Genomic DNA, 144179 nt, shown 5'->3' on the forward strand with positions numbered 1-144179 from the left:
TTGGCCCCTTCCACACTCTGGTCAGGGGGTGGCTGGAGGCTCCACTCAGCCATTGTCCTGGAGCAGGAGCACAGCGGTGTCTGCAAGGATTGCCACCTGGCTGGCCCGTGAATGAGGTGGAGCAAACTGCTGCTGCTGCAGTCTCCCCCGCTCCCACCCCCGTGCAAACCCAGCCTCAAGCGAACGCCCTCAGGGCAGGATCTGCTCTGGGCTCCCCCTCCCCAGGGCGCATGGGCAGACGCGCCGGGCTGAAGCGGAGCCATGTGCCACTGGCCGCCCGGCTCCCAGAAGGAGAGTGGGGAGCCTGATCTGGGACCCCCCCGAGCCCGCACCGGAGACGAGCTATAAAGTTCCGCGCGGACTTTGCAGCGAAGTGGGAGCAGCTGCCAGGGAAGAGGCAGCCACCCGCCCCGGCTCCGCGGCGTTGCTGCGCCCTGCTTGGACCCCGCGCTCTGGCCGGAGCCGGGCCGGGCCGGGCCGGGCCGGGCATGGCTGCGCAGGGCGTGCGCCTCGCGTTCGGCTGGCTGGCCCTGAGCGCCTGGCTCCTGGCCATGGCACAGGTAAGAACTTCGCCCAGCTGGCCGCCTTGCCCGTTCGCTTGCCCGGTTACCGAGCTGCCTGAAAGCGCCCGCCCTGGCGCTGTGAACATCAGTGCTAAGCGCTGGATGGAAAGCACAAGCGGGGGGATATTGGGTTTCCTGCCGAGAGGTGTTTCTTGAGCAACTGAGGCTGAGATTTCAGAGCCCCCTAATTTCCTGTAAACGTAACGACTCGCGGGGATCCCATAGGCAGCTCGGAAGATCTCCACCAAAAACCTTGATATTTTTTCTCCGCTTCCACTCAAGACTGCATTAGCCACTTGGCCAGGGCACACATCGGGGATGCGTCTAAGCAGAATAAGTTGCTGTCTGGGGTGGCTGTACATTTATACAATACATCTCCGTGGGTTGGTTGGTTTGCTTGTCTTGCTGTTCAAACCAGACATTGAAGAAACTAGCCAATCGGGAGGAGAGAGCTCTTCGTACTTTAAAATCCAGAAAGTTTTTAGCCTCTCAATCCACTTTCACCCGCAGTGTCTCGATCTATCAACGGCAGACAGCTCTGCGGTTGGACTTGTCCATGAGACAGTGGCCGGTTTGAAATCTTTGACATATCTTCCCCTTTTGAGTGAAAAGTAGAATCCGCTAAATAGCCTGGATTCGTTTAGCTAAAAGTTTGTGAATTAATTGCTTTATTGCTGGTATCTTCAGTAACACATAGGGGGCGCTTATTTATAAGCGAAAGGGCAGGCGATTAATCTCACAGGCGGCGGTTTCTGTGCTTTCAGCCGAAATCTGTGCTTCCTAGGTATTCGACGGTGTATAGTATTGTATTGGCAAATGCAAAGAATAATTCCATGCCCTTGAACTGATATAAATTCAGGAGCAAAAGTAGGACTTAAGGAAATAGGAGCATGAGAAATAGGATACTTAAACACTGAATTTAACCAGCAATCCTTCAATGTTACTTGAAAGGACTGTCAACGTGTACAGTACTTTTTCAGGTTCTAATTTGGAATGGGCAGATCTCAATAATACCAAAAAGATTAACAATGGGAAATTTTGCAGTGTGGTCTACTGGACTGAACACAGATTTGAGAGCCAGGAACCCCTGAGTTCTCAAACCTGAGCTCCTATTCTTGCTCTGCAATGTTTGTCTCTGTGGCCTTGGGCAAATCACAAACCTTTCTGCCTCAGTTTTCCCATTGAGAATACTACTGATGCAATGATATAAGAGAATTGAAGATTAGTTAATGGTTCTTACAGTTTTGGGAAAATGTAATATACCATGTAGGTGTTAAATATTGTCACCTGGCACTCAGGTACTGTGGTTCTCGGTACTTGAGAATAGTAAGAAATTAGAAGGATACATACACTAAGACCAAGATATATCTAAAATCTACTTAGAACTGATAAGAAACTCTGTTCTGGGATTTACTTGTGACTATGACAGTGAGTGCTAGCAAGACCCTGATCTACGGTCAGGGGGAGAGAGCACTTGATCAGGTCATTCTGTGGCTATAATTCATTAGTCGATATGTTTCATTTGTGACAGTCATGAGTAAGCCACTAACTGGAATTTCATAGAAATGTAGGGCTGGAAGGAACGCCAGCCCCCTGTGCTGAGGCAGGACTAAGTAAACCTAGACCATCCTTGACAGGTGTTTGTCCAACCTGTTCAAAAAAAACCCTGTGATGGAGATTCCACAACCTCCCTTGTAAGCCTATTCTAGAGCTTAACTACCCGGATAGTTAGAAACTTTTTCTTAATCTCTAACCTAAATCTCCCATGCTGCAGTGCAAGCCTGTGACTTCTTGTCCTACTTCAGAGAGAACACTTGATCAAATGTGTTAAGGGCTGTTATAAAGAGGACAGTGAAGACTATCAGGTCCCCCCACCATCGGTCGTCTTTTTTTCTCAAGATGGTTTCCTGTGTTGTTTTATTATATTTTTATTATCTATATTTACTGTAGTGTCTAAATGTTTTTTAGTTTTTAACCCTGTGTTGGTAAATGTTTTTTTTTCTTTAAGAAACTCTTAATAACACAAGACAGGATATTTACAAGTATAAGTAACAAATGCAACACTCTTTTTTGTTTGTTTGTTTTAAAGTAGCTTTTAATAATAAAGGGGCCTTACAATGGCTTCTTGGTTTTAAAATGTACCTCAGCTGTATCTTTCATAACCTGTTTGTTTGAATTGATTGTATACTTTTAGCTGGCTTTTAAGAAATCTTTAAAGGTCAGTTCAGGAGATATAACTCAAATGGAAGTGCTAGTTCCAGTCACCTCCATCCGGAAAAAAAAAAACGAAGTGAGCGATCAGCTTGTTATCTTATAGCCTGGGTACACTGGTAAATGAAAGAGACAGGGAATTCAGAGACCAGGCATGTATGGCTTGCAGGCAATCCAAACAGTAAGCACAGGCTGGGGATGATTCACTTGTCTTGTGGTGAAGGAAACTCACAACTAACTTTGTCATGAAGCGCAGTAGCCCCTTGGGCAATTGTTAATTTTCTTCCTCCCTTGGGGCCCTATCCTGCAAAGATGCACGTGCTTAATTTTACTACTGTGAGTAATCCCACTGAAATCAATGAGATGCATTACAGTAGTCAAGTTAAGCACGTGCATCAGTGTTTGCCGGATCAGGTCCTTAGTCTTCAGCATCCAGGAGAAGATTGCTGTTTATTTTTCTCTAAAACTAAAAGGAAAAAACTGCCACTAATGTTTTTGTCTCCATTTGTTTCGTTCTATTATTATCAGTAACATTACAGTAGAGACTCGTGGCCCCGGCTAACATGGGGACTCTGTCATACTAGGGGCAGTACCTATCTCTGATAAGAGAAAGTCCTGCTTTGAGATACATACTATTTAAATGGGCGAATCAAACAAAGGACCTCATCTAATCATCACCACCATGTATGCCAGCGGAATACCCACTCCCAAAACATGGAGTGACTTGCTGGATGTCACTGTGGTAGTGCTGAGCATTGAACCTAGGTGCTCTGAGTTACAACCTAGCACCTTAATCACAGGACTATCCTTTCTCCAGGCAGAGGCTGCCTTTGTCTCTCTCAGTATGTCACATTACTATGGTATGTTGCTGTCAAAAGCCTGTGAGAGAGCACAGGCCATTTTAGTATACGCAAACTGCTTTGCAGGTGTATGGCTCTGTAATGGGGGGGTGTAAACCTGAGCCCAGTTAGGCCACTGGGTAGCACCTGGAAGGGTGTCAGGCATAATTAGTGATCAAACCCAGCAGGGGAGGAGCTGGGACTTCATGAAGGACAGAGCAGAAGGAAGGTCAGGGAGGGGACCCAAGTGGGATGTAGCTGGGAGTTTTCTCTCCTGAGCGGGCTGGAGCTGGAGGGCCCTGAAGGTAGGGGTTGTGAAGCCTGGGGCTAGAAGCAGACTGTCCTGAAGCCGGAGGCAGTGAAGCCAAGCAACAGTGACAATAAAGCCTAAGGGAGATGTGGAGTGAGTTTGGGGGACTATGGAGAGGAGCTGCAGGCAGGGATAGTCTGTGGCCACAGCCCCTGAGGAGGGGCAATTCCAGGGAGGAAGCCCCAGGCAATTCCAGGGAGGGGCAATTCCAGGGAGGAAGCCCCAGGAGGCCTCTCTCTGAAATAAGAGCAAGAAAGAATTCTGCAGGCATTAGGCTCAGTCCCAGCAGGAAGCTCTGAGGAAGGTGGGTGTGCAGTGCCGGTGCAACCTATTAGGCGACCAGCACTAAGATTTGGGGGGGTGGCGTTTTCTTCGGTGGTGACCACAGCGGAGGGAGCTGGGGCAGGGGGGCGAGGGGAGGGCCACCTGCAGCAAGTAAGGGGGGGGGCAGCACGCAGGTGCCTAAGCTGATTGGTGCTGCAAGCCTGGGAGGAGGAGAAGTGGAGCAGGGATGGCATGCTCAGGGAGGAGGCAGAACAGGGATGAGCTGGGGTAGGGAGCTGCCGCACGGCTCCCCGGGCCAGGGGGGGAGCTGCCGCAGGCCTTGGGGAGGGGGTGGAGCAGAGGTAAGCTGGGGTGGGGAGCTGCTGCACGGCTCCCTGGGGAGGAGGAGCTGCCGCAGGGGGAGGTGCCTCAGGGTATTCGGGGGGTGAGGAGCTGCGGTGGGGTGGGGCGCCTCAGGGTGGGGGAGGAGCAGGGAGCTGCAGCAGGGCTTGGGAATGGGGGGGGCGCCTCAGGGCGGGGGGGAGCAGGGAGCTGCCGCAGGGCTCGGGGACAGGGGAGGGCGCAAGGTGGAAGTTTCGCCTAGGGGGGAAAACATCCTTGCACCGTCCCAGTGGGTGTGGGACCTGGGGAGAAAGCCAGGAAGCTGAGGAGCTCGGAGAAGTTTGGTAGAGATAGGGAAAAACCTGGGAATGGGCAGTTAAACGGCACAGGCTACAGGAAACGGTGAGTCTTGCCTCCTTGGGCCTGCAAGAAGGCTCAATCTGGGACTAAGACCAAGGGTGTACTGAGATGGCAGGAAATGAGGGGTTCTTGCTGTGGTGAATCTGAGGCAGGGGTTGGTGAAGTACTGGGAGCTGAGTGGGACTAGAAGCATTTAACTGAGATTTCTCTGAACGGTCTGCTATGAAGATCCTGGGTGAGGACCCAGAGCTCTTAGTAAACCCCAGGAAGGGGCTGAGGCAACAGGAACTTTGAGTGGTGTTTTATATGGCCGTGAGACTGGAGTACTCTGAAATGGGGGTGGAAGTAAAACGTGACCTATCTGGAGGCAACCCACCGTAGGACCTGAGCGACTGCTGACAGACAGGAAAGAGCTGCTCCCCGCCCAGCCACAAGGGAGCGTGCCCTGGGTGAGTCCACCCTTCTACAGGCTCCTAAGGCCTGTCTAAAGAAGACGCAGAAGCTAGACTCTTCACTCATTATGAAATTACTGTGTGAGATTTGCAAGTCCTCTCTCTTCCGATAACTGAAATAGGTACAAAATCCCTAGTCGCACCACCACTGGCAAGCCACAATGTTTCCCTGTTCTTTGAAAAGATGCTACGCTACGCGGTGGATGTATTGAGTTACATAGAAGAGGTCAATTGCATCTCGTAGACGCTTCCTATCGACTTTACTGAGGGTTGAGGCCACCTCTGCAGCAGCCAAGAAACTGAGATGAGTTCTGTTGAATTATTTTCCTTTCATCCAATAACTTTGGGCCAGATTGTGAGTTCTTTACTCGCAGTGTTGAGCAGCTACTCCTGCTGATCTCAATGTAACTGCTTTGTGAGTGACTGCTTGCCAATAGAGGAAGTTCACTGATAGGTAGAATGTATATGTGCTACATAAGATACACTTAAACCCTCTTGTGAGAGCTTAAGTGTAATGTAAGTGTGGCATAGGTTTTATGCCTGCCTTCTTCACAGAATGGAGAACTCTCAAACTGACCTTTTGTAGTTCTGTGACAAGATGATCAAGTGTGCTTGGCTCATAAGCCCTGACTCGGTGGGTGCTCTGGGGCTCAAGCACCCACTGAGAAAAATAGGGGGTGCTCAGCACCTCCATGAGCCACTGTGTTGCTGACAATTTCATCCAGAAAGCTACAGTGAAATGCAATGCCTTTACAAGTGAAGACAGCTTGTAGGTGAGTGCAGTGATTTTAATGTACTGTAATTCATGAGAATGTAGTTTATTACTATTTTAATAATAGTTAAATTAGTTATTGAATGTGTGTCCATCATTGGTATCTTAACCAGAGTATGAAAAATGTATAAATATGCTAAAAATAGCCTCCCCCTAAAACTGGTAGTCGCCCACCTCCCTACCTCTCAAACACACACACGTTTTCAAAAGCACCTATGGGCAAAAACAAAAGTCAGCGCCTGTGGTTTGGCCTGATATATTTCATAGAAGTCCACGTTTCTAACTGTTGATGGTTTGTTATCATAAACATTATTTTTGCTGAAAGGCAGTTGCCAGCAGGTTTTCTGAGTGTCATTTTTTTAATTCTTAATATTGTAGACCTATGTGATTTCCTCCACCATCCTCTGTCTCCATAACTCTTCAGAAACAGTTATCGGTGATTTAGCATGTTAGCTCATTTTCTTTGCACTCCAGACTGCAGTGTGATATAAAGGCTCAGACTTTCCAAATACTCCTTTCTCCTCTCTCTTCCTCTCTATGAATAGCTGTTTGCACGAGGTCATCTTACTTTCTGAGTGCTAGACTGTGGTTTGACCTTTACAGAGTCTCTAGGACCCCGATCCTGTGGCTGTTCTCCCATTCTGTGATGCCACCCAGGGTGTGGTTAACTGGTGCAGAGGCATTGGGGTATTTCATGTCCTTTTAGTTCCCTGCAGTGAATGCAGGACAGGCCACAATCTAGCAGTCATGTTCAAAAGCCCCTTATTTATTTTCCCCATTGATCTTGATTGTTTAACAAAGAAAGTGGCATCTTGGCAGTGATTGAGTCATAACAGGTTTCACCTCCTTGCTTGTTAACAGGATGACTTTCCCTTTAATAGTTCTTTTGCCTCAGGTGTTCTGAAGAACCCCCTTATCTCTGGAGCCCCTTTGCTTAGCATTAAATCAGCCTGCTCTTTCATCTTTCCCTTTCTAGTTTATCCATATCCATGATAAGGAAATATCCACTCCACTTTCTTTGTGACTGTCACAGATAGCAAGATAACTTGCATCTTTTTCCTCTGATGTCTCCGGCTCCAGTCATTGGTCAGTTTGTTTCCATCTATCTTTACTGGGCAAAGACTATTTTGAGACTTCTCTACCAGCACTCTGATGTACAAAACATGTTCCTAATGTTATTCTTCCACGTAAGCAAGTTCTTCAGTTGACACAGGGGTGAGTTGCAATCATGAGTGGGCCATGGAGACTGTCCACCCCATTTGTCCATCCTTCTATGAAGATGTGGTCACCACTATGAAAGTTTGGGAGCCCCCACTTTAGGATACTGCTTCGGAACGGTGGCCTATAAATTCTCATTGAGCTATAGAGCCCTTGCTGGTGAATAAAATATTTTGAGAACAAAAGATTAGAGAACTGGGATGTCTGGAAGAAAGGTGTTCCATAAAAGGCGCTTCCTCTTATGACGCGGTCCTTGGAATGAAATAGCTGGAGAGCCGAGAATCTACTTAGCAAGAAAAGCAGTCAGTTTGAGAGGAGCAAAGAAGGATATCCACTGGGACTGCATGTGTTGCTTGGAGATAAGACCAGATCTGTTTCCTCTCTTTATAATTACTTAGCACAGGAGCTCTCTTAATCAGGCAGGTAAGAGTTGGCTATTGAAAGCTGGACATACTATTGGTTGTGGCAGTGGTTTCTTTTAGACCCCCCTTCTACTAGGACATACAAGTTACACTCAAAAGCCAGCACAATTGTGCCAACAATCAATGTGATTTGTTTTGCCAGTGAGCAAAACCAGCAGTAAGTTTCCTTGTCTATATTGGTACCATTGATAAATGAGAGAGGACCACTGCTTCAGCTGGGGAATGTCGGCACAGCTGATTTGAGCGTAGGGAAATTCATTTGTTCTTCTTCGAGTGCTTGCTCATATCCATTCCAGTTAGGTGTGTGCGCGCCACGTGCACATTCGTCGGAAGATTTTTACGCTAGCAACACTCGGTGGGTCGGCTGAGCACCCCCTGGAGTGGTGCCGCTATGGCACCGGATATATACCCCTGCCGACCCAGCCACCCTTCAGTTACTTCTTACCGCCTGTGTCGGTCATTGGAACAGTGGAGCGTGGCTTAGCTGACCTTCACTTCCCTAGCTACTCGTAGTTCTCGTGTATATAGTTACGTAGTTATAATCCTTATATATATATATATTTGTATAGTTATACGTTTTTTCTTTACTAACATAGTTAGTTTACTAACATAATAGTTAGCGGGATTCAGGAAGTAGCCCTTTCCCCGCACCCGGTGCCGGAGCCCATGCCTGGCTCACCGGGTTTTAAAACGGGCTCGGCCTGCCAGAAGCCAGTGCTGACGGGAGATCCGCACGACTCCTGTTTGAAGTGCCTCGAGGAATCACACTTGACAGCTAAGTGCCCCATTTGCAAGTCTTTTAAGCTGAGAACAAAAAGGAGCGGGACTTTCACTTACCCCTCCGCCTTTGGCATCGAGCGATGATCAAGCGGCGGGCAGAAGCGCCTCCTCGGCACCGGACCCCGCCGGTACTGCCAAGGCCTTTCGGCACCGGCCATCGCCGGCACCGAAGTCGACTTGGCACCGCTGCCTCTCTCTCTGAGGTCGAGAAAGCCTACGACTCCTGCTGGTGCCTGACGGCTCCCCGGCACGCGCCGTGGTTGAGCTCCCTGCTCCTGCTGCTTCCGTGCCAACTGCACCGCAGCCAGAGAGCTCGTCTAAGTCAGATCGCCTGTCACCGACACCTGCCGAGGCACCGATGACGTCGGCACCATCGATCCCGGTCCCACGAGGGCCGTCGAATCCGGTGCCTGACCGCTCCCCAGTATGCACGGTGGTTGAGCCTACTGTTCCCTCCACGCTGGAGACATTCCCAACGGCGAGGGATCTCATTTCCGTGACAGAGTCGATGCTGCCTGAACCCCCGGCACCGCCGGTGCGGGTAATACAGTCTGTTGGCAAGCCTCCCTTGATATGACCATCCTCTGTCGTCACAGCAGAGTGGCACTGTTCATGATCACGGTCCCGCAGATGTTCCAGGTCCCGTCGGCACACCCAACACCACTTGCAGTCCCGGTGCTGTTCTCCTCGGTACCAGTCGCACTCTCCGCACCGGTCGGTATCCCATTCGCCGACCCACTACTATCGGCACCGTTCCAACTCCCGGCACCGCTACAGGTACCGTGACTCCCGTAGCCTCTCCCGACCTCGGGCCTCGAGATCTCGGTCGACCTCCCGGCACCACTCTGATTGCAGGTCTGGATCTCGTTCCAGGTACTGGTACGCTTCCCGGTACCGTTCCTTGGTGATGAGTTGGGCAAGGTCTGATAGAGTCAGAGACTGCCCATGCTTTTTTAGCACCTCCGTGGCCATCCAGACACTCATCTGTGTCATCCCACGCGGGCAGATCTTACCGGGTCCTCTACCTTATGGTGCCCTCTAAGGGGTATTACTACTTGTCTGTCCCTCCTCCTCTCTGCTCACTAGTCATTCAGTCCGTTAAGGAGAGGGAATGGCATGGCCAGCAGGCACCAGCCCCGAAATCGAAGGAGGCTAGGCGAATGAACTTACTCGGCCGCCAGGTGTACTCTGCAGAGGCCTTACAGCTCTGGGTGGCAAAGCAACAAGCCTTGCTTAGTCGCTATAATTATAACACTTGGGTGGCGGTAGTTTAATTTATGGAGTTTCTCCCTCGAAACTCCCGCCAAGAGTTCGCTGCCCTCTTGGAGGAAGGGAAAAAGGTGCCCAGAGCGTTGCTCCAGGCCTTGTTGGACGCAGCAGACTCAACAGCCAGGACTCTGGCCTTGGGTGTTGCCATGAGGCACATCTCATGGCTTCAAGTTTCAACCCTCCAGCCGGAGCTGCAGTATGCCATTCAGGACTTACCATTTGATGGTAAAGGCCTCTTCGCGGCAAAGACAGCCCCAGGCTGCAAAGCCTGAAGGACAACAGGGTCCTAGTGCCTCTCCCAGCGTGCATACGCCAGCGACCAAACGCAAGTTTTTCTGTCCCCGGCCATACCGCCATACTCTGTGCCTAGCCAGAGACAGGACTTTGGCAGATGGTGCGGCCGAGATGGTCGCAGACAAACATCAGGACCCTAGAGGGCCAAGGTCAAGGTCCCTCGCAATCACCATTGGGACCAAAGACGAACCTTCCAAGGTGCACCTGAGGCCGGTGTACCAGTCACAGGCCGGGATCACACTCCTACTTTCTCCTGGCGTGGCCCCAGTTAACTTCAGATCGCTGGGTCCTGCGCAGGTGGAGCATGGGTACCACCTCCAATTTGTTCCAACCCTGTCCCCCTTCAGGTACCCCTCTCACGAGCAATTCCTCTTACAAGAGGTGCAGACGCCGATGGACGAAAGGGACAAGGGGTTTTCCTCCCGTTATGCCCTACTCCCCCACTCAAACAGAGGTCTCAAACCTTCATAGACCTGCGAGGACTCAACCAGTTTATGATAAGGTTGAAGTTCCACATGCTATCCCTGGGAACCGTTATCCCGTCCTAGGATCCTAGAGACTGGTATGCCACCCTCGATATGAAGGATGCATACTTTCACATCGCCATCTTCCCTCCGCACAGGAGATACCTCCACTTTCTAGCCAACCGTCAGTACTTCTGGTTTACGGTCCTGCTGTTTGGCCTTTCTACAGCCCCACGGATATTGTCCAAGTGTATGGCCGTAGTCGCTGCCTACCTTCGCCGATGTCGGATATGCGTTTTTCCATATCTGGTCGATTGGCTTATCCGAGGAGACTCTGAGACACAAATCACTCAGCACGTGGGCATCGTCATGGACCTATTCACACGTCTAGGCCTGATGATTACTATAGAGCAATCCACTCTGGTTCCCACGCAGAGGTTGGACTTCCTAGGGGCTATCCTGGTCTCCTACCTAGCCGGAGCCTGCTTACCACAGCCGCGGTTTCAGGCGATGGCAACAATCATCCGAGGTCTGCAGACTTTCCCAACGACCTCGGCTCGCACTTGTCTCGGTCTCCTGGGTCCATGGCTGCCTGCAAGTTTGTAACCAAACACGCCAAGCTCCACCTCCGTCCTCTCCAAGTCTGGCTCACCTCAGCGTACCACCCGGACAGGGACCCAATGGTCATGATAGTCACCGTTCCCTCGAGCACCCTAGGCTCCCTAAAATGGTGGCTAACTCCCTTCCCTAGTGTGGTCAGGGATGCTGTTCCATCCGCCCCAGCCCTCACTGTCCCTGACGACGGACGCATCATGTCTCGGCTGGGGTGCTCACCTCTGTCACCTTCGAGCTTAAGGCCTTTGGTCTTCTCGGGAGCTGGCATTCCACATCAATGCCCAAAAATGAGAGCAGTCCGCCTGGCGTGCCAGGATTCCAGCAGCAGCTGCGAGGCCATGGTGTCTCAGTGTTTACAGCCAACACAACGGCCATGCGCTACATAAACAACCAGGGAGGGACATGGTCCTCCCCCTTTTGTCAGGAGGCCATCCATCTCTGGGACTGTTGCATGGCCCACTCGATGAATCTGGTAGCGTCCTTTCTCCCAGGCGTTCGGAACGCCTTGGCGCTTTGACTCAGCAGGTCTTTCCTGTCTCATGAGTGGTTGCTCTGCCCCGATGTGATGCATTCTGTTTTCCAGAAGTGGAGACTTTTCCTCACATAGACCTGTTCACTTACCGCGAGAGCAGGAAATGCCAGATGTTCTGCTCCTTCCAGGGTCTCTCCTCGGGATCGATCTCGTACGCATTCCTGATGCCGTGGAAGGGCCAACTCCTTTATGCCTTCCCACTGTTCCCACTGGTTCATTAGGTCCTGCTCAAACTCCGCAGGGGCAGAGCGCGCATCATCATGATCGCTCCAGCGTGGTCCAGGCAGCACTGATATACCACATTGCTCGACCTGTCAATAACCAACCCAATTACCCTGCCACTCCACCCAGACCTCATCACTCAGGGCCACGACAGGCTTCATCACCCGGACCTGCAGCCTCTTCGCCTTACGGTGTGGCTGCTGCGTGACTAAACCGGGATGGCAGGAAGCCTTCCACCTGGTCAATGTACCTGGCCGAGTGGAAGCGTTTCTCCTACAAGTGCGAAACGCTCGATCTTATTCCTGCTGAGGTCTCGATCCCCTCTATTTGGCCTACCTCTGGCCTTCAACAGCAGGACCTAGCGGTGTCATCACTGAGGGTACACTTGGCAGCCATCTCTACCTTCCACCCAGGCTAAGGTGGTCGTTCCGTGTTCTCACACTCTGTGTTCGAGGTCCCTCAAGGGCTTGGAGCGCTTACACCCTCAAGTACGCCGCCCAGTCCCAACCTGGGACCTCAACCTAGTTTTAACCAGACTTATGTCTCCCCCATTTGAGCCGTTAGCGACCTGCTCGCTGCTATACCTGTCTTGGAAGACAGCTTTCCTCGTAGCCATTACATCGGCCAGACGAGTCTCCGAGCTCAGGGCTCTTACGGTGGTTCCGCCGTACACTATGTTTCACAAAGACAAGGTGCAGTTACGACCACACTCGGCTTTCCTCCCTAAGGTGGTTTCGGCCTTTCATGTTACCCACACTCAACGCAGTGGGCTCAACAATTGCACTCCCTGGACATCTGTAGAGCGCTCGCATTTATATTGCGCGGACAGAACCATTTTGTAAAATGCCCCAACTCTCTGTCGCAGTAGCAGACAGAAGGAAAGGCCTACCTGTTTCCTCTCAGAGGATCTCATCTTGGGCGATGGCGTGCATCCGCACTTGTTATGATTTGGCTCATATTTCCCTAAGCCACATCACCGTGCATTCTACCAGGGCTCAGGCTTCATCTCCCGCCTTGCTGGCTCGTGTACCTACCCACGAGATCTGTCGTGCAGCTCCATGGTCCTCGGTCCATACATTTGCTTCGCATTATGCTCTGGTTCAACAGTCAAGAGATGCTGTAGCCTCTGGCTCAGCAGTTTTCATTCTGCCACATTTCACTCTGACCCCACCGCCTACATAAGGCTTGGAATCACCTAACTGGAATGGATATGAGCAAGCACTCGAAGAAGAAAAGACGGTTACTCACCTTTGTAACTGTTGTTCTTCGAGATGTGTTGCTCATATCCATTCCAAACCCACCCTCCTTCCCCTCTGTCGGAGTAGCCGGCAAGAAGGAACTGAAGGGTGGCTGGGTCGGCAGGGGTATATATCCAGTGCCATAGCGGCGCCACTCCAGGGGGCACCCAGCCGACCCACCGAGTGTTGCTAGGGTAAAAATCTTCCGACGAACGTGTATGTGGCGCGCGCACACCTAACTGGAATGGATATGAGCAACACATCTCGAAGAACAACAGATACAAAGGTGAGTAACCGTCTTTTTTTTTTTATCAAGTCTTGTGGTGGTATGTGTGGTGTGTGTTATTTTTTTCTTTTTTTTCCTTAAAGCTCCACCTACTGGAATCCTGTGTTTAAGTAAGAATTTCAGCTTCCATTTTTAAAAGTAAACTTCTAGCCCTCATAGGTGTGGAGATATGACCCCTAAAGGTTTAGAATAGAAGGCAAATAAAAATCTCATTATTTTTAAGCCAGTCTCAGGATTTTGTAGGGCCTGGCCCACGATTTTGGGGCACCTGAGGTTGGGAATACTGAGATTTGCATCTGACCCACAGAAATAAATTTAATCTCAGGTTTGAAACTTGTCATAACTCTAGCCAGCATAACTTGTGGCTACATATGTCATGCACAGCACTCTGCAATTGCTAAAAAGGCAGGGAAGCATCTAATGAGGAGACTTCTAACATAGGCCGTCTCTTATCTTGTGGTCTGTCAACTTTTATTTTTTTAACAAGGGCAATGTCTGCATGGAACAAAAATCTTAGAGGCTGCTGCAATAGAATAAGCAAAAGAGCTCCATTCTGTCTGTCTGTGCATTAGCTCTAAGCCGTTATTGGGAACTATTTCACAACTGATGAGGAAAATAGAGGCGCTACTATAGGTGGATGTTGGAAAACTCTATGGAACTTTGCTATATTAAGGCCACTCCCCTCCATTTGACCCTTTTGCTCTGTGTTTTTTTTTCCTTTTATTTCCTAACACTAACTCCCTCATCCTTTCTCTAGATAAATATATTTATAACCGAGTCTTGTTCCTTCATACACAGAGTTCCCACTCACTTCAACAGGAGTGCCACAAGCATAGGAGTATGCCTGGCTGTTGTAGATTGTCAGACTCTTTTAAAGGAGGACTGGGGAGGCTGAAGTGGAAATAATGCCATTTCACATTGGGAGTAGTGTGATTAATGCAGTTGTGAGGATGGCCCCCAGGTTAGAGGTGTGAGTGACAGGCAGGATGTGACAACACCGCCAGCAGTGATCAAGAAAGGAGGCAGGGGGCAGTGCTAGGGGGGAGGGAGTATTCAGAACTCTGTTTTAGCCAGGTTGAACTAGAGCTGATGGCTAGACCAGGTTCAGGCTGACGTTTTACTCTGGCCAGAAAGAGATGGGTCTGAGCAGAGAGGCAGTTATGAGTAGTCAGCATAGGGTGTGTCTATATTGCACTCAGAATTGTGAATGCAGCTCATGTAGGCATAGCCATGCTAAGGTTAACCTAGCTAGGGCAGCTACAAACAGTAATGAAGATGCAGTGGCCTGGGCCCCAGCGCAGGCTAGGAATGCAACTTATATACTCAGAATTCCAAGAGGTCTTAAAAGCCTGCACCACTCAATCTTCACCGCTAATTTTAGCCACACTGACTGGCTTAAAGCTAGCATGAGTATGCATGTGTGAGCTTCAGTCACACCTTTGATTGCAGTGTAGATGTTCCAGTAAAGATGCTAGCTGGATTTGTGGATGAGATTGCTCAGAGATAAGGGAGAAGAGAAAGGGACCAAGGATAGAACCCTGTGGAACCAATACTGAAAGTTTGGGGGTGAGGGGAATAAGGAAGATATTCCAAAGAACATGCTGAAGGAGCAATTAGAGAGATAGGGAACAGAACCAGGAGAAAAGAGAGTCATGGATAGTGAGAGGACAATATTTCAAGAAGATCATGGTCAACATTGGAGAAGGCAGGTGACGGGTCAAGGGGGATGCAGATGGAGAACTGGCTTAGAGTGGAGCTGGCCAAAATGTTTTTGACATCACGCTTTTCTGTCAGAAAATGCTGATTTATTGCCGTTGAAATGTTTCATGGGCACAGGTCTCTTTCAATCAAACTTTTAACAGAAAGGCTTCCGGAGGAGATGAGGCTAGAGTGGCAAGAGGCTGAATCCAAATAGTCCTCTTCACAGGAAATTCAAAGAGCAATATTGTTGAAATTTTGTTTCTTTCCAAATTGTAAAACCTCAACATTTCTCACAGGACAGATATTCCGCTTTGTGGCCAGCTCCAGCTGTAGCCAAGTTGGGCCCCATTGTGCTGGGACGTGAATTGGGTTTCTTACTCTGGAATTATAGCCAGTAAATTCCCACCCCCTTTCAAGCTCCCACTCTGAACCTTAGCATCCAAAGGATGGGGTACCAGCATGAATTCCTCTAAGCTTAATTACCAGCCTAGAACCTGTAGTGCTGCCACCAACCAGGAATTCCAGTGCCTGGTACACTCTGGTCCCCCCAAGACCCAGACCCTCTGGATCTTACCGCAAGGAAAGTAAACCTTTTCCCCCACCGTTGCCTCTCCCAGGCTTCCCCTCCCTGGATTACCCTGGAAGATCACTGTGATTCAAACTCCTTGAATCTTAAACAGAGAGGAAAATGCACCTTCCCCCCTCCTTCTCTCTTCCCCTCCCAGACTCTCCCTGAGAGAGACAGTAATCCTAACACAGAGAGAAATTAGCCTCTCTCTTCCCCTTCCCTCCTTTCTCCCCACCAATTCCCTGGTGAATCCAGACCCCGTCCCCTGGGGTCTCACACCAGAATAAAAAACAATCAGATTCTTAAACAAGAAACTTTTAATTAAAGAGAGAAAAACAGTAAAAATTATCTTTGTAAATTTAAAATGGAATAGGTACAGGGTCTTTCAGCTATAGACACTGGGAATACCCTCCCAACCTAAGTATACAAGTACAAATCAAAATCCTTTCAGCAAAATACAAACCCGAACTCCTTCCAGCCAAATATACATCTGCAAATAAAGAAAACAACCATAAGCCTAACTCGCCTTATCTACTTAGAACTCACTATTCTGAACTTATAAGAGCCTGTATCAGAGAGATTGGAGAGAAACCTGGTTGCACGTCTGGTCCCTCTGAACCCCCAGAGTGAACAACAACCAAACACTAACAGCACACACAAAAACTTCCCTCCCTCAAGATTTGAAAGTATCCTGTCCCCTGATTGGTCCTCTGGTCAGGTGACAATCAGGCTCACTGATCTTGTTAAATCTTGACAGGCAAAAGAGATATGAAGTACTTCTGTTCTATTAACTCTTACTTATCTGTTTATGACACAAGGCATCTCCAACTCCCATAGACACTTTGTGCCTGTCTTCCTGGCTCAGGAGAGAAAGGAGCCACGCCTCCTCCCACAATGGGATTGGCGACAGTTTTCCAAAATTTCCCAATAACTGGGCCTGTCCCTCTGCCCTCAGGGCACTGAAAAGGCAGTTTCACATCAAGGCTGTATCTGATTTCCCCCTCATAGCCCTTCCCACCATCCCACACCCCCCAAATTTCCTGCTCTTTGCACTGCTGCTCTCACCTGATTTCCTCTCCCTGGGATTGGAACCAGTGCTGCTCTGACTGCTCCTGCTCCAGTTGGGGCTGCTTCTCTCTCTCCTCTTCCCCTAGTGCCTCTGTCCATCTTTCTCCTCCTGTCCAAGATGCTCCAGCTGTCAAGTCTAGCACAGCTCTGTTCCTAGATCTGCCATTGCCTTGCTGGGTGACCTACGGTAAATCATATGCCCTGTTTGTGCCCCACTTAGAAATAACTGCAGGGGCAAGACACAGCTCATTTCTGAATCTTTCCAAGTGGATTTTATTGGTCCAAATCAGAGCCAAATGTCTTGTTTACTTTCCAGTCCTCAGACTAAAGTATCCTGTGCCACAGAGAGAGGACGGGAGAGACTGAGGTGGCACCAATGACTGTGCCCCTGCTATGGCAGGGAATAGAATAGGTTGGCTGGGCCCAGAGGTTCTTAGTAGCTGATCCCTGCTCCATGCTGCAGAGGGAAGTGGGGAAAAAAAACCCTCTGACCTGGAGGGAAATTCCTTCCTAACCCCAAATCTAGTGATCAGTTTGACCCAGGGTGTGGAAACCAGATTCCCCAGCTAAGCATGGAGGAGCAAGGAATCTCTGTAGTGCTTTAGAACATTGGGCCATCTCATCAGGTGTCCTGCCTCTAACTGTGCCTAATATCTGGTGCTTCAGCAGAGATGCCTTCTGCCCTCGCTTGTGTGTTCTTTCTCTGCGGTAGAGCCATGTGCTCCAATTTGAGCCCTTCAAGGACCTGCTGTCATTTTAAGCACAACACACACACACTCCTCACCCCTGACTAACTTGTTCTGATCTGTTCATTATCCAAATGGCTCAAATCCTTTAAAGTAACCCCAGGGAATCCCTCAGTTCTTTCAGTTGCTAGCAGCGCCTGCATAGCGGATGGTAAATATTTAACGCATCTGCCAGCTCAGAGCGTGGTATTCTCCCCCCGCTCTTGTCCTTTTATCACGAGAGGTGCTGATTGCCTTTCAGGTTCCTCTCTTCCCTTCCTGACGCCGTGGAACACCTGACTGCAGCACGCTGAGTTTCTTCAGAAGCCCTCGCTAAGTCTTCCACTGGGGTCTTTCCAGAGAAGCTGCTCCACCTGGGTACGCTCACACTGAGTGTCATTTGGCTGCAGTACTACGAGAAGGCTGGATTAATGCAATCTGGGGCCATGCGCACCCCTTCGTTGGGCCACAGAGCTCCACTTCTATACCAGGGCTTTGCCCTTCACTTGTAGTGATGGTGGCAGAAAGAGGGAGGCAGTGTGACCTCTTCCTGTCTTCCGGGAGCACCGCAGGGGCCCTTTCTCTCCCCCAGGAGTCAGGAGTGGCAGCACTGATCTCAACATCAGGATATATCTCTTTACCTAGGTGGACAGGGCCTATTGCACTCTTGTATATCTGCTACAAGCAGTCCTCTAGGGTAGTGTCAAAATGAAGAGTCCCCCTACAGCAGTGGGTTTGGGAGTTAACCTCCCAGGGAGATGCATAGGGCAGTTCTCAGAGCTATTGTTTCAGGCTGTCTGCAGACTCAGGCAAGCATTGCTGCATTGGTTACACTTGGGCCAGGCTCTACTATGCCATGAAGATGTATAACCCAGAAGGCAAAATAGGAAACCCCCAAACTGTATTATTTTTCACTCTTGTGATTGGCTTAAAAATCATGACTTTTTTTTTTTTGCGGGGGAGGGAGGCGACTCATGACTTTGGAACACTTAGGGTTGGTGCTGCAGGTGAAATACTGCCTCCCCCAGTGGTGTACTGAGCAGCTTATCAGCTCGTTAACAAATGCTGCCCTGTTCTATTAAAAGCAGAGCGGCTTTCAATTCAACACAACCACCATTTCAATCACAACAGTCTGAGAACTCGTGTCTGGCAGGGGAAGAACAGTGCACTGTGCACGTTTTTATATTATATTACCGATGAAAGGCAGGCACCCGCATAGCTCTTCTTCTGAACGCTCAACACTCGATCCTGAGCTGGTGCCCATCGCCGCAGCGCCACTGAACTCGGAAGGAAGTCAGTGTAGTTCCACTAAAACCGACTGAGTGCAGGGCATGGCTACGTTACAAAATTAAGTTAGTTCCACCTAAAGCCACCGCAGTAATTCAATCGGCTGTTTGTGTCAGTGCTGCCCTCCTGCTGGTGGTGAGAAGTGGGGCATTGTGCGGCTCTGACAGCTGGAGGGTGGCGTACTGACAGGCATGGAGGGCTGACTGCTGGAGAACGCCCCCTCTCCCAGGACTGAGCACTGGAGCCCTCTTCCAGCCCCACACGGGCTGAGTACCAGAGTTCCCATGCCCCAGACTGACAGCTGGAGCCCCTCCGCTCTGCACGAGGCTGACTGCCAGATCCCCTCTCCCCATCCCAGTGGTCAGCACCATGTGGGGCGTGGAGGGGAGACTCCCACACTTACATCACCTGCTGCTACCTTTAAAAGCTGGCACGGGGCTGACAACTCGGTCTGTCAAAGGCAGTAAAGGTCGATTGTAAGCAATGAGGTGTCCACAGGTTACTGAGTTGCCCTAACTACATCAACCTAAGTGCTAGGACTCTCGTGGAGGTGGCCTTATGAAGTTGATGTAGTGGGCAACTTACATCGATGGGAGCTCCAGATTAGTGCACACGTATGCTGCCTTGCGTCGACCTAACTCTGTCGACCAGGCTTTTGTTGTGAAATTTCTGAGGTTTCACTGAATGTGAAGCAGGTTTCATGTGCACAGCAGTATTATGTCACTCGTCCTGTAGGATGTCTAGAAAATTGATCTGCGTTTAATCTGGAGTAAGTTTAGCACTTCTGGGAGGCACCAGGCTGTCTTGCAGACAAAAGGCTAGATTGCGACTTGAACTAAGTGTCTGGGCAAAGAAATGAGTTTACCAAAAAAACCCAATACACCGCTTAGTCAGTGCATGGGGGGGATGAACAAGTGGGACTAATTCTCTGCTTACTGTGTCCTGAGAGCCAGAGGAGGAAGGCTGGAATCTAGGCTGTACCCGCCCTATGCTCAACCAGTGTGCAGTCGGCTATACTGGTATAATCCAGCAATAAATCGCTACTCCCCTGGGAGCACGGAGGAGTAGGGGAGGAATTGTGACTCTGAGTGCCTCAGAGGCACAGTATTTTCAAGAGAAGTGCAGCTTGCGCACCAGCCCTAGCTCAGGCTTGTGCCTGGTGGCCCAGCATAGCTCTAAGTTAATCATTTGTAAGGCCCTACAAATTCAGGATCCATTTTCATCAATTTCAAGGTCATGGGATTTTAAAAAATTGTAAACTTCATGATTTCAGCTATGTAAATTTGAAATTTTACAGTGTTGTAGTTGTAGGAGGTCCTGACTCAAAAAGGAGTGTGTGTGTGGGGGAGGGGTGTCATAAGTTATTATGGAGGCCTTGCAGTACTGCTATAGAGGATTTGCCTTCAAAGCTGGGCACCCAGCCAACAGCCGCTGCTCTCCAGCGCCGAGCTCTGAAGGCAGCGCAGAAGTAAGGGTAGCAATACTGCGACCCCCTAAAAAAAATCTTGTTACCCTCCCCCTGCAACTCTCTTTTGGGTCAGGACTCCCAACACTAGTCTCTTCCATGAAATCTGTATAATACAAGGTAAAAGCACCCAACACCAGATTTCACAGGGGGAGACCAGATTTCATGGTCTGTCATGCATTTTTCATGGCTGTGAATTTGGTAGGGCCCTAATCATTTGTGTATCCATCTAGCAGGTACAGAGTGCATAGTGGCATCTGAGTTCTGTAGACTGTCCTGCTGTTATCTTGGGCCTGTTCTAGAGGAACTACGTCCAACTGTGAGGCCTGTTCGGGCCCCAGGCACAGCCAGTCATTGACAATACCATTAAAGGTGGCATTTAGTGCTTAGGGGAACATCTCTCCAGTAGGATCTGGACTAAGCCCACCTATTCTGTTCAGATAAATTGCCAGCCAGCCAGCCAGGGATACCAGCTTTTGGTTACTAGATGCAGTGGGGTCTACTGGTTAAAGAAAAGGATGGGGAGACTTGTGTATGAGTTCTATATCTGACTCTTTCTTAAGCTATGTGTGTCCTTGGGCAAGTCACTCAACCGTTTGCTGCCTTAATTTCCCCATCTGTAAAATTGGTACAAAATATTTGCAAGCAGTACTGTACCGTAAAGGGATGTTGAGGCTTAACTCACTGTGAAAACCTCAGATACACAGGCTGGAGCTGAGCCAGTGAACCAGAGGTGAGCGGTTTTGTTTTGCTTTTACTGACACCCTCTGCTATCCGGGCTCGCTGGCCCGCTTTCCTAATTAGCTGATGTTGGCTTTTAATGTCCCTCGTGGAAATAGTGTGCATACGATAGGACAGCCAGATCAATATAGAGTTAATTACACCAGCATGGCTATTGGACATTAATTAGCGTGCTCAGGCTTTGGTATTAAAGTGTCACTCTACTTTTTCCTAAAAGGTCAAATTAAAAACAAAAAGGCCCAAAGGGAAAAAAATTAACCTGAGATATTGATGAACTAAATCATTGCTAAGGGATCTGTCTGCTGTACCTTTAATATGAGTGTGACTTTCCTTTATTATTCGATTTGTTGCTGCTAGTGGGAGTAAGCCCACATTTCAAGAAGAGGAGAATAGACTAGAGTTTGCAAGCCATGTGGCATATGTCATATATTTATTGCACTATCTTAGGTTCCAGGCATGGACAAGACTTGTTAGGTCACTCAGGGACTGTGCAGGATTGTTCTCTACAGCACACTTTATATTCAAGCTTTATGCCTCAAGATTTAAAAATCAAGTGTTTCTATATAGAAGCAGAAGCAGAAAGCTGATAGTTTGGTGGGAAATTAGGTTGTATTCAGTAGTCATCAGAATTACTATATTAAAGCAGGCTAATGGGAGGTCTCTGAAGCATTTGGCTTTACTCCCTGTAAGAGTAAGGAATACTTGCCCCCTTAATGCTATAGAAGAGGGCATCTTTCTTCTTGACACTAGCTGCTGATTAATGTATGCATGCACTGAAGCACAAGAACTGAGGCTTATAAATTGTGCCTTACCTGCGGTAGAACATCTGTGTGCTGCTCTGCCGACTATCCGACTATCCGTGTCTAATCCCTTCTTCCAAAGGTACCCTCCTGCTCACTTGAACACCATTTAAAGGAACACACACACACATGCTGCTGGGAACTCATGAGAGACAAAAGGTGACTTTTAGCAGCAAGTGTCACTGCTCAAAGATTGCTGGATGCTTCACCACTAGGAGGGAGGTTGCTCTGAGGACCCACCTACAAGCTCTCTTCAGAGTACCACCTGGGAACCAAAGCTCTGGAGTTCGTTGCTTTATGTAGATGGCAAAATGCCTTAGCATCTCTGTATTGCATGACTGACTCCAGGCTAACGCTTTTTCCTGCCCTAGCCTGTGTGTTCTTTCTCTGTGGTAGAGCCAGATCTGCCTGATGCAGATTGCTGAACTCCAGAGGTGAGAAATATTTTGAAAGCTCAAAGCATGTACTGCAATTAAGTGCTGCCTGAGGCTGCTTTTTATAAAGGAGTGAGCATAATGACTGTAAGCCACTCCAAATCATAAAGAAGCTTACAGATCCATGGCACGTAGTACCGCACATGCGAACGGCCTAAAAGGAAAAGAGCTAGACCTAGACGCGATTATAGTGGTAAGATGATGGGTAGAATACAAATAAGAAAAAATCAGTGCAGAGGTGGAAGCACTGGTGCCATGGAGAGGTCAAATGAAGAGAGTGGGCTTTAAGAAGGCACTTGACAGGAATGCACTCTAGCAAATACGGTGGAACCCTCTTAGCAAAGTCACTTCTCCCCCCCACACTGAACAGTTTCACGTCAAGCAGATGCCTTGTAGCCAGAGCTGCAGTTTGCACATTGCAACATGCTGGTATTTATTTCTCCTTTCCACTATAAGTGGAGAAACCCTGTGTGGAAGCTCACTGCAGGTGGGCGTTGCTTCTGCCATCATAGATTCAAGTGCCATACTGGGACTGATTCTATGCACCAGAGATCCCCCATGAGCTCAGCGGAGTTGTGGGTGTGCAAGGAATACAGGATTAGGATTGGAGTACTTGTGGCACTTCAGAGACTAATAAATTTATTTGAGCATAAGCTTTCATGAGCTACAGCTCACTTCATCGGATGCGTGAAGTGGGCTGTAGCCCACGAAAGCCTATGCTCAAATACATTTGTTAGTCTAAAGTGCCACAAGTACTCCTGTTCTTTTTGCGGATACAGACTAACACGGCTGCTACTCTGAAACCCAAGGATTAGGATTATGGCCCAGATTGACACCTCTGCCCACTGCTATGAATTCAGATGGTTGTAGCAGGTCCTGGCAGAATCTGGGCTTGTGTCAAATAAGTTGCGGCCAGGATGAACTTGAAATCACTGTAATTATTCAAGTGAATTTGGCCCTGTGAGTTTCCTACTGCAGTTAGGAAAGCAACACAAACAAACAGATCATTTGAAATCTGGGGTGAAAACCGAACCGACTTTGGGTAGCGTATGCGTCCCCCCAGCAAACCAATATAAAATATCTTGGACCATCCTAGCAGCCACAAGTAACAGCTTTTGACTACTGCACAGCTGTTCCCACTAAATTTCTGCTCTGCTGACTATCAACTGTCCCCTGCTAAGTGAACAAACAGGACTACCTCAAACATGTCTGCCCAGAATGAACTTTTGGGACAATGAATGTTAAGTGGGTTTCCTGGCGAATACTTAGGGAGAGGTCAATGTAAATCCCTCATCTCCAGTTACACAAAAATCCAGCCTTTTGAAGCTATGCCCTGAGGAGAGAGTCATTGTCTCCTAATATAGAAGGCCAGAAGCAGAGGATGATTGCTCATTACCTGTTCCTGGAGATCAAAGGTTGAAGTTATATAAAGAAACAGGCTGATCTGCCCAGTCTTGGGCTCAGACAGTTACATAGGTGCTGACTCTGTGGGTGCTCAGCACCCACAAGTCACAGCTGTTTGGCAGTGCCGCCACTCAGTTGTTTGGTGGAGCCCCTGATCGGCTAATCAGGGGCACTGCCAAACAGCTGTTTGGCAGCTTAGGGCGAGGCTTGCGGGGAAGGCAGCAGGCGGGGTGTGGCATCACGGAGTGTGGCGGGAAGAGGCAGAATGAGGATGAGGCCTCGGGGAAGAGGCGGAACGGGGCAGGAAGAGGCGAAGTGAAAGTGAGGCCTTGGGGGAAGGGGAAGGCTCATGGCAGAGTGGTGGCGGAGCAACCCCTGGGAAAAGTAAAAGTTGGTGCATGTGGACAGTTATGAACTTGTAACTACGGAGAGAACCTCGTTCTGGGATTGAAGGACTGACCCCTACCAAAGTCCAAGGCTAGAGATGGAGTGACCTCTGGTAAGCTTTTTTGATGTATGTGTCTGTGGCCTTCTATTTATTTAGTATGTCTTCTCTATAGTGATTTCACTTAAAAAGTGTGCTTGCTTAGAAATGACTGTGTGGTAGCGTATAACTGACAATTGCTGGCCTATGTAGGCAGTCTAATTTACTGGGAATATCACAGTGTAAGACAGGGAACTATGCAGCCTTTAAAAGAGCTGGTGTCAAGGGGGAGAAATTCAGGTCTCCACCCAAGAGAGATGGTGAATGGGAGCTATAAATTTCTAAGTGGGTGCCCTTGCTAGATCGTGGTGGCAAAATACAGGTGCAGTTACCCAGAAACTGACACCAACTTTACAGTTGACCAGTAGGTAGAAGGCCCATGTGATCTCTTCTATCCTGAAATGTATCATTAATTATCTGGGCTATTCTGGCTATTTGCAGCTTAGTCGTCCCACTGCTTCATGTTTTTTTTTATTTTGAATGGTGTCAGGTATCAGGGGGTAGCTGTGTTAGTCTGTATTCACAAAAGCTTATCCCCAAATAAATGTGTTAGTCTTTAAGATGCCATCGGACTCCCTGTTTTTATTTTGAATGTTCACCAGTTGTAATGGTTATAGTGCAGTACAATCACTGAACTATGTCCTTCTAGAGCAGTGTAGGATGTTTCAGTGTTCTCTCACTTCCATGAAATAGAGTAGAAAATGCAACAAATTGAGGGATCCTGCACAGTATTTGGTAGCTAGAAAAACTTGTATAGACTCTGAATTAGCAAACACATTGAAGACTAACTGACTTCCAGTTTGCTGGATGAACTGAATTTTTTCTTAATTGTTTTGGGTTCGCCTAAAATGAACCAGAAAAGTGAAAAAATTCATTTCAGGCTGAACATAATGTTTTGTTCAACCTGAAATGTCTCATTTCACATTTGAATTTTTATGCATTTTTTTTAAAAAAGAAAAATTGAAGCAAAATTCAAAGCAATTTTATTTTTTGAATTTTTAAAAAAACTGAAACATTTCATTTAGAAATTGTAAAAAATGAAACACTTTTTTTACCTTCTCAGAATTTTGGTTTTTGACCAAAACAGTTTGGCAGATTTGACGCACATTTGCAAAATGTTGGTCAATCCAAATCTGCATTTTTAACATGCACAAAAAGTACAAAACACTTGTCACCCAACTCCAATTATAACTTACAAATTGCTTCCAGTTAATATTTCACAGTAACTTTCAACTTACTCTCTCCTGAGTAGTAACTAGTTTTAATTACTGTGACTGTAGTCTGCCCTGGATGGTGAAGCCAACTTTCCACTATAAATGCCAACTCCTTCACCAGAATGACGCTAATATCTCTGAAATAGCCCATGTGTGATCTGTCTTGTGACAAACGAGGCAAATCAGATGAGATGCTTTGGAGAGAAGAGGGCTGAAAGCAGGTTGCATAATGAGAACACACCCGGTTCCATTAGAAAGGATCATTTAAAAAATAAAAGTTGAAAGGGTTACAAACTCTTGTGCTTTGGACTATCAGCCAATCTCTAATTGCCGGAAGTTAAGAAGTAACGTCCCTTAGGGGCAGGTTATCCAATAATTACACAATTTGGGGGTTGTGTCTGCCTCTGAAGCCTTTAGTAATGTCTGCTGTCAGATGCAGGATACTGGCCTAGATACACCAGTGGTCTGATCAAGTGTGGCAATTCTTATGCTCTTATGAGTGATCAGTCTGGTTTCATTTGTATCTTTTCAGCACTTCTTCTAAAATCCTCTTGAATCTCACCAGCAGTTGAATGCTATTTTAATATTTCATAAATGGCCCCTTCTAATGGAGTCCATGGCTATGTACAAGAAGTCTTGTCCCCTTCTGGATCTCATGTGTCTGTTGGATCATGCAAAAGTTGTCACAGCACCTTCCTCTGTGGGAGCTGACTCCAATATTAATCAAGCTCTTTTGGTCTCTGTACTGTATACCTAATTACATAAAGGGCAGCTACGCTCAAATTCGCTTTGAGTTGTGAGAAGCATATTTCTTGTCAGCTACTCTAGAGAAATTACCATTAGGTTTTCCAAGGAATGAAAGTATATTGTCGTTTGCCCTTCAGAACTGAACCAATATTTTTATAATCTTAAAGCATATTTCCTAGGCAGATCTGGGACTCAGAGGAGAAACATGGCAAATAATCTTCTAAAGCTAAGGGTTGTGGTCCATTGGCTTCCCTCTCTGTCTGTCTCTCTGAAATGATTAAACATTTTACAGCACCGGTGGTTTCAAACTCAGATGTAAATTACCACATAAGATTCTCAGTGTGCCTACTTAATAAGTATTCATGAATGCTTTCTGGTCATGAATTACTCATGCTCTGATTTGCTGTCCACGGTTCACTTTCAAGCATTTTTAAGCGTTTACCAAAAAACACTTACAAATTATACATATATAAATTATAACATTAGCACTAGTGGACAAACAGTCCTTAACATAGAGGCTGGACAAATTCCAGGGAAAAAGCTGGGAGAATCGATCCGACTGCCGTCCAACAGGGGATGATTCTGTTCTGTCCTAATGCGTATAGTTAAATTGTAAGCTCTTTGTATGTTAGCCATCTGGTCAGCAAAGCATTTAAGCGCTTGCTCAAGTCCCACTGAAATTTAATGAAATGTAAGCATGTGCTTAGGAGACTTGTGAAACATGTCTTCTTTAAGACATGCTAAATACTGAATAATAAACAACTTCTTGTAAACTATTGCTCCCCAATCCTGCAAAGCACCTGACATTACTAGTTCCATTGAAGTCAAGCGGCTCCTTAAATGCTTTGCTGGATTATAGTCTCAGGTATTAAGGCAAGATTGTGCAAAATGCTCAGATTGGTTATCTTAAAACAGAGGCTTGCTGTAAGCTTGCTCTGTGAGAACATTGCAGAATATAGTTGGTGGGGGAAAGAAAGGGCCTGATTCATCATTCAATAGCCTCATCTAAAGTGGGAGTCTCCACTAAGGTCAATGGGACACATCATCAGCTGGTGTAAATCAGCCTACCTCCATTGCAGCTTTGTTGTCTGATTTACACCATCTGAGTATCTGCCCCAATTCAGTTCTTGCAGGAAACAGCACCCAACTCTCTTAAAATATGAACATAAGAACGGCCACACTGGGTCAGATTAAAGGTCCATCTAGCCCAGTAGCCTGTCCTCCAACAGTGGCCAATGCCAGGTGCTCCAGAGGGAATGAACTGAACAGGTAATCATCAAGTGATCCATCCCCTGTTATTCATTCCCTGCTAAATAGCTATTAGTGGACCTATCCTCTATGAACTTGTCTAGGGTTTGGGTTTTTTTTTTTTTTTCTGAGCCCTGTTAGTCTTGGTCTTCACAACATCCTTTGGCAAAGAGTTCCACAGACTGACTGTGCGTTGTGTGAAAAAACACTTCCTTTTGTTTGTTTTAAACCTACTGCCTACTAATTCCATTTGGTGACTCCTAGCTCTTGTGTTATGAGGAGTAAATAACACTTCCTTATTTACTTTCTCCACTATAATGATTTTTATAGACATCAATCATATCCCCCCCTTAGTCATCTCTTTTCAAAGCTGAAATGTCCCAGTCTTATTAATCTCTGCTCATACTGAAGCCGTTCCATCCCCCTAATCATTTTTGTTGCACTTTTCTGAACCTTTTCAATTCTAATATAAAACAATGGAGTGAAAACAATTGTAAAATCCCATTGACTTTCAATAGAGCTGTCAAAACAAGATGCTAGTGATCGTGTCCTGTTGAAAATTTGTTCTACCTGTCAGAAATAAAATGGAACATTGTTTGAACTGGCTGATTGGAAAACTTTAAAACTGTGTGGATTTAATGGACTGAATTATACTGATATGAAACTGACTTCTTGGGGTGAAATCCTGGTACCGTTGAAGTGAATGGTAAAACTCTTATTGGCTTCAATGAAGTCAGGATTTCACTCCAAACTTTTTTTTAATCTGCAGCTCTGTCTTTTTCTTTAAAAGTATATTTGAAGTTGAGATGGGGGGATGCAGAACTCCTTATTCAAACAATAAATTCCTTATACAGATTCAGTGATGACCAAATGAAGCAAATTTTTACTTTTCCTTAACTAAATGGAATGATTGAGAACCATGTCAGATGGACAGCCTGGAAGGAGAGCCATTGAACATCACAAGGGGCTATCATTACAGTGACATCATCAACTGCCGTAAACCTTGTCTCTGTCAGTAGTGCAAGCTTCCCAGGTTGCCTAGATGTACTTCACAGCTGAAATGGAGAGAGAGGGGAAGAAGAATCGGCTGGCCTCTCCGACCGCGCTACGAATATTTGCTGCTTAGTACAGATTAGGGTTGATGAAGTTTTGTTGTGTGGCTACCTGTTCACTAAAGATAGGGTTTAAATCACCACCAGTCCCCTTTGAATCAGTGACCTAGCACAGAAGTGCCCTTGTAAATGGCTTGATCCATCAGCGTGACAGATTTATTATTCAAACTTTGGTCTGAAAGTCTGTGGAGCTTTCAGACCCTCAACTTTGCTATTACTGATCTTTTTTTGTTGTTGTTGTTAACTATGGTTATTCCAATTAAGCACACAAGACCCAGACCTGTTCCCCTTCCTGCAAACTATCCTGATGTGAAGAAAAGGTAAGAAGACCAGTGACAGGCCAATATGACGCCATCAGGAAGTCTTTAATTATTGAAAGATTAAACAAGGAGCCCTACAAAAAGGGGAAACATGGATGAATTATTGAGGAGGAGTAGAGATGTATTGCACATGACTATAGGGACAAAATGAGAGACACCTAGCAAAGGAAAGAAAAAGCTATAAGATGAGATTCTTCAAATACAATAGAAGCAAGAGAAAGGTGAAAGAGATTGTAGAACCTCTACTTAAGGAGGAAGGAGAGCTGATGACTTCAACAAGACTGAGGTATTTAGTGCCTATTTTGCTTCAGTCTTCGCTAAAAAGGCTAATGGTGACCAGTATCAGAGGGATAGCCATGTTAGTCTGGATCTGTAAAAGCAGCAAAGAGTCCTGTGGCACCTTGTAGACTAACAAACGTATTGAAGCATGAGTTTTCATGGGTGAATACTCACTTCGTCGGATGCATGTAGTGGAAATTTCCAGGGGCAGATACCTGCCAACCTCAAGCATATTTTCACCAGTAACTGCACATTGCACTGTAGTAACTCTAACTCAGGAACCAATCCATGGAACAAACCTCGATGCCAACTCTGCCCACATATCTACACCAGCGACACCATCACAGGACCTAATCAGATAAGCCACACCATCACCGGTTCATTCACCTGCATGTCCACCAATGTAATATACGCCATCATATGCCAGCAATGCCCCTCTGCTATGTACATTGGCCAAACCGGACAGTCCCTATGGAAAAGGATAAATGGACACAAATCAGATATTAGGAATGGCAATATACAAAAACCCATAGGAGAACACTTCAACCTCCCTGGGCACACAATAGCAGATTTAAAGGTAGCCATCCTGCAGCAATAAAATTTCAGGACCAGACTCCAAAGAGAAACTGCTGAGCTCCAGTTCATCTGCAAATTTGACACCATCAGCTCAGCATTAAACAAAGACTATGAATGGCTAGCCAACTACAAAAGCAGTTTCTCCTCCCTGGGTTTTCACACCTCAACTGCTAGAAAAGGGCCTCATCCTGCCTGATTGAACTAACCTCGTTATCTCTAGCCTGCTTCTTGCTTGCATATATATATACCTGCCCCTGGAAATTTCCACTACATGCATGCGATGAAGTGGGTATTCCCCCACGAAAGCTCATGCTCCAATACGTCTGTTAGTCTATAAGGTGCCACAGGACTCTTTGCTGCTTTTAATGGTGACCAGATATTCAATTAAAAATCAGCAATGAGGGGGAAGGAACGCAAGCCAAAGTAGGGAAGAACAGGTTAGAGAATATTTAGATAAATTGATGTATTCAAGTCAGCAGGGCCTGGTGGAATTCACCCTAGGGTACGTAAGGAACATGCTGAAGCACTTTCGGAACCATTAGCAATTATTTTTGAGGACTCTCAGAGGATGGGGAAGGTCCCAGGAGAAGGGCAAACATAACACCTATCCTTAAAAAGGAGATCACAGAGGGCCAGACGAATTATAGACCAGTCAGCTTAATTTTGATACCTGGAAAGATACTGGAACAACTTATTAAACAATCAGTTTGTAAGTACCTAGAGGATAATAGGGCTAGATGTAATAGCCAGCATGGATTTGTTAAGAACAAATCCTGCCAAACCAACCTAATTTCCTCCTTTTGTAATGGTTACTGGTCTACTGCATTGTGGTGAAGCAGTCAACATGATATAACTTGGTTTTTGGTAAGGCTTTTCACACTCCCACATGACATTCTCATAAGCAAACTAAAGAAATATGTTCTAGATTAAATTACTATAAAGTGGATGCACAACTGGTTGAAAGATTGTACTCAGAATAGTTATCAGTGGCTTTCTGTCAGACTGGGAGGGGCGTATCTAGGGGGGCCACATGGATCAGTCCTGGGTCTGGAACTAGTCAATAGGTTCATTAATTACTTAGATTAGTGTTTCTCAAACTTTTTTTTTTTTTTGCGAACCACTTGAAAGTTGCTGAGGGTCTCGGCGGACCACTTAATCTTTCCAAATGTTGTTTGTACCATTAGCTAACTATTGTAAAGCGCTTTGGATAAAAGTGCTATATAAAATAAAAACTTAATAACATCTTTTGGTCCTACATGTAAAAGCACACAACTCGTATTTTAATATCAGTAGTCTTATCTTTCTAATGCAATGGATGTGCTCTCTCTCTCCCCTGCTGTGGCAACCCCCAAGCTGGGCCTGGCAAGGAGGGGGATGTCTCTCCCCCTTTCCCTTACCACAGCAGCCCCTGAGCTGGAGCTGGGAAGGAGGGCTGTCTTTCCCTGGTAGCTGCAGCCCTGGAGCTGGGGAAAGTCAGTGCCGCCGCAACCCTGCACATATCAAATTCCCCCCATCCCCTCTTCTCACCCCACTGCCCCCTACCTCCTATTTCCCCTCAAGGCCACCACCTCACCTTACATGTGCATCTTCTCCAGGGTCCAGGCACCTAATTAGTGGAGCCACACCTCTGCGGCTCCACTAATTAGGTGGGTGGTCCTTCATTCTCTTGTGTGTGGCTGCCCAGGTGTGCACCTTAGAGGGAACTATCCACAGACCCCCTGAATGGAGCTCGCAGACCACTGGTGGTCCATGGACCACAGAACCTCTGACTTAGATAAGAGAAAGGAGTATGTTTATAAAATGCTAATGGCATCACACTGAGAAGTCTTGCAAGCACAGTGGAGGCCTTGGTCCATGGCTAGGCTTTTAGGCAGTGATCCTGGAACAGGAAGGGCTAGAGGGCCAAGGCCTCATCACTTTTTACTGGCCATAAGGGCGAGCGACAGGGTAGAGGAGACAGAGAGGAGCAAGCAGGGAGCAGGGGGAGAGGTGGCAGGTGGGCAGGGCCTCAGGGAGAAGGGTGAGCCCATGGTTTGAGTGCCAATGGCCCCTCTACCTTTAGGCACTTCAGTAATACACATAATGTTTCACTCCTGGGTGGAGCTTGGGCATGTGATTAGCTTAGCCCTCAAACTGTTAAAATCTATATTTTCACCAATACTGCTTTCAAAGAGATTAGAAACTAATCTTGGGTGTAGAGCTGGGCGAATTAGTTTGTGGGCAGTTCTGGGGGGGGAAAAATGGGGGGTCAAATTGAAAATGGAATTTTCAACATTTGTGATGAATCAAAAAGTTTAAAAAACCCAAACAAACCCCCAAACCCCTCAACTCAGCTTGGGTAAAACGTTTCATTTGGATCTTGATCATTTTAAACATTTCCATTGCTTAAATAAAATTGAAGGAAATTCTGGAAAGAAAAGTAATTTCGGACAGAAAAAATACAAACGTTTTGCTCAGAAACTGTCAAAAGAAAAGGTGGTTTTTTGGGGGGGAGAGCAGGTGTTGGAGTTTTTCATTTTAACGTTTAATTTGACAGAACAATTGCACAAAATGTTTCTTGTTGCTGAATTTGCTTCCCCTTCTTCCACCTGCCTGGAAAAATGTTGCAGACACACACATACACACACACACACACAACTTTCTCCAGATCTACTCATGTAATCTTTAAAAACAGGATGCCCTGGTCCTTCATCTCCTACTGATAACCTTATTATTAGGGTCTCTTCCCCAAAGTGAGTAGTGTGTCTTTTTAGAAGATGGCTGAGTGCTTCACGTAGAATTGGAGAAGGATTAATATTTTTACAGTGCTTTGAAAATGCTATTGTAAATGCTAAGTGGTGTGTGTTGCCATAGGAGGGACCTGAATCTTGATTCCGGAGTGTATCTGAGTTCCTTTAAAGCCACCCTAATGTGAAGGTGAGGATTCCCCCAGGACAGTGGAATTCTCAGTAGCATTACATCACCCTCTCCTCCAAAGCTGTAACTAGACATTTTAGCATCTGGGACAAGCAAACGTATTAGTGCCCCCTGTTGTTGTGTGGTGTTGTTTTTTTTTTGGGGGGGGGGATTATTTCGCCATCTCATTTTTCTGCCCCCATGGCTTTGCACCCTGGCCAGTTGCCCTGCTTGTCCTGCCTTAATTAAGGCCCTATTCTCCACTATACTTCAGCAGAGGAAACAGTGTGGAGGTAGAGGGTGTGTGCCTGAGTGTCACGTGGTCTGGCCAGTCCTCATTGGTGGCTCATAGGGAGCTGTTCCTGTTGGTATAAATTAGAGCAGCACTGAGGCTGCTCCACTTTACACCAGGGGCTACATTTGCCTCAGGATTGTAAACGGAGGTAAAGTAGCATAAAGCCATCTCTGAGCCCGTACCACTCAAATATGTTGTGTTCAGGTGCTCCAGAGGGCCAACAGCACTATATATTAGAGATGCATTTTAACTTTTATTTAGGTCTGATTTATCATATTTGGATAAAGAATGGGTTAAAGCAGCAGTGGGATGGGGTGGGGGAGAACATGAAATATGGTCTTTCCATAGTTCTTACTTTTTTAATATTTTTTCCTTTGACAAGAGAGAAGAAAACTGGTGTGAATTTAAGATTTACCTACTGGGAAACTGGAACAAAAAAGGACACACTTGTACCTAGCTAAATTACATATGAACTTTGAGAGACACGTTTATTTTTGATGCAGATGAGGCTGAGAAATGTTTAGAAGCTCAGCTTATGAAATGTCTTCCCCTGAATAACAGATCTGTAGATAAGGGCGTTTTGAAAGAGACATCTTATTTGCTAGGGCTGAGCTGACAGGTTAGGTAAAAAGCTGAGCCTATCTGATTTCAGTCCAAAAAACTGCTTCTGAGGGTTTGGGTTCAGGAGACTTGGCTAATGTACCCCTGACATTTGCATATGCGGTTGCAGGGGCATGCATTCAGTGCATTGTGCTTTATAGGAGGGAAGGAGAGTGGTCTAGCAGCTCAAGCATGGAAGTCAGGAGATCTGGCTGCTCTGCCACAGACTTCCTGTTTGACTTTGGGTGTGTCACTTAACACTGCCTCATTGTTCCCTTCCATATAATGGGCTTAACACCTACCTCATCGGGATGTGTTAAGTCTTAATTCAGTAATGTTTATAAAGGGCCATGAAAATTTCAGATAGAAGGTGATACAGAAGGGCAGAGTATTATTCTGGCATGAATTATACATACTTTTAGCAGAATTCATGCATAACACCCCCTGCCCTCCCGCCAAGGGCCTGTGCTCTAGAAAAGGCTTTGAAGTGTGTGGAAACAGCCTTCTGAAAGTATCCCTTATGCAGAAGGGACTGCCTATCTGGGGTAGTGCTTGTGTCAAGGTTCCTGTTCTCAGCCCTGATGTAGAAGATGGAGTGGCAGTGTAAAGGGGGTGGATGGAGAGTGTGACCAGAATGCACTATGCTACAACGAATCTGCTTTCCAGGGTGCATAAGGGGAGATGGGAAGTAGAGTACAAATCAGAGCAACTCTTAAGATGCTCTGATACAAGAGGACCAGGGAGGAATATAGCAAGTGCAAAGGGCATAAGCTTTTGTGGGTAAAAACCTCACTTCTTCAGATACATCGGAAGAAGTGGGTTTTAGCCCATGAAAGCTTATGCCCAAATAAAACTGTTAATCTTTAAGATGCCACCAGACTCCTCGTTGCTTTAGTACGTAGATTGAAAGTCTGGTATTGACTATGTACTTAGGGTGCTGCTAGTGGTGTATCTAAATCTACCAGAAGTTTTTCTCAACGGCTACAGGGGAACACGCCTTTGAAAATGCTGACATGATGAGAATGTTAATCAGTAAACTGATGGAATTAGAGTTTTGGGAATAGCCAGTCTTTCAATTTAGTGGCTGAACTGCAAAATTGCAGAAAAACTAGTTTTGGGTCAACCTGAGATGAAACTATTTACAAAATATTTGGTGAAATTAATTTTTTTTTGGGGGGGGGAGGGAAGTTGTCTCAGATCAACCAGTATGTAAAGTTACCCCAACCCCAAATTTAAAAAAAAAGTAAAATTCAAAACAAAAATGTGTCAATTTGTAAAAATCGAAACATTTCATTCTGAAAATGTTAAAATACTTAGAAATGCAGGTCTAGAAAATTAACTCTTTTTTAGAGCACTCCCATTAAAATACAGCCAAGGGTCAAATGATCCAAGCAACATCCTTCCTCACTTCTTTTTTTCGCCCTCGCACACAGGTGGATTCTGATGACATGATTACCACGGAGGAGCAGATTTATCTTCTCCTGGAAGCCAAAATTCAGTGTGAACTGAACATCACTACCCAACTACAAGAAGGAGGTGAAGTACCCAAGTAACTGATTTCTTTCTCTTCCCTACACCAGCAGTACTAATAGGGTGTCAAGACCGTCAAATATATCGACCATCTCAAAGTGCAGATCAATGCAGAAAGATCCCAATTTCTTTCTTCAGCATTTCTCTGAATCAAATCCAGTGTGTGTGTGAAATGTGCCTTTAATAGACATTCCTTATTTCTCTTTCTCTCCCAATTTATCTCTACGACTCAAGCAGACAAGGTTGCACATAGGCTGATGCTTCAAACTGATCAAGGCTTTTGAGCATTCTTGGATATCTGTAGTTAGTGAGGTTCCAGTCACTGGAATTCATTGATGTCCCTTCTCACCTTAATTCTATGAATCTATGTGCATGAGATACCACGTTCTCTTCATAGTTTGTTTTATTGTTCCAGACTGCTGTGGAGTTAAGCGTAAGGTGAGCTGAAAAAGGGTTTTTAAAAAACCTGCCTTTTTTGGTCTTTTGGGAGAGACTTAATCACCGCTATCATGAACGTCCAGTTTGATCTTTCCTGGTTTGCTAGAAGATCTCAGACATCTTTGTTGTTGTTTTATAACACCTGAATTAAAAGGATGAGGCTACAAAATCTTTAACAAAGCTTTCTTTTGTCTCAAATGTTAGCCACTGAACTTAAATATTGATTTGTCTTAATTAACAATTAACAAGACTTAAAATCCCTTCTCTCAGGTGATCCACTTTTACTTTTTTGGCTCTTCTGACATCCCAATAGCTGAGCAAATGGATTTTTAATTTTGTTTGTTTGTTTGTTCAGAGCTGAACTGGAAAAAATGCAAAATAAATGTTGTGTAGAATCCAACTAAACACTTTGTTCAACCTGAAACAATTGCTAGTGGGATAGTTGTCTTTCGCCCTTTTTAATTAACTAAATTTCTATATGAAACACCATTTCGAAATGAGACTTTTAAATGTTTCACCGTTGAAATTGCTGAAATGAAATGCTTCATTTCAAAACGTCAAAACCTTTTTGTATCAGAAACAGTGAAACAAAATATTCCAAAACTTTTTTTTGGCTGAAGGTACTTGCCAAATTAGACATGTGTTTGCCCAAAGCAAAATTCACCCAGCTCTAGACATCACCATTTCACTAGTTCTGCATTTTTTCATGGAGTGTTCCAGACCAGTCCGGACTTGAATTTCTAGGTTTCCTGATTCTTTTCCTGCTTACACTAGTGTTACCCCATATAACTCTGTTGGCTTCACCAGTTGAAAATCTGGCCTCTAGAATTTAGACTAGCAGACCTTTTCTATCTCCCTGTCATTAAAGGACGAATTCCTCCAAAACACATATCAGTGCATCTGCACCCTAGTTTTAAAAAACACTCCCTGTTGTATAACCCCATTTACATGAAATGCTTCAAAGACATCACAAATAGCCCACAAAAGCTTATGCTCAAATAAATTTGTTAGTCTCTAAGGTGCCACAAGGACTCCTTATTCTTTTTGCATAAATACTGAGATACTCTTGGGAGCGATTAGAGAAGATGTTTATATTGGAGTAAAAGGAGTTTTGGATAAAAGGGAAACCATAAAATTAGGCTTTGCTTTGTTTTCCTTTGGTTTTGTCTAAATAAGAAAACATGTCTTCTGTACAGACATATTATTACTGTCAATAACAATGTCTTGTTATGGCTGCTATCACAATCTCACCAATAATACTAATGCCAGTCATAAGAATAATATCACTAATAATAGTAATCATGGTTTCTATGTTTTTTAAAAGAAGGGTGAGTAAGAAGAGAGACAGCTACACGACTATATTTTTTTAGAATATTGTCTCTAAATGCCACTGCTTTTTTTTTTTAAAGACATAATTAGTTTCATCATGGCATGTATGAAGATTTCGGGAGAGATAATTTATGGTGTTTGTTCAGAGGAAATTAGCAAGTTAATATTCAATTGAACAGAAAGTATTTTTTTTCTTCTACCCGATAATGAATGTGAACTATTTACCTGTACGAAACAACTCTCGGTGAACAAAATATTTACCGAAGCCTGTTTTCACAAGAGCGCCACAAAAATGAATGCAGGGTCCAATGGCTTAGGTCATGTGAGTTACAGTAACACACAAACATTTCTGTCGAGATGCTACAGGAAAATAAATATTAGGTCCTGAGATAAAATCCTGGTTCATATTTCATGACAGTACTTAAACGTGTGTAAATCTATCTGTATTCCAGACAGGATTTAGGTACATCCTTAACGTTAAGAATATGCTGTACAAACACGTGTGTAAGTGCTTCCTGAATAAGGATGCTTTCTTTACAATGCTGTGCGTTTGAAATAACCCTGTTCTTAGGAAGTGGTGTTTCTCCAGATTTACACTAGTGTAACTGAGATCAGTGTCTGGCCCTAAAGCTTTACAGAATGAGTTAAAAATAAAGATTTAAGAAGCCCTGAAGTTAAGATTTTTTTTTGATCTGCTTTTTTGGTGGTAGTGACTTCCTGTAGTGGACCTGAAATAATATATGAGCCTTTTATACTTATTCTGAATAGCGAAGTCCTTGACAAGTTTCATCCATTAAGAATTATACATGTAATGACCTGGAACAATCTTTAACCACGCACAAATTACTGGATCAAAAGTTAATCAGATTTTACGTTTATTAAAAAGCCAACACCTTTTAAGCAGCCAAATATAATTGAGTATACTTGCTCTGAGACTAGATGTGTTGAGCCAGTGAATGAAGGGTAACTGTACTGGTTGCTATTTCTTTAATAGAATAATTTCAATTATATTTCCAGAAAGGTTGTTGAGTGTCTGTTCTGCAGTGATGAATGACATGTATTTCTCACTGGGTGAATAAAAGAGGCAGGCTAAGTGATGTGGAGAGTTTAAGGCCCAGTCTGTACTGCAAAGTTAGGTTGATATAAGCTGCCTTTCATCAACCTAGTTGTGCATGTGACTACACTTGAATTTGTCTCCCACCAATGTAAGTACTCTGTTGTGGTGACACAGTCACACCTCCTGCCTCCAACCATGGCTCTATGTCATTCAGGATGTACTGAGATCAATGCGATGTGCATGTAGACACTGTATGTCAACCCTAACAGTCCTCCAACAGCTGTCCCACAATGCCTGACACTGACACAGTCACAAATGTGAACTCCACTACCAAGGGGTGTCACAGACACCGGAAGCCTCTTTTCCTCCCATCTTAAAACCTTATGAATTTTTGAAATGCCTCTTCCTAATTGCACAGCTTGATGAGCACACATTGCAGCTCTCTATTGTTATGTGCAATTGCCCAACTGACCATGCTGGATACACGTTCCAGCTGCACTCTGGCCTGGAGTAGACGGGAGATGTTGGCTCCCCTAGGCCTGTGGGGAGAAGAGACTGTGCAGGAACAGCTACAGACCAGCCTTAGAAATGTGAACATCTATGTGGAGATTGCACGGGGGATGGGGGAGAAGGGTAATGACAGGGGCCAGCAGCAATGCCACGTGAAAGCCAAGGAGCTGCAGCAGGCATATCAAGGTCAGGGAAGCGAACAGTCAATAGACCTGCCCCTTTTACAAAGAGCTGCATCCCATGCTTGGTGCACACCCCATTTACGCCCCACATGCCACTGTGGATATCTTCAAGGAGCTGAGTCACAGGCCCCTGACATGAAGGGTGAGGAGGATGAGGGTGGGGGGAAACATGCGATGGGGGGCCCAAATGTGATAGACCTGTTGGAGACTCCACCGCAGTTCAGTCAGCCCTGGGGGTCGAGCACAGGCAAGCCTGATGCAGGGGAAGGAACCTTGGGTAGGTGTGTAAACATATTTCCCATTCCAGTGATGCTCCCAGCTTAGCAGGATGTAGCTATCAACTTTTTTCATTAATTTATTCATCCTAGAAGAGGTGGTTTATTGGTACAAGCAGAGGCAGTTATCTGCTTTTCATTCCACTGTAGAATTAGGCAGTGGAGGCCATGCAGAGCAGTGTATGTACACAGAGGCATCCTTTGTGTTTCTATTTGCCAGAAGCTGGGAGTAAGCAACAGGGGATGGATCAACTGAGGATTCCCTGTTCTGTTCATTCCCTCTGGAGCACCTGGCATTGGCCACTGTCGGAAGACAGGTTGATGGGCTAGATGGACCTTAGGTCTGACCCACTAGGGCCGTTCTTATGTTCTTTGAATTCTCCTGAGAGATCTTGATGAAACTTGCATGGAGGTTCTCTGCAATCCTCTCCCAAAGCTTTCTAGGAATGGAAGCCGTATTTCTTCCTCTAGGACAGGACACTTTCCCATCCCAATCTGTGATTACTTGGTCAGGCACCATTGCAGTACACAGGCTAGCGACATATAGGCCCAAGCGGCTTCGGGATGCCAGCAGCAACTGTGATCTCTGTGCCTTTGTTACCCTCAGGAGTGAGAGATCCACTGAAATCACCATTGCCTGTACTCAGTGCTTTATCATCCTAGTTTCATGCAACTGAGCAATTCCTTCTTCATTTCCCACACCTGGTGAACCATGCTCCCCATGGCAGGTGCTGTGAGCAAGCAATCCCAGGCAGAAGTGTCAATAAGCATGTCTTGTGTAAAACTTGAGGGGAGCAAGCAAAGGGAGTCCTGAGCCCTTCACTTTCTGTTGTGGCTATAGTGCCGATGGTACCTGTGTTCTATCTGGAGCTGCTGGTGCTGCAGCTTTCAGGGCTTCCCCCTCCATGCCCGCAGAATGCCTGAGCCAGATGAGGAGAAAGAAGAGGACTTGGGACGACATGCTCAATGAGCTCCAGCAAGCCAGTGCTGCATCAGACCATGAGCAGAGGGCCTGGAATGTGAATATTGCAGGCTGTATGGAAAAGGAAAATCTGGACAGGAGAAGGAGATGCACCAGGACATACAGGGGCTTCTCTGGCAGCAAACACAGATGCTGCAAACTCAGGTGGACTGACAGGTTCGACAATCACAGACTAAGCTCCCTTTGCCCTCCAGGGAGAACTCCATTTTAGTGCCTCCCTACACCCACCCCTCTCAACATTCCACATGGCCCCAGCGGCTGTGTCCCTATCCCTACAACTTTACACTGCAGGACAGTAAGGACAACCACCGCTTCACATACGCTGACCTGGGAGAGCCATGGTTGCTGGGTGAAGGTAACAATGGACATGAATGTTCTTTCCCCTTGTTAAGTTCTGTTCCATTAATTTATTTAGCTCTTTTAAAACATATTTGTTTTTAAATTACACCTGGTTTTTTTTTTTTTGCACTGTTTTTGTTACTCAAACTTCTGTTTTTGGAAAATAATTCATCTTCTTTCATTGACAACCTATTCTGCAGAGTGCCTAGCGGAACTGAAAGCACTTACACGCTTCTTGTACAGTGAGACAGAACTCCTAGGATCAGTGACAAACAGTGCTATATTCATAAATGTACAAGCACCAGGCAATTCCCAACAGGCCCCAAAATGGCAGGACCACGTAGAGCTCAGTCCACCGCAGTGCATTACTCTGGCTCCTGGTTAAATGCTCTTTCAAGGCCTCCCTTAATGGCATAGCTCCATGTTGAGCTCTTCTAATAACTCTTGTGTCCGGCTGCTGAAATTCAGCACATGTTTCATCTCAGCCTTCCATGCTGGTGGTAATTTTTCCCCTTTGCCTCATGGATATTATGCAGGACACAGCTGGCAGCTATAACTGTTCAGATACTTCACTTAGAGATTCAATCTTGTGAGTAAACAATCCCCATTGTTTCTTCAGTCAACCAAAAGCATGTTCAGCTATCATTCTGCACCTGTTGAGCCAGTGGCTGAATCTTTCCTTGGTGCTGTCGAGGCGCTCCATGTATGGGTTCAAAAACAAGGGGATGGCTGGGGCCCCTCGGACCAATATTGGCATTTCAGCATTGCAAATGGTAACCTGCTGGATGGGAAAGAATGTCCCCCGGCTTTTAGCTTTCTGAATGTACTGTGTTCTTAAAGATACAAGTGTCATGCACCTTCCCTGACCAGCCCAACACTGTCGGTGAAGCATCCTTGGTGATCCACCAATTCCGAGGTCCATAGACATACCTTGATATCCCTATCATACCACAGCTCCCAGAATCAACAAAAATGTGTGCAATGGTCAAAATAAAAAATTCCTAGCATTATATGATCTCCTATTCATGGGGGACCATTGCCAATACATTTGACTTATTTTGCAAACATCGGACGGCAGAATTAAGGTTGATGGATAGTGTAAAGTAGGTGGGTTGAGAGTCGGAGATGAAGAGTTATATGGAAGTGGGGAACTGTCTGCATCTCTAAAGCATCTACAAATTGGGTTTTTAAAGAAACTGATACTGTTTTGGAGTATAAGCTAGATATCACTGATTCATTATCAATTAAGTTATTTGGGAAGAAATTTAACACTTTTTAATCCTTAGGTAACTAAATTGCAAGATACTTTTAAATATTTAGGAGATACGGTAAAAAAAATAAGTGGCATAGAGGCTTGTCTCATACTTTTTTCATTTCTCCTTTCTATGTCTTCCTTCTATTTGTCTGCAGAGGGTAACTGCTTTCCAGAATGGGATGGACTAATATGCTGGCCCAGGGGCTCACTGGGAAAAATGTTGGCTGTTCCATGTCCTCCTTATATATATGACTTCAATCACAAAGGTACCTCCAGTCTTGTAGTCCTCAGAGGGTTTATCTGAAACAAATGAAAAGCCAGGTGGTGCAAAGGACCCACGCAGACTAACCAAGACTCATTTCCTCCTTGCAGGGGTGGCTTTCAGACACTGTAGCCCTAATGGAACATGGGACCTTGTGCAGGGTTTGAACCGAACGTGGGCCAATTACTCGGACTGCCTTCGCTACTTACAGCCAGAAATCAGCTCAGGGAAGGTATGGGGGTGTTTTTCCAATGCAATCACAGAGCATGAGAGTTTGGATAGGGAGAACAAATCCTGAAATTGTATGCACTTTTCATTCCTTGATGGTTCTGTACAGAAACAATTGGAAATATGAATGACCTGCACACTGTTGTCCTGATTTAATAATGGTGCATCAGTCCCAATGAGTGTTTGTTTATTTACACGATGGTTTTTAAGTCATAAAATGAGGAGGAGTCTTATTTAAAACAATGTAGACATGAAGGAACTGCAGACACTGAATCTATGAACTGAAGGCACTTTCCCCAGTCAACGCGTTCCTCGCTGTGGTTAATATGGTTGTAAGGGCTAAATTCAGCCATAGCAGCAAAGCTGCAATTTCCATTGGCTTCAGTCAGCATGGTATCTGCTTTTGGCAGGGGTGGACTAACTCCAAATTCTTGGGTCCAAAATTCTTGTCCAATGGCTAGGGTTGAAGAAACTTGGGCTCAATTTGGTACTCTGCCACTGAATCAGCTTGTGATATAGGGGCACGTCAATGAACCTGCCTGTTCCTCAGTTTTCCCATCTGTATAAGGAGGATAATGTTATTTGTTTATCTTGAGATTAGGGATGCTTGAATGGAAAGTGCTGTATAACTGATCAGTAATTTTTTTTTAAAAAGCCCCAGACTCTCAAACATTTTTATGTATACTTTTTTCTCCTATATGTAGCTTTGGTGAAGTGTAAATCCTTATGTCTGTGGGATTTGGGCCATTTTTAAGGTACTTAGTCACCTGATGATGCAGATAAATGCTCAATAGATTTTTCAAAAGCTCCCAGGCCCATCATTCCCATTGAAATCAATGTCTGTCTTTGCAGCTGTGTGCTCGGATGGATCCCACTTCAGAATCTGGGTCTAAATATGCTAGCTCTCTCTTCCTTTTAATACTGAGCCATGTGAGGTACTCATGCTGAACTCTCAGCAACCTGTCGCACAGCAGCCCTCTTCAGGGCAATGATCTAGACAAACATATTCTAAAATGCCATCAGCAACTGAGCTGAGAGGGATCAGGGAGGAGGAGGAGGAATCAGAGCCTTGGCTCCACCCCCTCCAGTGTAGAAGTCAATGGAGCTGAGCAGATACCAAGGCAAAAAAAGTGTGTCCAATTATTCCCTCCCTCCCAGCAAAGTTAGTGGAGGGAACTGACAACAGACACGATGCCAATATTGCCTGATCTTGTGATTTTTGAATGGTGGTTAATGCAGTTCTTCAAATCTGCAGCGCCAGGGATCATGTTACATGATCTCCTCTTTCATTTAAAAAAAAATGTTAGTTTCCATGGTTGTGGAATAAAGTTTTAAAAGTGACCCTCTAAAGAGTACAATGCCAGAAGGCAAATATATGAACCCAAATTATTCCTTTTAATACTCTTGTGATTTTTTTCCCCTACTGTAGACTGATGAATCTTGAATATTTTGGGATGGCAGTACAGCAGGTTCATCCCTGGTGTAAGTCCACTGATGTCAGTGGGGTTACAGCAGGGATGAATATGGCCCAATAACACATATTAGGGCTTTTCACTTATTAAGAGAAACTGGATTATTGGAGACTGTACACATAGATGAAGAAAATAAAGTGGAAATGATCTTGTTTTCTTTTCCAGCGGGAATTCTTTGAGCGTCTCTACATTATGTACACTGTTGGCTATTCTATGTCCTTCAGTTCTCTGGCAGTGGCTGTTTTCATCATCGGCTACTTCAGGTGAGCGACTCGTCCCAGCTGGTCTCTGTCCCCTTTTTGCATCATCATCTCTACAGGAGATAATCTTATGTTCCTTATTCACCCAGGACTGTCCAATCTCTTGATGCTTTTGTATATTCCTGTCTGCCGTGCTGAGAGTAAATATTGTGCATTGCATGAAGTAATTTTCAATGGCTATCCATTGTGTAAAACTCTGGTCAGATGAAGAACACATTAAAACCTTTCAATGGAAAATAATTTCCAATGGCCATGCAAAAATTGCAAGCAGCAAGAGACATATTGTCTGTCTCCAGAACTGTTAAAGATGACATCACAGTGAGGCACAGAATGATCAGAGTGGTTTATCCTAGAGTCTGTTTCTGAGGCTTAATGGCTTATTTCACAACTGAAACAATAGACTTGCTGGCATGTGGAATTATCCGCTCGAGTTACTGATAACTATATTGCTATAGTCAGTTGCCAACACTTTAGGAGTTGAATGCTCAGTTGAATGCTCTCTTTTGAAATAACCAAAGAAGAAACAAACTCTAAAGACTGCATGCCAGGTTTTCCATGACTATTATTCATATTATGATAGCAGCATATTATGATATCCAGCAGCGTGTTAGGCATTTCATGGAAGACAAGCAGAAAAACAGTGAGATCCTCGCTTCTGCTCTGGCCCCTTTATGCTGTGTAAAAAGGCTGCAGAGGAGCTCTGAAAGCCTTGTTTTTGGCTCTGGAAGATTTCTTCTGGTGCAGGCACTGCAGAAGACAGCCATAGAGCGGAGAACCTCCTCATGAATCCTGGTGTAGGGAGCTTGCTAGGTGCAGGAGAGGAATGTCAAGGAATGCAAGTGGCACTGCAGCCATTAACAGCAGTGCTGCGACCCCTAGGTCAGCCTAGGGAAGCTGCTGTAACGTAGACAGCCCCTTGCCACGGCACCCTCCTGGGCTGTAGGTTCTGGGCGAGGCCTCTTAGGGATGTCACAGTCCCAGTGCAAACCTGCCCTGTGACAGGAAAAAAAAATGATGAGGGCAAACAGTAGGAAGGGAAAGGAGCAGGGAGGAGGAGGGTTACAGTAGTAAGACTTGACAAAGAGTCCTGTGGCACCTTATAGACTAACAGACGTATTGGAGCATGAGCTTTCGTGGGGGAATACCCACTTCGTCAGATGCATGTAGTGGAAATTTCCAGAGGCAGGTATAAATATTTACATATAAATTAAATATACTTACTTATAAATAAGTAGTAAGACTATGCAGTGTTTTCATTGTCAGCATATGCACTTGTTGGTGTTTCTGGCAATTTTGTCTGAGTTTCTATTATGGCTTTAAAAATAGATAATAATGATTGTCTTCCTTACTGAGTCATCAGCATGAAACCCAGTGCATACTGGCAAAGGACCTTAGGGAGTTAATATTATGCATTAGGGCAGGTGTCTCCAGGTGGCGCAGTTACACGCATTCTTCCAACTTCTTTTCCATAGCATATGAGCAAGGCTTAATCTCAGAAGAAATGTTTATATTGTTTTAGTTGCAAGGGTGTGGGTAGAGGAAGCTACTGCAAGAAGCAAGATGTTTGACCTCTGCTAGAATCAGAAAAATGCTTGCCTACGTGCTCCAGGGCCACTTCTGTTCAGGAGAGCTCTTCGACACATTCATGTGCTTAAGGCCTACTTAAGTCGATAAAAACGCAGTCACTCTGTAAAGGAAATGGTAGAGAACCAATTGATTGTGAGCTCCTAGTGTGAGTTGGTAGCTGCTGAATGAATGCGATCCATGTAAGCAGGGGAATATCAGGTCAGAATGGGGAGGTGGTATTATCGTTGTATATAGCATTAATGAGATTATTACTGTCTGGTTCAGGTGTCCATACTTCAAAAAGGGTGCTGGAAAACCAGAAAGGGTTCAGAAAAGAACTACAGGGGCTGCAGGACGTGTCTTATAGTGAGAGAGTAAAGAAACTCGATCTGTTTTGTTTATTAAAGAGCAGGTTAAAAGGTAACTTGATCATGGTTTACAAGGGGAAAAGAATTCTGATGGTAGACAGTTCTTTAATCTATCAGACAAAGGCTTAACAGGACCCAGGGATTGAAAAATGAAGCTAGACAACTTCAGACTAGAAACACGGTGCGTATTTTTACATTGAGGTCAATTAACCACTGAAACAATTTACCTAGGGACACTGGGGATTTTTCCATCACTGTTAGTCTTTGTGAATCTGTGAAGTCATGCTGTCTGGAGTGGCTCACAGCTCTGGGTGCCGACCTCAAGGCAGACTGTCAGAAAACAGGGCAGACACCCCACATGGGTAGTGGGTACTATAATTAGATTTCACCAAGCCAGTAACAAATGTGAACTCCTGGATCACTGTATCAGTCTTACCATGGGTTCACAGACAGTCCCCTTAGACTCTCCAGTTTATCTTGCCACCCAGACAAACTGGACTTTGTGATAATGGTCATTTAAACAGAAAATCACATCACATCTGTTTGCTCTCAATCTCAAGAGACCAATCAGTTACCCTAGATCAATTGGTGCTCTGGATCTTACACCAAAGACAACACTAGTAGCCAATTCTATAGTAAACTAGCTAAAGGCTTATTAGCTCAGAAAAGGAAATGAGAGTTATTGAGAGGTTAAAACAGATAAAATATATGCACAGATGAACCACAGTTTTTAATTCCAAGTGGTGGCAGTGATGTCATAAACTATCAGTTCCCCAAAAGTCTTCTCAGGATAACCAGATTGTCTTTGGGGACCTCGGCTTTTGTATCTGGTACACTTCCCTATCAGAGTCCAAACACTCCAGAGGTGAAGGATCTTTCCCTGAATCCACACTTATAGCTTCTTCTCACAGAAAACAAGCTGATCGTGTCACTACCCATGTGGGCTTTTCTTTTGATGATTGTGAGTGAGGAATGCATTTAGAGTCTCTGACCTCCGGGCATCACACCTAATGACCACTTGCTTTGAAATTAGCACTTTTCTGTTCAAGTTCCTCATCTGCATTCCACAATGCCTCCTTTGCGTTTTAGGGCTTGTTTGATGGGTTATTTAGTTACAGGGGTACACAGAGTGGAAATGTTTGCTCCTACATTATAGCAGGATACAGATAAGTGAAAACAATGCAAGTAACATCCCACTATTTTCATGACATTTAAACAGCAAATACACTCTTATACATTTAATAATCTCTGTGATCTATACGGATACACAATGAATCGGCCTGGGGCTCTGGCATGAGCTGGCACCTGATCTGCCAGCATCCCAAATGAGACTTAAGCACATGCTTGATGCTAAGCATTCGCTGGAGGACTGTCCTGAATAGAGATGCTTTCCTGAGTTTGGGGCCTATGTAATATAAGGATGCTGTGCTGCAGACTCTTACTACCAAGCATAGTGCATAATACCGTGAATTTCCCCCTTCAGTAGCATTATGCACTGTACAATGCACAATGTTTCAGAGTAAGTGGTTGTACGATTCAGCCCAATTAGTTTCTATTGCTGTCAAGGTGGCATCTGGCAGAAGCTTTCTATTCAGTTTACTAACAACAAGCTGCAGACTGTCAACAGCTGAGACTTGTAGACGTTTGCTCATGTGAGGTGTTGCATTTTAAGCCTTATTAAATGATACACCATGCAGGGGTTCTGAAGATTGTGCTGTGGGCTAGAGTTTCAGGCAGAACTCAAAGATAAAGAGAATTTGTATCCTTTATCCATTAAAATATATATATAACCTCTCACAACAGGAAAGTTTATCAAGAATATTGTAGGTAACTGTCATTGCTAAGTAATCATGCTCTGTTATATTTTTCTTAGGAAGGACAAAAATACTAAATAAAAGAGTCCTTAAAGTATGAAATAGTGACTAAGTCAAGGGATGAGGAAGTATTGAACTTGCTGAGCTTGGCCATAGATTCTCCCAGAGCCTACTGCAAAATTTTGCCCTTTTGCTGGCTGAATTCAATACCCTCTCTAAATTATCCTTTTCTTCTCATAGGAGGCTGCACTGCACCAGGAATTGCATCCACATGCATCTCTTTGTCTCTTTCATGCTAAGAGCTGCCAGCATTTTTATCAAGGACAAAGTTGTGCATACGCACATAGGCGTCAAAGAATTGGACTCTCTGCTGATGAGTGACCTCTGGAGCACTGTAGTGGCACCTGCAGTTGACAAGTCACAATACGTAAGCATTGACCCTCAGGGAAAACGGTCAGCCTGCTAGTCAACTGTTCTCTGAGTTGTTATGCCCCTTTAGGACAATCTGTGTTCCTTTCGGAGTGCCTAGAGATTGCTGTGGTGAATCAGTATAAAATAGCAGGCTGATCCTGAGGATCGGACTCTTGAAAATTCAGTATGCAATGGGCAAAAATCTCATTTTCTTACAGTGACTTAAGATCCTGAGGCCCAGCCCCTCAAAGGTATTGATGTCAATGGAAGTTGGGGGCCTTTGAGAATCTGGGCTTCACTGACTGTCAGTAAGACTCTGGCTCCTAGGGCCAGATTTTTGAAGGTATATAGGTGCTTAAAGGTGAAGATAGGCTCCTGGTGGGATTTTCAAAAGTACATAGGTGCCAATGGGAATTAGGTGCCGAGGCACGTCTGAAAATCCCACTAGGCCCCTATCTTCATCTTTAGGTGCCTAAATACCTTTAAAATCTTCACTGAAGTGCTTGACGTTTTTAAAAATGGGACTTGGATTCCTAAGTCACTTAAGCCAGTGGCTCTCCACCTTTCCAGACTTCTGTACCCCTTTCAGGAGTCTGATTTGTTTTGCATATCCCCAAGTTTCACCTCCCTTAGAAACTTACAAAATCAGATCTAAAAATACAGAAGTGTCACGGCACACTCTCATTTTTACTGTATAATTATAAAATAAATCAGTTGGAATATAAATATTGGACTTACATTTCAGTGTATAGAGTGGTATTAAACAAGTCACTGTCTGTATGAAATTTTACATTGTACTAACTTTGCTAATGCCTTTTATGTAGCCTGTTATAAAACTAGGCTAACTCATCTAGATATTTATATACCCCCTGGAAGACCTCTGCCCACCCCCAGGGATACACGTGTCTCTGGTTGGGAACCTCTGACTTAAGCACCTTTGAAATTTGTTCCCCAGATTTCAATACTTGTCTGCCTGTTTCTGTTGTAAATCCTTCTCTTTGTTAACGGGGATCAGATTGACTCACTTTTACTTGTTTGTTTGGGTCACCCTGGCTGGCGTCCTTGCAAAATCTGAGCCACTTGTCATTCTCTGCTCGAGTGAGACCCAGGAATGCATTAGCAGATCATAATGAAGCTGCCCTAACAGAGCGGCGTGGGTGTGGGAAGCTTGTACAGCTCTTGCCCCTACTCTAGCTGTCTCAAAGGGATGCTGTTCGTTCGTCACTTCCACAAGCACTAATGCATCCACAGATGGTCCTTACAAAGCAAGGAGAGCTGCTGACTTTACACAAAGACTTGACACTGTGCTAAGGATGGCCTTGCTGCCTTTAACATGTCTTATTTACAGAGAGATGAAGATAAGTTGTCAGAATAGGAGCCGTATGCAATGGGGTTCAGTAGCATAATGGTGATTCTTGAATGGCTGCTGTATCCAGGAATGGTAACCCATTAGCTTTCTGTTTGGGTTCCTCGACAGGCGGGGTGCAAGATTGCGGTTGTGATGTTTATTTACTTCTTGGCCACCAACTACTACTGGATCCTGGTTGAAGGCCTCTACCTGCACAGCCTAATCTTTGTGGCTTTCTTTTCGGATACCAAATACCTGTGGGGCTTCACCTTGATAGGCTGGGGTAAGGTATATGGGACTCTTCTGTTCCTTGCATCTTTTCATCAGGCTTCTCAGAGGAGAGGATTCTCCTACTTTACTATCCCCATTGCTCTGTTTCATCACGAGACAAACAAACAAAAAAGACAGGAAGGATCTATGTCCAGCAATAATCTATTGTCACCAGTAGTTACAGGAAGTTGATTTTGTTGGGCACCACTGGTGAACTCCATCAGGAGGCACAGCTCTGCCACTGACTTCCTTTACAACCTTAGGCAAGTCACTTAACTCCTCCATCGCCTGACTCTGAAATGTGGATAATAATACACCCCTACCTCCAGGGTTGTTGTGAGGGCAAAGCAAATATGTGAAGCGCTTAATTGCAAGCTAAACATAGTGTGATGGGGAGCACCACAGGAAAACATCTATATAAATTAAAATAAGAGATAATGGGTCCTCTCCATACTCCAGAGAGAGGTGAATCTTCTGTCCTCAGATTCTTCAGCCATTACATTTGTGTTTGTTCATGTTGTTAGCTCATTTCATATATCAGTCCATTGGCCATTATTATCCATTCAAGAAGGATCTATGAATTTGCAGAGCGATTAAACCAAATTCTACTGAGTCCCATCAGTGTAAATGTGCTCCTCTCAATGGTGTTACTCCAGATTTAAACCAGTGTAACTCAGCAGAATTCATCCCTGTGTCCAGAACTGGGGATTGATCACAAGCCTCAGAAGAGAAATGGCAGGAGGTTACTTACTGCACTGGGTCTCTTCAACAACCATCCTCAGGTTGAACTTACGCTGGGATTTGTGTTCTCATAGTCTTGCATTACTCCTAGACTTTAAAGACAGAAGGGACCATCATGATCATCTACTCTGACCTCCTGCACGTTGCAAGCCATGAAATCTCACCCACCTACTCTTGTAATAGGCCCATAACCTGTGTCTGTGTTACTGACATCCTCAATTTATTGTTTAAAGACTTCAAGATACAGAGAATTTGCCATTTATTCTAGTTCATTCCATCAAGTGACCCATTCTACATGCTGCAGAGGAAGGTGAAATCCCCACCCTGTCCCCAGAGTCTGTCAATCTGACCTGGAGTAAAATTCCTTCCCGACCCCAAATATGGCGATCAGTTAGACCCTGAGCATGTCAGCAAGACCCACCAGCCAGACAAGTGGGAAAGAATTCTCTGTAGTAACACAGAATTCTCCCCAGCTAGTGTCCCATCTCTGGCCACTGGAGATATTTGCTAATAGCAGTCACATGTGCCATTGTAGGCAACCTCATCATACCACCCCCTCTATAAACAGTCACTGCAGTTAAGGCCCCTTGTCGGATTCCTTTTGCTTTCACGCTGAAGTGTGTTCTCTGTTTGGTCTGTAAAGAGATCTGAGGTTAACTTCTTTTTGTATTTCAGTATTTTTAACTTTTCTGAAATGGGGGAAATGAAGTTAACGCTGGTGAATTTGACAGAGGGGTTGAGGGTGGGGCTCTGAAAAGGGAATTAATGAAGGAGGAAAAAGGATATTTAGGAGGCTGGAACTCATGTTCTCCACAGCTGATCCAAGCCTAAACAGCTCCCCCATTCCTTGTCTGTCTTGTTCTGGGTTCAACTCAGACCCGAACAGTGAAGGTCATTAATCTTTGGAACAGCTTATCTAGTGATGTTGTGGATTTTCCAGTACTTGCAGACTCTGTCTTTCTTTTAGCTGTACTGTAGGTCAACCAGATGTTATGGGCTGGATACAGAAATTACTGGGTGAGGTTCCCTGGCCTCTGTTATGCAGATGGACCACGGTGGTCCCTTCTGGCCTTAAAAATCTGTGAGTCTATTACTCGTGTTGCTTGATGGTTCACCACTGACATTTCATCCCTGATAATAAGTGGTGATTCTGGCATAAGACACTGTAAATGGAGGCTTCCCTGTAACAAGTACTGCTAGGGGAGTGGTATCTGCAGTGAATAGATAAATCAGCACTGCAATGTGAGACAGGTGCAATAAAGTGTCTTGGATTAAATGTTCGCAGTGCGGTAACATGGAGCTAAGGCTTCTCTTTTCATACCAAAGAGAACTGAATGAGAGAGAGAGAGAGAGAGAGAGAGAGACCTTGTTTGTACACAGGACCATTTTTTACTGTCCTCTCAAAATCTCCAGGAGAAGTAACTCACTCCACACCCGTCGGTGGGTCAGCAGTAGTGGGGATTGACCCAGGACCTCATGCAATACAAGCCTTTCCTACCTGAATTAAAAGATCCAGCTCTGTTAGCCAAGGCTGTCGCAGGCTCATCGACGGCTAGATATGGCCCAGCCACCACTACATGGGACAGGGTATTACGTTGAAGGGTGGGTGTTACATAATGTTCTCCTAGCATTACAGTGTTTCTTTCTGGTAGCTCTGCCTCGGATAAGGAAACATTTCACCCACTTCATTTCTGTGCTCAAGGGAGGCAACTTAGTCCCTGCACTTAGATTGGGGTGTGTCTCAGGACTTGCAGGACAGGGGAATAGAAACAAAATGTTTCTCTAGAGATGCAGGTAATACCTGCTTTGAAGAGGTTTTCAATCCATCTAGCTAGTTAGATATTTATATGGCCCGGTATCAGCCTGGTACCCTGAATTCCTTTGTGAGGACCTGATCCAAAGCCCGCTGAAGTCAATGTTAAAACTGGATCAAGCCCTTAAAAACATAGGGCAAAACTCAGGACCGTGTAATATCACAGGTCACAGCCTTCGTTCTTGCCCCATCAGAGAGCTGGAGGAACATGCTGCACAGAGTCTGGGGCTGGTGTAGGGGATGGCCCTGCCCCCAACAGGGGGAAACTGGGAGGCAGATGGACTCGAAGCCCATCTGTTTTCTGAGCTGCTCAGGGGCAGCGCTCGCGCCTCCATAAACAGGGCTCGTTGCAAAGCAGGGATTGAGCTGCTATTTGATTTTAAAACTCAGGCAATAATTTCCCTGATAAGGGAGAAATGGAAAGGAGGGTTACGTTACAGGGGGAGAGTTTGAGCTTTATTTATTTATTTAAAAATATCTAAACATTTCAGGAAACACAAAACATCATGAGTTTCTCCCATCTCTGGTTAGTCTCTTAAAATAGCACAACTCTTTTCAGGAGCAAACAGGCTGCTTTTTCTTATGAACGAAGAGCGTTCCAGAGGGGAAATATCCTGGGCCAAATTTAGTTCTGAGGCATGCCCACTGAAGTCATCGGATGAATTTGACACATCATGTTTAATGTGTCTATTCATTCAGCATTAGCACTTGGGAAACCAGCTTCGCTAAATACCCTCCACATCATCTGTTGCTGTAAACAAAAACGTTTCGCTTTCCAGATCTCCTTGGCAGCTTTCAGGGTGCAGCCCTGCTTGCCATCATCTGCCAAAGCTTTGAATTAATCTATTAAGATGCACTGATAGGAGATGCTTGATTGGATACGTCCAGGTTCTATCCCTCGCTCTACATAGGCATGTCTATCTTCGTGAGCTTGGCCAAACCATTTAACCTCCTGTGCTGGCTTCACTATATCAAAACACATTAGGTGTAATACTCATTAACTCACCAGGGCTCTGTGCTGTGTAATACGTTCTTGTGTGTAATAGCCTCTGAGATGTCTGAATGGAAGGTACTTTAGAAACATAGGCTAAGATTTTCAAAGGCTCCTAAGAGTGTTAGACACCCCAGTCCCCCTGGAATGTTCAGGGCTCCATTTTGATTGATTCAAAAGCAAGGGGCCAGATTTGTAAAGGTCTGGAAAGCTATCGTGTTTTATTTACAGCAGCGGATGATGCAGAGAGTAATTAGAGAGCAGAGCTGCTTTGAATGAACAGAGACATTAAGCATGATGTGTCACATTCATCTTATGACTTCAGTGGGCCTACCGAGAGCAGAATTTGGTGTCTAACTCCCTCGAAATACCTTCAGAAATCTCGCTCATAATCCCTAGGCCAGTGGCAATCCTACCATGGAGAATAAAGATGAGCTGAAATTGGAGATCTCTTAGCACATTTCTCCTTGTCAGAGCTTTTCATTGTGAAAATGTGGAGTCCCTCGTAACTTAAAAAAAAACAAACTTCTTCTATTTCAGGATTATTAGTTTCAAGCTACTTTTCACTCTTTCTGCTGAGTTCAGTAGCCCTTTCATATAGACTTGCAGCGGGCCTCTGCAAAGGAAGGGATGCGGTGACCAAATAGGCCTTTTCAATCACCAACTGCTATGATACCATTACTGACAGCCTTTCTGTAAATTACTTCCTCTTCAGTCACTGCTTGCTTTGCGTAGGCCTTTTATCTGTCTATTTGCTTTGGATGGCAGTGGGGCTTCAGTCACCACTGCCATGGTCTGGCTGATAATTCAACATCTGTACGTTCCGATCATGATGATATTCAAATCTCAGTTGGCAGCTCAAGGAAAAGAAAGTACTGAAGAGAGGAGCACACAGCACTCACTAGTTTCCATGCCAACGCTGTGTTCTGCATGCTCATTTACTGTTATATTTATTTATTTATGTTCTAAACTAACATAGTTTTGATAAAGTACATCGCAGCTGCTTCCCACACACCAATTCCAAGAATGGCTTCTAAAATAGTTTGCTTAGGATCGCTATAAACAGTCCATACAAAACATATTGAATCAAGCTGAACAAAAATTGGAATTTCTGTCCCATGGGAAATTCAGGTTTTTCAATTTGGAAATGGTGAAACATTTTTTTTTCAGCATTTTTGATCACAGCTAAGTTTTCTGTATTTCTGAATCAAAACATTAAAGCTCTGGTTTGTTGAACTGACTTGAAATGATTAATTCCGTGTCAGTTAAGTATTAAACTGCTTCTTCCTAGGGTGCTGTGTTGCCTGATAGGACATGTGGTTCAGCTACTTGTTGCCCCCATTTTCTAGAGTGGGCTGGGCTCTCTGGCCACACTACATCTCCCATCATGCACCTGAGGCATGTGACTCCCATAATACATCACACAGCTTGTTCAGAGGGGAGACCAAATTTAATCATGTAACTACTTTTTTAGGGCTTGAGATGTAGGGACTAAGCAGTCATGTGGGCATGGTCAGGAATGGGTGGGTAAAGGAGAGGATGAGGTTGTATCAACCTGGCAAGTTACTAACAATTTCAACAAGACTTTATTTTTACAGTGGAAACCCCTTTACCAAGCTGCTGCTGCACCCTCTGTAACTCTCACTCAGCCTCCTAGTTCTAATAATTACAAGCACATCTAAACACCACACGAGGGTATATGCCAAGTACTGCTCTGAGATAACGACTGTATTCAAGATAGGTTGATCCGAGGGCAGACTTTGGGCCTGATTCTCCTCCTGCTGTTCTAAGACGAGTAACTCCTCTGAGGTCAATTTGTGTAAAGCTGGTATAAATGAGATCCCTAGCCATTTTTTTATTCAACTTTTCGTTCCAGGTCACCATTTTTGGTTAATTGGTTAGAGCCCATATTCCTTGTCTTTCATGTGTGATCAACTGACATGTTGCAGCATAAATCAGCCCATAGGTGTTCACCATGCGACCACGAAAGTGGCATGTGTAGCCATATTCACTCCTGTGCTTCATCGAGTCCTTGCAAGTTTATGCACAACCCAGTGAATGTTAAGGTAAAATGTCATGCTCCCTGATGCACACCAGCTGGGGTACTCAAGGGGTTATATACAGTTATGTGAGCGGATGGTAGGAGTTCTTGAGATCAATGCAGTTTGTTCCTTCCACGCGCTTCCCCCTTCCCACTTTCCCTCATAAAACTGGACAGGTGATCCAACCTATTTATCATCCTGGCTGTCGTCCCCGTTCCTTCCTTGACAAGCTGGCCAAGGTGAGCTCCACTGCCAAGTGTTTCATTCTGTAAGGACCGCCCTGGTGATTTAAACGCTGTTCCTCTCTGGTCTCAGTGCGTCTGCTCTCCGGCAGATACCTCCAGCAGAAGGTAAACACCTGACAGAGTGCATCATTCATATAGGAGCCCACTTTATAATATGCATCAAAAAGCAAAGAGACATTAAAACTTTTTTCAAGCCTGTGTTACTCAGCTGATAGTGTACGTCAGGAGAGGGGAACAAAGAATAAGAGCTGACAACAAAATTTTAGGGTTTTAAAAAATTGGTTTTTTTCTAAACAATAACCTGAATTTGCAAAACATTTTGATGTTGCCGAATCTACGGTTTTTTTTTTTTTCTGCAAAAGCTTCAGCTGAAAAATTTCACCAAGCTCTAATAGTAATGCGAGCAATAATGCATCTCTGTGTGCTGAGTCATCTGAAGTGAAAGAGTTCATACATTTCTCCAGTTCTGTGATTTATTAGTTTAATTAGAGTGGAGTGTGAGCTTGGCTCCTGGCTATTTTCCTTGGTTTATTATTCACATCCACTCCACCCTTCTCAGTTGTCTTTTTAAGGCCGGTCCATCTAAAACAGGCTTGAGACACGCTTGTTCAAGGTATGATCTTAGGATATGTGTTTGTGGTGACAGGAAGAGAGTCACTTAATCTCTGTGTCTTGGTGAGTGTCACAGCTCAGGGGCACCGCACTGTGTATTTCCCCTTGCTGGTCTACCAAAGGCAGCCACTCTAGGCTCACTGCTCCTTAGCTATCGTCTTTCTTGTGTAGAGACCCACATCTCTCTCCTTCCTATGATTAGGGGTTTTCCAGCCTGCATAGTTCCCAGCCAACGCTCTGATATTCTCAGCAAGCCCGACTGTCTAAACAGGCCAGCGTCCGCACGCTGCTTTCATTGTAGGGGCTATGAAGAGCTGGAATTTCCAGCAGTTATGAATTATCACAGTTCTTTCTAAGCAAGCACATTTATTCTTATGGTGAAAGCACTACAGAGAAACCAAATTAAATAAAAGACCCTACAGGCATGCTAATAAGCATACCAGAGATCAGCTCAACTCCAGTCTTGAGGTCTGGTGGGAGTCAATCCTTCAAACCCCACCAAAGTTTTTTTTTTTCCCCTGTAGTGACAGTTTCATAACAGCCTTAGCTCAGAACTTGCACCCCCATGGAAAAGGTTAATCTTTCCTTTATACAGCTTGGACCTTTTGATCTTGAGAGTCCAGGAACAGATATTCAGTAGACAAAGGTCCTCCCCTCCAGGCGTAGCTTCAAAAGGCAGGGTGTTTGCATTACCAGAAGTGGGGAATTAGCATTAACCTCTCCATAGTGTTTTTCCCAGGAAATCCACTTCACATGTATTGTCCCCCAAATCCATTCTTGTCTGGCATCTTTCAGTGGTCCTTTGATCATCTGGGCCTTACATCACATCTCCCCTGTAGCTTGATTGATTATTGCAACACACACTTGTCACAAATAACAGATTCTTTATTCAGACAGCTGCTTAGAGTTAACTAAGAAGATGAAATTGGCGAAAAACACAAAGAAACTCTGAGGTTTAGTTAATACAAACAAATGTAATTGAACTCATAGAGAAATTAATATATACAAGTATAATTTAAGTACAGTAAAGTGGTTTCCTATATTGTCCATCCTTGCAATCTAAGCTTATGCATATGCACAACCTTTTGGAGATGAAGAAGTCAGTGAAGCACATCAGACAGTTGGTCCTGATTCAGTTTACAACATTGCGGGGATCTGATGAACCCACAGAGAACTAGAGAACTAGACCAGATATTTTATATGCTTCTTTTATGTAACAATCCAGCTATATGAACACATCAAGTCACCTTCCATGACCGTAATAGTTTATACTTGTCCATCATCCATATGTAGCATTCTGGGTATCCATAATTAATCTTCCAATAATTAATATTAATAATGTTCATCAATAATTTCTTAATTCCTATACGTCAGTGTGATCTAACTACCTGTCTGCCTGGTTACTATGTTGCCAAATGCCCCCAACCACCTAAATGCAGAATTACTTTTGCAGTACTGCAGAGTACCTGTACTACTGTTGTTTCTTGTTTACCTCTCAGAAAGAGAGCGCAGAATTCAGGAGCTGGGGTTCACTTCTCAGGCCTGCATTATTTGAGCTAAAACGCAGACTGAGCATCACTAAATCAAGCTAGGCTTCACAGTAATAAAAAAAGGTCCTAACCATAGTAACACCTAATAATCCTAATTATTCTCTCACGCTATTGAGATTGTTGATTAGGAGGAGCAGCCCCAACTATGATTTGGGATTCATCTCTGGCTCCTGCAGGACTGCTTGACGCCTGCAGGGACCAATCTTTTTCCTCGTACAACTTTAATTGATTAGCGTGATAAAACGTACTCCCGTTTTGGTCATTACCCATATCATGCAAGAATTGATTGTATGCGTCCATTGTAATTCCTTTTATTTGGAAGGTAATGGTTTGCCATATTTGATGTTTTGGCAATTTCATGTTGTGTCTAGTCATTGCTTTGAAAGGTATTAACTGGTTGAAAATGCAGGGGTTGCTCTAAGAGCCATTAAAATTATGGGAATTAAAATGTGGTAATTTTTCCATGGGTACTCACTGGCTTTCTTAACATCAGTTTGATTGTTTGATTTGTTTGTTCCACCAGATGACTGTGGTTGGGGTGGGATGTGGAATTAAAGCTGTGAATTTCTAACAGTGGTAAAGAATTTCAAAGACTATTTCCCCCAAAGTGACTTTCTTGGTCAAATTCTATCCTTGTTGGGAGTCCCCAGTGAGAGAGAACCTGTTCTTCCAAAGCCTTGACACCTTGACTATGTTGGAAGCAGTATTGCTCTTTAAGGAAAAGGCTTTTACTTGCTGAGAGAAAGGGATTCCATAAATGACCAGTTTCCTTTTATAAAATTCTTAGATTTGAAACTAGTTCTTTTTGAGAGATCAGTACAGAACTGACCAGAAACGTGAGAGAGCATGACCATATCATGCACCCTGGGGCCATCTCTTTGCCAATGCAGCAGATTGTGCGGTTGTTGCTCAGCTTTAATTAACCAACCTATAATTAACCAACCCAGACACCTTAGCATATCCATCACAGGCTAATCCAAGGTGGAGCACTCAAGATTAGGTCCAGGTCTATGGTCACCAACCCCATGTTCTTCTTCGAGTGCTTGCTCATGTCCATTCCATATTAGGTGTGTGCTCACCACATGCACTGGTGCCAGAAGTTTTTCCCTTAGCAGTATCCATAGGGAACTGGCTCAGGCACCCTCTGGAGTGGCGCCTGCATGGTGCGATATAAGGGGTTCCCCCCTACCCTCAGTTTCTTCTTGCTGCCAGTGATGGTGCTAGAACTGCCGCTGCTTTGGCTAGCTTTCACTTAGTTCAGTCTCTCTCTGGAAGGTTTCTTTGTAAAATAGTTATATGTAGTTTATTAAATAGTTGCTCCCGAATGGGACTCAGCCTGGGGACGGGACATGCCCCGATCCTCAGGCTTTAAACCATGCAATCATTGTAAGCAGCCTATGCTCATCAGCAACCAGCACATTAGCTATTTAAAGTGCCTGAGAGGAGGACACATAAGAGACAAGTGTTGCATCTGTAAGTCATTCAAACCCAGAACGAAAAAGGAGAGAGACATCTGTCTCGGGGCACTCCTGATGGAGTCGGCGCTGATCCTGGCACCGGAGCAGAGGTCTAACTTGACCCCAAGCACTGCAGCGTCGGTACGGAGCGCCCTGCTGGTGCCATCTACGGGCCAGCACCGATCCCACTCTGTGACCCCAGCCAAGCAGCCCAAGAGGTCTGTAAGGGGAAGATCTCCCACTTCCCATAAGGGAAAGAAGAGGGCTGGAGGAGAGCCAAGATCCATGCTGGGAGGTTTGACACCTCCGCCAGGGAGTCGGGCCCCAGCTCATGTCAAGTGGTCAAGCTCCTCCTGTACTATGCCTGCCACACTAGACAGTGACGAGGGCCTCCATCAACTCAAAGTCCCAAATCCCGAGGCCCTGCAGGTAGCGCAGGAGATCCTGACACTACTGGTGCCGCCCACACCAGCTCGGTAGTACCCAAGCCCAGGGATCATCCCCACCGAGCAGCGCTGCTGCCCATTGTGGGAGACATCACTCCAGTGCTCGCCTGCATGGAGCCGTCATGCCTTGGACTTTGAAAGGGAGGCTCAGAGAAATCCTCTTCAGTCTCCGGACCCTGGACATCGACAGTGGGATTTGAGGCGTGGCTCGCCGGTAACCTGCCACAGACTGGAGGCACGCAGCCCCCAGCATGAGTGTCGAGACCGACCCATCGGGTCTCCAACGTCTTGGCACCAGTCCTGCGACCCATTGGTGAAACAGGGTCGCTGGTCACCCACCCAATGGCACCCGTTGCTGAGAGGCAGATCCCTTGAGCGGGGAGATTCATTCGACGACTAGCCCACTCTGACTCCTGGTCCTGCTCTAGATCCCAGTACAGGTCAAGCAGCATGAGGTCTACCAATGCAGATCCGCTGAACAGCGAAGATCCACGGGGTCCCGTGGGGAGAACTCGTCCTGATCAGACAGATCAGCATTGAGGCACAGTGGCTGGCACCATGGTGAGGAGGGCCGCCGGGCCAGCCACATATGGTCACTCCACAGCATCCGTTCCACTTACAACTCTGGTGCTGAGCAGGAATCCCTAGTAGCAGGACAGGCACCAGTGGTACCGTCAACCTCATCAGCACCACAACCGACCACGTGGCCTCCGGGCTAGTGGCTGGCAGCGTGATACCCCCAGAATCCAGGGGTGTTCACCCAGCCTTCCCAGACCACCCGATTGGTGGCAGGGGGCTTCAGATAGGCCATCGGTCACAGCATCTCGCCCTCCCCAGGAGGTGGAGGCCCCACAGAGGAAGATCCTGCCCCCCCCCCAACCCACTGCTGGCTTCGACCTCATCGCCGGATGAAGTGATTATGGGTCCCTGTCACACAGTTCCGCAAGATGATGCCAAGGCTCATCAGGAGCTTTTGAAGAGGGTCGCCTCTAACCTGGTGCTCCAGGCAGAGGAACTTGAGGAACCGTCGGACTCACTGTTTGCCGATTGTCAGAGCCCACTCGACGAGAGCACAGGCATCTTCCGCGGCCTTCCTGGCGCACTTCCCTATCCAGGACATATGTAGAGCTGCAACGTGGTCCTCTGTTCACATGTTTACCGCACATTATGCCATCACTCAGCAGACCAGGGATGACGCAGGGTTCAACAGAACTGTGTTGCAATCTACGCGTCTGTGAATCCCTACCCACCTCCATGGGTACTACTTTGGAGTCACCTAATATGGAACAGACATGAGCAAGCACTCGAAGAAGAAAAGACAGTTACGTTTTCTGTAACTGATGTTCTTTGAGATGTGTTGCTCATGTCCATTCCACAACCCCCCTTGTCGGAGTTCCCGGCAAGAAGGAACTGAAGGTGGGGGAGCCAGCAGCGCCCCTTATACCGTGCCATGTGGGCGCCACTCCCGAGGGCACCAGAGCTGGTCCCCTATGGATAATGCTGAGGGAAAAACTTCAGTTACTGGTGCATGTGGCGAGCACACACACCTAATGTGGAATGACATGAGCAACACATCTTGAAGAGCCCCAGTTATGGAAAAGGTAAACTGTCTGTCTTAGCTGGGACCTGATCCTTTTGAATTTGCATTAAATTAATTACGTATAACAATAAATAATGTATATTTTTTTAGTTTTTAAAGCACTTTAGCTATTACACATTTATCACTATCAATACTGCATTAATATTTTTTGGTTTTGATGAACTTATGAATTTTCATTTGGGTTTTGCCGAACGACTGGCTATATTGTTTTACACACCCCAAATCAAAATTAACAGTAGTTTGAACAAAAGTTTAATAAATAAAATACATTTATAATTCATTGAGGCAAAACATAGCTATATTCATAACTGAGATTAACAAAAGAATGTAATTGCCATTACAAGAATTTTAATAATGGTGGTTATAATTTAATTATAATATAATTTTGATACCACATTAATTCAATCTTTTTTTGTACCATTGCACATAAAAATGTTTTTGTTGCAACAAAATCAACCCCCAAGTAAAAAAACACCAATGAGAGTCATGTGACATAAACCATATCTAGGGACACAAGCTGGGTGAGGTAAAAAATAATTTTATTGGACGAACTTCCGCTGCTGAGAAAGAAGTTCGTCCAATAACAGATATTACCTCACCCACCTTGTCTCTGTAATATCCTGGGACCAACACGGCTACAACAACACTGCATAAAACATAACTGACAACTAAGGACAAAGCAATTTAACATTGTTTAAATACCTAAAATAAAACATGAAAACTTAAGTTTACTTGGATACCATATATTAAAAAAAACAAAGAGTAAAATACATACAGCCACTTAGAGGTTGCTATTTAGTGCAGGTCACGGAGACCTAAGAGTTAAATTTATTAATGGTCCTTAACTTAGTTGATAGCATCATTGATCGATAAAGCAGATGAGTACTGGAAATCTCTCTCGTTTTAAACAGCATAATACCTTGCAAAACTACTTGTGTTAATGGAAATAGTTTAATTAGGAGTCAAAGGTGTTTTCCCTGAACAGAGAGACAAGGTGCATGCGGTAATATCCTGGGACCAACATGGCTACAGCAGAATTTTTCTCGAATAGTCATATTCCATGTTTTCTTAATTAAAAAAACAATATTAACATAAGCTTTGTTTGGTTAGGGAAATTAAAAGGGACTTATACAGGTTTTACAAGAAATATTTAGTCACTTTTTTTACTGAAGTGATGATTTAGGACTTATAATAATAACCATAGCTGTTATTTGTGGGTACCAGGGACTGTTTCATACTTTCTTAAAAGGATGATCCTTGCACAAAGCAAGAAGTTGTGTGTTCCTGTTTTTTACCATGGTTATGGTATACGAATCTGGGATTGTGTCTGGTTTATTACCTGGAACCTTTGCGATAATAACAGACAGGAAATAATTAGTCAAGTTAAAAATTTGAACCCAACGAGGTTTGTGGCTCAGTCAGTGTAAATATGCTGCCACGCACACACACACTCACTCACACTCTCTCTCTCTAACTCCGCATACTTTAATTTACCCAAGGGTTTTTATTCTTGTTCTTTCTTTTTTTTCTTTTTTTTTTTTTTTAAACGTTCTCCCCTGTCATACTTTCAGGTCAGAGAGGTAGTGAATGGGGTTTGTTTTCTCTCTACCTTTACTTACTACTTTTGTAAATGTAAAATATATTATTTTGTTTAAAGAGATACTGAACTTTATAAATTACTAATCCATCTAAAGCATTCTAAATTAGATGTTCTGCAACAACAAAGACTATTCATTGCTGTTGTTTAATACATTATGTAAATTTAAAATAATGATTTTGAGACTGGCTGATGGGGAACCAATTTTAATTCTGTTTAGTCAAATGTAAGTTAAAAGCAATTTGCTTCCCTTTTTAATGAACGCAGATAAAACTATCAAAACTACACATTTCCAATTGTGTACATCAACATATTGGCAGCTGGCCAAAGAGCTTTAAACCACATTGCACTGTTCCCTCCTTTCAGCTTTCTAGCTGAAGATTACACCTGAATTACAAGTGAAAGGCACAGAAACAATGAAGGCCTTTAACTTAATACTTGATAAACTAATCAAAGAATACCTTTATGACTGTTTGCCTTTAATAATTGAAAGAGAAATAGATTTGTAGTGTGTCTGGGAAAAAGCCCAGGTAATGTACACATTTACAGAAATCTTTTTACTTCCATTACAACTGGTGGCCCTCCTCCATGACTTACAAAATACATAGCTACACAGCCTCTCAAACCTGTGAATAACTAAGCTTCCATTATTGTCTGATAAGCAGAGGTTCCTACTTTTAAATAATTATATATACCTATGCAATTAATAATATACACCTCTACCTCGATAGAACACTGTCCTTGGGAGCCAAAAAATCTTACCACGTTATAGGTGAAACCAAGTTATATTAAACGTGCTTCTATCTGCCGGAGTGCGCCGCCCTGCCCCCTCAGAGCACTGCTTTACTGCGTTATATCCGAATTTGTGTTTTATCAGATTGTGTTATATCGGGGTACAGGTGTACTGTGATGATCATTCAAACAAAGTTGTCCACCCTGTTACTACCCAATTCAAGTGCTTATAACCTTTGAGTTGTATGCAGAGCCTTTGAGTGGCTAAAGCTTTGTCATTAACAAGAGCAGGAGGTGTCCCTCCTTAGATATTGATAGGCACGTGGGTCTTTGGCCATTCCTGACTAGTACTGCACATTAGAACTTCTGCAGTGAACCCTTTGCCTTCCTGTCTCAATTGCCCCCATCAAACAGTTACCCTTTCACCTTCTCACCTTAGCATGACAAATTCAAGCTTCTCACACTAATAAAGCAGACCTTAACCAGAGCAAAGCCAAATAACCCAATTATTTGGATTCTCCTTTTTGTCCCCCAGCATGTTCCAATCTAATAAAGCTGTCAATAGTGCCCCATAGTGTCACTAACTTCATAGCAAGCTAAATTATACACAAAATAGGGTCATAGGTCAACACGTCCTTAGAGAGGTTACATACAATCCTGGCCTACAATAATACATAGTCTTTTCATTTAATGAAATAGACCCAAAAGATATTTAAGCTTAATTTCATTAGGTGTTTCAAGGATATGGCAGGAAATTGCCATATCTGTCACAGTTACTATTAATTATAAAAGTGGATAAAACAGGAGCAGCACCTTGTGAGAGCCAAAAGCTGCAGCTGACTTTGAGGAAGACCTAAATAAAAAAGCACTTGGACACTGAAGTACTTTGAGCTTCCCTGGCACCTGGGGAATTTTAATACTGTTTTAGTGCCAAAAGGGACCGGGTAGCTCCTCTGCTGTAAAGTGTTGTAGCTTCATTGACTTCAATGGAGCTTTACTAGTTGACAGTAGTTGATGGTTGGGCCCTTTTGTCTTTTATCTTATAATTTCAGTTAGATTGTTAAGCTCTCTGGGGTAGGGAGGTGGCCTCTTTGTGTTGTGTTTGTACAGCACCTAGCACAATGGTCCATGACTCGGGCTCATGAGGGCTACAGTAATACAAAGAAACAATGGTTTTAAGTAAAGAATTAATCATTGTTTTACTTTCTTTCTCTAATACCCTTCTCCACTCTGACCTTAACCCCTTCATTTCTTCCCTATTGTTTTCTCTTCATCGTTGTTTCTCTATGGCCTTGTCTATACTGCACGGGGGGGGGGGGGGCGGAAATCAATCTAAGATGCACAACTTCAGCTACGAGAATAGCGTAGTTGAAGTCAACGTATGTTAGATCGACTAAGAGTCACTTACTTCGCATCCTCGCAGCACAGGATCGATGGCTGCCGCTCCCCCATCGACTTTGCTTCCACCTCTCACCGAGTTGGAGTTCAGCAGTCGATTGGAAAGCGATCGGGGATTGATTTATCACGTCTACATTACACACGATAAATCGATCCCTGATAGATTGATCGCTACCTGCCGATCCGGCAGGTAGTGTAGACATACATTATTTGTTTCATCTGTTGCAGTCTATCATTTCCCTGCCCCATAGTCCCTTCCTAGATGTTGTGGACATCAATAAGGGTGAATACATTTTAATTGTTGGAAAAACCTGCCTCAGGAACAAGCAGGGAGACTTCTATATACTTCTGAATAGCTCTGCTGTTTCCATGCCACCATCACTAGACCCTACAGGTGCTGATGTAACCAAATGCGATAAACTAGAATCCTCTCTTCCACAGAGGCTCTCCTGAACAAGGATGGATACAGTTTCAAAGTCTGAAGCTGGATCTCATAGTTCATGGATGTTGACATACAGGGTCTGTCTCACTCTCAAATTCTAGATACTCACATACACTTCCTCATGGCTGGCAGGGTTCATATCTGGAGTTTTTGCTCAGATCCCTCTCTTCCCAGCTCACTAATGGGATGTCTGCACAGTACTGTAACCCAGGGTTAGTAGAACACGAGTTAGCAGACCTGGTGTTTGTTTACCTAGGGGTTGAGAATTGCCACTCGTTTGTAACCCCAGATTAGGAATTGTTGAACCCTGTGTCCAAACCTGGGGCTCCAGTGTCTACACTGCATTGTCCGAACCTGAATCCAATCACCTATATCCCAGACTTCCTCTCACCCTCCCAAAATGTGGCTCTTCTAGCCCTTTGTTTATGGTACAGTGTGGGCAAACTTGATCACCACGTTTGACTGTCCAGCGGACAAAGTCAGCCCATAGGATTGTGGGACACTTTTGGCAAACTCACAGAGCACAAGTTCTGTGGGGCTATGTCTACAGTACAGAGCAATAGGGCTTGAATCCTGGCTCCTAGCTCGACTCAGGCTTGGACCCTTCACCCCTCTGGGCTCCTGGAATGCTGGGTTCAAATTTTGGGTTAACGCAATTTGTGTGTAGACAAAAGGGGGGCAGATTAGTCCTTGAGTTCAGGTGTTAGGGAGGAGTTCATTGCATACCAAATGGAACAGGAGGAGAGTGGCAAGGAATTGGCTCTGCCCCCATAAAACACAGTACATCTGAGCCAGCTCCCCAGAGGTGGTAATTTACTATTGGTAGAGGCCAAGGGTATATTACTGTCTCACTAGAGCCAGCTTGGAGCAGAGAAGGAATTGTGGCTTCCGGGTATATAACAACAGGTGACATAAGTGAAGAGCACACAATACAAATGGCAAATCTCCAAAGCAAGAGAGGCAGAGAACAGTTTGAGAGCACTCCATAGACTGAGATATGTCCTCATGAACCATATTTTGAATAAGGCACAAATTAGTAGGAATCTAAGTCTGTTCTATTCACAAACAGCAAAAGATCAATTGTTCACTCAGGTCTTATAAAGACCCAGCATTTGAGTGTTTTAAAATGAGACCAGTCATGACAGTACTAGACATACTATAGAGAGCAATGATGCTTGTGCAGAGAGATGGCTCTTCCAATTTCAAGTATAAACATAAGGCTTTGCCCGTACTTTTTTCTCCTCACTTAAATTTAGTACTTTATCACCAGCTTTCCCCATATGGTGAAATCAAATTCAGAGTTGCAAGGTCACAGGAACACACAATGCTATTTCCATGAACTAGAATGGAGGAAGCAGATGGTAGCTCACCTGAACCTTTGTCAGTATTGAGGGTCGCACTGCATGGCGCATCTCAGAAATCACAACTTCTTGAGCAAGTAGAGCCTGAAAATGCTGTCAACATTTTAAAACTCACTGTTCATCTCTTAAAGAGGAATGGCTATATCTGAGGCTCTAATCTGGTGGTGCTCAAATGGTAGTCCACAGGAAATCCTTGCTGTTACTGGTTGTTTAGGGCCTAACCCAAAGCCTACTGAAGCCAATGGAAAAACTCCCATTGGCTTTCGCTCGGGTCACTAATGCATTTGGCTATAGTAAGGTCAATAGTGTTTTCAATAACTGCCATCTGGAGGTTTCCTATGTTAAGAAAATTGTTACTAAAAACAAACATTCTGAAAGGGCAACAATCCTTCCTGAAGCTACCAGCACCATTTTTTTGAATACACTTTCAACAGCGTTTCCTTAGGAGTAGGCCAAATCTGTTGCTCTGCGGACAAGCTGCACCAAACCCATGAATTGTATACGTCCTACCTTAGCCATCAGAATGCGCCTAAAGTGGGCTGTGGGCCAGCCCCCTGCACTGTGGCAAATTTTCTTAACATAGGAAACCTCCAGATGGCAGTTATTGGAAACACTATTGACCTTACTATAGCCAAATGCATTAGTGGCCTGAGCGAAAGCCAATGAGAGTCTTTCCATTGGCTTCAATAGGCTTTGGGTTAGGCCCTAAACAACCAGTAACAGCAAGGACTTCCTGTGGACTACCATTTGAGCACCACCAAGGAGACAGCTAACTTTGCACATAAATGTCTATTTGCAAACGGGAAAAGTTGGTAGCTTTGATTCTACTACAAATATTCTTACTCTCACAGGGGAGGTTAGAGATTGGTGACTGGAAACCTTTGCATTTGCTTCACTGAAGCCAGCAGCCAAACTCCCACTGACCTCAATGAGAACAAACCCAGACCCTATATTTGAAACACAGAACCCATGAGTGGTGCTGCATTTTAAATACTCACTCTGAGACATGGGCTGGGCAAACATTGCAGGAGACTGAAGTCCTCTGTCCAGCCAACAGGTTCTCTTGTGAGCAGAAACAGTGCAAATGTCCCCATGCTGTCCTGCCACTTTGCCTCAATCCTTTCTTTGACTAGCTTTTCAAAGGAAAGAATAATCCATGCTTCCTACCCATACGTTCCTTAGGCTGCATGATGAGACAGCTGAAAGTTGCCAGCTGTGATTGTGGCTTTTGTTTTGTCGATGTTTATTCACTTGGAACTGGCTTGAGGCTACCCAATTCGTTTCACGTACACCAACCAATGACTGTCAAGCTTTACATTATTTCCAAGCTGGGCTGGGTTCCTGTATCATATAGAGACAAAAGCTCCCTGGCTCAGAATCACCTCATCCTCTGGTTTATGGTGTATAAGAAACAGTGGAGGCAAAGACACAGATCCTCAGCTGATGTAAATGAAGTCACTGAATTACACCAACTAGGGATCTGGCTCAAAAAGTTGTGTGTAGAATGCGTGTTTTTCAAACTTTCAGCTCCATCTAAAATTTAGGGGCAAATTCTGACCTCAGTTCTACCCCATCGATTTTTTTTTTTTTTTTTTTTTTTTTTTTTTTTTTTTTTTTTTTTTTAGAATTTGGTCTTTCATGCTCACGTTGAATATTGCTTCTTCACAGCTCATGGTTTATTAATAATAAGAACTTCATTTCCTTCTGGCTTCTTTTACAAGTAGTTATTTTACGTTCCCTTAAGGTGCAAATAAAAAAAAAATTCTCACCCACTCCGTCATTCTTCCAAATGAACCTATTCTGAACAGTGACCAATTAACTTTTTGTAATTGTAGGATTTCCGGCTGTCTTTGTAGGAGCCTGGGCAGTGGTCCGTGCAACGCTGGCAGATGCAAGGTAAGTGGCAAAGAAGCAGAAGGCGCTTTGATCTATTTGTTTATGGAAAGCAGTCAGATTTGTTTTAATCTCTCCATTCCTGCATGTACCGCTGATCACGTGCTCCCATTCTTACCTGCAAAGTGTCATTTTACACAGCAAAAGATAGAATGCGTGGGTCGATGGTGGAAACCTTAATGTAAAAGAGAGGAAAAAATGATGATAAAAATAAAGGGCAAGCTCATCTGCTGCTCTGATTTAGCGTGGCTCCACATGTACTGAAGAGAATGACAGCCTGCATAACCCTAATTTTCCTTGTTTTACATTCTGTGTTGCAAAACTGAGAGATGATAATGGGATCTCATTTCCTGAAGGGCTGATAGTAAGTTAAATGCCCAAAGCAAATAATTCCTATTGGTCTGATAACTCATTGCTGTGGAGATCCTCACTGTGATTATAAACGTATTTCTAAAGGATTTAAAATTAGACATGGCATTTAGATAGATAGTGGGCAATAAAATTGCTGTGTGTGCAGCTAGAGCACTGAAAATGGTGTGTCATTTCCACTATGGATCTTTTTCTGTTATATACAGTTCACACTCAATGAGACCAAATATTGGGTTAGCCAGTGTTCAAACAACTGTTTATCTGAGGCCTCATGGTTCATAAGATATTGGACCTTAAGCCTGCCATTAACCCAGGATTGAATAATGATTGGCAGACATATCAAGCCAGTGAAATTCTGGGGGTGGAAATTTTATATTAGCGGGGAAAGAGAGGAACTCTCCTGACAGGCTGTTTCTCTAAGCTAGTAGTAGCTGAAGCTGCTCAGATGTTTGAAATATTAAAAATAGGTGGTACTAAGGGACTAGTGGGGAGAGGGCAAGTGAGAAAGTCAAAGTTGTATGATTAGTGTGATTTATCACATGGTTCCATAGTTTAGCACAGGGGTGTACATACACACAGACGATCCATATACACTATTGCCCATTTTGTAAAAAAGGGGCCCCCAAGCTGGCTTCTAGGTCTGGAGAGATTAAAACGTCCAAAGGTTTGCACTTACAATTAGAGATAAATGCAAATAAGAGAATTTGCATTTCATACTCCCAAACTCTGTGGACAGCCGAGAGCCAGGCATGTAGGGTGGGCTTTTCAAACGCACTCAATGTGGGCCTCCCAGCTGCCACTGAGGTCAGTGGAACTTTTACTGTTGACTTCAACAGGAGCAGGGTATGCTGTTGCTGAGTGTTTTTGAAAGTCCCATCACAAAAAACGAGGAGATAAGAGAAGTCATTCAACACTCCACGTGCATGTCGTTCATCAATTTCAACTACCCTCAACTACCCTTTCATCACCCACAGCCCACATATATGCATATGCCTCCATCCTGAACAACCAGCGAGCAGCTGGGCACTCTGCCTATTGTTATTGGTTATGCACTGATTGTGTTTTGTTTTTTGTTTTGTTTATCACTCTGTTCATACTGGTATGAGTGAGAGAGATCTGGTGTCAGACTGCAAACAGGAGCAGGGAGCTTTGTTTCTCTGTAATTTTTAGGGTGACGGAGGAATCAGTGATCTATGTTGCCAGTGATTTTTTTAAATACAGAAATGTCAGAATTGAAGGCCTGCATAGGTGAGCTAGTTTATTGATTTAAAGATGCAGGTTGGGTTGTTCCAGCTGAAGGCTGGAGAGACATAGTTGTGGGTGGTGGAACGTGAGAATGAGAACTAATGAATGGAGTGGAGATGGGGTGTGGAACGACTTAGCTGCTCCTTTTCTTGCTTTCCGGCCATCTGGCATAGCAATCTTCTCTCAAAGGTTATGAAGATGCTGTTTTGGGTGGGAGTTTTCCATAGTTTTAATAAGGCTGCTACTCAAAGGGGCCTGCCCCAAAGCCCATTGAGGCTTTTCATACCTGTGAATCAGTCCCATGGATAGCTGTCAAGGTCGACATTTAAAATCTCTTGTGTACCCTGCTGCAGAGCTCCAGTGTCCTCCATAAGTTCACCTCTTCCCCGGCCTTGCTTCTCATGTAGGCCCCTGAGTGCATCATAGCAAAGAAAACTTGGAAAGGGACAGCTCCACGATCAGTGCACTTTCCTGACTCTAATTGTTTTTTGTCACTATTTCTGTGTCCCAAAGAGAAATCAAGAGATGATCTAACAGTAACAATTCCGACCTCAAACAAATGGCTATTAAGTGGACAACCTGGCGCCAACACTTGCCCTCGCATTCAGCTGAAATGAGGAATAATATGAGCAGCTACTGAGCAATATCTGTGACCTTATTTCATGTTCTCACTCTGCATCAATATGTGCAGAAAATTATTCTTTCCTCCCAGAGCTTTACTTTTGTCTGTGTAATAATTGCTGAGGATTTGCTTTGCTGAATGTCAATAGTTCAAAACTTTGTCAGGCAGTAGGAATTGTTCAGAGCAATTTACTACCAGGCATCACTTTCACTACCCACAAATATATACTGAACTGGGCTGGAAAAGTCTTTGTTCATGTCCTAGAAGAAAGGCACATTGTGTATTCAGACACACATTTGCTCAGCATGAGTGATACGTAGAGTGACCCTATTTCCCTATGCTGAATATGGGCCACCTCATAAAATTACCATTGAACTTGCTTGACTATGAGAAATCAGTCAGAAATATGCAGGATAAACATTCAAATTAACAGCAGGTTGACTGAGCCCCTGTTAAAAAGAAATACTGTGTAGCTGGATTCTTTTTATTTACCTTCTTATCGTTAAGGCTTTAGGGTTCACGGGGTGATGTGACATACACGCACTCCCGTACACCTCTCTCTCACACCGGAGAGGTGGGGGTTTGACCAATCCGACGCTCCCTGCCTGGCACTCTCCACCCTCCGTGCCTGGCTGGGCCTCCGGGATGGACCCAGCTCTCCTGGTACCTGCCACTGCATCTTCCTGAGGCAACGTGTGGGAGGCATGCAGGGTCACCTGGCTCTCTCCTCACACCACCCACTTCTCTGTGGCTGGAAGCAGCTTGTCCCTTCCTGCCTGCACAGTGTTGAAAGGCAGCTAACACCTCCAGGCTATAGCATGGGCAGGAAGAGGTTAAGCCCTAAGGAAGCATTGTGCACTAGGGCCCGGAGAACCTGACTGCAGGGGCTTCAGTGAACATGGCCAGAGAGGTGGCTCAGCAGGGCAGAGTGCCTAAGGGACAAAGCAGCTCCATACTCCCTGAGGGCAGGGCCCAGGGCAGGGAGGTAGGTGGTGGGAAAAGAGGGTGCTAAGCCCCTGCCTGGGTGCTTGCTGTGGAGCCTGCAGGGTCAGGGTATGAACAGACTGGAAATCACTTTCCTCCCCACCCCCGCCACTCCAAAGCTTAGCTGAGGGGTGGAGAAGTTTCCCCATGCCAGTTCTGTGAGGTGCTTTGGCACATGCTGGGCTCGGCTCCTCCTGGCCAGAGTCCTGGGCCAGAGGGTCTTGGACTTTCTCAGGGTGCCGGCCCAGCCAGAGGCAGTGGGGGAAGGTAGGAGCTTGCTGGCCAGGCTGTTGGTGAGCTGAGCACTAGGACCTGGGGGCTGGGTCTCCACACAGTGCTGGGAGTGAGATGCGCCCTGCCGCTGCGGAGATGGAGGGGCAGCTGGGCTGGTGTGGTGGTGAAGGGGCAAATCAAGGAGAAGACAGTGAGAGGGGGAGCACATAACAAGTAGCTGGGTGGTTAGCAGAGGCAACACGTAAACTAGTAAAGTAGTACCGGCTGCAAACAGGATGGGGGGTGGGTGGGTCCTGCTCGCTGAGAGCCGACACAGCGGGGGCTGCGCTGACAGAGCAACCAGCTCCATGCGCTGCAGCTTTGCCCCTCCGCCAGCCTTGCACACCCACCCTGATCGTCAACCTCTGGACCTCCCCACTTACTGCTGGTGGGTGGGCGGGCAGCTGGAGAGCAGGGATCTGGCCAGTAGCAGGACCTGCCAGTAGGTGAGGAGACAGAAAATACAGGACAATTTGCCTGTTTTTAAGAAAAAGTCGGGACACCTGCAGGAGAGCTGAAATAGTGGACTGTCCCTTTAAAAACAGGACGTCTGGTCACCCTAGTGATAGGGGATTTGGAATGTCTGGGTCCACTCCCAAATTTCTTATTGAGATATTGGACCAGACCCTTGACTATATTTCAACTGCTTTGTATTGACCTAAGGGGGCATCACTGATTCCCTGAATGTAAAACAATTCCCTGAGTAGTATGAAGTGAACATTTCCATAAGCTGCCCACAATCCCCTCCCGCTGTGTCAGAGGTATGTTGGGAGCAGGGAAAGGTAGGGACTCATAGACTTTAGGGCCAGAAGGGAACATCACGATAATTTAGTCTGACTTGCAGGCCACAGAACCTCACCTGCCCACTCCTGTAATAAACCCCTAACCTCTTGCTGAGTTACTGAAGTTCTCAAATCATGGTTTAAAGACTTCGAGTTCTCACTTACATAGTTTAAACCTGCAAGTGACCCATGCCCCATGCTGCAGGGACAGGCAAAAAATCCCAGGGTCTCTGCCAGTCTGATCCAGGAGAAATTCCTTCCTGACCCCAAATATGGTGATCAGTTGGACGCTGAGCGAGACCCAACGGCCAGGCATCTGGGAAAGGATTCTCTGTAGTAACTTGGAGCCTGCCACATCTAGTGTCCCATCACTGGCTATTGGAGATAGTTGCTGCTGGCAGTTGCAGAATGGTGTAACAGAGCTAGGAGCAGAACACACAACACTTTAGATGATTTGTGCCCTTAAGGGATCGCTCCAGTATCAGCAGTTTGGAAAGGTGGCTTTGAGCCACCTTTTTCTCACCCTCTCCTTAGATGCTCTGAGCATGAATCCAGGGAAGTGCAGAATTTGGTCTGAAAATGCGTACGACAGAAGCTGCTGTGTTACGCCGGCATTGAAATCACCGGGAAAGGGGCTTTCAGGCAGCATACATGGCATGGTAAGTACGCCACCCATGGAGAGACGTAATATCTAACCCCCCCCCCTCCCATTCCCACCTAGCTGTGCTTGCTGGTGCACAGTGATGGCTGTAGGACCATGTCCCTAAATTCTGCATACCCTTCTCCCAACACGGCAGCTAGCATCTGTGAGGATCCTGGAAGGGGAGCTGGGCATGTGCTCATCAGATACATTGTGTCTGGTTCATGAACATGGAGACCAGATTGGAGGGGAAAGGTGCCCTGCATCCTTTCCTTGTGCATCCACACGAAGGCCAAGCAGCTAGACCGTGATGGGGCTTTTAACTGAGGCACCTTAAAGGACACATATAAAAATCCCCCCTGCAAATCAACAGTGGAACTCTGGTTTTACAATAAAACATACAAACTATAAAAAAAAAACCCATCTTAGAATGAGATTCATTGCACTTAAAGTCTGTGGTAAGGAAGAAAGCAGTGAAATCTGTGGTGGCTAATGAAAAACATCATCGCCGAGGAGAGACAGCTGTACCTCTACAGGAAACAAAGGATAGCTGCTCCTTTAATGTAGATGATATCTATGAAGCTTTGATGTGAAAATCCTGTAAAGAAGCCACTATTCCCATTCCTGCTGGCAATTGCAAGTGTTATCTTCAGGCTTGACCACTAGAGGGCTGCTGTTTTGCAAGGGCACAGCATGAGTCACCAAACCTAAGTGGCGATGTGACCCCATGTGCCGGGTCACAATGCTTGGAGTGCAGTTTCTGTGGGTGCATTTTGAACCCATGTTTAAGCCTCTCCCTGCCACTTTCCTTCATGCAACACATCAAGGTGGGGAAAAAAAATGCCTTTGAAACCTGAATTATGGACCCAGTTGTCACAGAGTAAAATATTCCAAAGACGTACAGGGCCTGATCTTCGGTCCCCAGGTAGGACCAGATTTGATGCATGTGCAAGTGGGCAGCTAATATGCATGCCCCTCTCTGGAGGAGCCTACACAAATCTCTGATTGGCCCTGATGTAATTATTTTATTGAATTCCATGACTGGATTTATTGGTATATTTCCACTAATAGGTTGCAGATCTCTTGAGGCATCAAGATAATCTTATGTGTAGTTCTGGGGTGGAACCGGTGGTCGTGGTACATAGGTACCAGTGACGTAGGGAAGGATAGGAGAGACGTTCTGGAAGCCAAATTTAGGCTGCTAGGAAAGAGGCTGAAATCCAGGACCTCTATGGTAGCATTCTCAGTTCCACATGCAGGGCCAGGTAGGCAGGCAGAGCTTCAGAGTCTCAATGTGTGGATGAGACGATGGTGTAGAGAGGAGGGGATTAGATTTATTAGGAACTGGGGAAACTGTTGGGATAGGGGAAGCCTATACAGTAAGGGTGGGCTCCACCTAAACCAAAGTGGATCCAGACTGCTGGCACTTAACATTAAAAAGATTGCAGAGCAGTTTTTAAACTAAGAGATGGGGGAAAGCCGATTGCTGAAGCGAAGCGTGTCGATCAGACAGAGACTTCTCTTAGAGGAGAGTCTATTGATAGAGATTCTCTAGGTTCTAGTCAGGAGCAGAGGATGGAAGAGGATAAGGTAAGGGCCACATCAGATGAGAAACATTCACATAAAAAAGAATTGGACTCATTGGAAAAGGGCAGACAAATAAACAGGGACAAGTTTTTAAAGTGCTTGTACACAAATGCTAGAAGTCTAAATAATAAGATGAGTGAACTAGAGTGCCTCGTGTTAAAGGAGGATATTGATCTAATAGGCATCACAGAAACCTGGTGGACTGGGGACAATCAATGGGACACAAGTATCAGAGGGGTAGCCGTGTTAGTCTGGATCTGTAAAAGCAGCAAAGAATCCCGTGGCACCTTATAGACTAACAGACGTTTTGGAGCATGAGCTTTCGTGGAGGATGCATCTGATGAAGTGGGTATTCCTCCACGAAAGCTCATGCTCCAAAACGTCTGTTAGTCTATAAGGTGCCACAGGATTCAATGGGACACAATCATTCCGGGATACAAAATATATCGGAAGGACAGAACAGGTCATGCAGGGGGGAGTGGCACTATATGTGAAAGAAAATGTAGAATCAAATGAAGTAAAAATCTTAAATGAATCCCCATGTTCCATAGAATCTCTATGGATAGTAATTCCATGCTCTAATAAGAACATAACAGTAGGGATCTTATTATCAACCACCTGACCAGGACAGTGATAGTGACGATGAAATGCTAAGAGAGATTAGAGGGGCTATCAAAATAAAGAACTAGATAATAGTGGGGGATTTCAATTATCCCCATATTGACTGGGTACATGTCACCTCAGGACGAAATGCAGAGACAAAATTTCTTGATACTTTAAATGACTGCTTCTTGGAGCAGCTGGTACAGGAAACCACAAAGGGAGAGGCAATTCTCGATTTAATTCTGAGTGGAGCACAGCATCTGGTCCAAGAGGTAACTATAACAGGTCCGCTTGGAAATAGTGACCATAATATAACAACATTTAACATTCCTCTGGTGGGAAGAATACCTCAACACTGTGGCATTTAATTTCAGAAAGGGGAACTATGCAAAAGTAAGGAGGTTAGTTAAACAGAAATTAAAAGGTACAGTGACCAGAGTGAAATCCCTGCAAGCTGCATGGACACTTTTCAAAGACACCATAATAGAGGCCCAACTTCAATGTATACCCCAAATTAAAAAACACAGGAAAAGAATTAAAAAAGAGCCACCGTGGCTTAACAATCATGTAAAAGGAGCAGTGAGAGATAAAAAGGCATCTTAAAAAGTGGAAGTCAGATCCTAGTGAGGTAAATAGAAAGGAGCATAAACACTGCCAAAATAAGTGTTAAAATATAAGAAGAAATGCCCAAAAGGAGTTTGAAGAACAGCTAACCAAAACCCCAAAAGGTAATAACAAAATGTTTAAGTACATCAGAAGCAGGAAGCCTGCAAAACAACCAGTGGGCAGAGCCGGATAAACTTCTTGTGCGCCCGGCGCCAAACATATTTGTGGGCCCCCCTGGGGAATGAAGAGACTGGGGACAAGAGCACAGCGGGCAGGGTGGATTTGATTTAAATCATGATTTAAATCACTAGTTAGAAAGACTTGATTTAATCATGGGTTTCTACATAAAAGTGCATTCTTGTTGGTTGTTATAACCATAAAACACATTATTCACAACTCAGAGATAGCAGTAGGTTTCATTTTTAGAAGGTACACACTATACATTTTTAAACCGTGATTTATTTTGAAAACTTTTCAGATTTACTTTTACAGCTATATCAGAAAATGAATGATTAGTTATTTCATTTACCAAAGGTAAGGGAAGCAGATATTTATGAAGTCATTGGGAGGCAAACTATCTCCAATTCAACAGGTTAATCATTAGTATTTGGAGGATTTTCTTGCAAGGCTGTAAGAGGAGAACGTCACCAGACAAACATTTAAATTGTTTTATTTAACTAAAACAATAACGTGAAGTATTCTGGATTTTTTTCCTTCAACAGCAAACATAATATTTTAACAAAAAAAAATATGTCCCTCACTTCTCACATTTATCTCCAGACTTCTTGTCCAGATCTATTCTGCCCCCAACAATCTTCTATTCATTGAACTTTCTGAAACTTTTCACTTTTAAAGAGAGGTAAAGGGTTGACCCTGTGTACACAAATTTGCAGAGGGACAGTAGAGTTGAGGTCTGTTATTTCTCACATCTATACATTATTTATTTATTTATTTATTTAAAAACATTTTTGCTGTTCACAAGCATGTTACCTCTGGAGACACAAATCCACAGTTTGAGAACTACAAAACTAAGCATCTCTGATGGTATCTTCTAGACTGAGCAGTGAGACCCATGGGGTAGATAGAAAAATTAACCTAAATAATCTGTACAAAAGTCTGTGGAACTCCGTAAGATTGGATCCCTAAGCCTGTAGAACTGTTGAATGAAATTGTTTTTAATTGTTCACTTTACTAATGTAACTTCATAAGTAAAGTTTTATGAATGAAACAACATTCATTCATAAAACCAGTTACCCCAATAACTAGCTAATTGGCAATTAAGATGCTTGTTAAGAGCCATAGCTGTTCAGCCAGTTGCCCTTGTAAATTTCACTGTCAATCCAATTCCTGCTTAAATCACTGAGACTTGCACTGTTTCAAGATTGTAACTTCTGTTCATTGTTTGCCATTCATTACACTTGCCTACAATGTAACTCCTGTACACTGTTTGCCATTCACTACACTTGTCAACTTATTATGTTCACTGTTTGCCATATTGTAATTCAAACTCCATTTTACAATGCTCACTCCATTTTGTAAAAGCTTGCTGCAACCTTCATTTTTGCAAAACCCTGCTGTAATCTTATTAGTTTAGTTTAAATGTGTGAATGAGATATGTATGGATGATGGACTCAACCTCCAGCACCAGCCTGTCCTGATGAAACAGAGTTCAAACACCAATGGCTGAAGATGCAGACAAAAGCCCTAACAAAGTAAGAAGAGTCCACCCTAAGAAGAAAAGAACAAAGGTACAATAGAAGGAAGATCAAAGCCAGGCTGAAAGTCACATCTGCAATTGACGGATAATCAATAACACCGAACCCAGAGGCAGCGTGACACAGCAAGACCTATAGACTCTGGATTCAAACTAAAGCCTACAGAAAGGATGGGTGAGATGGAAGACTTGGAAGGGTAACGTTCTGCTGCCAACATGGGAGGGCAGACCCAGCCTTTCTTGTGCCCGGCTTTCCTGCTCAGTTAGCCGCTACAAGCTCCGATCCCAAGCTGTGAACTCAAGCCACGAACTCAAGCTATGTTCAGGACTGGTAACTATACAGCAGCTGCAGAACATCTGGGGTGTGTGTGTGTGTGTGCGTGTGTATGTGTGTGTGTATATATATTAAGGTATTAGCTAGTGGTTATAGATCAAATTTTTATCATAATAAATGTGTCATCTTTGCCTTACCCCCTGAAATGATCCTGTGTAGTTTTGTCTGCATAATAAGCAATGAACTGTTAGAACTCATTTACAAAACTTTTCTCAAACATTACATGAATATCTTGTCTTATACTATAGAATCATAATTTATAATCCCTATTCCATGATATAATGTATCTTAATTAAAACTATCTTTGATTGGATTTTTGAGGGGGAGAAACTATTTAAATTTTAAAAATCTGGTTTTTTTTTAAGCCATTGATTTTTATCCACCCTGACAGCTGGGCATGGTGCGTGTGGGGGAAGGACTGGTCCCAAGCTGGAGTGAGGGAGGGGCCAGGGGTGAGATGAGCACAGGGGGACATGGGGGCAGGATTAGTCCTTGCTGACTGGAGCAAGGCAGGGGCTGGGAGCAAAAACACAGTGGGGCAGGAGCTAGGGTTGGTCGTTGGAGCAAGGGAGGGTCTGGGAGTAAACTGCAAGTGCAGCAGGGCTGGGGAGGGGTAAACAGGATCCCCCCTCACCCCTGCCCACATAGAGTGGTTACCTACCTTCTCTCTGGTTCTAGCCCATTCTCTTTGCCTCTCTCTGTACCGAGCTGAGGGTGGGGGTGCAGGGACTGGGAGGGAGTTAGGGTGCAGGAGCAGGCTGGTAGCTGGGGTCTGGTCAGGAGCTAGAATGAGGGAGGGGGCTCAGGGTTGGGGCAGGAGGTTGGGGTGTGGAGCGCTTACCTGGGGCAGCTCCCATTCAGTGCAAGGGTTGCAGGTGGGTATGTTGAGGGGGAGGGTGCAGGAGCTCCCATTTGGTGCTCAGGGTGGGGGTGGGGATGTGGGGGGGTGCAGGAGTCAGGGCTGAGGTCATGGGGGTGCAGAAGTCAGGGCAGGGGGCTGGAAATTGTGTGGGGGGTGCAGGGATCAGGGCTGGGGAGGTGGGCTGGGGTTGTGGAGGTGCACCCAGCCCCCTGCCCCCTGCCCCGAGCAGTTCACAGCAGGGGGCTGGAAGGGTATGCCTCGATTCCACCCCCTTTCTCAAGACCCTGCCCCCCCTCTTCTCCACTTCCTCCTCTCTCTCCTGAAAGTTATTAAATGTCCAATGCCAAGGAACAGATGGGGTAGAGGACTGAATTTTCCATGGCCTCCCTCACAAAATATATCATCACTTTGCCTTCAGTAATTATCCTTTTGAGGGGAAAACCAGGCACTGCTCTCTTTTTGCAATGTCCTGTGACCTCTTTCAGCTAAAGAAAACTTGTGAATGCTGGTGATGCAATAACTCTTTACCACTCTCCCTGATATGGCGGTGGGGGATGAGTAAAGGTGGGGGTGCAGTGTTTAGGCCCCCCCGACCCCCAATGCCTGCACACTTCAGGGGACAGCAGCTGCTGTTGGAAGGGGTATTTCCCTCACTACTGTTAAGCCACCCAATGCTCCCAGGACTTGGAGGGACAGTATGGCTTCTTCTCTAGCCCAGGCTGGAGCTGGGAAGAAGGACACGGGTGCTGCTGTAGAAGGTCCCTCACCCCCATTAGGAGTTGGAGCAAGGACAGGGCACCAGGGGCAAGGAGTTGGGAAGTGGGAGGGGGGAGCTGAGGGAGAGAGGGGACCCCGGGCAGGGCAGGGGGCACCGTGGGAGGAGGATGGGGAGGAAGATCTGGGAAAAGGGGGCAGCCTGTAAAAAAAAAAAAAAAAAAAAAAATCATTTCCTTCCAGAGAAACAAACTCTCCCTACCCAGGGTCCAGGCAGCGGAAGCTGCTGCTGCTGCTCTCTCCCCCACAAACAGCTGATTGGGAGCAGGTAGAGTGAGTGAGAGCAGGAGGGGTGAGTAAGAGGCAAGGGAGGGGGAGCTTTGCTACCGGCTGCATGCAACAGCAGGACAGAGCCCTGGGCACAGCAGCACCAAGCTTCCCAGACAAGAGAGGCTGGGCCAGGGCCCCTTTGGAGCATGGGCCCGGGTCCAGTGGTGCCATTGTAAATCCGGTATTGCCAGTGGGGCCCCTGGACGACCGAGATACAAAAGGAGCACGTAAAGATGATAAAGTCATTGTGGAGAAACTAAGTGAATTCTCTGCTTCAGTCTTCATGGCCGAGGATGTGAGGGAGATTCCCAAACCTGCGCCATCCTTTGTAGGTGACAAATCTGAGGAACTGTCACAGATTGAAGTGTCACTTGAGGAGGTTTTGGAGTTAATTGATAAACTCAACAGTAACAAGTCACCAGGACCAGATGGCATTCACCCAAGAGTTTGGAAAGAACTCAAATGTGAAATTGTGGAACTATTAACTGTAGTTTGTAACCTGTCCTTTAAATCAGCTTCTGTACCCAGTGACTGGAAGATAGCTAATGTAACACCAATATTTAAAAAGGGCTTTAGAGGTGATCCTGGCAATTACAGACCGGTAAGTCTAATGTCGGTACCGGACAAATTAGTTGAAACAATAGTAAAGAATAAAATTGTCAGACACATAGAAGAACATAATTTGGGCAAAAGTCAACATGGTTTCTGTAAAGGGAAATCGTGTCTTACTAATCTATTAGAGTTCTTTGAAGGGGTCAACAAAGGTGGACAAGGGGGATCCAGTGGACATAGTGTACTTAGATTTCCAGAAAGCCTTTGACAAGGTCCCTCACCAAAGGCTGTTACATAAATTAAGCTGTCATGGGATAAAAGGGAAGGTCCTTTCATGGACTGAGAATTGGTTAAAAGACAGGGAACAAAGGGTAGGAATAAATGGTTAATTCTTAGAATGGAGAGGGATAACTAATGGTGTTCCTCAGTCCTAGGACCAATCCTATTCAACTTATTCATAAATGATCTGGCGAAAGGGGTAAACAGTGAGGTAGCAAAGTTTGCAGATGATACTAAACTGCTCAAGATAGTTAAGACCAAATCAGACTGTGAAGAACTTCAAAAAGATCTCACAAAACTAAGTGTTTGGGCAACAAAATGGCAAATGAAATTTAATGTGGATAAATGTAAAGTAATGCACATTGGAAAAATAACCCCAACTATACATACAATATGATGGGAGCTAATTTAGCTACAGCTAATCAGGAAAGAGATTTTGGAGTCATTGTGGATAGTTCTTTGAAGACGTCCATGCAGTGTGCAGAGGTGGTCAAAAAAGCAAACAGGATGTTAGGAATCATTAAAAAGGGATAGAGAATAAGATGGAGAATATCTTATTGCTCTTATATAAATCCATAGTATGCCCACATCTTGCACACTGCGTACAGATGTGGTGTCCTCATCTCAAAAAAGATATACTGGCATTAGAAAAAGTTCAGAAAAAGGCAACTAAAATGATTAGGGGTTTGGAACGGGCTCCATATTAGGAGAGATTAAAGAGGCTAGGAACTTTTCAGCTTGGAAAAGAGGAGACTAAGGGGGGATATGATAGAGGTATATAAAATCATGAGTGGTGTGGAGAAAGTGAATAAGGAAAAGTTATTTAATTGTTCCCATAATATAAGAACTAGGGGCTACCAAATAAAATTAATGGGCAGCAGATTTAAAACACAGCGCACAATCAGTGGAACTCCTTGCCTGAGGAGGTTGTGAAGGCTAGAACTATAACAGTGTTTAAAAGAGAACTGGATAAATTCATGGAGGTTAAGTCCATTAATGGCTGTTAGCCAGGATGGGTAAGGAATGGTGTCCCTAGCCTCTGTTTGTCATAGGGTGGAGATGGATGGCAGGAGAGAGATCACTTGATCATTGCCTGTTAGCTTCACTCCCTCTGGGGCACCTGGCATTGGCCACTGTCAGTAGACAGGATACTGGGCTAGATGGACCTTTGGTCTGACTCAGTAGGGCCGTTCTTATGTTCTTAATAGAGCTTCTGCCTAGGAGTATTGGGCCAAAAATATTGAAACCTGGATCCTTCAAAGCCCATATTTAGGCATATAAATAAGTGATCTGCTCATTCAGCAACCTGCTCTTCTGTTGGAACTGTGTTTTTTTTTAAATAAATTGTATCATGCACCTGTTGATATATTTTCAAAGGTGCTCAAGCACTCACCCCTCAGACTGCTGTCAGTGGGACGTACAGATGCTCAGAACCGTTTGTTTGCCAGAAGCTGGGAATGGGCGACATGGGATAGAGCGTTCTGTTCATTCCCTCTCGGGCACTTGGCATTGGCTGCTGTTGGAAGACTGGCTACAGGGCTAGATGGACCTTTGGTCTGACCCAGTATGGCCATTCTTATGTTCTTAACCTTTGAATTTACAGCCTTTGGAACAGCTTCGGATAGATATGGTCAACCAATGAAAATCATGAACACTTATATTGTGGTGTTCTTCTTATGAAAGCAAGGAGAGCTTATAAACCACCATTAAATACTTCTGGTCTTTTCTCTGTGCATGCACCACAAAAGTCAGAGGCTGTTTATTCAGCCGCAGCATGCAGCTCTCCCTTCTGTTGCTCATTCACGGAACTCTGCACTCCAGTGTGAATGGCCACCCTTTGACTTCTCCAAATGTCTACCATGCTTTGGCGCAACAGTAGCAAATTACTCTATGCATACGGGAACTTTCCTTACCGATTTTTTACCCCATCATGGTACTATATAGGGATAATGGGGGAGGGGAGAGATGAAAAGCATTTCACCGGGTTTCTTTTTCAATTCAAAAGTTTGTCCAACTCAATTTTTTTTATTTCAAAATTTGGAATTTCAGTGAAATTGAAAAAATGCTGATCAGCCCATGTGCTCTGTTATTTTGAGTGAAAGAAAACTAAAGGAAGGCACCAACTTTTCTGTAAGTTGCTCAGTTTCCTTATAGTGGGAGGAACAATATCGGTCATTCCATTTTGATCTTTGGCAACGGATGCTGGTGAAGTTTCTTTTGAAGTGTCACTCACTACCAGCATCCTTTTCACCCAGGATGTCACCATTTATCTTTTCTTGCAAGGCTGATACAGGATTTTTTTGTTTTGTTTTCAGTAAATACTAGATTGAGTATCTGAAAGTTTCTGTCTCCCACATTATGACTCACAGCAATCATTTCATCCACTCAAAACTGTTAGCAAGAAGCTCTGACTACTGTTAAAAAGCAAAACAAAACCTAGTAACTCTCCACTGGCAGGTATTGAAAGATGTGTCAATTTCCATAGATAGCTTGAGAGTTCTTTTACTAAGCAAGGAGAGATTGTGATCCTTGTTGCACTAATGTATCCGTGGAGTCACTCTGCTGATGGAGTTATTCCAGAGGTACCCCTATGCAGTGGAGAACAGCATCTGGCTCAGAGTGTCTTGTGTTACCTCTGGATTTACTTGAGCCAGAGATTTTATTTCAATGTGTCTTCATTAGCAGATGGCATTCTCATCACAATTCCTCTGCTTCAGTATTGCTGAAGTTGGCCATTGGAATGTTTTGTCATGGCATCCAGAACTGTAAGCCACTGTATTACCCTCTGCCTCAGCAAGAGAAAGCTTTACAGGAGCTAACATTGTGTGTCAGCAGTTTGTTTACCTCCCCAGCAAACTCCTTGAGACTCTGCCAGTCTCAGCCTGGCATTGCGGATTGCTGTCTAGTTCCCAACCCCCCTGGAAGAGCAGTATCCGGCCCCTAATATTGGAAACTCACAAACTACCAAGTCCACTGCCTCCAGAGAGAGAGTGCACACCTCAGCCTGTTAATTTAGCAGAGGACCTGCACTTTAATACACCGCACTGAGATGATTTTATGCTAAAATGAAACAAGGGTTTATTAATTAAGAATGGTGATTTAAATGATAGTAACCAAGGATAATAGAAACACACAGTGGTTACAAGTAAAACACGCTTGCCCGTGTCTACAACATAGCAGATCACAATCGTGGTTTCAGGCAATTTCTTACTGAGTCAGTTCTCATCCCCCTCAGCCCACGTGTCTGCGGGATTCCATCTTTCACAGATTCAAAGAGCACAGGTCTCTCAGTCCCTAAAGTGTTGGATAACCAGAATGTCTTTTTGTTTCTTCTTATATTCCCTGAAGTTCATTGTCTTTGCCTTCAGAGCCTGGAGTTCAGACTCCAGTCATGCTCTTTTGTTTTCCAACAAACTGGAGCCCTTTTCCTGCTGGTTTGATTACTCTATCTATGTCTTTTGCTTGTAATCAAGTCATGCTGTTTTCTCCTTCACCTATTAACTTGATGACTCTGTTTACCACAGAGGCAAATGCATTATCCACTGGCTCGCAAAGCTTGATGCTGGCAGACTGGTTCATATACCTTCCTTTCTCTAGGACAAATCTGCTTATCATCTCTGCTTGGATTGCTTGGACTTAACATATTTCACACAAGAATATTAATGACCAGAGTGTCACCAGTTTCCATATGGTAGCTTACAAGATACTCTTTAGATAAATATTATGGCAAAAGGCTGTTATGCATAATGAGTTTGTCAGGCATGGTAACCATTGTAGTTACCGACGGTGAACACTTTGCCAGTGGATATTGAGGGACTCATAGGGTCAATAACCATATGGCCCTTGTGGTCCCTTCTAACCCTATGGTTCTATGATTCAGACCGGCTGCGATTCAAACAATGCTGCCTAGCAGAATTTAAGCAAAGAAAGAAGAGGGAGAACACTCAACACAATGAAGGTTTCCATATTCCTTGTTCAGGAAGGCAGCATTCCTGAAGGAAATATGGGCTGAGATCTTTTACTAACTCACGTCTCTTATGAAGTGGGAAGACTCTGGAGGCAAAGGCTAAGGGCTTGTCTATGTGGCGAGTTAGTGCACAGCAAGTTGGAGTGTAAATCTACTGCGCACTAGCTTTCTGCACACTAGGGGCTTGGCTCCACTTGCTAGTTAGAGCACATTAAAGCAGCCCCGGACGCCCTAGCTCACTACCTGTCCACACGGGCAAGGCACATAGAGTGCTCTGAATCCAGGGCTACAGCGCTCCTGGTACTCCACTTCGTGAGAAGATTAACACTTGGTGTGCATTGGCTGAAACGCCCAGGTGTCAGTGTGAATGAGGCATTGCATTACTGCGCTCTGATCAGCCCCTGAAAACGTCCCATAATCCCCTTAAGTCAAGTGGCCACTCTTCTCACTATTTTGGAATTACTGCAGGCATGCCGATATGCCCTTTGAAAGCTCCGTTTCTGAAAGCCGGCTTGCTTATCTGCTCCGAGACAAAGCAACCATTACTGTGGAATGCTGTGTGTGAGAGAGAGGGGCGGGCAGGCGGGGGGTCTGTTGCTGTCTGAACTTACAAGACAGCATGCTGACATTCTCTCAGCCCCCCAAACACCCTCTCTCCCCCCATATACACAGAACACACTCCCTGTCACACCCCACCCCCTCATTTGAAAAGCATGTTGCAGCCACTTGCATGCTAGGATAGCAACCACAACGCACTACTCTCTGTGGCCATTGCAAGAGCTGCTAATGTGGCCACACCAGTGCGCTTGCAGCTGACAGTGTGGACAGATTGTAGCGCTTTCCTTATTGCGCTCTATGAAAGCTGGTTTAACTCAAAGCGCTCTACATCTGTAAGTGTAGCTCTGTCATAAGTCACCATGTGGACTCTGCTTCTTTGCAGTAAACGCACTCATGTCAAAGGGCACTAGGGAGCTTTTCGTGTGTGGTAGCAGGGTTCCCAGGGCGTTAGTGCATAGAAGGCTAGTGTGCTGTCGATTTACACCCCAATTTGCTGTGCACTAACTCGCCATATAGACAAGTCCTAGAACAAAGTCCCCCGTAGCCTATTATCATGTCACTTTGAGACAAGATTAATACAAATTGATGATACTTTTTAAAAAAATCAAATTTTAAATATTTAAATCCAGGTTTATTTTTAAAATATAAACCTATTTACATTGAAACTTCAAATTGACAATTGATGTTAAGGCCTAAATTTATTCTAATCTATTAAAATAAAATACAAAAACTATTAAATGGTACAAGTTTGCTGCCTCGATTTTAAGAAAGTCAAACCCTGAACTGCTTGAAGTCACTGGCTAAGCACTTGAAAGAACTGTGTGTTTGAAGTGCTAACTCAGCTTTTGACAGCAGTAGCCCCTTCTGCCAGTGCAAAGAGAATATTCCTCCATTTCAGTTTATTTATCTAATTCAGTTCAATGGCTAGTTCATTCAAGGTTAAGAAACCAATTGGGAGTTGAAAAAGCAAGCAATATTGTTTTCCTCTTGCAATCTATGAATAAAAAAGAAGATGTGAGAGAGAGAGATCTACTAGTACTAAAATCAAGAAGGATATGGTGACCAGAAACAAGCCGTTCAATTAATTAACTATGGATAATACCTCCTTTGTTTAATAAAGCAGTTAGTTTTAAATGCAAAATGTGCTTTGACAAACTTTTTCTTATGTATCCAACACGTTTAAGGTAGTTTTATTTAGTAAATAAAAAAGTGTGCATTTTAATCAGATTTTAATTTCCATCTAATTAAAACTTGGCGGATCATAAATAGAAATTAATCGTCTAGTAAATAAGAGATGCATCATTCACCATTTTGTAACTGATTAAAAAATAGAAAAATTAAGAATCTGAATAAATTAAGCTATGTAATTGCTTCAATAAATATGTGTAAATATTTTATATCCTGCTGGTTACCAAAAAGAAGCAACAAATTTAACATAACGGCTACATTTAATTGCAAGTAACATGTTGTAATGGTTACCAATGACCATCTTTCTTTATGAAAATAACTGAAAAGTACAAATTGATTATTTGATCCATTATCTTTCTAGGTACTGAAGTTAAACTGATGAGTCTGAAATTTCCCAGGTTGTCTTTATTCCCCTTTTTATAGATTGGCACTATATTTGCCCTCTTCCAGTCCTCTGGACTCTCTCCCATCTTCCTTGAGTTTTTGAAGATAATCATGAAATGGCTCAGAAATCTCCTCAGTCAGCTCCTTGAGTAATCTAAGATGTATTTCACCAGGTCCTGCTGACTTGAAGACATCTAACTTGTCTAAGTAATTTTTGTCTTGTTCTTTCCCTATTTTAGCTTTAGCTCCTATCTCATTTTCACTGGTGTTCATTATGTTAGATGTCCAGTTGCTGCTAACCTTTCTGGTAAAAACTGAAACAAAAAGGTCCTTTAGTTTTAATATGAATATATAACTATCTCATAGAGCTGGAAGGGACCTTGAATCCAGTCCCCTGACTTCAAAGCAGGACTGAGTACTGTCCCTGACAGATTTTTGCCCCAGATCCCTAAATGGCCCCCTCAAGCATTGACCTCACAATCCTGGGTTTAGCAGGCCAATGCTCAAACCACTGAGTATCCCTCTCCCCTTCTGCTGCTCTTTCCATATTTTCTTTTATTGTCTCCCCACCCCATCGAGTAATGGGCCTACTCTGTCCTTGGTCTTCCTCTTGCTTCTATTGTATTTGTAGAATGTTTTCTTGTTACTCTTTTATATCTCTGGCTAGTTTAATCTCATTTTGTGCATTGGCCTTTCTAATTCTGTCCCTGCATGCTTGAATTGTTTGTTTATATTCATCCTTTGTAATTTGATCTAGTTTCCAATTTTTGTAGGACTCTTTTTTGATTTTCAGATCATTGAAGATCTCCTGGTTAAGCCAGAGTGGTCTCTGGCCATACTTCCTGTCTTTCCTACGCCGTGGGATAGTTTGCTCTTGTTCCCTTAACAGTATCTCTTTGAAAAACTGCCAGTTTGATTGGGCTTTGTGTTAGTCTCTTTCTGTTTGGCATCTTCCAGCTATTTCTTATATTGAAAAATCATGATCAGTGAAGTCCATTAGTATGAAATGGAGAGCATTACACTATGCTAATGGAAGAGCAAGATGGGATTTTTGTCAATAAAATGGCTTTTCCTTGGAAAATGCTGATTCATCTAAACCAAAACAGTTCACAGGAAGGAGTCAGTTTTGACCAATATCGTCTTCGAAACAACTTACAAGCTGTCACAATGATCTGTTTTGATATTTTTTGAAAGGAAAATTCTGGGTTTTAGTTCAAAATGACTTTGTTTCAAAATTTAAGCTTATTATAGTGTTTAAAAGAGTTAAAATTAAAAAAATTTTTTTTTTTGAAACTAAACTATTTGATGGATCCAAACTGATTGAATGATTGATTCTGTGATTGTTGGCTGGCAAACATTTTCAAGATTTTGACTTTCCATTCTGAGTCAGGGTGGGAAAAAAATCTCAATAGTTTTCCTAGGATGAGAAAAACATTTATCACCGAGGTCTAGTTAGCAGTACAATAGTATATATTTCTTTCCCCTCATGTAGTATAGCTTAGTGTAAGAAAGTGTATCTACTCAACCTAAATGTATGGAAAATCAAAACTATTGCCACCTATCACTGTAGCTTGTGTGCGCATTCTTCCTACCTCTGTTCATCTCTCAGAAAGGAGAAAATCACCCTCAAAAATTCAAACTAAAAATAAGGTGCACATTTTTAACAATGAGGGTAGTTAGCCACTGGAACAATTTAAAGATGAGGTTGATTCTCCATCACTTGAAGTCATTAAATCAAGACCGGAGCTCAGATCCTCAAAGGTGTTTAGGCACCTAACTCCCATTGATTTAAAAGGGAATTAGGTCCTTAATTACTTTTTAGGAGCTGGGCCCGGATGTACATCTAAAAGATGTACTGTAATTTAAATAGAATGTGTGGTCTTGATGCAGAACTCACTGGGTGAAATTCTCTGTGCTGTGTAATGCAGGAAGTCAGACTAGACCATAATGGTCCCTTCTGGCCTTTAAATCTGTGTGTATCGATCGGTTTTTTATTTATTTATTTATTTATTTTTACAGTTTGTCTAAATCCAAACAGGATTTGCTTACTTTGTAAAATAAACATACTTTCTCGGTGGAGTAAGTGGCCAGAAGAAATCAAGTACAATATCTTATTAATAAAAAAAGCAGCGCTGTTTGTCTGTTACACACCATATATTCTTGCCTGATTTCTTGCCATTCGTGGGTATTCCACAAATTTGCCATCATAACATAACCTATTCTGCAACATGATTCATTGCTAGATTGACAGCCCCAGAGACCGAAAGGCCTTTATCAAACTGGTGTGGTTAGGGCTCTTGACATGTCACCATGATTAAACTCTGAGCTGAGGGAGCCCCCCCCCAACCTTAAGGGTGAGTCAGTTCTTGCCCTCACTGCTGAGTCTTCCAGTAAAGATGTCAATTGCTCGGGTGGTTTTTGTGATATGGGCATCTGCTAAATTGAAATTGGCTGGAGGCCATCAACTGACTGCAGAGGTTTGCAGAGTTGGAAAATGAAGAAGGGGCACAGCAGGTGGTCACTGAAGGAGAGAGGGCAAGGAAAAAGAGAAGAGCTGATAGTCCTGCAAGAGGAGGGGAGGAGTCAATGGAGGCAACACCAAATATAAGCCCCAGGAGGATTGCGAGGGGGAATAGGAATCGAGAGGACTTGCAGCCGATGGGTGCAGGAGATAGACCGGAGAAGCGCACTGTCACCAGGAAAAGGCAGGTCTATGTGATTGGAGACTCCTTACTGAGAAGAATAGACAGGCCTGTGACTAGAGCTGATCGGGAGAACAGAAGGGTGTGCTGTATGCCGGGTGCTAAGATACAGGATGTGGACCTGTGGCTGAAAAGGATACTAGCGGGAGCAGGGAAGAATCCGTTGATTGTCCTTCATGTGGGAACGAATGATACGGCTAGATACTCTCTGGAATGTATCAAGGGAGACTATGCCAGACTGGGGAAGACGCTTAAGGAAATCGAGGCTCAGGTGATCTTCAGTGGGATTCTGCCGGTTCCTAGAGAAGGGCGACAAAGGTGTGACAAAATTATGGTGATCAACAGATGGCTCAGGCAGTGGTGCTATAAGGAGGGCTTTGGGATGTACAGCCACTGGGAAGCATTTACGGACAGAAGACTGTTCTCTCGGGATGGACTTCACCTGAGCAAGGAGGGAAATAGACTTCTAGGATGGAGGCTCACCGACCTGATTAAGAGAGCTTTAAACTAGAAATCTGGGGGAGATGGTTGGGAGGCGGAGCTACCAGGAAGATTTGAAAGCTAGAAGCCTCTGGTAATTGGCTGAGCCTTAACCAGTGGGCGGGCATTCACTCAGGCCAGGGCTTTATAAAGCTGCACACAAGCAACCAGGGAGCTTAGCGAACAGGAGCTGCTTACAGGGAGTTTTGCAAGGGAGTTAGGAAGGGGAGTAGGAAGGGAGGGGGGGTCCCTTGTCGGTCTCATCTGTGACCCATTGGACCCCTGAACCTATAAACTGAGCCACATCCAAAACCTTTCTGTTTACAGCAGAGCAGAGCGGACAGGGAGCTGCAGACGGGAATTTGAGAGAGTTTGACAGAGGGAGGCTTACAATGGTGAGGAGGATCCACAACACCTGTGCCAGCACTGCTTCTGTCTCCTCCACCTGCGCCTGTAGCCAGACAGAGCACCAAAGCATGGATGCTTTTACCCAGTTTCTGGTGTGGGCTTGAAAAGACTGTAACTTGCAATTTCCACTTACTGATATCCAGGCTGGGGGTGGCATCCAATGTGAAAGGTGCCTACTGGTGGAATCTCTCAGGCAGCAGGTGAGAGAGCTACAGGAGGAGGTGACTAGGCTGAGGAACATCCATATCCATGAGGAATTCTTGGACAGTATCCATGTAGAGACAGCTGATGTAGCTGTCTCAGTTCACAGGACTACCGACACACCAGTGAAGGAGGAGATGCCTCAGGGTGTATCTGACACACCAGTGGAGGAGGAGGCTCAGGGTGGACACAGCCAGCTGGTTACTTCTAGCAGCAGGCAGTGCTCCACCCCTGCTGCAAAACCTCCTGCTGTGGTAAAAGATAACCATTATGCTCTTCTTGATACAGGAGAGAAGGAATCACCCTCAACAGTTAAGGAGGTAAAGCCTCGTACCCCTAAGGGTGGGAGGTCTGCTGCCACCACTGATAATAAGAAACGTAGGGTAGTGGTGGTTGGAGACTCTCTGCTGAGGGGGACGGAGACACCCATCTGTCGCCCTGACCGTTCATCCCGGGAGGTATGCTGCCTGCCAGGGGCCCGTATCCGAGATGTTACAGAGACATTGTCGAGGATTATCCGGCCTTCTGACTACTACCCCATGCTACTCATCCATGTGGGCACAAATGATACTGCGAGGTGTGACACTGAGCAGATCAAGAGTGACTACAGGGCTCTGGGAGTACGAGTTAAGGAATTTGGAGCGCAGGTGGTATTCTCTTCGATTCTTCCTGTTGAAGGTAGGGGCCCGGGCAGAGACAGATGCATCGTGGAGGTGAATGCCTGGCTGCGAAGATGGTGTCGCCAGGAAGGCTTTGGCTTCCTCGACCATGGGATGCTATTCGAGGAAGTACTGCTAGGCACAGATGGCGTTCACCTTTCGAAGAGGGGAAAGGCCTTATTTGCGCACAGACTGGCTAACCTGGTAAGGAGGGCTTTAAACTAGGTTCGATGGGGACAGGTGAGCAAACCCCACAGATAAGTGAGGAACAAGACCTGGAAGATGGGTTGGAAACAGGAGGGAGCATGGGCTATAATGGCAGTGAGGAAGGAGGGTCAGGGCAAAGCTGGGAGGCAAGATCAAACCAGTATCTTAGATGCCTATATACAAATGCAAGAAGTATGGGTAATAAACAGGAAGAACTGGAAGTGCTAATAAATAAATACAACTATGACATTGTTGGCATTACTGAAATTTGGTGGAATAATACACACGACTGGAATGTTGGTGTGGATGGGTATAGTTTGCTCAGGAAGGATAGACAGGGGAAAAAGGGAGAAGGTGTTGCCTTATATATTAAAAATGTACACACTTGGACTGAGGTGGAGATGGACATAGGAGACGGAAGTGTTGAGAGTCTCTGGGTTAGGCTAAAAGGGGTAAAAAACACGGGTGATGTCGTGCTGGGAGTCTACTACAGGCCACCTAATCAGGTGGAAGAGGTGGATGAGGCTTTTTTCAAACAACTAACAAAATCATCCAAAGCCCAAGATTTGGTGGTGATGGGGGACTTCAACTATCCAGATATATGTTGGGAAAATAACACTGCGGGGCACAGACTATCCAATAAGTTCCTGGACTGCATTGCAGACAACTTTTTATTTTAGAAAGTTGAAAAAGCTACTGGGGGGAAGCTGTTCTAGACTTGATTTTAACAAATGGGGAGGACCTTGTTGAGAATTTGAAAATAGAAGGAAGCTTGGGTGAAAGTGATCATGAAATCATAGAGTTTGCAATTCTAAGGAAGGGTAGAAGGGAGTACAGCAGAATAGAGACAATGGATTTCAGGAAGGCGAATTTTGGTAAGCTCAGAGAGCTGATAGGTAAGGTCCCATGGGAATCAAGACTGAGGGGAAAAACAACTGAGGAGAGTTGGCAGTTTTTCAAAGGGACGCTATTAAGGGCCCAAAAGCAAGCTATTCCGATGGTTAGGAAAGATAGATAATGTGGCAAAAGACCACCTTGGCTTAACCATGAGATCTTGCGTGACCTACAAAATAAAAAGGCGTCATATAAAAAATGGAAACTAGGTCAGATTACAAAGGATGAATATAGGCAAATAACACAGGAATGCAGAGGCAAGATTAGAAACGCAAAGACACAAAATGAACTCAAACTAGCTATGGGAATAAAGGGAAACACGAAGACTTTTTATCAATACATTAGAAGCAAGAGGAAGACCAAGGACAGGGTAGCCCACTGCTCAGTAAGGAGGGGGAAACAGTAACGGGAGACTTGGAAATGGGAGAGATGCTTAATGACTTCTTTGTTTTGGTCTTCACTGAGAAGTCTGAAGGAATGTCTAATATAGTGAATGCTTATGGGAAGAGGGTAGGTTTAGAAGAAAAAATAAAAAAAGAGCAAGTAAAAAATCACTTAGAAAAGTTAGATGCCTGCAAGTCACCAGGGCCTGATGGAATGCATCCTAGAATACTCAAGGAGTTAATAGAAGAGGTATCTGAGCCTCTAGCTATTATCTTTGGGAAATCATGGGAGACAGGGGAGATTCCAGAAGACTGGAAGGGGGCAAATATAGTGCCCATCTATAAAAAGGGAAATAAAAACAACCCAGGAAACTACAGACCAGTTAGTTTAACTTCTGTGCCAGGGAAGATAATGGAGCAGGTAATTAAAGAAATCATCTGCAAACACTTGGAAGGTGGTAAGGTGATAGGGAATAGCCAGCATGGATTTGTAAAGAACAAATCGTGTCAAAGCAATCTGATAGCGTACTTTGATAGGATAACAAGCCTTGTGGATAAGGGAGAAGCGGTGGATGTGATATACCTAGACTTTAGTAAGGTATTTGATACGGTCTCGCATGATATTCTTATAGATAAACTAGGAAAAAGTACAATTTAGATGGGGCTACTATAAGGTGGGTGCATAACTGGCTGGATAACCGTACTCAGAGAGTAGTTGTTAATGGTTCCCAATCCTGCTGGAAAGGTATAACAAGTGGGGTTCCGCAGGGGTCTGTTTTGGGACCGGTTCTGTTCAATATCTTCATCAACGATTTAGATGTTGGCATAAAAAGTACGCTTATTAAGTTTGCGGACGATACCAAACTGGGAGGGATTGCAACTGCTTTGGAGGACAGGGTCAAAATTCAAAATGATCTGGACAAATTGGAGAAATGGTCTGAGGTAAACAGGATGAAGTTCAATAAAGACAAATGCAAAGTGCTCCACTTAGGAAGGAACAATCAGTTTCACACATACAGAATGGGAAGAGACTGTCTAGGAAGGAGTATGGCAGAAAGAGATCTAGGTGTCATAGCAGACCACAAGCTTAATATGAGTCAACAGTGTGATACTGTTGCAAAAAAAGCAAACATGATTCTGGGATGCATTAACAGGCGTGTTGTAAACAAGACACGAGAAGTCATTCTTCCGCTTTACTCTGCGCTGGTCAGGCCTCAGCTGGAGTATTGTGTCCAGTTCTGGGCACCGCATTTCAAGAAAGATGTGGAGAAACTGGAGAGGGTCCAGAGAAGAGCAACGAGAATGATTAAAGGTCTTGAGAACATGACCTATGAAGGAAGGCTGAAGGAATTGGGTTTGTTTAGTTTGGAAAAGAGAAGACTGAGAGGGGACATGATAGCAGTTTTCAGGTATCTAAAAGGGTGTCATCAGGAGGAGGGAGAAAACTTGTTCACCTTAGCCTCCAATGATAGAACAAGAAGCAATGGGCTTAAACTGCAGCAAGGGAGATTTAGGTTGGACATTAGGAAAAAGTTCCTAACTGTCAGGGTAGTTAAACACTGGAATAGATTGCCTAGGGAAGTTGTGGAATCTCCATCTCTGGAGATATTTAAGCGTAGGTTAGATAAATGTCTATTAGGGATGGTCTAGACAATATTTGGTCCTGCCATGAGGGCAGGGGACTGGACTCGATGACCTCTCGAGGACCCTTCCAGTCCTGGAGTCTATGAGTCTATGAGATGTTCGGGAGATCTCCACGGCGGAATTTAACCTTGAGAGGGAAGTAAACAAAGTAAGAGGGGATACAGCCATGGACAGAAGAATTGGCATAAGAAGGAAGGGTAGTGTAGATAACAGACTAACCGGTGATGGTGGTGGTAGAATGTCCGTGCCTAACAGGGTACAGAATGTGAGTGAAGCCAAACGGCAAAAATTAAGATGTCTGTACACTAATGCGAGGAGCCTAGGGAACAAAATGGAGGAACTAGAGCTACTGGTGCAGGAAATGAAACCAGATATTATAGGGATAACAGAAATATGGTGGAATAGTAGTCATGAATGGAGTACAGGTATTGAAGGCTATGTGCTGTTTAGGAAAGATAGAAATAAAGGCAAAGGTGGTGGAGTTGCATTGTACATCAATGAGGAGGTTAACTGTAAAGAAATAAGAAGTGATGGAATGGACAAGACAGAGTCTGTCTGGGCAAAAATCACACTGGGAAAGAAAGCTACTAGAGCCTCCCCTGAGATAGTGCTTGGGGTGTGCTCCAGACCGCCGGGATCTGATTTGGATATGGATAGAGACCTCTTTAATGTTTTTAAGGAAGTAAACACTAATGGGAAATGTGTGATCATGGGAGACTTTAACTTCCCAGATATAGACTGGAGTACAAGTGCTAGCAAGAATAGTAGGGCTCAGATTTTTCTGGATGTGATAGCTGATGGATTCCTTCACCAAGTAGTTGAAGAACCGACAAGAGGGGATGCCATTTTAGATTTGGTTTTGGTGAGCAGTGAGGACCTCATTGAAGAAATGGTTGTAGGGGACAACCTTGGTTCAAGTGATCATGAGCTAATTCAGTTCAAATTAGATGGAAGGATAAACAAAAATAGATCTGGGACTAGGGTTTTTGATTTCAAAAGGGCTAACTTTAAAGAATTAAGGAAATTAGTTAGGGAAGTGGATTGGACTGAAGAACTTGTGGATCTAAATGCGGAAGAGGCCTGGAATTACTTTAAGTCCCAGCTGCAGAAACTATCGGAAGCCTGCATCCCAAGAAAGGGGAAAAAAACAATAGGCAGGAGTTGTAGACCAAGCTGGATGAGCAAGCATCTCAGAGAGGTGATTAAGAAAAAGCAGAAACCTACAAGGAGTGGAAGAAGGGTGGGATTAGCAAGGAAAGCTATCTTAGTGAGGTCAGAACATGTAGGGATAAAGTGAGAAAGGCTAAAAGCCAAGTAGAGTTGAGCTTTGCCAAGGGAATTAAAACCAATAGTAAAAGGTTTTATAGCCATATAAATAAGAAGAAAACAAAGAAAGAAGAAGTGGGACTGCTACACACTGAGGATGGAAAGGAGGTTAAGGATAACCTAGGCATGGCCCAATATCTAAATAAGTACTTTGTCTCAGTCTTTAATAAGACTAATGGGGAGCTTAGGGGTAATGGAAGGATGACAAATGGGAATGAGGATATGGAGGTGGATATTACCACATCTGAGGTAGAAGCCATACTTGAACAGCTTAATGGGACAAAATCAGAGGGCCCGGACAATCTTCATCCGAGAATATTAAAGGAACTGGCGCATGAAATTGCAAGCCCGTTAGCGAGAATTTTTAATGAATCAGTAAACTCAGGAGTTGTACCGTACGACTGGAGAATTGCTAACGTAGTTCCTATCTTTAAGAAAGGGAGAAAGAGTGATCCGAGTAACTATAGGCCTGTTAGTTTGACATCTGTAGTATGTAAGGTCTTGGAAAAAATTTTGAAGGAGAAAGTAGTTAAGGACATTGAGGTCAATGGTAATTGGGACAAAGTACAGCATGGTTTTACTAAAGGTAGATCGTGCCAAACCAACCTGATCTCCTTCTTTGAGAAGGTGACAGATTATTTAGACAAAGGAAATGCGGTAGACTTAATTTACCTCGATTTCAGTAAGGCATTTGACACGGTTCCACATGCGGAATTATTAGTCAAATTGGAAAAGATGGGGATCAATATGAGAATTGAAAGGTGGATAAGGAACTGGTTAAAGGGGAGACTACAACGAGTCGTACTGAAGGGTGAACTGTCAGGCTGGAAGGAGGTTACTAGTGGAGTTCCTCAAGGATCGGTTCTGGGACCAATCTTATTTAACCTTTTTATTACCAACCTTGGCACAAAAAGCGGGAATGTGCTAATAAAGTTCACGGATGACACAAAGTTGGGGGGTATTGCTAACACGGAGAAGGACTGGGATATCATACAGGAAGATCTGGACGACCTTGTAAACTGGAGTAATAGTAATAGGATGAAATTTAATAGTGAAAAGTGCAAGGTCATGCACTTAGGGATTAATAATAAGAACTTTAGATATAGATTGGGGATGCATCAGTTGGAAGCAACAGAGGAGGAGAAGGACCTTGGGATATTGGTAGATCACAGGATGACTACGAGTCGCCAATGTGATATGGCCGTGAAAAAAGCTAATGAGATTTTAGGATGCATCAGGCAAGGTATTTCCAGCAAAGATAAGGACATGTTAGTACCGTTATATAAGGCGCTGGTGAGACCCCATCTGGAATACTATGTGCAGTTCTGGTCTCCCATGTTTAAGAAGGATGAATTCAAACTGGAACAGGTTCAGAGACGGGCTACTAGGATGATCCGAGGAATGGAAAACCTGTCATATGAAAGGAGACTCAAAGAGCTTGGCTTGTTAAGTCTAGCCAAAAGAAGGCTGAGGGGGGATATGCTTGCTCTTTATAAATATGTCAGAGGGATTAATATTAGGGAGGGAGAGGAATTATTTAAGCTTAGTACCAATGTAGATACAAGAACGAATGGGTATAAACTGGACACTAGGAAGTTTAGACTTGAAATTAGACGAAGGTTTCTAACCATTAGAGGAGTGAAGTTCTGGAACAGCCTTCCAAGGGGAGTAGTGGGGGCAAAAGACATATCTGGCTTTAAGATTAAGCTTGATAAGTTTATGGAAGGGATGGTATGATGGGAGAGCCTAATTTTGGCAATTGATCTTTGATTATCGCCAGATAAGTATGCCCAGTGGTTGGTGATGGGATGTTGGATGGGATGAGATCTAAGTTACTGCTGAGAATTCTTTCCTGAGTGCTGCCTGGTGAGTCTTGCCCACATGCTCAGGGTTTAGCTGATCGCCATATTTGGGGTCGGGAAGGAATTTTCCTGTGGGGCAGATTGGCAGAGGCCCTGGAGGTTTTTCGTCTTCCCCTGCAGCGTGGGGCATGGGTCACTTGCTGGTGGATTCTCTGCAGTTTGAGGTCTTCAAACCACAATTTGAAGACTTCAATAACTCAGGCATAGGTTAGGGGTTTGTTATAGAAGTGGATGGGTAGGGTTCTGTGGCCTGCTTTGTGCAGAGAGTCGGACTAGATGATCACATTGGTCCCTTCTGACCCTAGAATCTATGAATCTATGACTTCACAGAGGTCATTCAACAACACTCAAAAGGAACCAGCTTCCAGTAGCTGTCGCTCGTCTTGTTCAGTCGGTGACTTCAGTCTCTGGGGCTATCCGTCTGGCTCCTTTCCACAGAGCTACCTTCCATACCGAAAGAAGCAAACTTTTAAAGACTATAAAGTAGTCCACATAAGTTGTGTGGGCACAGGCATTTAGAAGGAATGCTACTGATGTTTAAACCCCCACTATGAGCAGCAAATAGCCTCCAGCCAGTTCCCACTCTTCTGGCTTTTTTTGAATTGAAAATCCCATTGTTTTTAAATATCTATTTTAGCAAGCGGATCACCGACACGTGGGCTGAACAGCCGGTGATGTAAATCAGCATTACTCCATTAAAGTCAGTGGTTCAACACAGCTTGACGCTAGTTGAAGCTCTGCTCTACGGGCAAGGCCCCTGCCCAAGGAGTGGGGAGACCTGCGTTCAAGTTCCCGCTTTGCCATTGGCATTTCTGTGCGACTGTGGAACAGTCAGTTAGTCTCTTTGTACTTCATTTCCCCAGCCAGCAAATGTAGATAATAGCACTTACCTGCCTCAGTGGGCTGTTCTGAGGATAAATGCATTAGACTGTGAGGTGCTTCGATGTGACAGCCATGGGCACTGGACAATGCAATTACAGATGGGGTGGCACTCTGATGAAAATTCAAAGGCGTTTTAGCAGTGCTAGCCACTGTCAATAAAGTCAGTTATTCCAGCTGAAAAATAGCCATGCAGACACCACAAATGATGTATTTTGGGTGTGTTTGCTTAGCATTTGACCCTTTATATGTAATGTAGCTTCATACTAAAACGTTGCTTATTGTACAGGGGCTGAAACCATGTCCAGCATGCCAGTCAGTTGATATTCTTTCATGTCTCTGTGTGGGTATGATATTGCAGACATTATTTTGTCAACAAAAGGAAGAAAATAAGTCCTTTAGAGAGCAGAAGGCACTGTTGACAAGCCTGAAGGGCTAAGAGTCTCATATAGAGTTAGACAGAAAATGATTGTGATGGTCAGACAACACATACGCCCATTCAGCGGGAAGTGAGCTCATAAAATAGCGCTAAAACAAGGCCTGATGTTGCTTAAGACTTGCCACTCCAGGCCCATCACTACTTGTAAATGGATGCACCCGTGCTTTGCAATTCATATGCATTATTTACTAACCACAGGCTAGATTGTGACCCCTAACTCAGCCTGGTGGGCACTTAGTCATACCGGGGCCCCATTGATGTCAATGGGCCAATGGGTGTGTGTAAGCACGCCCCGGCGGGAAAAAAAAGTTCATAACTTATCCCTAAACTGACACGTTAGTCCTGTAAAACCATGGTATCTGCATTTAGCAAGAAGTGGCATGGCCTCTATCATTAACATGATTGCAGCTACAGCTGACCCAACTGTAGCATTTGTGGTAAAGTATGTACATTGCTCTAGAGTAGCTAAACAGCTGTAATGCCTACGTTTATATAAGGAAAACATGCAACAGGAGGTAAAGGATCGTATCATTTTGGCTTATGTTTTTGTAGAGACAAACTCTGATTCCCTGTACCCTCATCATTAGCCATCAGAGCCCTGCATGTTTGTCTAATATGGCCATCTAGGTTGTATCGGTAAGTTTTGTTTTCGCTTCCACCGTCTGTCACTGGTCTATCAGCCAAGCACATTTTTTGGCATCAGTCTGAAGCTTGAACTTATGACTGACATGCTTTTCCTGCTTAAAACCCACGTCTCCAGTCAACGTTCATGAAAGATGCTGTCTTGACAGCACTGGCGAATGACCCCTTCTGTGCAACCACTACTGTCTCAAGTGTGCCCTGGCGGGATCAGCTCTTGAGTAGAGCTTTCAGTCTCCTTGTCTTTTCACTCTGCGATTGCCAGCAATTAGTCCCAGTGCTGGGACGATTGTTTTGATGGTGATGATGTGGCCGGTTTTGTTGGTCTTTTCATAGACTGATAACCTAGCGCTGACTGTTTCTTTTGGCTGACCGAAAATGGTGGCCCATTCTTCTACATGCTTGCAAAATGAGCATGACTCATTCTAGCCAATGGGGAAAAAACAAAACTTAACCCCCCCCCACAAACCTTTGATTGTTTGTTGCTGTTGTCATTAGTTTAACTCTAGGTATTTGTTGATATCACAGATGCTGGGAGCTCAGTGCCGGCGCTATCAAATGGATTTACCAAGCACCGATATTAGCAGCCATCGGGGTAGGTTTTATACATGCAATGTAGCGTAAATGGCTTATTGGTCGTCTGATTATTTTTAAAAAAAAACTCTGTGGTTTTGCTGTAAAAGATACAGGTTCTGAAGTGAGAGTGGGGCGGGGGAGCGTGGCCTGAGGAGCAGGTTACCTTAGGCTCTAAACTAGCCCGGGGGATCTATCAGAAAAAGTGACTCAAGAAATGAAGTTGATCAAGGTGAAGCTTTCCCTAGCAATGGATGAATGATGAGTCAGAGGTTAGACTCCGTTCAGATAAACACTCTAAATTTTGGATCCTTTTCCTAATTATTGAACTCTCTCGAGTCTACAAAATTGGCTGGAACTTGCCCGCAAACAGATGTTCTGATGGAATTTCCAGTGCTTCCTGTCCAGGCCAGGAATAACATAAGAATTGCCTTTGTGTCAGGATTTAATCACTTCCTTTATTGGTCCCATCCAGAAGTGTAGCAAAGGGTGACAATGAAAAGCAATTTAAAAATAAAAGTTAATCCAACATTTTGTTTTTGAACCTCAAGGGGAAAGTTTAGGGTAATAGTTCTAATGGCTTCTTGTTTTTTAGTTCCAGACTGAGAACACTTTGTTTATGATAGCAGATAAAAATGGTCTTATTCAATGGTAGGCTAAGGGTTACCTTTTCAAAATCACTTAAGTCCCATTTTCAAAAGCGACATCGGTACTTGGGAGAGTTAGTGGAAAGCTGGGCTATAAATCTACAGCACACTAGTCTGTTGCGCTCAAAGGAGCTTTTGGTGTGTGGTAGCAAGGTCCACAGACAGTTAGTGCATGCTAGGCTTGTGCACTGTAGTTTCACACCCCGGTTTGCCACACCCTAGCTCTCAGTGTTGACAAGCTGTATGTCTCCATGGAAAGATCAATAGAACTTAGGTGCCTAAGCGCCCAGGTCACTTTTGAAAATGGGACTTAGGTGCTTTCCAAAATGTTACCCTGAATCATTGTGTGTGAAAGGTGAAAAGGAAGATTCACATTGCACACAGCCCTTCATGCATCTGAATATTTGCACACCTGCCCTACAGGGAGAGGGTACTCTTAGAAATCAAAGCCGACCACCTAATATTGTAGTGAAAGAAACTCCAGAATGCAGCCCTGTTATCAAAGATCTACAGTAAGTGGCTGCTTTTATTCACCACACTAAAATTAATCTGTCGTACACCATTTTCTCATCCTTTGCTACAGTTTTGCAATCAAGGGAGGAGAGAGATGGGTCATTGGTGGTACCTCCCTATTCAGTGGGTACACGTCTTCCTTGCCTTGTCATGGAGGCACTAACCTCTCACAGCAGCACTCTCTGACCTGACACTGCACCCCTAATCCCAGCCCTGCATGAAGAGAAAGCCTGGGGTGGGAGAGATGGGCAGGGAAAGAGCTGGAGAGCAAGCCTGAGCCTGCCTCACACTCATCTGGCAGTGGCAGCTTCTGTCCTGCTTTACTGAGCCACCCCACTGCTGCGACCTGGTGCACAGGGCCGCAGTGCCATTTGTGATGACCAGCTGGGCCATATTTGAGTGAGTGGCTTTGTGACACGCACACGACTCTGTGTACCTAGAGCAGGGATCTGGGCCCAGCCCTGTGCGTCAGGAGCCAACCCTGCCTTGTGAGTGCAGGGCAGGCTCCTTTTCCAGCCCCGTTTGAAAAGGTGGCACATGTACATCTGAAGGCTGCTGGGGAGGAGTGTTCCCTTCTCCCCCCCAAAAAATTAGCTTTTCTCTCTTAAGTGTTGATACCTCTCACAATAAAGAGAAAAGCGCATTTTAATGTCGCAAGCAAGAGGCTTTTTGTTTAAGATAAATAAATCCTCTGCATTTTTGTTATTAATTGGCTATTATTTTAGGCAATGACAACTCATCCTTCGCTAACTTACCGACATAATACCATACTACAGCAGCAACTGTCAACACATTGTGCGGTGCAGGCAATAGCTTGACAGAAAAGCAGGAAAGGGAGGAAAGCCTTAATGGACAGCACTGATGTTTCATAACCGATATTGGAAATGAAAGATTTTCTTTGTAGTTTCAATCCCAGTGCCCATTTTTTCATCCTGAATTTTAGCTCTTTAACATTTTGTGTTAAAGGGAATGTCTGAAAAGCACAGTCTGGGGCAAGGAAGATCGGAAAGTGATGTGTGACTCCAGGGGCCCAATCATGCTGCTCTTCCATGGTGAAACCCTCATTAAAACTACTGCGAGCTTGGTATGAAGGTAGAGTCTTCAGAAGGGATAGTGCTAATGGGGCCACACTTTTGCTTTTGGAATTGTAGCGCTTGTATCCACAATGGCCCAAGTCCGTGGCAGCATTGCCTATTGTGCACTAGTCTTTGTGACCGTAACTTGGCACGCAAATAATAAACATAAAACTAATATGGCAGCTGGACCTGCCAAGTTTCATGCATTTCATGTGATTAATCTCATGTCCATATTTATATAAAATCAATACGTCATAAATATCATTAATGTGCTGTATATGGCCCAATTTTGACACACAATCACTTGAACAATTTATTCAAATACGGAAGTAAAAAGACTGTCATTTACCAATGCATAGGGAAAACAAGCCTCCATTATCCTACTAATTAATCTGGCCCATAAAATAAATATTATATTTATACAGAATGCATCTGTACACTCCCCTGACATAACTTAAAAATACATACAAAATTATTCCAAAAAAGAGCAGCAATGCAATCCAGTATAACCCACCATCAGCAATCCCAGCATATTAAAAACCTAAATACCTTTTCCTCACCAATAATTCACTAGAGATTACTAGTATCAGAGGGGTAGCTGTGTTAGGCTGGATCTGTAAAAGCAGCAAAGAGTCCTGTGGCACCTTATAGACTAACAGACGTATTGGAGCATGACGCATAAAGATTACTACTGATCCTCACAGCATGCTGCAAAGTTAGAGTGGGTTGGACAATTTATGGTGAGGGAGAGACACGGGTGAGGGCAGTGTCAAAAAATGGCTTTTTAGGAAATTGGAAACCATCATGACATTTTTTTATTCTCATATGGTCCTGGTCTTTTGAACAACCATAGAAAACAAAACCGTGGAGGGGTTTATTTAAGTTTTTGAAATTTACATTATCATTCTTCCTGTTAGCAACATGGGAAAGGGGGGGAAATAGGAGAAAGGAAAAATAAAAAAAAAAGTAAAAACCCCAAACGAAAAATGTTCAATAAAAATGTTAAAGAAAAAATTTGGAATGATCCAATCATTGTTCCTGTTCTACACCAGCAGAACAAAGAACACGGTGATATTTTCATGATCACTTTTTGCTCATCTCAACTGATCAGATTTGGTCTGGTTTGGACCGTTGAGTTGGGATTGAATTCCAAAGCCACGAGGCCAGAGAACACTCAGCCAATAGCCCCTTCTTATCTATACCAGCGTAGCTTTAACTTCAACACCTCTGCTGAGCTCATCTATATACAGTGCAGAGCTTGATGTGACACCTTAAAAACACATGAAAATTGGATTTTTTTAAAGGGCTGCTGCATACTGAATTTTCATTGTGCATCAGCCTAACCTGTCAAAGATGCTTCTGTAACCAGGACACGTGTCCTTACCCAGTTAATTTTGTTTGCTTCAGCAGAAGCAAAAAAAAATAAAAATCTTTGGAGAGCGTTTTCTTCTTCTGTTATATTTACATTTACAGCCTCCTTTGTTTCGAGACATACTTATTTCTGCTGCCTCATCCTCATAAAAATTCACTATTAATGGCTGCAGCTCTGGAGCTATAGCCAGAATCTCTTGTCTTAAGAGAGGTATTGCAATAAATGGTCAAATTTGTCCAGACATTAAAATCTACTTTTCAGAATCATCTGTGATTTAAAGCTTTTAGATAGCTCATTGAAATGTGCTTGAGTCTAGGTACTAGAGATGGCCCCTCGTTATTAGCCGCTTCTGCACTTGACACTAAGTTTTTCTACTGTTATCAAAATGACACTTTGGTGGGTTTCCAGAGCTATGCCTTTTACTGGGCTCAAAACAGATTTGTAGTAAACTCAGTGTTATGACAGGTTGGTATAGGAGATCTGGCTTCCAAACCAGCTTGCTTCCCAAATGAGAATGAGCATAGCAGTTTCAACTTGATTGTCAGCATCACAAAACTGGGGGATTGAGAACCCAGGATAGTGAAAGAGGTTTGAAAAGTGAGGACTAGATGCACTGCGAGAATGTCTAGGGAATGTATAGGTTATCAGGGACCTCAGAAGGTCTTCTAGTCCAACCCCCTGCTCAAAGCAAGACCAATCCCCAGACAGGTTTTTTTTCTTTTTACTTCAGTTCCCTAAGGGGAATCCTCAAGGATTGAACTCACAACCCTGGGTTTAGTAGGCCAATGCTCAAACCACTAGGCTGTCCCTTCCCCTGGAGTGTATGTGCTGGTCCTGCATTTAGCAAGCTACTATTTCTCATGCCAAAATAGCAGTGAAAATGTGGCGACACAGACCCCCTTCCTATTCAGGATTCCAGGCAGCTTGTACAGCCCATGAAAGAGTCGGTGCCGCCACATCTTCACTGCTGTTTTTAGATCCACTAGCTAGATTAAAGCTAGCACAGGTATGCTTACCTGCGCTGCAATTCCCCTTCAATGATAGTGTAGACATACTCTCAGTATTTGTACAGTACCTAGCACAATGGGGTGACAGTCTCAACTGGGGCCACTAAGCACTGCTATAATACATAGAAATAATATTACTGGTGCCCCATCCTATTACAGAACAAATTTTTATTATCAAACACACAGGTCAGGTCTCTAGAATAGAACATGGGGTTTCTTTTCAAGCCCCAAAGTAACAGTTTACACTGCTGTTTGCTCTCTGAGTATGAAAGCCACCCAGTTCTGCCACGCAGACATTAGATCTGATACATTGGTTTGTTTTCAAATGAGCCTGGAAATATTGCAGGAAAGCCAAGTAACAAACAAAGCAGCACAACAGCTGGGTGAGAGAAATGAAAACAAAGCGAGATGAAGCAGATTTTTTTTAAAGGCACACACCCAGGAAACCAAAAAGAGTAATATCCAGACTGACAAAGTCACCTTTTTCCTATTTCTTTTAGTGATTATTGTGGGGCTGTTTGTGGGCTAATTTACATAGGTGTAAAAGAGGAGTGACTCCACTAAAGTCAATGGAACCTGATTTGTGTTTACACTATGGCCCCGCTTCATCTCTTTACATCTGAAGTGGGTGTAAATTCTCCTTTACACTGATGTAATAGTGTAAAAGGGGCTTAATTGTAAAGAAGCATCATGCCAGTGACATACAGCAGCACAGAACTTGTGTAAATGAGATTGGAATCAGGGCAATTAGTCACATATTTTTTAAAGACCAGACGGGATCATTGTGATAATTTACTCTGACCACCTGCAATCACAGGCCATAGAAGGTCAAAGAATTAATTCCTGCTTCACGTCCAATAGCTCTGCTTGCACTATCTGCTAGAAAAAATGTGAAAGCTTGATTTTAAAAAGTTCTGTTGCTGGAGGATATGTCACATCCCTTGGTATCTTTATGCACACTGGAGTGAGAGCCCCCTGCATACTGTTCTGTGTACTATTTAGAATTGCTGTAGAAATAAGGAATTGCCAGAAAATAGTGGGATAGGTCCTCTTTTTCAGCATACTCCACTTCACTGCAGTATTTGGAGTGTAATCAATACATTCTTTTGGTGTCAATTGGGATCTTTCACTGTGTTTCAAGGTGAAAGAGACAGTAATGTGCGTAATGGAAGTTACCAAGCTTAACACAGGGAGCGCTTCCTTTCTTCAAGCCCTGTTCCTACAGCCTCAGTAATATATGAATGAACTGTCTGTGTTCATATATGATGCTGTCCCATTCTTAACCTGATTCTTCTCTCATGCCACTGGTCTCGCTCCATTATTTTCAATGGAATTACTTCTGATTTAAACTGCAGGAGAATCAGGCTCAGGCCCTATGTGAATTAATGTCCTAAACTTAGCCTCTAAAGGACCTACAGGAACAAGGAATTTCAAAGCCTTTCACCAAGACCAGCTTGCTTCTCAGATGTTCTGCCCTTATTTCAGAGGTCACAGCGGCAACAAAGGCCTAGTGCAAAGCCACCGAAGTGAATGGGAAAATGCTCCCATTGACTAGCTGGGCTTTGGGGAGAAAGGGTCTGACAGTTAGCTCAGATTTGAAAGTTTCCTGACAAATTTCTGTTTGATTCATGTGGATGAAAGTTCTCCATAAGGGACCTCAGGCCTTTTTCACTGCAGGTGTTTCCACTGGCAATACGCTGTTGTGACCAAGTGGGATTCCAATTAGTGATACAAAGGACCCATTATACTCTCAATTTCATCCCTTTGGCAGCATATTGTATGATCCCCTGGCAGCATACACACTAGAGTTTCAACCAACACTATGACCATTTGATTGTTTGTTTGTTCACAATCAACAGCCAATTCTGTGGGAGGGCTTAGCTGATGCGATAATAGGCACATGGAATAGAAAATTCTTTCTAGGCCTAATAAAGGCAGCAGGTGTACTCAGGATTTCAAAATTACACCACAGAAGTCTTGCCAAAGCTGCACCTGAAATGGGTGGTTTGCAAATGAAAGCCCTGCATGTACATAAGTAACACTGGCAGTATGTACAAGGGAAACAATGCGAAATAAACTGTGACAACAGGGCTACCTGTGATGCATAGAAAAATTACACTGGTGTGAAGCCTAGAGCTGACTATGTCCAGTTCTCAAGCAATGCCAAAAAAAATCTCCGGCAATTCAGCGGGACCTGTTTTAAGGTGCAGTATCTCCCAAACCTCCTGGGCTGGAAAGAAATGCCATATAGCTTTAGGTAGCTGGGATTCGTCCAATTTCATCAGCGTTGCTACTGCCAACTCCAGTAAACCTGGCCAGATTGAGGACATCAGCCCTTAAACAACATTATACTGATCTGGCTTTTGTGTCTGCTCAGATCCTGATGTGGTTTGAGCTGCTTCTAGGTTAAGCACAACTGCAGTTAGGCCCAGAGTCACTGAACTGGCAGATCTATGCTCAGTACAAGTGCACAGGGAGGTGATGGCCTAAGGTGGTATTAAGCCATCGTTGTAACTCTCTGATCATGTGGTCAATGGGCATTTGTCCTAGTCCTCAGCGTGACTTAAACATGGTGTCTATGCCCCCCAAAAGGCCCTCACAGCCACGGTCCCTTTTGCTAGGCTATTCCCCCTACACTAAACCCAAGAAGGATTGACATAGGAGTGTCTACATCATCTCTCTGCCACTCAAGGATTCCTCCCTCCTCCCACCCAGATAGCCTGTCCACTCTGCACCTCTGGAGTAGCCTCCAGGCCAATGAACCTGGCCCTAAAGCTTTTAGTAATGGAAAGCATGGGATCCCATCATTAACACCTCACTAATATCTAACTTTCATGGCTTAGCCCATGTCAGAACTAGAGTGGTTTCATTTGGCATGGAGCTGAAAATCTGACCCATCCATGATAACCAAGTGTGATATCTCACAGCTAGCCAGGGCTAGGAACTTCAGAACCAGTAACTTTTCCAAGCAAGATCCTGGACCAGTGATCAGAAATATATCATTTTATCCTTGCTGAAGTTTTCCTATGTGGCAAAATGTTCTTCATTGTTTTCGTGCCTATGCTACTGATAACATTCTTTTCAACCTCCAAAAATTTGCACAGCTGCCTGCAAGATAGTTAACTGTTTGTGTCCCTGTAATACCTCTCTGTATTTTACAGCTGAACTTCATTCTGTTCCTGAATACCGTACGGGTTCTGGCAACCAAAATTTGGGAGACAAATGCTGTTGGGTATGACACAAGGAAACAATACAGGTAAATTCCTGGACTGGATTTTGTTTAACAGCATGTTCAAGATTTTTCTGGTTAAAAGGGATGCTTTAAACAGTATGAATCACCTACAAGTCTCTATAAAAGGTGAAGCAGCCTTTGACACCTAGCTTCTGAGAAATTTTGGGGTTGATAGATTGTTTTGCTACATTCATCTGAAATATCCTGGTTTTGTAAATTCATCTTCCAGACCGTGTAGGCATGCAAATTAATCTTTCATGTGGGCATTTCTGAAAAATATTCATTCACTTATTCTAGGGCTGTCAAGCGATTAATTGCACTGTTAATAATAGAATACCATTTATTTAAATATTTTTGGATGTTTTCCACATTTTCAAATACACTGATTTCAGTTACAACACAGAGTACAATGTGTACAGTGCTCACTTTTTAGTTCTTTTCTATTACAAATATTTGCACTGCAAAAACCAAAAGAAATAGTATATTTCAATTCACCTAATACAAGGCTTGTAGTGCAATCTCTTAATAATGAAAGTTGAACTTACAAATGTAGAGTTATTTACAAAAAATAACTGCATTCAAAAATAAAACAATGTAAAACTGTAAAACCTACAAGTCCACTCAGTCCTACTTCAGCCAATTGCTCAGACAAACTAGTTTGGTTACAATTTACAGGAGATAATGCTGCCCACATCTTGTTTACAATGTCACCTGAAAGTGAGAACAGGCATTCGCATGGTACTGTTGTAATCGACTGTGACAGGTTGGTTCACAGGGATCCCCTTTGGGACTGTCACCTGACGTGCTGGAAGTACCTCTGAGCCCATTTTCCCTGCCACCTTGGGACTCCAGAACCCTGCCTTGTTGAGCCAGACATGCTAGTCTGCTGCAACACAGAACCAGGTCTGGTCCACACCCCCAAAGCTGCAGACTTTAATTGCTCAGAAAATCACCTATCTCCAGCACCCTGACACCTAGCTCCCAATGGGATCCAAATCCCAAATAAATCTGTTTTACTCTGTATATAGCTTATATAGGGTAAGATAATAAATTATCCACCCTCTGTAAAACTGATAGAGAGATATGCACAGCTGTTTGCTCCTCCAGGTATTAATCACTTACTCTGGGTTTACTAATAAACAAAAGTGATTTTATTAAGTATAAAACATAGGATTTAAGTGGTTCTGAGTAATAACAGACAGAGCAAAGTAAATCACCAAGCAAAATAAAGCAAAAACACACAAGTCTAAGCCTAATACATTAGGAAACTGATTACAGGTAAAATCTCACCCTCAGAGATGTTCCAATAAGCTTCTTTCACAGGCTAGCATCCTTTCTGAGCCCAATCCTTTCCCCTAGTACAGTCATTGTTAGTTCCAGCAGACATCTTAGGTGGAAAGGTGTTCTCATGACTGGCCACCCCCTTTGTTCTGTTCCATCCCCTTTTATAGCTTTGGCACCAGGCAGGAATCTTGTCTCTCTGGGTCCACACACCTCCTGTTAAAAGGAAAAGCAACAGGTTTAAGATGGATTACAGTATCATGTGATATGTTCACATGTCCTGTGAGACCCCAGCCTCCGTTCTTCCAGGGCTGGCCTGTACATACAGGAAGGTTTGCAGGTAAATAAACCATCTACAACCAATTGTCCTAGTCAGTGGAAGCCATCAAGATTCTAAACCCCCATTAATGGCCCACACTTTGCATAATTACAGTAGGACTGTAGAGTTATACTTCATCTTTCTAGCTTGAGATACAAGAATGATACATGCATACAAATAGGAATATATTCAGTAGATCATAAGCTGTATAATGATAACTTACAAGAGATCTTTTGCATAAGGCATATTCCAGTTACATCATATTCATACTCATAAGTGCATTTCCATAAAACATTATGGAGTGCAACGTCACACCAGCATCGCAAGATATTTATGTGTGCCAAAGATGCGCTAAAGATGCACTTCAACCACCATTCCAGGAGACATGCATTCATGCTTATGACGGATTCTGCTTGATAACAATCCAAAGCAGAGCGGACCGATGCATATTCATTTTCATCATCTGAGTCAGATGCCACCAGCAGAAGGTTGATTTTCTTTTTTGATCGTTGGGGTTCTGTAGTTTCCACATCAGAGTGTTCCTCTTTTAAGTTATACGAAAGCATTATCCACACCTCGTCTCTCTCCGATTTTGGAAGGTACTTCTGATTCTTAAACCTTAAGGAGAGATCTGTGTCTATTCTTAGAAATCTCATGTTGGTACCTTCTTTGTGTTTTGTCGAATCTGCTGTGAAAGTGTTCTTAAAACAAACATGTGCAGGGTCATCATCCAAGGCTGCTATAACGTGAAATATATGACAGAATGTAGGTAAAACAGAGCAGGAGTCATACAATTCTCCCCCAAGGAGTTCAGTCATAAATTTAATTAACACATTATTTTTTTAACAAGCATCATCAGCATGGAAGCATGTCTCTGGAATGGTGACCGAAGCATGAATGTTTAGCATATCTGGCATGTAAATATCTTGCAATGCTGGCTACAAAAGTGCCATGCAAACACCTGTCCTCACTTTCAGGTGACATTGTAAATAAGAAGCAGTCAGCAGTATCTCCTGTAAAATGTTAACAAACTTGTTTGTCTGATCAATTGGCTGAACAAGAAGTAGGAATGAGTGGACTTGTGGGCTGTAAAGTTTTACATTGTTTTCTTTTTTACTGAAGTTATGTAACAAAAAAACTCTACATTTGTAAGTTACACTTTAAGGATAGAGAGATTGCACTACAGTACTTGTATGAGGTGAATTGAAAAATACTATTTCTTTTGTTTATCATTTTTACAGTGCAAATATTTGTAATAAAAAATAATATAAAGTGAGCACTGTACACTTTGTATTCTGTGTTGTAATAGAAATCAATACATTTGAAAATGTAGAAAAACATCCAAAAATATTTAATACATGTCAGTTGGTATTCTATTTTAACAGTACGATTAATCGTGATTAATTTTTTTAATCACAGTTAATTGTTTTGAGTTTTTCGCATGAGTTAACTGCGATTAATCGACAGTACTAATTTATTCATTAATCTAGATCTATCCAGCAGAGGCTGCAACTCTAGCAGACCTAACCATAATGAAATATAATTTAAAATTACACACACGTAAATGCTTACAGAACTCTTATAGAGGTGTACTCTCAAAAATCCCCTTTTACCCTTATAACCACAATCACCACTTGGGACCCAAGTCAACCCATTGATCTACCAAACTCCTGAGAAAACAGATGGGTCTTGCAGGGTAACAACTCTGAGGCTGGTGAATCAAGGGGAGGGAGTGCATTCCAAACTGAGCACCCAATGTGGAGAATGTCCTGCGAGCAGATGTCTACCTTTAACTCAAGTAAGGTCAAGCATCTCTACAAGGTGCGAGGTGGTGTCTCACTTAACCAGCTCCCAAACCAATGGAGGACTGTAGTGCTGTTTGAGTGGTTCACAACCGTGAGTGCCAATCTCAGGGCAGATGGTCAAAAATTAGATTTCACCAACCTGGTAACAAATGTGAACTCCTGAAGCACAATACCAGTCTTACCATGGAGTCACAGACAGTCCCCTTGGGCATTCCACTCTATCTTGCCATCCAGGTAAGCTGGACTCCATGATAGTTGGTTGCCACATAAACCAAAGATCACAAAAGATTCATGTTGTTTCCAGTCCCAAGAGACCAGATCTCACATCAAAGACAATGCTTGTAGCCAATCCTGTAATAAACTAACTTAGGATTTGTCAACTAAGAAAAGGAATGAGAGAATTATTTACAGGTAAAGCAAGCAAGTATATATATTCCAATGAGTTACAGTCTATGGTTCCAAAAGATGATAGAGTTGTAGTAATCTGTCAGCACTGAATGTCTTATAGGGATAACCTAGGTTGACCCTAGGGATCTCTGCTTTTGCTTCATGGCTCCTGAAAAAGTCCAATCAGAAAAATAAATGCAAAATTTTTCTTGTTCTCTATCTTTATTTCCTTCTTCCAGAATTCAAGCTGCTGGGATGAGCCCTTTTGCACATAGCCTCTTCATGAGTGTGCAGGGGGAATTAACTATGTCTTTGTATTGTGGTATCCACAATGGCCCACTGAGTTTTGATAGCCTTCTCAATGAGCAGGAGACAATCCCTTTCAGTCAGGTTGACAGTTTCAGGGCAAACATTTTGTACAGTTATACAGCAAAAACTACGTTATAGCATGTGATAAAAATATTACAAGTGAGATTAATGCATGCAGCAACTTATAAGCATGTCATAAAGTCTAAACACTAAGCACATTGTTATCTGCTTAGTTTCCTCTTCACCATACTAACACCCAGGTGAAACAGACCGGTTTCCAGCAATGAATTTGTCAGTGCTCAGCTGAGTCCTAAAGCCTTGGCAAGAGCTGGCACCTGGCCTGCCAGTGTCACAAGAACAGTATAATTATAACCAATAATATAATTAAAGCTCCAGCTGGAACAAACAGGCAGTCAGTTCAGACTCTGGTGTAATGTATTCTCTCCATGATGCTCTGCTTCACAAGTAGTTGGCCACATACTGCACTAGCTTCAGTTTCCAATTGGTCGCTGTGTGTAGAATCGTGTAGAGTGAATTACAATAGAGTATTCCTGGTCTACACTGTGAGGGAGCTGGTCGATGTAAGATACGCAACTTCAGCTATGGGACTAGCGTAGCTAAATTTGACATGTCTTATTTCGACTTACCTCCTTGTCCTCATGGTGTGCAGTAGATGGTTGTGGCTCCCCAGTCGACTCCGCTACCGCCACTCGCCGTGGTGGAGTTCCGGAGTCGACGGGAGTGCATTCGGGGATCGATATATCGCGTCTACATGAGATGTGATATATCAATCCCCGATAAATCGATTGCTACCCGCCGATCCAGCAGGTAGTCTAGAAGTACCGTAAGGTGACAAAAGTGTAGATGAATGTGCAAAGGCCTGCATCAGACAAGAAAGGTTACACCTTCCTTCTCACTGCCTGCCAATGGGAAAAACACTCATGGCTGTCACAGTTACTCGAGGAGCCGGCTAGGTAGTGGCACACTGCAGTTGCAAAGCTGTATTGAAAGGGCGGTCCTAACGAGGGGAGCACCTCCGCCATTTTCAGGAAGTGTTTGAAACTGATCCCTGCTGGTGCATCCTAGGGTGCAAAAGGAGAGAGGGTGGGGTGAGATGGTTGTGAGACCATGCTCCCAGCCTCCACCACACTGAGCAGTGGAGCCAGCCAGTCATGCAAGGGTTACAGCAGTAGGTACACTTCCACTGGACCTTTTGGAGCTGCAGTGTTCACAGTTCCCTCACTGAGGTGTTGCAGCTACAAGCCACACCCTACTGAAGAGTTTTTGCTACAAGCCACAGTAGAGCCCTTAATTTGTAGTGTTTTCTTGGCAATGCCCATTTCCTTTTAACTGAACCCTCTTGGCGCACCAGCTTGTTGGCATTTCACACAAGAAAAAAGAGCTTTTGCTTTTTCAAGAGGAAGCGTAAAAGCTCTTACGGGTCTAATGTAATAGAGAAGTATTTGTGTACAACAGTGCACTCATAACGCTAATTCAGGTAGTAAGTACCTGCTGAGGGAGTAACGGCTGCAGTACAAATCATCCTTGTTGGGGTATGTTTTGGGGACAGAATCAAGTGGGACTTGATGTTTTATGCTGGATTGAGGAAATGTAATTATCCCATGTTGCCACTGGGACTTCTTTTATGCTGGAAAACGATTAGCTAAAAACAAAATAGGAAGTCATCACTCTGTAGGAAATTGAAAGACAACACATTTATGTGAGATGGAATCTTAATGAGTCTACATGATCTCCTCACTGCAATCCACTCTCATTCATGTATTTTTGTAACTTTCTTACAGGAAGCTAGCGAAGTCCACCTTGGTTCTGATTCTGGTCTTCGGGGTGCATTATATTGTCTTTGTGTGCCTACCGCACACGTTCACTGGGCTGGGATGGCAGATCCGAATGCACTGTGAACTCTTCTTCAACTCTTTCCAGGTGCGAGATATATTATCTGGTTTGTTCTCTGTCCTTCTCATCCCTTACCCCTTCTCTCTGGTTCTCTGCTGATCCTTGACACAATGTAACAGTGTAATTCTGACACCAAAGGCAAATCACATTTTTATGGAGCTCTAACAGGGTTGGTCATTGCATTCCTAAACCTAGTAGCAGCTGGGAGCTCTGGGGGTTCATTCCACACTAGAGAAAATACAACAGTACTCCTGCTCCTCTGTGTGCCATTTACCACAGGAAGGATTGTGATGACTATATCGTGAGTGTGTTTTCTCTGGTGGCATATTATTAGCTTTTGTGATAAAATAGATGTCTTTTTGTTTCCTAGTTAGGAAAGTTCTGCTTCAGGGACAAAGATCCGAGTTTAGTTTACTTTTCTACAATATGGATTAAATTACTGTGCCAACTGGATGCAAATAACCACAAGATTATGTAGACTCAAGAAATAACAGAGAAAACAGACATTGCAGATGTGAATCTGAAGATATTAGAGAGCAGAGCTAATTGGTTGGAAATTCTCCATTGGAATAATTTTCCAATAGAAAATGCCATTTTCATCTCACAAAACATTTCACATTTTTTAACTTTTCATCCTGATTTGGGACCAATTTTTTTTCCCCTAAAAAATGTGAAATATTTCATGGGAAAGGATTTCCATTTTCCAGCTGGTTGTACTGGAGAGAGTATCTATCTTCCAGCTCCTCATCTTCTTTCTCCAGAGATTGTGATAACAACAGATAAAATTCTGCTGGGTGTAGCTAAAATAACATGGAAACAGGAATGAACCTGGAAGACTTTGAGAAATGATAAACTTCATTAATATGTTTAATATGAGTTAGATCTGCTAAAATTTAGCTGGAAGGAGACTTACATTTGACATGGTTCTTCACATGACAATTATCCCTTAATGATTTCTGCTTTCTTATCCTTCAGGGTTTCTTCGTCTCTATCATCTATTGTTACTGCAACGGAGAGGTAAGTTTAAAGCACAGATCGGATGAGGCTCCTAACCAAAATTACTGAGTGACAGAAAGGGAAGTTTTCTACAGAATATAATAAGAGAGTGGTTGCAAGTTAGCTGTTTGTGCTACAGCTGCTGATCAACTCTTAAAGGGATAGGGTCACGCAGTTGGGTCCCTAAATTGTTATGAATTATAAAATAAACAAAATGGAAACAATTTTTGTCTGGATTTGAACAGGCCCTTGTATTATTTGCATCATGGTAGGAAACTGACTTCAGCAACCCCTTACACTAATGGTCCCTTCTGGCTTTATAATCTGAATCTGTGATTACAATAGGACGGCTCCTGGAGAAAGGAACTGTACAACTTGAGAAAGTGAATTAGAATCTGGCTGATAGTTGATGACATTTGTTTGGGCATTTGGGATTTTTCTTAAGGGTTAATACATGATTTTTAACCTGATTTTACACAGCTGGAGGAGCTTCATACCATGTGAATTTTCAAGATTGTGCTTGAAGGGGAAGATGATTAAAGGCTTGCTTTAGCTCTTGACTCCTTCCCCTTACAATTTATGTCTTAGATCTGTTATTGATCGATCTTGTTTTTCCCTCTGTTAGGTTCAGACTGAGATCAAGAAGACTTGGACTAGATGGAACCTGGCTATTGACTGGAAAAGGACGACTCCATGTGGCAATTACAGATATGGCACTGTCCTCACCAACATGACCCACAGCACCAGCAGCCAGTCTCAGACGGTGACCAGCTCCCGCATGGTTCTGATTTCCAGCAAAGTCTGCAGAAATGCCAGTAGGCAAAATGAGGCGCACATGAATTTGCCTGGGTATGTTAGGAGCAACTCTGAACAGGACTGTGTGCACCACTGGGTTCTTAAGGAGGCCAATGAAGATGAAGAGAAGCAGGTGGATGATATATCGCTCAAGGAGTCACTTAGACCACAGGGTAGTAGCACAGACCCTGAGGGGAACAGGGTAGAAATGGAGGAGGCTCTGTGAAGAATCATGGACATCCATGGGCATGTCCAATCTAAAATGGGTTGAATCCTCTCATGATGCCAACAGCTACTAGTATCCATATACTGCCTTGAGCCAATCTCAGTGAAGATCTTGCTCAATGATGAAGCTTAATTTACAAGGACTCCAGACCTACATAATGCAGCTGACTACGCAAAATGATTTCTATGCCACAAATGTCAAAGGCGCAAAAAAAGTGAATTTTTAGCATTTACACTACGTGCATTACACTTAAAACTCTCTACAGCAGACACATCTTAGATGTTTTCTGCACATGCTCTTCTGAAGGCATGTGAAAGGTGACTCCTTCATTTGTACACCTGAAAGGAAAAGAGGAATGGATATCAGAAAGTTTACATTATATGCATTTGAATGGATTCTCTGGACTCCAAAATGTCTTTGCAGTGAATCACAGGGCTGGGAAAAACTTTAAAGGGTTTTCATCCAGTACCTTGTGAACTTTGATCTCAATGCGGAATTGTTTCAAATCATTGTTTTTAAACAGAGATGCTACTTAGGTTTGATTATTTACACTATTGCTTTAGCTTGTTTTATGGAAACATCCAAACCAAAACCTCATGTAGTATGTGACCTAAATTCTCTAACGAGACAGCCCCTGCTGCATGCACTGAATTCTGCAATGATTTGGGAATTAAGTGGCAATACTAACTGAATATGAAATTATTTGAAAACCTTCCAGGTAAGTGAAATAATTCTAAAAAGAGCACCAGAAAATTTAAATATACTTAGTGCCCTGTAGTGGAGGAATGTCTCCTGCTCTATGTCGACCCCTGAAAGACTTTGATGTTGGACAGTGAATGGGTTTGTGCCCACTGAATCGCCATTAAACACCAGAAGAAGCCGTGATTGGGTTAATACAGGCCTGAGCTACTTCAGCCAGCTTTAGTACTGTGTCAAAAGCACTTTCATTAAACACATCAAGGTCTTTGCCAGATACTTACTTCCTGTTGGCCAACTTTGGTCCAAAGATCCTTGCGCTGAGATCAAATTCTTCCACTGGCACACAATCCCACTCCATTCTTCCCTGGATTTTCAAGTAGTGGAGTTCCTCTCTGGGGGGATTGGATGCATAAAATGGCAGCTGCCTACACCACATCTCTCGATGGCCCCTCTAAGCACACCCCTCTAACATGCTTCTGCTATCCAGGCACTTTTTCATTATTTCAGCTCAAATGTGGTGGTGGACATGGTATAACATCATCTGATAGAACAGCTAAGGAGCTCCTGCATGCCTCACCATGATGGCCCAGGTAGAGGAAACTTAGCAGAGAACCCTTAAATGGACATGCAATGGCTCTCATCGTGGTGGGACAGTGCTGCAGTCCATGCCTCAGTCTCGACTCTTAGAAAGATTTCACTCTTGCTCTGCTCTGTCATAACAAGGGCAACAGTGAAGGGGAAAGCCCAGGAAATGCACTGAATTCCTCTCATGTGGGAAAAACGCACACCACGGCCTAGGGGTGAAGATGGCAGCAAAAGGGCCATTTTTGTAGGTACTGCTGTGTAAACTGAACCACTTGGGGAGGTGTGGAAGGTGCAGTATGCAGCCATTCACATCTCCACATATTTCATCATCGGTATTGAGAATTACCAGAGCACACTATAAAACATTGAAATGTTTTTTAAATGACTGAACTTGGGGGAAAGGGGTGAAAAATAGTTTTAAAATGTCACCTGAGTGTAAATTGAGCCAAAAAACTGAGATAACCAATGAACCAATGATCTGTTTGGTGTACATTTGAAACTTACCATGAACGGCAGCGCATTTCTTCCTGCAAGGCATGAAAATAAGAATAAGCCATGGTGATGCCAAGTATGCTTTCTGTGAACTGCATGATTTCCCACAAAAAGTTCCAGATCGCACAGCAACTTGGTTTATCCCAACTGGATTTGACATGGGCTAAGTTCCATCATATCTGAATGGAACATCTGAGGGCTGATGCTGTGAAGTGCTAATTGATGTCAGACGTCAATTGTGCTGTTTCATTTGCTAATATTAAAGATGATTTTGTTGGGTAGCTGTTGTTCAGTGGCACATGAGAGGCATTGGGGGGGGAGGGATATCTCAGTGGTTGAGCATTGGCCTGCTAAACCCAGGGTTGTGAGCTGAATCCTTGAGGGGGCCATTTAGGGAACTGGGGTAAAAATCTCTCTGGGGATTGGTCCTGCTTTGAGCAGGCGGTTGGACTAGATGATCTCCTGAGGTCCCTTCCAACCCTGATATTCTATGATTTAAAAAAAAAATCTCCTTTTTTCAGCTTTTTAGTTATGCTTAAAACTTATGCCTGGCACTTGTGCTTCTCGTTTATTTCTGCCTCTGTGACCTATCAAATCTCTCTCGGAGACGCTCATTCATTGCAGTGATCCTTTTCCTACCCAGGTGTTCTCTGTGGTTAAAAGCTCAAATTTCCCTCACTGAACCTATTAACTAGCCGGTAAACCTTATAGTCAGGGGAATAGACAAGATGGCAAGAGAGTTCTTTCCCATCTCCCCCCTCTCTGATATTACTCATGATATGGACTAATTCTGAAGTCCTTGTACTGTCACCTAAAGCATTCTGTACATCCCCGTACCAGAAATGTCCTATGCAGTAGTGACAGCTCACATGAGTACAGATTTCACAAAAGCAAGTCATCCTTTTGCTAAGGAGTTCCCGGTCCACCTCTTCCTGTTGTCATTTTGCAGTCATTTATCGTATAGTGAAAAAGACATTCTCTGTGAGACTCCTCCAAAGTTTAATGACCTTAACGGAAAGATTTCCATTGGCTTCAAATTGAGCTTTGGATCAGGCATGTATCCTGCTGTTGCTACTATAGGTCTGACTATAGCCTGAGCCACTTTTCACGTGATTTCTTGTTAAATCATTTGTTCCACCCTCTCTTTGTGCAGAGCTATTTATCTCTGACCCAAGGTGACATTGACTGGGGGCATGTATACAGCTGCTGTTCCTAAGCAAGAATTCCCTATGTGGGAAACTGTACCTTTCCTTAGCCATTTTCTGGAGGAAATATTTTTTTCCATTTCTGCGAATAAGTACAGCTTGCTATAGTGAACAAAGCAACTAAACTCTGCCCTTGGGCAAAATTATTTAAATCCGGAATGTCCACAGCAAACATTCGTGCAGTCAAGGGAGTTTCTTGCCTGCAATAAGTGTCATTAGCATTTGTTTCCATTTATTAATTATTATTTTACAGTCAACAAGAGACTGAAAATGCTTTGTGTGTTCATGAACTTCAGTGCTGGTCATCTCTCAGAAGCACACCCATGACTGAATATCAACCCACTTCCGAAATCTTTCAGCAGTGCTGGAACACTCTGTTCCTGATCAGAAGATTATCAACATATCTTCTCTTTTCTAATGAAACAACATTGCCTCTTTTGTGGTAATGGACTTATGCATCGTCTAGTCAACACAACAAGATTGTCTCCCTGAGCTTCAGTTTACTGTCACAATGCATGGTTCTGGTATGCACGTTAAGTACAGTTGGTTGGGAATTTTTTTGAAAAAGCAGTTGTTCACTGAAAAAATGCTGATTCTTTGCAACCAAATCTTGTCAAGGCAAAGGGTCCATTTAGGCAAAATTCTTGACTTGAAAAAATGTTTGGAAAAGGTTTTGAAATGGTTGAAACGTGCTGTTTTGACCTTTTCACAACAATAAATTCTAGTTTCCCAGTTCAAAATTACTTTTTCTTCCCTCTCTCTCCCCCCCAAAAAATGTAAGCTATCTAGAGTTTTAAAAAATAAAAAAAATAAAAAATAGTTGAAATCAAAATGAAACATTTCAAAATGAACTCTTCTTCTTTTTTCTTCTGCAGATTTTTGGGTTGCAAAAATTTTCAAAGTTTTGACTTTTGTCCCAATTTTGGAAGGGAATTTTTTTTTTTTGAAATCTTGAAACTTCTCAAGAGACGGAACAACTGTTTCCTGCCCAGCTCTAATGTTGAGCTCTGAAATGGAGAGATTCAATTCCGGTTCCCTGTCCAATCACTGAAAGAAATGTGAAAATTATAATAATGTAGGGCTGGAAGGGACCTCACGTTCAGCCCCTTGTGCTGAGGTAGGACCAAGTAAATCTAGAGCATCCTTGACAGGTGTTTGTCCAACCTGTTCCTAAAAACCTCAAATGAGAGGGATTCCATAACCTTCCTTGGAAGCCTATTCCAGAGCATAACTGCCCTTAGACTTGGAAAGTGTTTCCTAATCTCTAACCTAAATCTCCTTTGCTGTAGATTAATCCCATTACTTCTGGTCCTACCTTCAGAGGACATGGAGAACAACTGATCACTGTCCTCTTTATAACAGCCCTTAACATATTTCAAGACTATCATCAGGTTCCCCCCTCAATCTTCTTCTCTCAAGACTAAACATGCCCAGTTTGTTTGTTTTTTAATCTTTCCTCATAGGTTTTCTAAACTTTTTATCATTTTGGATGCTCCACAATTTGTCCACATATTTCTTAATGTGTGACACCCAGAACTGGACACAGTACTCCAGCTGAGGCCTCTCCAGGGCCAAGTCGAGCAGGACAATCACCTCCCATTTCTCACACATTCATCCCTCATATTTTTTACTAGTTACAATTTGCACTAATATGGGGCCAGTATGAGTAGTATCTTACTGAAGAATTAATAGTTGAAATTAATGAGACTATTGGGTGTGCATAATTGCTCCTCAGTGCAAATAAGGTATTTGCAATCCAGCTCCTGATGCCATATTTCCAAGGATCTGAAAGTATGTCAGTCAAGAGTCACTGTTTGAAGTAGGGCCTATTAATCCAATTTTACATTTAAATAAAACGAGAGCGAAATGAAGTGATTTCACCAAAGGCACACAGCTAGTCACTAGCAGAATAGAAAAGAAGTCCAAGAGTCCTGGAGCTCAGTCACTTTTTCTTACAACTAGATCACATTTTCTCTAAGGCTGTGTCTACACTAGGAACTAGGGGTGTGCTCCCCTGTTCATGCACACACACACCCCTCGCTCAGCCATAGCCTAAGATAATTCTGCATCTATAAAAAAAATTGGCAGAAATGTGAGTGTTTCTGGCAACATTTTACCCATTTTTACAGCATCCAGCATTATTGAATTATATAGTTAGAAAAATGAGCAAAATTGCCAATACATTTATTAAAAAAGAGTAAAGTAGTTCATATATAAGGCTTCTATACAAGATGTGTTGAGCCGGTCATCGGATCCAGATTTGTTTGCTTTTGGCACACTTGCTTTTAAGCCAACTTTTTTTGATCACATTCAGTTTCTTACAAGATTTACCTAATTTGCTGTGAAAGTGCTTGTTAAAACATCACCTCCTTGTGCATCACATCCATTCTCACGGCCGTGGAATGAAATCTGCCTACTCTACTAACTGTTCTTAGCACTGCAGGGCCAGCCTCATCAATTGTTGACGGCACTGTCAGCTACATTCTGACAGCAGAAGCTTTGTGGCTGGTGACAGTGGAAGTAGAGAAAAACAGCTTGATTGTTTCGGATCCCAGGTGGAGTTCACAGGGCAAATTGCCATTTGACATATAAACTGCACAGATTTGCTACTGGACCCGCTGAAAGGGAATTAACATAGAAACTCGCCATGTCCGTTAGAGAGTAATTTTTTCAACTCACCTATACATTCACAGTTTGAATTTCCTGGCATTATTTATTTCCTAAGAAACTGGCTTCCGCTAGTGGGGGATTACAACATTTCCAACATAATTGGTGCAATAGAAAAAGTTACACAATCTCCTTTGCCCGGTCTGTATCCAACATCGACCAACGATGATGTGAAGCTGCTATGATGCCCGACTGCTGTTATTGAAACTTTCTGTTCCCTTCCCACCTCCCCCCTCCTAGCTCTGAATAAACTGAAGGTGTTTGTGGCTAGACTTGGAGAGTGCAATGCTGATTGCTGTTCCTCAAGAGCCTGTTTTCCCTCTCCATGGAGGGACATGCGTCACTACCTCTCTCCAGGCAAATTGCGTAGTGCATGGGTTGCGCAGCAGCCTGTTATTGAAGACTGTGGATAATAGTCCAAAAATGATGGGCTCCATGGAGTTCCTCCTTGGAGGTTTGCACTAGCTTTTTTTCAGCATTAATTCCACCAGTTCATTCACTGATCTGCTCTGTAACTGCTATTTGCCTGCCGCCATCCAGTGAGAGCTCACGGCCACCAGTTCCTCTATAGCACTTGACTTAACTGTTGGAATGGTTTGCATAGCTGAAAGGATGTCTCACCTATGCCCTGTTAGAGTAGCTCATCTTAAGTCCATTGCTGGCTGGGATGCGTGGGTTAATGGTCCGCTGTCTTCAGAGTATGGAGAAAGTCCTCATGTCCCTGAAAGCTGCCTGCTTGGTAGCTGTATACAACAATCCTCTGTCTATTCTCAGAGCAGCAGGGGTAGGTGCACTATCACAAGGCCATTGGCCTGTGTCATACAGCTCAGCAGATTAGATGTGGTCCTTTCTGGCCTTGAATGAAAAGGGTTCCCTGCAGCATCCCATCAGCATGCTATAGCCCAACCCTGTCTCGGAGAGATGATCACGAGGCCTGAAAGGATAACAGAGTCTCCATTTGTATTTATTCCTTGGATTCTCTGTCAAATGCTACCAAGAAAGATGCGAGCTGATGCCAACTGGGATAGTGCTTTCTAGGTACCCCCCACTACCAGCTAAACCATTACCCCCCAGTTCATTTCACCTAGGCCACTGAAAGAGTTATCATAGCACATGACTTTGGCTCAAATCCTGAAAAGTATTTAGGCACCTCAATTCCACTGAAATCAGTTGGAGTCAGGTGCCTAAGTCCCTTTGAGGATCTGGGCCTTTGTCTCTACTAACCTGGGCCAGGTCTAGAACAGCAAAATATTGAAACAGAGCAATGGTCAACAGCCCAGAAAATAAGACAACCAACGAGCAAAGCTAAGCAGGCCAGAAAACCAAACTAGTGTGTGTGTGGGGGGGGGAAACCAACAAAATGGTCAAAGATGACATGAATGTAATAGAATGGATTTATATTGCACTTCAGCACCAGCCCCTAACTGGCCGGCATTTAGATTTTGCATGTATTATAGTGCTTTATTAAAGAAGTCTATGGGTCAACCTCATTTTTACAGCTGTGTAGCCACTGAAAAATTTTCATAATTCTTCCCTCTCCCCATCCCACCCCACCTCCCACCAACTCCAGCCCCTCTGCAGCCTTCCCTTCTGCAAAACTGGTTGCCCAAGGTCATACCTTCACACTTCGTCTGAATCCAAGTCTGGATCCTGGTTCAGCAACTATTTCTGCTGGGAAAGCTGGCTGCTGCCTTGGCACAATAATATCCTCTCTTCCTGATGCACAGGCGTGATGTTTTACAAATCAATCCCTGTACGCAGCTGTCTGAAGAAAGTGTCCCCCTGGGTCATCTTCCTTGCTTTATCACTAGCCATGGGTTCTCCAAAAGAGAATGGTTTCTTTCTTTATAGTTTTAAAAACAAGTGTATGGCCAGCGAGAGGGCTCAGATTGATAGCACCAGCAACATGAACATCTCTTGATTTATATCACTGCCAATGCAACTGCAAACATCCTCTTTACTATCCAGTAAGGTTGCCTCCTACTGCACTGGGGCTGATCACATCTAGTGACAGCGAGGTAGTGCTTGTTACTTTCTGCTCAATGCATCAGGCCAGAGTCTCCAATCTACTAAGGCCGCTTTGCCCCACTTTTGATTATGGAGTTGAAGAAGGCTATTGGAGAATTCTTCCCGTGCAGAACTGCACGTGTAAAGCTAGTGGAGCTCCACTGCTCCCTGCATTGGGTTCTTCGCCCCACTCCCTTGGATGGAAGGGCGCATGTCGTGGCTGATCTGGAGAGAGATAGGGTGGAGCAGGGAAAGAAGGAGGTGGAGCAGAGCAGAGCTCAGTTATGACTAATGGAGTAGGATCCCTGTACAACCCTCATCAACTCCCTCTGTCAAACTCCCTCTCCACAGCTCCAGCTGAGTGGAGAATCAAGCCATTAATGTGCTTCTCTAACATATTTAAAGGACCCATTGTAATGGGAGCACTAATGTGTTCCCATAGACAAGTGTAATACTCGGAATGGTTTTAGGGTGGGAGCAGGGAATGCTTAAGAGAATGCTGCTTTGATGAGCAATGTGATCGTCATGGGACTTATTTCCTGGAAAAGGTGTGCATGAGCTCCCTGCTGAGCAAACTTGCATTTTAAAGGGTTCGGTAAGGCCATCTAGCCTGCCTTAGGCCCATACAACAGCTGGATCGAAGAGCCACTCGCTCCTATACTTGTGTCAACATATCCCTTATGAAGAGTGGAGTCAACCTTTATTATTATTTTTGCATAGTTAGTTGCTTCTCCAAAATTGAATTCCCTAAATTCACCTTTGGCCTTTAATGCCTGTTATTTCCATACATAAAGCAGCTAAAAGAGCCAAAGCTTTTAAGCTAACACATAGGAAATAAAAATATATAGAAGCAATGGAGGGGGAGTGTCAAAGGTTATTTCTCAATGTCACCCCCTTGAGGTGACGGCAGGTACTCCTTTAACCTTATACATCAGTCTGTGGGCAGCAGCAGTCTTGGGGCTGGTACCACAGGAAGTCTCAGTTCCCACCCTCCTGCATGGTTAAAGGCCAAGACCTAGCCCTGAGAATTTCAGTAAATGACACAGGCCAAGGGTTCAGGGTGGGAGTGCTGTCAGTCTGTTCCTCAGCCACTAACCCAGAGCCCTGGTCTGGTTCAGTGTCCCCACACCTGAGCTGAGGGCCTCCCTGTTAAGGGCCAGCCACCATGCCTCAGGTGTGGTGAATTGGGGCTGATTGTGAGCCCAAAGGTTCTTTAACCCCTTCTTAACTCATGGAGGGAGTTCTCTGTCCCTCCACAGAGAGATTTTTGAAAGGCATAAAGAGTAGTTAGAGGCCTAACTCCCATTGACTGTCAGTGAGAGTTGGCAGCCTGTCACTTGTGGCTTTGACAATCTTCCCCATTAACCCTCAAAGGCCTCAGCCAGCCACTAACTAATGAAGACACTTTCTCCATGGGCCTCTGCCATAATTGTTCATTAAGGGATTTCTTGCATCTTACTCTAAGGCATCTCCTATTGGGCAGGATACCGGACTAGATGGACCATGGTCTGATTAAGTGTGACAATTCCTATGTGCCTATGTTTTAACCAGTCTCTGAATCATGTGTATATAGCAAGCATGAACTTTCAGTTACATTCAAGCGCCTCAGCAAAATGTATTTAAATGGGTTTCACAGCAAGGGATAGCTTGGACTGACATTGGAGCTAAAGGCTGGTGCATTTGTCCTAGGCAAAGACTGGTATCAAGGGAATTGTGATAAATCTCATGAAGAAAGGGTAAAAATTGGATACGGCGGGGGTGTTCAGTTATAGTAAGCTTCATTGGGACAATAGAATTGGCTATACACATAAAAAATCAATGAATTTAGTCCCAAGATCCTTAGGTTAGTACAGCTGGGACCATCTTTGAAGTGTTCATGAAGACTTGTGTGAGACAGCAAGATCATTAAAACAAAGAGGCAGAAAGATACAGACTGTGAGAAAGCGACTAATAAGAGCAAGAAAGCTGATTGACGTCAATTATCATGTTGGAACTCAACTCTTGACAAAAAGAAGCTATTTGATTGCAGCAATAGCTAAACCTTACCTTCATCTCTGCCTGTTTGCCTGAGAAACATCACAGAGGTCAACACAGTGAAGAAGTGAATAAAAGATGCAAGAAAAGCGATCAAAGCTATGTAACGAATGCAATGGAAGTTGAACTAGCGAACTGGAGAAACCAGGAAGATTATTTATTGCTAAAAGTAAAAAAAATAAAAAATAAAAATGCAGGTGGCATAAAGAACGTAGATACCCTCTGAGTACATAGCAATGCTTTAAAATAAGCTATTACTTGCCAAATTACATTACATTTTACAGAAGTGTCTCTTCCGTTTCTGACACTCCCTTCCCTCCCCCAAAATAAACTTTTGAGCAGTGCTAGAGCTGAACCTGCCATTAACTTTTCTGAAGGTTCTGAACTGTCCACTTAACTTCTTCCCTCGGGTTAAATAACACCCAGGAGGAGTCTTCTTGTGTTATTCCTGGCACAGGATTAACAGAAGCAATGACGCCATTTTGCAATGAAGCTTGTTGTCATCAGATTTTTCTATCTAAAACCTCAACATATATTCCTTAGTCAGGCAAAAGTCCTCTTAGGATTGTTATGCTGGCAGACCAGTGCCAGCTCTTGCCAAGCCTTTAGGCCTCAGCCTAGCACTGCTTTACACCAGCTGAGTCATCACCCCCCAATGTCTGGGAAGCATTGACACCAGCTAGATAAGGAAAGTCACGCTGTGCCAGCTCGTTATTTGCATGTACTTCATTGGCGCTGCACTGGTTTATACTGGTGGAGGATCCATGATCGTGAGATTACCACGGTTGTTTTTATTTAAAAGAAATAATTCAGTTGAGTCACGGTAGAAGAGTATTCTTTTCACATTCTCTTTGAGACCTGATTTAATTTCATTACTCTACACTTTAAATACCTCCTGGCATATTGGCCATTATGCACACAGGCCATAGCTGACATCTCATAAAATCCAAAAGGACCAGTGTATTTTTGTCAGATGGGTTAGTATTCTGATTTAACCAGGACTGAAGCTGTGGGGCTTGGGGGAAAGTTTTCCCACCTTTTCAGGCTGCAATGAGTGACAAAGGTGCAAATCTGGTGATGCCAGTAGAGTCAGACCCATGTAAAATGGTGGTCTGAGAGTAAAATCAGTCTCTGGACTTTTGACCTTCAGGGAAGCAAAATAAAAAATGAGGTTATAGATGAAGTACATGGTCAAAGGCAAAGAAACAGCAAGTCACCTGTCTAAATTGTGCTGCAATGCAACCTGGCTACGGTCAGTACAGATGGGGCAATGTGGCTTCTTTATTATTATTATAACAGTGTGTACGCGGGAATGGGAGAAAGTAAGATCATTTTGAAAAAAATTCTAGTTTATTGTGGTGGGGGGAGGGAAAGAAAACTTGCCATTTTAACTCAATAAGTAGCAAACTGTAAATAGTATTTTTATAGGTAATTATGTCTGACAACTCTCCAGGGGTCTTGGAACACATAATCACTATGATGTTGATGAGCATGCTTGTCTTATGCCAGGAGACATTGTAAAATGAATTAAGAGAACTATACAAATAGTTCTGCTCTATTCATGCATAGTATGATTAGCACTAATATATTTCTGCTGCAACTAACCTGATTCTGTCTGAATGTATCAATAATTGTTTGGGGCTATTTAATTCAAAACATAAGTTACACTGACACTGGCAGACCAGGCGCCAGCTCATGCTAAGGACCGTAGGCCTCACTGAACACTAACAGATGCATAGCTGGAAACCAGTCCGGCTCCCCTGTGTGTTAGCATTGTTAAAATGGCTGTTAGGTTAATATGAATGAGTTAAGTGTTTAGACATGATGAAATGCTTGTAGGATGCTGTACGTATTGATCTTACTTATAACATCTGTAACCCATGACATAAAATTCTACTGAGTGGTTGCGTTGTAAACCCCTGTACCTGTAACACACCAAACAGGAAAGCAGCATTAATTGGTGTAAAACTCTGGCTTCCTACAGAAGGTGTTCGGTCATGCCCACAAGAGGATCCATTGAAACCAAATGAGCCATTGTGAAACATCAGAGGACAAAGACCTTGTTGATTGCTCCATGAAGAGGGGACCTGCACGGGAATTCATCCCATCAACTTGAGCTCTAGGGGAAGAGAATAAAATTGCCTAATAAGAAGGAACTGTAGCATTATGTGACTTGGAATTTGGAGAGGGCAATATTTCTAAGCATAAGCAAGGGATCCCCAAGATGCTTAGCTTGGATTAGCCCTAAAGGACATACAGAGCTTGCATATTACAGCAACATTTATTACCTTTTGAAACCTAGGCCTGTAGCTCATGTGTTTGTTTACCTGCTTTAACCTTGTACATAACTTTCTTGTTTCTTTTTCCTAGATAACAAATCTTTAATTAGTTTATTACAGGACTGGCTAGTAGCGTTGTCTTTGGTATGCGATCTCTAAGGTACAACTGGCCTTGTCCTTTGGGACTGGAAATAACCTGCATATTGTGATTTTTGGTGTAAGGGACCATCTATTGAAAAGGCAGGCTTGCCTGCATGGCAAGAGAGACCAGAGTGCCCAAGTGGACTGTCTGTGACTCCATGTTAAGGCTGTTATAGCGCTTGAAGAGTTTACATTTGTTACTGTGTGGGTGAAATCTAATTACAGAACATACAACCAGTTTGAGGTTTGTGCCCTGTTCCTGGCCAGTCTGCCCTGAGGTTGGCACTCGGGCATGTGAGCTGCTCAAGACACCCTGCTATCCTGTCCCTTTTGTTGAGATACACTGATGCTTGTTATGGAAAAAATGTATTTCTGTCATGACTTTACCACTGTGAGGCCAACAAGCTGTTCATTTAATATGTTCGAAATTCCAGGAACTAGCATGCTCAGCAAAGGTGCCAATAGAGCTCATGCTGGCTGTAATGAGTTTATGCAGGAGACATGGGAACACACGAGTTTCCAAGAAGCCAAAGAGCACATCTAAGCAGAAAAAAACAACCCACCACAGCAGCGAGTCTCAGAGCCTGGGTCAACTTATTGGGGCTTTGAGCTTGTGCTGCAGAGCGAAAAGTAGCAATGCAGACATTCAGGCTTCCACTGAAGACCAGGCTCTGAGATCCTCCCCCCACCACTGGGTTTCAGAGCTTGGGCTCAAGTCTGAGCCCGAATGTCTAAACCGCTATTTTTTTGCTCCACAGCATGAACATGATTCCATTGACCCAGAAGCTGAGACTCATTGCCCTGGGTCTCTTTTTTTGCTTTGTACATGCACCCTGAGCACTACTGTTATATCCATTTGCTCTATACATCAAGCCTCACTGTAATAATATATACAGTATTATGATCTTTAGCAGGATACATACATTAGGCAAAATGACTACAGCTACACACGCAAATGAACAAATGTCCATACACCTTGAGTTCCAGCTTTGTCTCTCTTGTTTACCAGTATCATACACAGTTTGGAACTCTACACAACACACAGAGTCACATAGTGCATGAAGGATATAAATGCAAGAAAATGCATCTTGACACTCATTGGCCAAAACTGAGACATCACTTAAGAATACTGTTTTGGAAATAATGGGGCAATCTAGAAGCTTTCTGATGTTTAGAATATTAAAGGGAATAATTATTTTATTATTCTTAAACTGTATATATTTGGTCAGAGATCAATATGGTGCTTTACAAACATACAGTACGACACATTTCATGTGCTGATAGTTTGCTACTCTAAGGTAAATGGGAAACAAATACAAGACAATATGGAGGGCATTCCAGGGACGGGAAAGCAGGGAGAGATTAATGCAGTAGAGAAAAGGTGATTAAAGCATTCCTGGGAAAAGTGGATTTTACCATGAGAAGTTTGGCAGAGTGGAAGATTATTCCAGGTATAGGGTAACGACATGTACAGGGTAACAAGAAGCTAAGAATGAAAATAGAGGTGCAGTTAAGCAAGAGGACTAGGAGAGGTGCAGGGAGAAAATGGAGTAGGTAGAAATGACAGCAGAAATGTAAGTAGAGAGAGGACTTTGGCTGATATGGTCAGTGACAGAAAAGGAAGGTGACTTTCACAGTGAATACCTTGAATGGGTTGGCAGGTTAGCAGCACCAGGCCTGATTTTCTGCTCCATTACACCATTGTAACAGAACGGAAGACCAGGCCTAGTAGGCCTGACTAAGGTTGGTGTAGATCAGAAGTAACTCCAGTGAAGTCACTGGAATTACACATGTATAACACTGTGAGTGATAGAAATCAGAATGTGGCCCTACGAGCTTGTCTACACGCAGACTCACGCGGCTAGCACTCAGTTTGTTCTCATTCATACCCTTTGGGTATTTTGGTGTAAATCTGCAGTTGGACGCTTATCTTATGGCATAAAAGCATCCTCACCAATATTAGAGTGGAGTAGGAAATGTTTTCCCCATCCTGTGAACATTTCTAGTGGCCTTCTGTACATTTTATCATAGTCCCATGTCTATTAGTGCTGTTTCTTCTTTGCTCTACAAGATAGCGTTCCCTTTCATACCCGTGTTGAGTCATGTATAATTATATCCAGAGATCAACCTTATAATGATTTGTGAACCACGATGGATGCTGTACAATAAACACCAGTCACTAATACCTCAGCAATCCTGCAGGAGCGAGGGGTGGGAGCATACTTATGTGTTACCGATAATTGGACTGATTCATCACAGGGATAGAAGATTATTTTTGTTTTCATTTTTCAAATTTTGTTATGCTAATGACTTGTAATTATACACAGGTTTTATCTGAAAGGAGCTCAAAACACTTTACAAACTGATTTACCAAGGAGGGGGCCAAGCGTTCCCAATAAATGCGCAGCATGGTCAGTGATGCAAAATAACTTCTGGGTCCATGTTTAAATGAAAGCAGAAGGGGGCCAGATCAGGGGACTTGAAATCTGGGTTCTGTTCCTGCCTAAGGTCTTGTCTACACTGCAAGTGTTTTGTCAGTATAGCTAAGTCAGCAGAGCCCCTAGAGTAGACATAGCTGATGCCGACAGAAAGCGTTTTTCTTTTCACATAGGCCCAGTCTATACTACAGACCTAGAGTAGTATAATTATGTCACTCACAGATGTGAAAAATTCACACCCTTGAGCAATGTAGTTATACCAACATTAAACCCCTCTCCCAATGACATAGCCACCGCCTCTCAGGGAAGTGGATTATCTATGCCAACTTTCTCCCATCATCACAGCAGCATCTTCACTTAAGGACTACAGCAATGCTGGCTAAGGGGTGTGGCTTTTTTATGCCTCTGACTGCGCCAACAAAACTTTGTAGTGTAGGCTTGGCCTTAACCATTGACCTGCTGTGTGAGCCCAGGATGATCACAAGTTGGACAGTGATCAGTGAAGGAGGCAGCTATCACATACTTTTATCCTCCTTGTTGAATATGTGGTACCCCATGGTGCTCAGAGCTGTACACATAGAAGTGTGCACTAGAAGCCATCTGCAATGCACAACAACGCATCAGTATATTCACAGACAAACGAGAAGCAAACTTGTCAGAAAGCTTCTCGCTAACACTCTTTCAGTACATTGAGTCTAACCAGTTGAAAGTAGGGATGAAACAAAAACAGAAAATGCCAACTGCACACATTATTGGTTGTTTATGCTAAACTGTGCTTAATTTTCCATAGAAAATAACTAGATCTTGCTTGGGTTATACAAAACATGCGATGCGATGATTTTCACTGTGCAGTCATTGATGGAGTATGTTTTACTTACTTATTCATATATATGATCATTACTTGAGCCCTAGGGCTGGTTGAGTAATAACACAACTGCTCAGGGAAATGTTTGCAATGCAAAGTGCTGAGTTCAGTTCGTGACGATGTGATGCTGTGTATGAGAAAGATGGCCATTTATAGCATTGTTGCTACCACTGTTATACAATTGCAACAAATCTTGTGCAATATGTCATGTAAGGGGTCAATGGAAAAGTTACAGTATCAAACTGTAGGGGAGAAATAGCTCAGTAGTTTGAGCATTGGCCTGCTAAACCCAGGGTTGTGAGCTCAATCCTTGAGGGGGCCATTTGGGGAACAGGGCTGAAAATCTGAGGATTGGTCCTGCTTTGAGCAGGGGGTTGGACTAGATGACCTCCTGAGGTCCCTTCCAACCCTGGTATTCTATGAAATATGGTTATCCTGGTTAAATCCACATACCATCTTTGCATCTAAAGTTCTGAATATTGGCTGCCAATCTAGACTGGAAGATATGCTTTAGTCAGTCACAAGATATTGGGCTCAACTGAGCGAAATTCCATGGCTCCGATTATACAGGAACTCAGACTTTCTGGTCTTAAAAATCTATGAATCTCATAGTCAGTTACATCACCCAAACAAATGATTTGTGAACAACCCATAGGCTGAAATTTCTCTATATATGAATGCTTGAGCCAATAACTGCAAGTGACGAATATATTTCTCACAGTATATATCTGAGCACAACTGTAATATTCGTTACAAACAAATCGGCGGCAATGATAAATTTAATGAAATATGTTTCATGTCATGAATATTCAGTGAATACCTATAAATAATGCATAACATTGAACCAAACTCATTTCTGTCTGTCTCTGAATCAAAATGCTTATAATTATGCATTCCTCCAATTATAGCTAAATTCTGTCCTGTTTACCTTCTAAAGGAGAGAAATGCATTTACATTTGGGCTTTTCCCCCCAGGAAGTTTCAAGTGCAATTGTAGTCTTTAATGTGGCTGAACAGGATTCCATGTTTATTATGGCTCAGTGATGTCCTGATGATTTGTGTTCCGTTTCCAGACTACAGGAATATGTGCTAATGTTATAACAGTGTACATTCTGTAAAGGTTTTGACGAGCTCTTACAGAGCCTTTGGGCTGTCTGTGTTGTTCACACTGAGTTGTGCAGGCTTCTCAAGCTAATGATAATGGAAATGTAACATCCCACCCATAGCTCAAGTATATGTATTACCCGTACTTGCATTATTTTGATCACCCTCTACCTTTATAGTTTCATGCCACTTTTCTCCCTCTGAAAAAAAAATTAGTTACCATGGAAACCATCTTGTTAGTTCAAACCGAGCTTGGTGACATCCACAAGTTCAGTGTAAAAGTGTGGGGGTTTACGGTAGATAGCCAAAGAGTGGTCTAATGTAACTAGTAGTGAGTGAGTGAGAGACAAAGAGAGGCTGAGACATACAGGAGCTGGAGGAGGGAGGAGGGACGGGTAGAGAATGGAGAAGAAGAGGACAGAGACAAACTGGGAGGATGGGACAGAAGGGTCTATAACCACTAGATCATACTCACAGAAGACAGGGAAAGTTGTCCATATTGACACACCTTGCCCACTTCATCTTCTCTTTTGCTTCATGAACAAGGCTGAAATGATCAATTATGAACAGAGAGAAATATCAAATGAAACTAATGGGTTTCCTCAGAGGATACACTTGTATCTCTGTCTCCCCAGGACAAAAATAGTAAAACAACTTCTTTTATCCATATCATTACTTTCCTCTGCTATTAGCACCTCTGTTATAAAGGACCGCAGTGGATCAAGAATGTGCATTCTTCAGCTGTTAGATGAATCAATGGTGATAAAAGATGGCTTCCCAGGGCACTTTTCTGTCTGCCTTTGCTGAAAACTAAACCGAATTACTTCTGTGAAGTAATCTTATTTTGATAATGAATAGATAGTAGCTGTGGCCTTGATTTCTCAGTTATTTATACTGCAAGGAGGTAATGAAAATATAGAACATTTTTTTCCTCTGGGATACCTGGTAGCTTTTCTGTGTAATGCTTTGACATTTAAATCTTTTAAATATTCCTTTCGCAGTAACCCCTGCCTCAAAACTCTTAAACATGTGGCCTTTGGGAACTAGCTCCCCCAAACACATTTTATGTTATTAATAGATTCATAAATTCTAGGACTGGAAGGGACCTCAAGAGGTCATTGAGTCCAGTCCCCTGCCCTCATGCCAGGACCAAATACTGTCTAGACCATCCCTGATAAATATTTATCTAACCTAATTTATCATCAAATAAATGAAAGAGAGAAAGATTGTACAACTGAATGCAATGAAAAATCCCCCGTTTAGTAGAAAGTGCATCAAAACTTACAAATGACCCATCACATGCAAACTAGTTCATTCATTTAAAAATTTCCATTGGTGCTTGATAACTTTCACTAATAATTATTTATAGGTTATGCAACCAAAATCTCAGAGCAAGAAATTACAGCTGTGAGGTCCTGGGATACTATAGTGGGGGATATAAACATAAGTAGATGGAACCTCTATATTATTCCATTTAGTTCATAATAGGATGACCAGATAGCAACTGTGAAAAAACAGGACAGGGGATGGAGGCCTATACAAGAAAAAGTCCCTAAAAATGGGACTGTCCCTTTAAAAACAGAACATGTGGTCACTCCAGTTCAGAATCCACAGCATTACTAACAGAAATGAGCTACCGACAATCTAAAAGGTTAAATGTTAGTGATTTCGGTTCTTCAGGCAAAACTCTCCAGTGACACTGCCAATGCAATGTTCTTTTTAAACTTGTTGAATCCTTCAGGTAATTTTGGTTATTAAATATCCTCAGATATAATTGTAACTTAACTGAAGCTTTGACTATCTAAAGAGCAAAACTGTTATTTCTAATCACAGAGTACTTTGCAACTTCCTTTTCTGTCCATTTGTATACAAAAATAATCTTAGGACACAACCCTTGTGAGAATTACTTATAAATGAGCAATGCATCTTATTTCATATGACTATTTACAGAGGGATCGATTCCAGGCAAATACTGGCTGGGACGTGTGGGGAGAAATTGTTGCAGAGGTGCAGCGTGCTGAGAGTGGGGCTGTGCACTGCACAGCCAAGAATAATAAAAGATTTCCAGAAGTGACTAGTGATGTGGGATGCCTCCGTTTCTGGCTGCCCAGCTTGAGAAACCTTAAATGGGCCTGATTTTCAATGCTCAGCACCCACCTTCTGAAAATCCAGCCTGAGTTTGGGCACCCAGAAATGGAGGCATCCCAAAGCACTGGGCACTTTTGCTAGCAAGTGGCAGTATAGGAGATGCGTATGCAGTCCCTCCTCTGTCAGGATGTACAGTGCTGCTGGCTGGGCTAGCTGAACCTAGGGTGACCAGATGTCCCAATTTTATAGGGACAGTCTCAATATTTGGGGCTTTTTCTTATATAGGTGCCTATTACCCTCCACCCCTGTCCCGATTTTTCATATTTGCTATCTGGTCACCCTAGATGAACCCCTCCACTTGCATTCAAAGTACACAAACTCCAGCATTTTGTCTGCCTCCTTCGTAAGTGAATTAAGAGACAGAATGGGCTCCTGCGGTCTCGCCCCGAATTCCAGTACTGCCGTATAGGGACCGCTATTATTTGGTCCAACAGCGTATTCCAGTCCATTTTGAATGGTCTTATTCAAATGAAGCAGAAAGCAGATGGATTTAGCTTGCAAATGTAGCTGGATCCCAGGCTTGACTATTCACTGTAGCAAAGGCCATCGCTTTCTTTCCACATGGCAGCTATAAAATACAGCTGTGACACTTGCAGGCCAGATGCCAGCTCTTGCCCAGACTGCAGGCATTAGCTAAGACCTAACAAACTCATAGCTGGAGACGAGGCCAGTTCACCTGTATGTTAGTTTTGCTTAAAATAGGTATTAGTCTCCTACAAGAATGTATGCAGTGTTTAGACTCTGTGAAATGCCTGGAAGTTGCTGCATGCAATAATCTCACTTGTCGGTACTCTATGCCATAAGTATAACTTTATAACTTTGAAAATGTTTGCTCCTAACTTGTGAAACCAGGCATGGGGAATCGTCTCCCCCACATAGACACACCCCACCTATCCAGAACATCACAATACAAAGGATTGGTTAATGGCCCTATGGCGCCAGGGAAATGCTACATGCAAGGAAGCTCATCTTGTGAGCTTGGAAGGTGAATGAAGGAAATAAAACAAAGTTGCAGGAAAATTTTCCATATTTTTAACTGTTTGAACTCTGACAGGGCCAGAGACTCTAAAGTGAAGCCAGAGATCCCCAGGGGCTGGCCCCTGCGTCCACCCTGAAAGACACTTTGAACCAGCAGATCACTACAACTCTGTCCCTCTTGGGATTTAGATGGTAACTCATCTGTTTGCTTGCTTTAACCTGTAAATAACTCCTATTTTTTCCCCTAGTTAATAAACCTTTAGATAGTTTATTGTGCGTTTGGCTACAGGCTTCTTTGGTGTAAGATTTAGGATACTAGTTGATCTGGGATAAATGACTGGTCTCTTGGGAATGGAAGCAACCTAAATATTGTGGGATTTTTGGTACATGTGATCATTTATCCAGTTTGTCTGGGGCGGGGGGGGGGTGGCAAGATAGACTAGAGTGTCTAAGGGGACTGCCTGTGACTCCAGGGTAAGACTGAGACAGTGATTCAGGAGTTCACACTTGTTACTGGGCTGGAGAAATCTAATTATAGACTATACCACCAGTCTGGGGTGTCTGCCTTGTTTCTGACAGTCTGCCCTGAGGTAGGCAGCCACAATTGTGAGCCAGTCCAGATAGTGTGACAACAGCTATGAGAAACGGCAGATTTTGCCAGCAGCCTTGCGATTGCTTTTCATTTGCTAAAGGGTTTCGTCCATAAACCAGCCTGCAGCTGAACATCATAGGATTTATAGGAAGTCAATTCAACCTTGCCCATCTGTAACTTTTAATCTTCAAGAACTATGTGCACTTTCTGTGTAATTAGTAATTATGATTATTCTATTTACCAGCAGACAATGACAGGCAGGACTGGCACTAGAGGACTGTAGAAGAAGGGGTTTTTTGTTTAGTTTATTTCAAATATCATTTCCATTATTTCTTTTTCCCCTGGGAAAGTAAAAAAAAGGTCCTAGGTTTAATTAAAGGAGGAATTCATTAATCACCCCCCAATAGCTGCTATTATTACTCATGTCATTTTTATTAATCCTCCACATTTCTCCTAGTCTACTGTCTCCACCTACGCTGATTTATTTTAACGCATCACAACATTAACTGTGGTTCATTTTAAAGCCCCTGGGTGACCCTGGCCATATGTATAATGCCCTTTCAGGCACTGCTTATGCTTGGAATCGCCTTCATGACACTTTTCCTGACAGGTATGACTGCCCTGGAACTATCAACCTTGCAGGAGCTCCTCCATCAGACCATGGTTGGTAGGCTTTTTGCTGAAACCTAGGTGGCGTTTTACATCCACTTTACATAGGAATACATGACTGCATAAGGGAGGAAGCATAGAGAATCAGGACCAGAAACTCTCAGTTTTATATTCTACAACTGCATTGGCAGAAAACTTAGACCCTGATTCAGGAATGCACTTGAACACGTTTAACTTTAAGTAGGTGCTTACGTCCCATTGACATCAGTGAGTGCTAACCACTTGCTTAAGGCCAAGCATAAACCTGTGTTTAAGTGCCTTGCTAAACAGGGATGCTTTCATGAACTTGGGCCTTCCAGAACCAGTGGAAGCAGAAAAAGTTGTTCCAAACATTATTTTCTAGATAAAATTGATCGAAAATAGCAATCTATGAGGTGATCACTTTATTGTTATGAAGTAGGTAAAGATTCTAGCATTTGATGCTGGGTCTGTCGGGTCATATTCTGCCACCCTTGCTCATAATGATTATTACTTTACTCTGAGTTGACCCATTGATTTCATTGAACAAGAAACTAGACAACCTAAGGGAGGAAGCCAGAATATGCTTCTCATTGGATTCTATGGCAGCTTAGACTGGAAGCTGGTAAGAATTAAGAAGTGAAACAAGGGCTGTTATAGCAATGGCTCAACACAGTGAAATGATGATTAGTTAGCCAGCGAAAGACGAACAGCGATTTGTTCAGAGTTACTCTCCATTCTATTTTTTCAATTATTTTCTTTCACAGATACATGAATAGCAATGCAAATATTGCTGCTAAAAGGAGAGATTGCCTTCTGCATGGGTGATTATAGGACAGCTAAAACATGGCACCATTTAAATCAAGAAAATAAGTTTACAATGCTATCACAAGGCATATAGCCCATGCTCTGGCCTGTTGAAGTCAGAAGGAACTCTGGGCCAAATCCTCATCTTACTGAAACGAATGAGAATTTTGCTACTGACTTCAGTGGGTCTGAGCTTTGGCCAGAGATGTGAAACTGTTCATTATTATTTCTATTAACTTAGCACCTGAAGCTCCAGCCAAGATCAAGGTCCCACTGCAGAAGGTGCTGTGCATTCATATAATAAGAGACTGAAATGTTTGCATTCTAAATGGACAAGCCAGACAAAGGGTGAGAGAACAAAAGAAGTACTATCATTCTTCTTTTTTCTTTTTGGCCAGAGAGATGAAGTCACCTGCCTAAGGTCACATAGGAACCCCGTGGAAGAACCTGGAATTGAAACCAGATCTTCTGAATCAGTCCACAAGACCATTCCTTCCTGCTTGTTAACCTCTTCGTAGCGGATTTTTGTTGGAAAAGAGATTTGAATTGCAGATAGCTTAAACTGTATGTAAAATTATAAGTCGGTGGGCGTTATGGGTGTATAAGGAAAGCAACATCAAGTCCCAAATGTGTGTTATTTTTAAAATGAACCTGTCTTTGGAATAAAGATTGAAAATTGACTGTTGAGTAACATTTTGTTATTCCTGCGATATGCACATGACAACCCACCAATAATTCTACAGGAATAGGTTTTTAAAAGTATGATTTATAAGATCACTGACAGAGAACTAATTCTTAAATAACTGCTTAGTTGGCAGGGCTTAAAGTGAAGTATTGTCATTTACACTTTTAAGAAAGTTAAAAAAGAGCCTTGAGTGAATAAAATTAACAGAGACTCAATTCTAGGCTATTTCTCAAAACTTGAAATCTTTCTGACTAGAGGCCTATTCCTGTTGAAATAAATGAGAGTGTTACCTTTACGTTTAGTAGAGGAGAACTGGGCCCCAGCTTGGTAATAGCAGAAGCTCAGTAGAATCCAATCGCTTTTTAGGGGCCTACGTGGACAGAATCGGTGATGTCACAGAAGAAATGCTACAGTAGTCGTTAACTGGCCTCCTCGTTAGTAACCTCAGTAGAAGGACCAAGCACTAAGCTACCTTACACCTACAGAAACTGGTGCACTTTGCTGTACATGTGCATATGTTTGGGGGTGTGAGGCGTTTCAGTCACCGCATAAGGGGTATAACCTGGCCTCTCTTCCATTGAGGCACTCTGCCTCAGTGGGGATTCAGGGGTGACACAAGTGGACTAGCGACTCCCTGGATCCACTATCCATTGTCCTTGAGAGAATGGAGGAATGAATATTATGGGGCTCTCCCAGCACCAGGGCAGAGGTAGAAGCCAGGGGGCAGATTCACAGCTAGTTGGGAGGATTCCTTCCCCAGACAGTGATCACCAGTGAGCAGTTTGCTACTCAGGACTTGGACCTGTTATAGGACTGAGGATCCAACACATTTAAGGTATTTAAAATTTGTGCAGAATAGCAGTGTAGTAATAGGGTAATATAAGTAACACCAAAAAAAGTTTGAAAGTCAGGGACATCGACATGAAGGTTCCTACAGTCCCACAACAGAACTAACGCTGCCTCTACAGCCTCACTCACTGATGCAGGGCCTAGTACCCTTTAACCAGTTTGAGAGCCCTCTAAGGGTGGTTATGCTTTTTGCACTGACCTGCACATTTTTGGGGTTTACCCCAATATGGCGCAGGACAAACCCTGCAGAAACTGCACCATACTGGGATAAGCACAGAAACGGTGCCAAAGAGTAGCTGGTCACTCCCAAGAATGGAAAGGAGCCTGGGCTCCTAATCTGTGAAGACAGTGGAATAGAGGGACTGCAGATGCCCAATGAAACTGAAACTAAAAAGGAAACTGCAGCCAATGGGTCTAAGTAACTGCTATTATATAGGTTTCAGAGTGGAGCCGTGTTAGTCTGTATCAGCAAAAAACAATGAGGAGTCCTTGTGGTACTTTAGAGACTAGCAAATTTATTTGGGCATAAGCTTTTGTGGGCTAGACCCCACTTCATCAGATGCATGGAGTGGAACATACAGGAGCAGGTATAAATACATGAAAAGATGTGAGTTGCTGTACCAAGTGCGAGGTCAGTCTAACGAGACAATTCAATTGACAGCAAGATACCAAGGGAGGAAAAATAACTTTTGAAGTGGTAATGAGTGTGGCCCATTTCAGACAGTTGACAAGAAGGTGTGAGTAACAGTAGGGGGAAATTAGGTTTAGGTTTTGTAATGACCCAACCACTCCAAGTCTTTATTCAGGCCTAATCTGATGGTGCCCCCCAGTTTGCAAATCAATTCCAGTTCTGAGAAAGCTTATGCCCAAATAAATGTGCTAGTCTTTAAGGTGCCACACGGACTCCTCCTTGTTTTTGCTGTTATATACTGTTCCAATCTCTTGCTATAAGGTGAACCTGTCCTCTGTTGAGCTATCAACACTTCATTTTTCCCCCATCAAACATTTTTAACCTTCTGTTTTTTCTTTCTAAATGAGCATTACTTAGGCCCAGTGGCTGCTGTTTGGTATTATACTGTCCATCTTCAGGATTTGAGTTAAATCAAAGGAGGCTGTAAAGAGGGGAACAAATAGGAAAGGAAACAATGGCAAAGAGAAATATGTGATGGGGGGTAGAAGCAGCTGTTAATTGGGAAATACCTCTGGCTGGATCCCACCAGTCTGGCACAGTTTCCTCTTCCCAAGGCTAAAAGCCTAGGATCAAAAGGGATCCTAAACCTTAAAGATGCTGGCCTAGGGAAGAAGAGGGAGGGAGGGATTTGTCAACCAACTGAGGCTGACATCCAGCCTCAGACACAGAGTATTCACGAGTACAGTTCTGCCAGACCTCTTGGGTAAGTGCTTAGGCAGCTAGCCTGAGCTGCCGCTGTGCTGCCATGGCCACACTGCTGTTTTTAGTGGCTAGCAGAAGCAGAGGTAGCGTGTGGATGTGTACCCTTGCTGGGAATTACACCTCCCAGCTGCCATGGAGTCTCACCCTCAGCCAGAGAAGGAGAGGCGGACATGGGGGTCAGGTAGACTGAGGAGAGCTTACAGACCCTTGCAAGGAAAAGATTGAAGTGTAGCTAAGGGGAAATATGCATTTAGGACTCTATTGTTTTAACTCTTTTTTCTGCTTGCTATGTAGCTATGGGTGAAGGAATAAATAAGCCTTTGTTTTAAAGAAACTGGTTTTGAGTCACTTCAATCAGCCACTGGCACAGGCTGCCGGCCAAAAAGGCTCACGTGTGACGAACATGGTTGGTCTAAGAATATCCAGTCTAAGAATGGTAGGACAACATGGTCCCACCCAGAAAGGGGGAAAGTAGCAAAACCTGTCCCCAACAGGGTGCGCTCAAGAGCAATATAAAGGGTTCTAAAATGCAGCTCGCCCAGTAACTGTGACAGATGGTTTCACTGCGGCAGGCTGTAAAAACATCAGTTTGCAGAGGCTACTGAAGTCTATTATCAGCTGCAAATTTCTCTTTAGTCAATTTAATTACAGCTCAATTTTTTCTCCCCCTGTGAATTTTCTTTTACTTCTGCCTCTTACACTAAAGTACAAACATAGTTTGGTGTTTATTTTTTAATATGAAAGAGTCTTCAGCCCCCCCAGTTGCTTTTCCTCTGGGTTATGCTTCATTTTACTGAGGGATGAAGCTATCGTCTTCATCCAGGATATGCTACAGAAGGAGTAGGGACGTATTTCTTTCAGCTAGTGCCATATGTATCAGAGTCAAGGTGAATTACAGGACAGGTTTTTCTCCCACAGCAGAAGAGCGAAATGCACAAATGGTTTTGTGTTCAGTCTATGATTAAGTCCTCAAAATGTGGCTTCGGTATCTGAATCCTTATTGTTTAATTATCAGGTGGCAAACATGATATAAACTCCCCCCCCCCCGCACCAAGTATCCATTAGAGGCTATTTGTTAAGGCAGCTATCTAGTGGTAACAGATTTCATGATATCTAAGAATTGCAATATCATTAAAATGCTGTCTGAAGTGGTCAATAAATTCTTTGTTCCTTTTGTGGGATTTAGATGGGCAGGCAGTGGGCACAGAGCAGCGGGGAATAGACAGAACCTTTGCTCTGTCCCCTCAATGTGCCAGCCAGTGCAACCCAACTAGCATGAACAAGGAAGTAATTGGTCACTGGGATAAGCCTATAGCCATTCCTTCTCCCAGGGGCCCAAGAGAGGAACTGACTGCAGTACGGACCTATATCAATATAACTATGTCGCTCAAGCGTGTGAAAAATCTCCCCCCCCCCGAGCAATATAGTAATACCGACCAGAACCCCCATTCAGAGAAGCTCTGTCGACATAGTTACCGTCTCTCAGGGAGATGGATTATCTACGCCAACAGGAAAGCACTTTCCCATCGGGGTAGGAGCATCTTCACTTAGGCGTCGCAGGTGAAGTGACGCTTCACTCCTGGAGCAGTGCCGGGAAGGAGGTGTGACTAAGTCCTCCTTCCCTGCCCGTAGTCACATCTCCTTCCCGGGACTGCTCCAGGAGTGAAGCAGGGACAAGCTGCCTCTTCCTTAGGGCCCTGCCTACAGGCACAATCTAGCCCCAAACTGTGGAGTACGGAAGAAACAGTGAAATCAACTAGATGAACGTTCTGTCACCTGCACTATGCAGACAAACTGGAATACAAAAAGAGAGATTTTTTCCCCTCCTCTCTTTCCCAGTAATAGTCCACTTAGGTGTTACTTTTAAAATGTAAGCGCCTCGGCGCAGGGATAGTCATTTTGTCTGTTTGTACAGCACCTAGCACAATGGGGCCCAACCTGGTTGCACTTTTTAGGTCCTACCACAACATGAATGTTAAATAACGACACCGCAAGACAACTTTAGGAACAATATGCAAAAAGGAACAGATTCTCAACTATTGTAGTGCCCTTGACTTCAGAAGAACTAGATTGCTTTACGCCAGCTAAGAATCTTGCCCAAAATGTTCAGTGAAGTGTGATTTTTAACTTGATGGTACCCCTTTAACATAATTGTATGTACTGCTGCCAAGCTTTTCCTCCTCCTGCTATAATTTCTTTGTATACAGGTTAAAGTAGCCATTTACACTGAGATGTGTGCGCCATTGCACTCCATATGATTTTATGAAAGTATGCTAATATGTGTGAATATAATGTAACTGGAATATTCTTCATGCAAAAGGACTCTTCTAAGGTATCGTTACAAAGCGTATAATCTACTGAGGGTGTTATCACATCAGGTGGCAGTCCCCAGGGGGTTTCTGGGACCCAACCCATCACAATATGTAAATAAAGATACCAATGTAAGTTATATGTGCACTCAATACATGGACACTGGTGTCAGCTAGAAACTTTTCCACAGTTCCTTAAGGTCCCTGCAGGGCTTTGCATGTCCCTTAGGGCAGAGACAATGAATTGTAATGACTAATATATAGCTGTGAATGGAGCTTATAAAGTGGGCATTCATATGTGCTAATATATTCTTCAGCCCATATCATTATGGAACAACAACTCTACAGGAGACAACTTGTTCACCTTCATACAGAAATATTGACAGCAGCAGCATAAGCCATGTAGTAAATTGCTGCTTTAGCCTACAGTAGCCGGTGGCTGTTTCAGAATTTAATAACTGTTGTTCACTATGCTATGGAAAAACGCAGGGCTGTCTGAAGCGCCAATTTACCGTAATGAACAACGATTTTCAATGTTAGACCAGTGTTAAAATGGAGCTTCACAGGAGCTTAAATTCAGCCCCGTTGAGCTCAATTTCAGATCACCTTTATGTTTGTGCCTGGTGCTCATTTTTACAGTTTGGATTGCGGCTGGGACTGCATTCCCATACAACGGAGTATGGGGGAATAAGATTTAACTTGTACTACTGGTACAGGCCAGTAGCAAATTGCATTACCCTCTTCATCCACTACAGCAAGGAATATGTGTGGGAGGAAGCTGGTGTGCCCCCCTCATGGTATGCACCATCAATCCCTCCAGAACCATCCCTGACATAGCTGCTGAGCTTGCTTAGCTCCTGTCTTCCAGCCCAGCCTGCCTTGGTTCAGTGTTGCTCCCTATCCCTGAGAAGGGACATGGGCTGCTGGAAATGGTAAGGCCAGGCTGGCCTGGGGGAGGAGGAGCAGGCGGCAGGGAGAGTCCTGATACAGGAGCTGTCCCACAGCAGTGGCAAGGAGGGCTATGATGGGGGCAGACCAGGTGCCAGCTCATGCCAAGGCCCCTATGCCTAACTGAACACTGACAAAGGCATAGCTGGAAACCAGTCCGGCTTATCTGTGTGTTAGCATTGTTAATATAGATGATAGGTTTATAAGAAGTGTTTAGTCTTGATGAAATGCTTGCATGATGCTGCCTGTAGTCAGCTCACATAACACCCAGTACCGCCTGTGTGACGCATGGCTAGAAAGGGTTAAACAGATTGCAGGCTGAATGACC

At 43.8% G+C, this 144179-nt stretch overlaps 1 protein-coding gene across 1 annotated transcript; it reads left to right on the forward strand.

Moving 5' to 3' along the window:
* Positions 1 to 488: 488 nt before the first annotated feature.
* PTH2R (parathyroid hormone 2 receptor) lies at positions 489 to 116250 on the forward strand. Its single transcript, XM_030580162.1, has 13 exons — positions 489 to 560; positions 34850 to 34952; positions 41469 to 41579; positions 41686 to 41807; positions 43441 to 43538; positions 47524 to 47710; positions 49172 to 49325; positions 68175 to 68235; positions 100077 to 100143; positions 107898 to 107992; positions 113872 to 114010; positions 114959 to 115000; positions 115605 to 116250. The coding sequence occupies exons 1-13, from the start codon at positions 489 to 491 to the stop codon at positions 115998 to 116000; spliced, it is 1647 nt and encodes a 548-aa protein (XP_030436022.1). The 3' UTR covers positions 116001 to 116250.
* The last annotated feature ends 27929 nt before the right edge of the window (positions 116251 to 144179 follow it).

The sequence above is a fragment of the Gopherus evgoodei genome, chromosome 11, assembly GCF_007399415.2.
Source record: "Gopherus evgoodei ecotype Sinaloan lineage chromosome 11, rGopEvg1_v1.p, whole genome shotgun sequence".
NCBI classification, from domain to species: domain Eukaryota; kingdom Metazoa; phylum Chordata; order Testudines; family Testudinidae; genus Gopherus; species Gopherus evgoodei.

What these genes read in the sequence shown, in the direction of transcription:
- PTH2R (XM_030580162.1), top strand. Translation starts at nt 489, where the DNA reads ATGGCTGCGCAGGGCGTGCGCCTCGCGTTCGGCTGGCTGGCCCTGAGC. An exon ending in TTCATCATCGGCTACTTCAG is followed by an intron (nt 43,539 to 47,523) that starts GTGAGCGACTCG and finishes TTCTTCTCATAG; the next exon opens with GAGGCTGCACTGCACCAGGA. An exon ending in GACACAAGGAAACAATACAG is followed by an intron (nt 107,993 to 113,871) that starts GTAAATTCCTGG and finishes ACTTTCTTACAG; the next exon opens with GAAGCTAGCGAAGTCCACCT.